At 42.7% G+C, this 121,896-nt stretch overlaps 2 protein-coding genes across 9 annotated transcripts; both read left to right on the top strand.

Annotated features, from left to right (window-relative positions):
- The first annotated feature begins 866 nt into the window (after positions 1–866).
- ARFIP1 (ADP ribosylation factor interacting protein 1) lies at positions 867–43,089 on the top strand. 8 transcript variants are annotated; one of them, XM_032186781.1, is made up of 10 exons: positions 867–885; positions 5,339–5,400; positions 9,336–9,437; positions 19,113–19,227; positions 21,960–22,055; positions 23,531–23,640; positions 29,676–29,897; positions 33,336–33,493; positions 36,450–36,624; positions 41,468–43,089. In XM_032186781.1, the coding sequence occupies exons 2-10, from the start codon at positions 5,341–5,343 to the stop codon at positions 41,621–41,623; spliced, it is 1,194 nt and encodes a 397-aa protein (XP_032042672.1). In that variant the 5' UTR covers positions 867–885; positions 5,339–5,340; the 3' UTR covers positions 41,624–43,089. The 8 variants fall into 8 exon arrangements, with proteins under 8 accessions (XP_032042672.1, XP_032042671.1, XP_032042673.1 ...); XM_032186780.1 differs by having other exon boundaries at positions 5,339–5,418; positions 19,113–19,221; XM_032186782.1 differs by having other exon boundaries at positions 5,339–5,418; positions 21,960–22,031.
- Positions 43,090–50,546: 7,457 nt separating this feature from the next.
- Positions 50,547–82,635, top strand: FHDC1 (FH2 domain containing 1). Its single transcript, XM_032187103.1, has 11 exons — positions 50,547–51,072; positions 57,667–57,728; positions 58,307–58,409; positions 67,122–67,207; positions 67,289–67,389; positions 69,973–70,043; positions 70,144–70,251; positions 71,149–71,219; positions 73,554–73,671; positions 75,899–76,063; positions 78,831–82,635. The coding sequence occupies exons 1-11, from the start codon at positions 50,587–50,589 to the stop codon at positions 80,874–80,876; spliced, it is 3,417 nt and encodes a 1,138-aa protein (XP_032042994.1). The 5' UTR covers positions 50,547–50,586; the 3' UTR covers positions 80,877–82,635.
- The last annotated feature ends 39,261 nt before the right edge of the window (positions 82,636–121,896 follow it).

The raw sequence follows: 121,896 nt of genomic DNA, 5'->3' as shown, positions 1-121,896 counted from the left end.
CTAAAAATATTTATTTACATATTATATTCTGAATATAATTCTCCAGGTCAGCTAGGGAATAGGGAAAAGAATCATTTGTGTCTTGGCTTCTGGGAAATCTCTGAAGGGTATCTAAAGCACTGAGTCGCTTTTTTGATAGTAAAGGCTGTTCAGCTCCCTGAAGTTGATCACCTTCATCCTCATCTTCATCATCAACAAATGCCCCAGCTTCATCTGATGTTCTTCCTTCGGCACACACTTTTTTATTATTTGGGGGCATTTCACAAGTTCCCAAGCCATCACACAGAACTGTATATTCCCCCAAGGGCAAACCCTATGGAAACCCTACTCGTGCTGCCTGTGCAAAATCACTTCGGGCCTCTGTGCCCTCACCATTTCCTTTGTTTTCTCGTTTGCATACTGCTTCGTTGTAACTTTTCGCAGCAGTCTCTGGTGTCACTTCCCCCTGACACCGCTGCAGCACCTCGACTGCAGCCAGCAGTCGGTGTCACCCCTTTATTATTTGTGCAACCTATGGGACAGACAGCGCCAGTGTTTAACTTTCAGACTTCTGATGACCCTTTACACGCGAGGCAGAGGCTGGAGGAGCGAGCACCAGCTGGAAGGAGCTCAGATTTTTTACTTTTTGAGGGTGCTGAGAGGAAAACCCCAGCGGCGGCCCTCGGGCCCCAAGCCTGGGCCGCGCCGTTGCCATGGCGACGCCCGGGCGGCGGAGCGACCATAGAGAGGCGCGCCCTCCGCCGCCTAGAGCGGCGCCTGTCCCCCGCCGGGTCGCCGCCCGCCGCCCTTCCGGCCAGGCGCTTCCGGCTGCCGGTGGCGGCGGCGGAGGAGAAGCGAGGAGGGGCCCGCGCCCCCTGCCCCCCCCCGGCCCCTCCCCGCCGCCAGGTGAGGCACCGGGACGGGCCCCGGGACCGGCAGGGGCGGGGGGGGACGGGGGGAACAGGGGAGAGGCCGCGGGGTGGCGGCGGGGGGCGCTGAGGCGCTGAGGCCCTGCCACGGGGTGCCCCCAGGCTGGGGGCGGCCTGGGCTGGGCTGGGCTGGGCTGGGCTGGGGGGGGGGCTCAGGGCCGGGCTGGGGGCGGCCGGGGGGGGCCGGGGGCAAGGGGTTGGTGTTTGCAGTCGGCTCTGCCTGCTGGTGCCCTAAGAGGGTACCCGAGGGCTCTTCAGGTGCCTTACAGGAGGCTGTAGCCAGGTGGGGGTTGGTCTGTGCTCTCACGTGCCTGGGGGCAGGACGAGGGGGACGGGCTAAAGGGGCACCAGGGGATTTTTAGGCTGGATGTTAGGAAGAACTTCTTTACTGAAAGGGTTGTGAGGCATTGGAACAGGCTGCCCAGGGAAGTGGTGGAGTCACCATCCCTGGAGGGCTTTAAAAGACGTTTAGATGTAGAGCTTAGCGATATGGTTTAGTGGAGGACTGTTAGTGTTAGGTCAGAGGTTGGACCAAGTGATCTTGGAGGTCTCTTCCAACCTAGATAACTATGTGATTCTGCAGGGCTGGAAGAGTGTGTCTGGTGATCAGAGCAACTCCAGCTAAACGGTTGTCTCAGTCATTTATATTTATCTGCTTATGCGTGTGCACCTGCGTGGTTAAAATGTAGGGAAAGGATCATACAGAAGAGCATTAGGGTGGAAAAAATGGAATTTGTGGTACTGTCTCAGTCAGAAGGTTCTTTCTGTTTTGGTAGAAGTTACAATCCCAATAGGAACCTGTGCCTTTGACAGTCCAGAGAGGAGAAGAGCAGCTGGGAGCAGCCTGACCTGGAGGACGTGGGGTGTAAGCTAGTTGCAGCCCTATTCCCCACTCTTCATCTCCTCAGTGTCTTGTGATTTTCACATATAACTTGGTCTTGTAAGAGAACAGCATAAAGGGGAAACGATGGTGTGACTGCAGCAGAAAGTGCTGACTGCTTTCCCAATTCTTTAAAAAAAAAAAAAAAAAATCTTGACAAGAATTAGCGGTGCTGTTACTACTTGTAAGTCAAAAATAACTAACTATGCATCGATTCATTGTTTTCCATCAACACTGAAATTTTCTGCAATGTTACAAGAGCTTCTGCTGGTTCTGCGTGCCGTGGAGTAGCAAGACAGTAAATGCAGCACGCTTTGTTTGGACGGAAGATGTGATGCTTTCATCTTAAAGGCAGCTCGTTAATTAATAGAACAACTTCAGGAGCCAGAGCATCCTGCTTAGAAAAGCAGATGTAATTGTTGAGAATCCCCTGGTGCTCTTTTCTGAGACCGCAGGAGTCATTTGCTTAATAACTGCATTAAGAATAAACCCTTTATTCAAAATGGCTTTACTCTTGATAACGTGTTTAGTGCGTGTTTGCAGGTAGCCTGTAAGTATGCTCTTGTATTGCTAACTGTAACTCCTGAAGTGTCAAGGAAAGGCTCGCCCTGAGGGACGTTTAGGATGCTGTTCCAAAGGTTTTGATTTGTTTACTTTGCCGGTTGAAGACAAGGTGTGTAAATCTCCAGGGCTCTAAAAACGGTCTGGTTTTAGTTATGGTCAGCAAGTTTGGAATTACAGAGGTGGTAATCTGATAAGCCTGTAAGCTGGCCCTGCCGTGGAGGGGAGAATCCCGGTCTGTTTGGTCTCCCCTCTTCTTCTCCGGCACACATTTGTATGGATTGAGCTGTGAAAAGACGGTGAAAGAAAGTGTAAAACTTGTGTAGGAAACAGGGTGAAATACCTTCAGACTCCGTAAAAATCCATCTGCCCACCCATCGGTTTTGCAGTCCTGGATGCTCCGCATGGCTGCTGGAATTCAGAGTACTTGCTTCATGCTCTTTTTGTGCCTGCATCTTGGGCTTGGTGCTGCTGGCTGGTGCCTTCCAAGGCTAAAGATGGCTGGCTTAGGATGCTCTTGGTGGTCACTAGGAAACCTTCCATCGGCGTGAAGAAGAGGAGGTTATTTTCTACGTTTGGTTTGGACAGGCTCATTAATTGAATTCAAAGTAGATTATTTGCTTCTTGCAAAGCAGGGGGGTTGTTTCTCATGATTTTTTGACACAAACATTTAAAATTTCAACCTGTTTCATCTGCGTAGTCCTGGAATGCAGTGGGTATTGGGAATATTGGGGTTTTAAACTTTCTTTTCCCTACTGTTCTGCTTCCCTGTGAGTATTTGCAGAACAGCTCTCAGCATTTGGCTGCTTTTACAGCAGGGATGAGGTGAGGAACTCGATGCCACTTGCAGCATCATTTGGATGTGACTGGAATCTCACAGGGATGAGTATCGTGGTTCTGTGACTTGGTCAGCTCATCAGAGGGGTTCAGAGTGGTTCTGGGCATGCTTAAATGCTTCAGCTGCTTCCCTGACTAGATGGTCGTATTTGGGCAAAACAGAAAGCTGTGAATATGCATTAACTGCAGGGCAGGGAAGGAACCATGCAGGCAGATCGGATGGCTGCTTCAGAGCGTGTTCCTGTCTGCTGAGACCAAGTCTGGCACACCTGATGGTTAAGTGGTCCCAGTTCTTGTTCCTGCCTTAGCAGTGGGATAGAGGTTGCTTTCTGGGCTCCTTTGGCTGTGGTAGTAAGGGACTTTCCCACCAAGCATCCAGTGCAATTAAAGCTTTGGTGAAGACGTGTAAAATAAAGGGCCAAAGTACCCCAGTGAGAATTGGGAATCGGTGCCTGGAAACCAGTGCTTCTGGACAGTGGGGTTGCAGGTGATGGCGAAGGATGTTGTGGTATGCTAAAGAGTCATCTGCAGAGCTGTGGTGCACGTGTTCATCTTGCTTTCAAGAAAACAACATGATATAAGCAGCTCCGTGTGTGTGTGTGGGGGGGTATAACAGCAAATGTCATGGAAATTTTCCTAATTATTTTTGTTTTTACACAGTATCTCTACATGGGTTTGTGAGATCGTACATGTGCCTCTATATTACATTATTAAGAATTCTTGAGTTGATCAGAAAAACATTTTTGTGCTGCTTCTAGCATTTAATAGTTTTAAATAGCATTGTGATGGTATGTGAGGTAAAACTCTGGGATCCCTGAAACTGAGGTACAGATTGTCGCAGCCAAGGCTGTGCTGAAAGATGAACTCAGCTTGCTGTTTAGCCAGCAAGGTGAAGAAATGACACTTATTCTGGTCCTTAATGGAAATTGTATATCTACTCAGAAGGCAGCTGTTAGACATGAAGATGTTTGGTTGTTTTCAGCTGGAAGCAAGGGTCTGGAGAGGGCTGCGTGGGGAAGCAGTGGTTCTGCTATGTGGTCCTTCACATGAATTAAAAGAAAAAGGCATAATTTGCCAATCAGTTTGAAAAGAATTTAGTATAAGTGGGTAGGGGGAAAATCCCCATGTCACTCAGTGATAGCCCTGAAGGAATTGCCATCTTTCCTGAGGAGTTCTCTAATTTTATGCCTTGGCTTCTACGCTGCAAGTAACAGGTTATCCCATGTAACGTGAGCTAGATGGTTCTGTTTCTCAGCCTTTGTGTCCTTGTTTTAGTTCCCCTGTCATGCGAGCTGCTTACCTTATTAATTATTTGCTTTGTTTAGAATGCTTTATACCGTGGGAAATTGAAATGCAATTTAGGTGGTGATTGCTTTTTTTCAAATCTCCGATGTGACTGCGTCTGTATACAGTGGGGCAAGGCTAACGAACTCCAGTCAGGTATGATTATGCTCAGTGCTGACAGTCTGTTTAATTTTTAATGACTGCTGTTTCCTCCTTGCAAACCCCTGGGTGAGTTGCAGTATCACCTGTACTTACCAGCTGTTTGAAGTCAATTCAGGTTGCGTGCCTAATACAGCTTAAGTAAGGAAAGCAGCTGGCTTTCACGATCACTCAAATCACAATTTCTTGCACATGTTCCATGTTAGTGACTGTCTTTGCCTCTATAGGTGAGATGTTTATTATTTTTTTAACCATCTGTTGAAATAATGAAATGGACAGACTTCCGTTCCTGGTTGGGCATAACAGACTGAACAGCTTGCTGGGATCCAGTGAATTAGTATCAATATGAACTCGTATAACGTGGGTAAACCTGATTTCTGAACAGAATCCTGTCCTTTGCAGTGGTAGGGTGTAACTGTTGTGTTGGTGCTGCAGAACCTTGTTTGGCTGCCCAGGTTTGATGTCGCAAGCTGAGCGTTCTGTGCAGGGAAGGTTGTTCTGCCAACAGGAGCTTCTGCTAGGCTGGATTCCTAGTCCTCATTTCAGAGAGCTAAATCCTGGTCCTCATCACAACAGGGAGGTTTCTCTTTGCTTTAACAGATTTTTTTTTAAATAATCTTTTTCTGAACCTCTGCTTGAACTTCTGCAAGGTGCAGCATCCAGCTCCTCTCACGCCAATTAATGCATGCCAACCCTATTTTGTTTTCAGGTATGTCAGAACACAGGAATGAATCCGCAACACTTGATGAATTTCCCCCAGCTGGAGAAGAGGTGCAGTCTGACTCCGAGGTGATTGGGTGGTAGCCGTATTTGTGTGAGATCAGCCAATCCCAGCGAGGTTTCAGACTGACAAAAAGGATGATTCACATAGCACAGGGAAGTTGTTTTGGGGGTAGGAGTTTATGCATATTGTCTGGAGTTGGGTGGGTTTGGTTTTGGGACATTTAAGAACAATCCAGTTCATGAGAAATGAGTACCTGAACCAGTAGTCCGCTGCTGGGTGTTTGCTTTGTGAGCCGAACAGATTTGGGCAGGGCAGAGTCAGGCGTGTACAGCAGGAGGAAAGGATTGGTGCTTGGAAGGTAGCAATTCTTGTGCAGCCTGACTATAACAAGGCATGGTGCATCAGTCTTTTTTGTTGGCTTTTGGGGTGGTTAGTTTGTGTTCTTGGGCGCAGCTACAGCTTGCATCTTCAGAAGTCCGATCGTCCTAAAATTATGAAGGAACTGTGAAGGTTCCCACTAACAGCTAGCCACTCAGAGAAATGTTTCTTCGAGTGCTCTAGAGTGAAAAAGACAAATACTTGTTTTCTGTGCTGTTTATTTCATTCATTCCTTTACTAATCACTTTCATTTCAATTTCAAATTCGGGAACTTGGATTTCCTTTACTCTTCATGCATATGATAGGTTTTCTTCTGAGGATGCAGTTTCATTGTGTGCTCAATTTAAATGAGCTGTGGGCTGTGCTTGCTGAAGGGACGCCCTGCTCAGCAATCATCCTCCTTGCTTTAACAGAAACACCGTTAGATTTAATAGGTTAGTTTTCCCTCAGAGCAGTAAGCGTACAGTGAGTGAAGTTGCAGGAAGCTGCTTTCAGAAGCAAAGAGCTTCTGGTTTTGGCAATAGCCTACACTTGTAATCAGCATTTTGAAATACTGCACTACTGAGACTTACCTGGTGCTGTGGCCAAAAGCAGTTCTTAACTCCCAATACTTTCTTATTCCATCGTCACCCCCTCTAGTTGGTAGGTAGGAATGCTGGAGCAGTGTGATGAACTGTTGTGGAGAACTGATTGCGTAGAAATACTCCCCATCCCCTTTTTGGGCATAGGTCACTTCCTTTTAACCTGCGTTGTTCCTGCAGTTCTGTTTGCTGTGCAAATAAGCGTGTGCTGGCCCAGGGAAGAGGTGGGGGAATAGGCAACATTGATCTTGAGGGAAAGAGGTAGGGGTGAAGGGCAGAAAAAAGGGCAAGGATTTGCTGTTTGTGACAGCAGTGCTAGCTTTGACTGATAAAAATACAGGCTGTAGTTTCTTGTTGAGATGAGCTAACAGTTCATCCTACTTCCTTTTTGATGCTGCTCACTTTGTGTCTCTAGTGTTGTCTGACTTAATTGTAAACTAATTCAACTTACTGAAACTGCAGAAAGGTCTTCCTGCAGGGTTAGTGAGTGGGGTCTGGTCACCGTGCAGTCCGGTGAGCAGCTGGCCTGTGGGGCGGGGAGGTGGGACCCTGTGGCTCATGGCAGGGACCGGGGAGGGGGAGTAGTGAAACTTCCTCCTTTCAGCAACCAAGGACGGTGTTTTCGTTCAGACGTGTCAGGAAGCTGAAGTTAGAAAGTTATTTTTTGCTTTTCTCTGAACGTGACGCCAAGGTTTGCCTCAAGTGGAAATATCTATAAACATCTGAGCTGCTTCTAGGCCTTCCTGGGTTTCATAAATTGCCCAGAGAAGCTGGTGAATGTTGTTTTTTTAATGTAAGCATTGACATAGAGGTGTGTATGCATGAGCCTGTATGTCTGTGAATAATTGCCATGGTTGAAAACTGGTCTCTGCAGAGAACTTGGTCTGCTAGGCTGATGTGACCATGCAACGTGAGTTGTTCCTTCCTAGGGCTGAAAGAAGGCACTCACTGAATGCTAATGGGAGCGGCCGATAGGGCAAGGTAGGGTCTTGTAAAGTCACTTTTCCTTGAGTGCGTAGCACGCTGACTTTTCCTGACATGATTTTGAACTCTGTGTTTTTAGAACTTCTAAAATATTTTGACTTTTTTTTTTTTTTTTTTTTCAGAAGCTGTGCCTGAATGTTTTGCTTCTCATTTTATGTTTAATAAAGCAGTTTTTGAAAGAGTAGGTTTCAATTCAGTGTTTCTAACTTAGTCTTGATTTTCAAAAAGGAAGGTGCATCACCTCAGAGTTAATTTTTGTGGGATATATTCAAAGACTGGTGTTCTTATGTGTGTGGTTCTCATAGGCTGGCTTGCCCTTGGCCTTTTTCTTTTTCTTCTCTGTGTAGAAGGTAACATTTACTCAGAACTAGACGGACTTGGGTCTCCTTGCCATTTTCTTTGTGTTGTTGTTCTATGCTGCAAAATTCAAGAAGCTTATTACAAATTTCAGAAATGTAAATCAGGTTTTAAAGCTACCAAATGATGTATGAATAGTGAGCTGTGCTTCAAAAGATAAAATGAGGTGAAATCTCTGTAAATTGCAGTCTTTGGAAGAAGATACATGTATGTTAACATGGCTTTGAAAGCTATTTAGAATTAGAGGAGGATGTGTGTTGGAGCCTGTAGACAGTGCCTAGTTAGAAGAAAGCTTGGGAGGCCTCAGAGCATAATGAGCAGGTGTTATGTGTTGAACTCCCAAAATCTGCACGTAAATCAAGAGAGGATAGGAGGGAGTAAGGGGAATACTAGCAGTGGGCTGTGACAGAGGGTGTTGCCAATGAAGAACGATGCAGGTGATCCTGAGGAAGTCGTTACATGGAGATGTCCTGTAAAAGCTTCATGTGCTCTTGGAGCAGCTGCTGGTACTTCAGCCTGATGGGCCTGGGTCTGTTCCTGAGCCTCTGACTGGAAAGCAGCTGGCTCAGTTTGATGGCTTCTGAGCTCTAAGTGAAGAAAGAAATCATGCTCACATACGTGTTGATGGTGTGCCTTGTCTTCGGAGTCTGGCAAAGGTGCACGAGCATGTTTGAAGGCTTCAGACAACTTTCACATGAGTAGTTGAACAAACACTGGCTTGGATATGTTCTGATTATTTTTGTCCTGTTTACACTTCAGTTAACTAATGAAGCTGTCCTGAAGAGTTAAGGGTAGCTTTTTGAGAGAGCCAACTTCCGTATTTCTTGGGGAACGGTACATTTAGGCAGCCGTGGCTTGATAAATTTTTAGCATCTCTGCCTTCATTTTGAGAATGATAGGGTGCTGCTGCTTGCTTTTCAGGTGCTTGTATGTGGGGTCCATCTCCTCTGAGAATCTCTTCTAGGTTTTACCATAGATCATTCATTGAAAGCAGTGGTTACACAACTGCTTCTGCTGTCCATGAAACAGCAACATCTCAAAACTAACTCTGAATCTTGAATTGCGTTGATGCTTTTAAATTCTTGTTTCCACATTTCGCTTGAGGTTTTATGCTGTTGTTTGAGTCAGAGCTGAATACCAACAGTTCAGTCAGAAGGTGGCACTATATTATGGTAAAATAAAAAGCAAGTTAAACAGTTTTAAAGCTCGGAATCATCACTTTTTTGGTAATATGTGATTAAACTTGTTGCTCTTTTCTTATATTTCTTGTTTTTCATTAGCGAGTACAATTTGCTTTAGCAAACAACAAACTTGACCTTTGTTGTAGTTTGAGATGCATTAACTACTCCAAGGATCAAGTACATGTATGTATATAGAAAATACTTGAGCTTGGCCCCATGTCTAATTTTTCTGGCACCCCTCTGCCATATGATACATCAGTTAACTTTGGTTGTTTCTTTTCTTCAATCTTGAAGCTTTTAGTTACTTCTGAGATGCGCTAGCTTATTAATGTGTCAGGGTACATGATGAAATGCATCTTTGCAGACCAAGTATATCAGAATATTACCAAAAAGGAGTTTGAAATAAAATCGGCTATTAGAAGACTTAAAACATTAAATATATCAATACAGATCACTTCTTGTAAATTTAAGACAAATACTAACCTGTTTCTTGTACAATAGGGAGGTGCAATGGCTCAAGAGTCTCCCAAAAATTCAGCAGCAGAAATTCCTGTGACTAGCAATGGACAGCTGGAAGATTCCCATGAGCACAGCTTTAATAGGGTAAGAATTGTCTTTGGTGTATAACAATGTACTGTTACCAGAAATGCTGAAGTTACAATGCAACACAGAGGACTTCAGTCAAGATAGCTCTGTAAAGCTTTTGGAAGTTTAGATTGTTAAATATGTTAATCTTGTTTGCAAGAATAGCGAGGAAATTCTGCATAAGGGTACGTACAAATCACACTACACAAGCTTGTTTTCTGATGGATCTCAAATTTTACAGTACACTTTATTAAATGCTCTAGCAGACTACAGTTGGCTCTTGCTAAAATTGTTTAAGTAGTTTGCTATACCTTACTGATTCTAATAATTAAGCTGCAGTTTTAAATACATTTAGTGTGTATGTATGTGACACATGTGATGTACATATACTGTACTGTAAATGGTGACAATAAGCTTGGAGACATAAACATGATAGAGTTTATGTAAGCTGTAGGTCTCTGGTTACAACTGTTGATGTAAGGTTTTTATTTTCTCTTATTTTAAGAGGAAAAAGAATTTCTTGGGGTACTTAGATTACTTGTACTCTTTCTTTCTATTTAACCTAGTTCTAAACAAACTGGAGGATTGATTTACAGGGATTGCCTGACAGCCTGCCAGAACAAAAGGAAAATATTTTGGTAAAATAAGCATATGCCTAATTCTGGCTGTCTTTTGATTTTAGCTTCAGTGGAAAACCTCTTTTGAAACTGATAAATTATTGTTAAAGTTGACTGGGGAAAAAATGAAGCAGAGATTACACATTGCAATAGCTTTTTTTTTTCTTTCTTAATATAGAAAAGGGTATATTAGCAATAGCAGTCTTTTCTTAGTTTGAAATCTGGCTCTGTAATGCACAATTGCATGTATACACTTCAATATTATTAACTCTAACCTTGAGCGACCTGATTTTTAATCGCACAATTTTATTCATTAAACAGGAAAATAAGCACTTTTAAAATATGAGAATTACCAGCTCCTGTGAATTCAGGCAACCAAGTCCTAAACTAATATACATGAAAAAGTATTGAGTAGTCTAAGGCAAGCTACTTCTAATGCGCCTGGAAGTAAAGATGGTCGCATTCTGATTTGAAGCTGTAAACACGGCAGAAGTAACTTTTCTTGTACTGAAGCTAAAAGAGTACTACTGTATGAGCTGTATCAGAATGCAATGTGTTTGTAGCATTTTGAAAAGAAGCTATACTTCCATAAAGATCTGTCTGTGGTTCTTTTTTTATCCTTGCTTTACTTTATTATCATTTCTTCTTGTCTTTGACTGTCCAGCAGAGGGTACTATGGTACAGTTTATGGAATTTGGGATTGGTTTTCTTTATTCTTACTTTGCTTTACGGTTGGAGTTACGAAAATGAGCTAATTATTCACACCTACTTGATATCTGACAAGATTTAGATTTTAAGGAAGCTTTGACAGTTCCATGGTGACTTGCAATGCAGAATTATTTCTAAAAGAAATACTGAGCTGAACATCGATGTTTTGTTCTGTCCTATTAAAATGCTGATTATTGGGGGGTAGGAAACAATTCTGCAAGTTTAAAAACAAATTACACATACACCATGAATATATTTCCTGGTTATTGGTAAAATAAGTGTAGGCATAATTTTGACTTCAGTCTGGCTTTAGCTTTAATGGGGAAGATCTTCTGAAGCTAGTAAATGACAAACCATGAAGCAGATACTGCACATTGCAATAGTTTTTTCTATAAAAGGTCTATTAGTAGAGGATTTTTTTCTAAATATTAATAGTGTAATATATGGTTACATATTATACTAATTTATTATTGTAAATAAAATATACATACAGCAAAGTTTAATAGATAGTTAAAAAAAAAAAAAAAAATCCTTGAAACAACATCCATTTGACTTCAATTGTGGTGTAGTTGTATAATGAGCGTGACTGTAAAAAGGTATAAAACTTCATGAGATGTTATTACATCCATGTTGGAGCTCCATATTAAAAATACTGCACTTGGTACTATTTTTTTTTTCTAATTCTGCTGAAAGAGTTGTTTTTTGGTTTTGGGGTTGTTTTCCAAACCAACCCTGCCCCCTACCCCCCAAATGTATGGCAGTAAGGGATGGCACGTGATTCCTAAGATTTGTTGCTCAACCAAAATCTACCAGTAACATAATGTAAATCCTAGTTTTAACTTCACTTCATTACACATCATCCAAGTTTTGATAAAGATATGTTTATATCTAAATGGGACAACTGAAATCTACCTTTAAGTGACAGTAAATTTGGTTTCAGCTGGAAATTGAGAAGCAAATTTACTATTTTTAAGGCTGATGACCTTGATGCTGCTGTGACTCGACTGCTGCTTCAGAGGTATCTTTCTTTGGCCTAAGAATTGCTTCTTCACTCTAGTGTGTTCAATACTTCTTCGGTAGTTACAGTAAATGGAAATTGCACTTAGTGACTGGGTCAGAGCCCTTGTTTATTCAAAGTATAACTACCATGTTCTGTGGAAAATTGAGATGTTAAATAAGTATTTGTCTGTGGCCAAATATAAAATTTGAGGTAGGTTTTTGCTGGCATGCTACATGCTTTTGTGGCTTGAAGTTTACTCTTTTAAAACTTCCACTAAACCCCAAAATGGGTCAAATGCTTGCATAAATTGCAGAAAATTTATACTTTGCAAACGTAGTTGTATTTACTGCTGTAATTTCTTTCACAGTAATTATTCTGGGATCAGTGAAGATGAATTTTTTTGAACTGCCTTGTACAGGTTAAGACGTGCATGTGTGACCTAAACTCAGAATATGTGATAACCAGGGCTGCTTATAAACAAAACAAAGAAAACAATCTTCTTGGAATTAACATCTAGATCTGTTTACTAATCTGTTAGTCTCAAATTCTAATATTAAGCTTCTATTTATCTTTGTGTTTGTTATTTCTAATGCTTAATGCTCTCCTCTTTCTTTTTTTTCGTGCCAATATTTTCAGTAATTTTTTTGTTCTAACCTAAAGCGATACACATTGCACCGCAGAACTTATGTGCCAAGTTCTCAGGGGTCTTTTTTTCCTATCAACTTATGGAAATGACAAGCTAAGCACTGTTTTTTAGGAGGGCGCTTAAGTAATGGCTTGTTGCTCCTTTCTGAAGTTGCACTGTTACCACAGTGTTCAGTAAGAATTTTTGACCACACTGGAGTTCAGTCCAATCAAACTCCAATCTACATTTCAATTACAGCTTGCCGGATGGCTGGGGAGTAAGGTCACTTTAGTTTCTTTTTTTTTTTTTTTTTTACTTGCTGTAATCAGGGAGCTGTTCATCTAGACATTGTACAATTCAGATGTAAATGGAAAAAAATGTGACTTACCCTGTGTTTTTATTTGCTCTTCTACTGTTATTTTGCCACAAGTACTTTAGCAGCTTTGATTGCATGGTTTTGGTAGACTGAGTAAATATGTAGTTAGGGTCTTCAGGGTTCTTTAGTTACAAAACTAAGCTTTAGTCTAGACTCGCAGCCTTAGCACTCTGATCAGACCTCATCCATAAGTTGCACAGACACGAAATTTTTCACTGAGTGTGGTGTTTGTATGTACTCAAGCGTGGCAAGTATTTCATTTTGCAAGACAATATTGTACAAATGTATTTACCTGGAAGTGGCAAGCAGCGTTGCTCATTGTTTGAAGGAAAATGCATTTAGCTGTGCAGAACATCAGACAGAATGGATTGCCATAACCTAATTGCAGGAGAAGCATATTGGTTCCAGCCTTGTGGACATAGGCTAGAGCACTGCTTGATGGATCTTCAGTAAATTGTTGGTTCCCTATGTCTAAGAAAAAAGATTCAAAAGAATATTTATGAGGTAACTTAAGTGTTTGCTTAGCTGTAAAGTTTCATTCAGAAATATGCTGGGACATACTCAGTCTCTCGTTTGTAATAATAAGAGATGCCTAAGGAATTCTGACAAGTTTTGTCCTGTCTGTATGGTAGATGGAATTTTTTTTTTTTAACTAATAAAGCCTGTGGCTTCAATCATCATTGGATGAAATGTCTAATGTCGCCTTATTACAGGAACCCTTGATGCAGTGCTTTCAGCTCTCCAAGCTCTGTTGAAACTCAGTTATGCTTTAAAGACTTGATGTTTAGAAGAGTTTGCCAATGTTTGGATGTTTGTTACTCTATGCTAATAATAGAGGACTTCAGCAATTACTAAGGAAACATATTTTTCTTACTGCTTTGTACAAGAAGACTGAAACAGAAAACCTTGTTGGTTATTATTTTATACTGGTTTATTTCACTTATCCCTGACTTAGAGAGGATTTTTACAGGGGATTTTGCTCCCACAGTTTTCTTCCCATGCTATTATCATTTTGATTAGAATAGTGGTTGCTTTAATGTCCCTGAAGGGTTGTGGAGCTGAGGACTGTGCAGAGGAGTGTATTATATGGCTCCTTATTGAAAAAAGGCATAATGTGGAAGCTGCACAGGAATAATTAAAATAGTTTTTAAAAATGTTCGTGTCTGTGAAGGCATTCAGGCAGTTGTAAGCTACTTGTTATGTTGAAACTATTGTTCCAAATCTGTGTTGAGTTCTTAACAGTCTGCATCTCCAAAATTCGTGTTCCAATTCTTTCCTTTCATTTTCAGTATAGATTCCTTTCTGCCTCTTTTTGCACTCCTGTGGGGACAAAAACGTTATTAAATATTGTATGTAATACTAGTAATAAGCTCTTGTCTTTGCCTTTCCAAAACTCCCCCAGTCTCATCACTCAAGTTCTCCCTGAAACATCTGAGTTCCTGTTTCTTAAATTTTGCTGTGTTAACTGGCATAGCTAGACCTTAATTTGGGCAATTATATTTTAATTACTGTAGATTGATTTAAAACTTCTTTCTGCACATCAACTGTAGAAAACTGTTTTTATGAGATGAAACAAAGAGCAGTCTGCCTGTTTGCCAAGTGGTCTGCTTCATGCGATCTTGAAGAGTGAAAATTATGGATGTGAACGATGAGAGTAGAAGGGAAACTGATGTAAAAGCAGATTTTTAGTACGACATTAGGTAAATCTGAAGGTGTGGAGTAACAAGAAAGGATCCTCTGTGTAAAGAGCAACATGTTGGGGAATATAAGAGTCAGTCCATTTGCTGCTTCACCATAGAGCAAAGCTTTAAGCATAGAAATAAATGAGAGCTGGAATTTATCCTGAAGTGAGGATCTGGCGGATTATTTCATGGAAGGTGAGAGTTAAGTCATGTAGTAGGGCAAGGAGAAGAGAAAAATGCAGGATGAGGAGCTCCACTAACATATTACATAGAGCAAGAAGTGGAAGTTCAGAGCCTTATATCTTACTGAATAGATGTTAGATCTACTCATTAAAGAGTACTTTAATCTTTAAAATGTTAAACTGAACTTTACAAGAAGGCATGTTACAATTTTCTTCCCAGATGTAAGTTGAATAGTTTGTTAACAATGTTATCCGTCATTTAAAAAATGTGTATGTTGCTTCTAGTTTTAGTTGCTCAACTTTTAACAGACTCACTCCATGAGTTAGCTAGTGACATGTTGTTTTTTAAAGAGATTTCTTGAAAGTAGTAAAGGCAACTAAACCCATATCTTTTAAAAGTGTTTAGTAGTAGCAAATGATGATACTTGGTGATACGTTAATAATGGACTGACACTGTGAAATCAGTACAGCCTTGTTTGCTGTAGGTGCTCCATGACTTCTACCTGTAGGAGAGACAACAGTTTTGATATTTTCCCTCTTCATTTCAGATGAGTATAGGGAGCATGGATAGGAATTATCTTTTTGAAAACAGCCTTGTAACTCAGCCAAAATTCCTTCACATACACCCATTCTGCATGACTTCTTTGCTGTATCTACCATGTCAACAGGATTGGTACATCAAAAATTCATACTGGTTCATCTACATGACCTGTATAATTAACTGATGATTACCCCTGTTGGAGGCACTTAAATAAGGTTAACCTTACTAAAATATCTCTAGCTTAATACAATGATTTAAACTGAAAATGGAATTCAAGCAAAGGTTGGCTAATGTAGTTTGAATGCTCTCTACTATGTAGGTTTGCACTGATTTGACTAGGCCAAATTAAACTGGTGCAGCTGTCTTGTGTACCTGTACTTCATGCTTTTAGTTCTTTGCACCTTTATCATCCTAGATGGCAGAGATTGGAATAGGCAAGTTGACATTTTCACTTCATGGGAATATTCTAAATTGCAGTTCTTACAGCTCTAGTCTTGGGTCTCAGTCAAGTTACAGTGTTAAAGTACTTTGAGATGGTAACTGCATAAACCAATGCTATGCTTTTAAGCATCATACAATTGAAAATAATGAATGAAGCATCTCTTTTTATGGTGATGATGTTACAGAGTTAAACTTTTGAGATGTGTCGGTGATTCTGGAATTCTAATGACATGACTACGAAGAAGATGGGAAATCACAAATTTGAAAGCAGCTCTTGGGATCATCAAAATATTCCCACTAGTTAGAAGACCAATAACTGGTCAAAATATAATTACTGTCGTCTTGTAGGAGAATCTGACTTCACTTCCTGTTAAAACATGGGAAGTGTTGATGGGAACAAAAAAGAAAGCGATTTACATAACTTCCTTACCATTCAAAAATCTCCAATTACTGTCACAGCTTCTTGTAAACATGTAGTTTTGTGCGTGTCATCTTTGCCTTACTCTAAGGCTGTTTCTAAATCGTCCCTTGTAAGTTATCAAAGTGATAAATTGCTTCGTCAGAATGATCACAGATTTTTGGCTAGCCTTTTTTTAATGCATGTAAAGTAGCACTACCATTTGCAAGAATGACGTGTTAAAATCTCAAGTTTGCATACAGAAACATGTCTCCACTGAACAGTAGCTTGCATGTTTATATACAATATAGAGGTGGTGGATTGATGATCACTGACTTTTTGATGACAATTCTCATCATGTATAAATGTCTGTCTTCAGGAAGGTATATTTCAGCTAGTTAGTAAGAGTATTAAAAACAGGCATGAATGCAGCTCTTTACACTGAACTTCACCCTTTTTTTTGCCATTAAAAGGAAAGATACCTTTGAATAAATGTTTGTGCCTGTCTGTGTAGTTACATATGTCTACAAAAATACTATGTATATACCCAATTGTAGATTTGAATATATTTTCTTGACCTGAATATCATATTTTTTTGTTTTGGAGAAGGGTGTGTTATAATAATGTAAGTGATTTATTTACCTGTAGTTTGTTCAGCCTGTGTTTAGCTTCAAATTAGAGTTAAGTTGAATGTATAAAAGCAGTACAGTTGCTTAAGTTTAGATATGAACTTTTCTATTTGCAGAATAGATGTTCTGCATTTTAACGCAAAATACAGATGATTGCTTAGATTCCTGTTTCAAACATGCTTAAGCAAGTTAGCTGTCTACATTTCTTTGGCTTCATATTTAAATATTTCTGAAAACTATACAACGTGCCAGGGTGCCCTTGGGGAAAATGTTTGATGCCGTGTCATTTTTGTTAAATTGGTGCATCTTCTCCTCTGCCATCCAGTTACCCTTTTGCAAGCTTTTCTGCTTTTTCATCTCCTACTGACTTGCTTCAGAGTTAAATGGACTCTGTCTGCCAGCTACACTAAGTTGAGAAGCAAAAGCCTTCCATCCCACCACTAACTACAAGTACTTAAATGGAAGTACCAGAATTAAGTTGTGAAGGCTGGAAGCAGTACGTATCAGATGGTGTGGTATGCTTTATTTGTGAGGTCAGGTTCTGTGTGTGACTACTGTAGTTCATACTACTTATTTTTTCCATTTTTCTTTTTGGTATAATGCTTCAAATACACAAATATAGCATAATGTATTATTAAATAGCTGGTTTGTATGAGTGAAAGTACAGCTACAGGAATTGGTTACTCCGATTGCAGTAGTATCCTGTGTTCTCCACATCAACAGGATTTCTGTGATGTTGGAGTTCATGTTTGTAGCTTTTCCTTTTTCCCTCCTCTCAGGAGTTTGTCTTAAACTGAAGACAACTGACTAAGTCTGTGGGGACGTGATGCAAAGCCACTTGGGGATGTTCTGAACCTCTGGGCAGTGTCATTCTTAGGCACTAGCTCGCTTCTGGGTTGTGGACTGGATGGCTGCAGTATTATGCATGGATTGGATTGTAAAGGTTTTACTTTGTATGTGATGCTTTTAATTACATCAGAAATAGTTTGTGTCCCTGTCCAGACAGAGGCATTTCAAAGCTATGTATAGTTTTTCTGTGCATATTTCACTATTGCTCCTCTGTAGTATTACCTTTTCTTGCCTCTGTATAGAAGCAGAGGGCATGTAAAACAGTACTCGACTCCATAAAATGCCAGTTTTCCAATTTCGTAATGCTTAGTTTTTTGTGAGGGTGACAGAGCGCTGGAACAGGTTGTCCAGAGGGGTTGTAGAGTCTCCTTCCCTGGGTATATTCAAAACCCACCTGGGTGTGATCCAGTGCAGTGTGCTCCAGGCGACCCTGCTCGGCCAGGGTGTGGGACTAGACGACCTCCAGAGGTCCCTTCGGACCTCAACTGTTCTGCGATTCCCTGATTTGTTTTGGGTTCCACAACATAAGAAACATGTTACGGCCCTTGGAAATGTCCAGAGGAGGGCAACCAAGCAGGTGAAGGGGCTGGAAGGCATGTCCTGTGGGGAGAGGCTGAGGATGCCTGGGTTGTCTCACCTGGAGAGCAGGAGGCCGAGAGGTGGACTCCCTGTACTCTGCAGCTCCCTGGGCAGGGGAGGTGGGGACGGAGGTGCTGGTCTCTGCTCCCTGGTCACAAAGGAATGGGACAAAGTTGTGACGGGGAGGTTCAGACTGGACATAAGGAAACATTTCTTTACCTTGAGGGTGGCCAAACACTGGAACAGGCTTCCTAGAGAGGTGGTTGATGCCCCGTGCCTGTCAGTGTTTGAGAGGTGTCTGGATAATGCCCTCAATAGCATACTTCAACATCTGGTTAGCCCTGAAGTGGTCAGGCAGGTAGGCTGGAGGATTTTGCAGGCTTCTTGCTCCCTGAAGGGATCACTTGTGACACTGAGTAGGTGCTCGGGGGAAACTCTTGAAGTGGATGTTTTTACAGTGTCAGATTGTGTAGAGACTTCACGTACTGTTCATAGAGTTAATGGATGCTGCAAATTTTAAAGATATTTCTTGCCTGGAGTGAAATAGTGTTTCATCTTTAACATTGTGATAGTTGCTGCCATGTTTCCTGCTTGTAAAATGTTGTCTGCCCTTAGTGTGAGATCATTGTGCACTCCGATCTGCCTTTAGCTGAAGGCATGAGTACGTGGCTCTGGGTGCTTGGACCAGCTTCGGACCCCTTGACGTGGTGATGGGGGACACGCTTCTGGGAACCGCTGCTGTAAGAGGTGGCATTCTTGTTGTGCCTCCCTTTTAAACCTGAACAGCTCTGTGGTTTTTGTAACTTTTTCTTTCCTCGGAAATGGCAGAAGGGAAACATAGAATTAACACACCAATATATTTAACTAAATACACAAGCTATACTTGGTGCTTCTTGTTCCTTTGTTTTATTTGTGCATCACAATAGAGTGCTGTGACACCAGAGAAGACATTCCAGGCTAGAGGCAAAACTGTCTGTCTGAGAGCTGCTGAGATTACATTATAATACCTTGGAGTCACTTTTATGTTTTTTTAACATCAATTTTCCATTTTATTCAAATATTTTAAGGACTTGAAACGTTCATTACCAGTTGGACTTGGACTCTCTGAAACCAAAATAACATCTCATGGCTTTGACAGCACCAAAGAGGGAGTCGTTGAGGCAGGACCATTTCCAGGTAAAGGTAAATTGCTTTTTTTAACCTCAATTTTTCTATTTAAAGTCTTGAGGCATATTTTTAATATGGTCAGAAATAATAATGTTCTGTAGCTGCTTGGAGCATTTGGGTGTAGATATATTGATTGATGTACGTTTGTGACAACCTGAGGTGTTAAAATAGAGCTACATGCTGCACTGTTATAATCTGTCACAGAGCTCATGCAAGCTGAGGGGAAAATTGGCCTGCAGTTATAGGAAGTATTTCACTTGAAAACTTTGTAACTGTGTCAAACTGAAAGGTATAACACTTACATTGCATTGAAAGTCTGTTAAAATGTGGATAAATACATTGCAAGTGTTGTTCCAATGTGAAATGTAACATATTTATGTCTGGATACACAGTTCACTTAGCGGAAACAGACAAACTAGTGAAATTCTTCTTTGCTCTTGAGACATCTCTCCTTTTTTGTTATAATGCATACTTTATTTTAATGTATTGTCAGGAGCGATAACGCTTTGGATCTTTTTTTCCAAGTATTACATAATGAAAAAGTTTCCTCATATCTTCTAAACACAGAGTCACCGTTGTTTATAGCAGGAGGATTTTAGTTAATAATTTATTCTCAATACTAGTCTTAATATGTTTAAAAGAGTATAAACTGGTATTAAACAGTGAGAAACAGTGGTAAACAAACCAGTAATGTCAGTGTTTCCCATCTGTCTAAAAACAGTCATACAACGATATAGTATGTGAAAGGGATATTTTAATGAATTATGTAGCTTAGACGATGTCTAAATTTGAAAGGTTGGAAGTGATCTCAAATGAGCAGCTGTGAAAATAAGTCTCTTTGTAGTCGTAGATTTAATTTACATTTTGCTTCATTTCCTGTTTTGTGAAATGTGCTTATGAAAACAGTGATTTACATGCTGTACTTTACATATATTACTAAGTGAATGCTGTGGTTTCTTTAAGGCTGGAATTAGCAAAATATCTAGGTAAAAACTGAGCAGATGGCAAACTGCTCATCATCCTTGCCATTTTGTATTCTGTTTGCAGCATAACTGTTGCAGCTGTTACGTGCCGTAGTCTATAAGGAAAACGGTGTCTAAGATGCATTTCAAGCTATGCTAATATGTTTGAAATCTAAATGTTCTGCAGTAAGTTTTGTATACAAATTATGAGCTTTGAACGTGTTTTTAACACTTCAGATACAACAGCTTTCTTCCAAGGATATTTTTTTTCAGGTTTTTCCAGATGTTCATACAGAAATGGTAGAAGTGGTAGTGGTAGAGGCTTAGGCTCTTGATAAAACTGGTGAGAAAAATAGAAATGATAACCGTGTTTTTAAATGTTCTTTATTCCCTTTGTGTCCTTATTCAGGCTTCCTTTTTGAATGCAAAATAAGTGATGCTGGAGGAGCAGAGCTTTTAGGATTTATGGGAGGAGGGGGGATGGCAAAACATGCATAAGGCTGCATTAATACTATTGAGTGCTAGGATTTTCTTCATTATTATTATTTAACCACTTGTCTTAGCTCACTTGCTGAACTGATTTGGTCTTTAGGACTTCAGTAGGATCTTGCAATCAAACTTTTATGCCTAGATAAATCTACTTGCAGCCCATATGTGATGTACCACCACAGAAGATCACAGCAAATGAGATACCTTTCAATCTTTTAATTTCTGTGTGATATTAAAGTGTTTTATTGTTGTATTTGTATACCCCTTGTTGCTAGTAGGATTCCAGAATATATTTAAAAGGCAAAACGTGTTTGTTGATTTGGTTAATTCAACTGATATTTTTGGTGTTACTGATAAGTTTTAGCCCAAACTATGAAGCCTGGGCTTTTTTTTAATTCCTTTACCCCCATCTTGCAATGGGCACACTGTCAGCCCGATGAAGTATCTCAGAATCTCTCAGCAGAAGCAATGAAAGCTCCCCCCCAATATGCTGATGACTCATTACTGCAGAGAAAAAGCTAACTTGCTTTTTTTTTTTTTTTTTTTAAGTCCTGAAAATTCTGTAAGATTGTCACTTTGCATTTGTCATATGGAACAGTTGCAAAGCACTGAAAAACATAATCCTAAAACCGTTTAGGGAGCGCACACAGTACAGATCACTGAAAGGTATGTCTTGTCCAAAAGATACCAAGCTAGTGCTGTAAAACCTTTCTCTTGAGAAAGAAGTTACACACCTTAACAGCTAATGGCTCCTATGATCTTTTTAGGACAGGTTATTGCTGAGGTGTTTTTTTTGTCATAGATTTAGGCACAGATGGTAATCAAGTTTAATTGAAATTGGTCCAGATTTTCAGAGCCTGCTTCATTCCTTAATGCCATGAATATCATTCAGCATCAGTGCGGAGTAAAATCTACCTAACCCCAAACCAGTGGTTTCAACTGCAGCAGCCGCGTGTTCTAACAGTGTCTCCTGGAACCTTCTGTTGGCAGTGTAAACTTCACTGGTGAACCTGTCAGTTCTATTTTGACTATTCTTTAAGAAGAAAGCAAAGTTTGGCATCATGACTTAGGAAAAAAAAGATTAAATCACAAAAACTTGGAGTAGTTCATATGAACATCTGCACCTTTTCAAAAGTGTTTCCACCGGAGATTCCAGTAACTTTCCTGTGAATACTTCTACTTAGTGTGTTGCTGAAACAAATACTTCTTTGCTTTGAAAACATGTCTGTGTAAAAGTGCGTATAGGCTCCGAAGGGAAGATGGTGGATTTTCATGTTAAATGTGTCCACTTTTCAGGTTCCTCAGCATCACCCAAACCATCTGTTATATCTCCTAGCAGTGCAGCAGCTAGCAGACTGGCTGGACAAGGTTGTGATTTAATTATTCCCACAGGTATCATAGCACTGAACGGATAACGCCCTTGTGTCTGCTGACGCTGTACTAACTCCTCCATGTCTCTAATAATTTGACTTACTGTTATTTAGAAATGCAATTTCTGGGGTCTTTTGGTGGTTCTCATTTCTGGATTTTAACGACTGACAAAATATCCTTTACTTTCCTTTCTGTATGCTGCTTTTTGCTCTATAATGCGAAAAACAATTAATTACCGAATCTTCATACTAACGAACAGTAGCAAAATGTGAGTAACCAGGATCTTTTATTTAGGTTAAAGCTGAAACTTTGGGCTTTCTTTTTGCCAAAATGTTCACATGTTCCAGTAGGATTGAGTATGAGGTGGCAATTAGGAATTCATAACACCCAAACTAGGCTTTGCCACTTGACTCATTTTGTGCCTATGGGCAAATTACTTAACATCTTTGTCTGTTTCCTTCTATGTAAAAGGAGAGAACTTATTCAGTTACCTCATAAGGGTGTTGAGAGGATTAATTACTTAATGTTTGCACAGCATTTTGAAGACGTAAGGGACAGTGGTGCTTGATGCTAAAGGAGTATCTTGAGGCATCTGGATAGACTCTTTTTCCAAGCTCTTACTTACGCAAATAACCTAGCAGGGCTAAGGTGATTCTAAGTAGCATTCAGGATTATTCGAATGATATAGAAGCAGCAATAGTCAAAACTGCACATGAATAAATAAATAAAGTTGCTTAAATTGGTAGAGCTTTGCAGTTCTTACTGTTTAGGACACCATAATGAGTTTTTCCAAATTAAAACTTAGAATCTGTGATATCCCGTACTAGTTTGAGAATGCTCAGTATTCAACCATGAATATGTGCCAACTGGCTGTAGATATTTTGATGTGTTGCTTGCAGTTGTATCTTCATTGCTCTTTTACCCTGGCTGTTTGTAGAGTTGTTACTAAACCAAGAGCTAAAAAGCTGAGATACATTTAAAGAGTGATTCTTTTTGTGGCTGAAAACGTCTTTTAGAAAGGCTAACATTCATTGGAGGAGAAGTCTGTTTGGAGATTTCTTTAATGGTTTTACTGGATGTACTCTGTTACAGCAGTTGTTATATGTCAATCGTTTCCATTGAGTGATCTGCAGGGTGTAAACCAACTTTTAGACTGGCTAAATCCAAGATGATGATCAACTACTGGAATTTTAAATCACAGGTTAAGTAATAAATGTGTATCTAAAGCTACTGTAAGGTTGGTTAGCGAAATTCCTTGCATTCGGGTAAGCTTTGTTCAGCCTATTGCTACGTAAAATTACTGATATTATATATATGCTTCCTATCAGTTATAAAATAGCTTCTGAATCGATTTTGAAAATTTGCCTGTTCATTAAAGCTGTTACTCTTACCTTATTCTGCTTTTGCATGTGCAATTGCAGAAATCTTCCTTACTCGCTGTAGATCCCTTAAACAAAACAAAAAGGCCTTAAAGACTTGCTTTGTTTCTGATACAGGGGGCAGAGCTCAGCAGAAGAGTGGACCTGTTGTGTTAGCAGATGAAGTAAAGAATCCAGCAATGGAGAAATTGGAATTGGTGAGAAAGTGGAGCCTAAACACCTACAAGGTACGCAGTCCTACATTTGTGTGTGCATATATATTCTAGAAATGAGTTTGTGACTAGATCAGATTAAAGCTTTCGAAGTATTGCGCTGCGGTATGAGAGGAAGTAATCTGTTGTTTCAGTAAGCATAAGCAAGAATGTGTGTGGAAGGCTTAGTTTTCTTCCAGGTGTAACCTTTGTAAGCCTTTTTAAATCCATGGTGTTAAGTGGGAAATTTTTTAAAGGCATTGATTTAACAAGGAGAAAATGTTATGTCTCAGTCCCCTTCAGAAGAACACACAGGCTTCAACTCTTGAGTCTTTTTGCTGAGCTGATAACAGATACAATAGAATTTTAGCTGATAGGCCCACCTACAAGTTCCAAACTTGTTAACTGCTGTTCTGATGTTTTTGTTACGTCTTGGCTGATTTTTTTCTTAGTGTTGGAATTGTTGCTTTCAACTCATATATGTTATTTTCCAATGGCAATTCTTTGAGATCAACTGGTAATTGATGAAATTAAGGTAATAACAAAAGAAAAAGAAAAGGTTCTTAAAGCGCCAATTTGCCAGCTGTGACTCTCATTAAAAAGCCACAAAGTAAGGAACGAGTGTCATGGAATATATTTTAATCAGGAGCTTTAAACAAAGACTGGTTTTGAAAAACAGCTTTCCATTAAAACTCAAATGGCAGAGGTGTGGACAGGTAGGGGTGTGCATCAGTAGGACCTGCATCAAACCATAAAGCAATGAGGAATTTGTTTTAAATTTTTTTCCCGTGTAAAACAGAGGTCTGAAACCCTCCAGTATTCTCGAATCCAGGTAAGGGCATTCGCCCAAGTAAGGATGGGAACCAAGGGGGTAGAGACATTCTACCCACTAGAAAATGTTTGTGCTGGTCTTTGTGTTAGAATCAGAAGTTTGATCCATTTTTTTTTGTCTAACTAAATTGCTTTTAGAATTTCTACTTTTCATGTAACCTAAATTTTGTGGCAACTGCAGGAGTCTGTCAGCCATTCTTGCAGCCTGCTGTGGTCCAGTCAGAGTACATGCTAATTAGCTGAAGTTGTTCTCTAAAATTCTATGTCCATTTAAGAAACACTGACTCTTGAGACTTAATCTGCTATACCACAAATTTAAATCACAAATAAATAAGAGGACATGATCTTACTCTCTCTTTCTGGTGCTTTGATTTTAAAAGAACAAAATCAAGAAAACCCTATATCACAATTGCAGAAGGATTATAAACCTTTTTATGCACACCAATAACCAGAGGATTAGTGAAAAGTGCTGGAATGGTGTTCTCAGATCCCTCTTTAGAAAATTATTTCTTTGGCAGTCTATTTTGCTATGTCTTGGTTTAAAAAAAAAAATGTATATACATGTATTTCTTGGTTTAAACCTCTCCCTCCCTGAAACCTAGGATTTCATCAGTTGTGGAATAGCAAAGACTAGCACTTCCAGAAAATCAAATGAATCTGTCTTCTTGGAATCTGGAGACTTGAGGTTGTCTCTCAAATATGCCTGAGGAGGTGAATCAATTAAGATGGGACTCCTGAAACATCGTGACTTTTATTTTAGAGCTGTCTTAGATCGTATGACTTTATCTGATTAGGGGTAGCATTATATAAATGTCCCTGGAGATGCCACTTTAAAATACTTTCTATACAGTCTATACAAAAAAAAAAAAAAATCATGTGTCATTTGTTAGGGACAGTATTTCAATTTGTGGACATAGTGGCATTGGTTTCTTTTCAGGAAGGTCATGGGAAGAAACCTCCTCTTTATCTTGTAATAGCTAACTGATTATATGTTAGATGTGGAAATAAAGGGCAGCAATAAATGGTTAGGGAAGTTGGCAGTTGAACCCCTCGGAGCTGAAACGATGTCATTCTACGTACTAGGCATTAATCTGCAAGTGGAGTTAGTGGTGAAGCTGTTACCAAGTTATTTAGGGAACTGGCAGGAATAGTATCCCAGCACTGTGTCAGGGATTATGAGATGGAAATTACTGGATTCTGGGGACCGAATTTAGAAGAAATTTTTTCTGTGTGCTGGCACGCGGTCTTTTTAAGGCCTCTTTTGGCCACTGTGAGGGTCAGGGTGCTGAGTGAGGGGAAATTCAGTGTATCCCAGTAAGGCCTCACATCCTGAAATGTATGCAGGGACTTTGTGTGGGCATTTATATGAAGAAAGTGACTATTGGATCAATACAACTTTTCAAATCACTAGTTGCTTTTTTTAAACTTCAGAAAAGTTATTTTTTAAGCTTTGACTTTACAGACTTCAACAGTTGATGCATGAGTCACACAACTCCTGTGTTACGGCTGCAGTGCCTTGATAGAATGTATATCAACAATGAGATGTAGTAGATCAGTCTTTAGGCCTTCCTTTTTCTGCAGGCTACTTGCTGGGAACCACTTCGAATTAAGAAATGTGTAACTGGAACTAAAATTCTGAAGCTTTGTGAAGTCAGTTGGTTTTCTTCTGTAAATCTTCCTCATTGATCAAATGTGTGAAATCTTCAGGAAGATAGATCGTCAGTGTCTAAATGATGATTTCTTTAAAGTGTGCTCCAGAGACCTTCCACCTTTTTCCTAGCGTCTTCAGCATCTGTCACTTTGTTTTTCGCTTTCCATTCCAGTTGTCCTCTTTGTCAGCCAGCTCTTACTTGCAGATACCACTCCTCAGCAACTTTCTCTGTTACGTCCAGAGATCATACCCATCTGTGAAGTGATGATTAAGTATGCCTGTATGTATTTTGTATACCCTGTTTTTTGTCCCCTATGCGTTTCTGTGAATGGGACACATTTGCTTTTGTTATCTCCTGCTTCTGTGTCTGTTTAAGCAACTGTTTACCATTGATAATTACAGGGGGTTGATGTTGCTCTTCTGCCTAAGCTAATCATGAATTTTCATAGACCACTTAACCTTCTCCCCAAACTCATGATGTAATAAGATTATTCTGTTGCTTTTGCAACTAGTGGCCCTCTTCATTCCCTCCAGCCTTCTGTTCCTTAGTAATCATGAGTTAGCCTCAAAAGTTGTTCTCTTTTCTTCTCCCATGATCTAATGGCCAGAGCATTTTTTGTTCTTTCCCTTCCCCAGACTCCCCCTTTGGATGAGAGAGGTTTTTTCATTCTAGTAGTAAGACAGACCCAAGGAATTTGTGACTCTTCTTTGCTTTCAACGATTCTAATAAAGCAGCTTATCTTCTTGTTTTTCATCACAGAATGAATCATAGAATGGTTTGGGTTGGAAGGGACCTTGCAGATCATTGAGTTCCAAATTCCCCTGGGCAGGGAAACCTCCCACCAGACCAGGTTGCTCAAAGCCCCATCTAACCTGGCCTCGAGCACCTCCAGGGATGGGGCAGCCACAGTCTCTCTGGGGAGCCTGTGCCAGTGCCTCACCACCCTCATAGTAGAGAATTTCTTCCAAATACCTAATCTAAATCTCCCTTCTTTCAGTGTCTATTTCCTCTTGTCCTATCACAAAATGCTCTGGCAAAGAGTCCCCCTCCACCTTTCCTGTAGGCTTCCTGTAGGTACTGGAAGGCCACAATGAGGTCTTCTTGGAGCCTTATCTTCTCAAGACTGAAAAACCCCAATGTCCTCAGCCTGTCTTCACAGGAGAGGTGCTCAAGCACTTTGGTCATCTTTGTGGCCCTCTGGACCTGCTCTAACAGGTCTGTATCTGTCTTAGGTTGGGGGCCTCAGAGCTGAGCAGTGCTCCAGGTGGGCTCTCAAGAGAGCAGACTAGAGGGGGAGAATCACCTCCCTTGACCTGCTGGTCACACTTCTTTTAATGCAGTCTGGGTTACAACAGCTTAAACTTTGAGGAAAAAACACTGTATCTGTTTCACAAGCCTCTACTGGGCTACTAGTAGAACTTGTATTTCTGAGACGTTTCCCTTAAATCTATTTCTGTTGTTTGTTGTTTTTTGCTTTGAGAATTATTTTTCCTAAAATTTGTCTTTTCACTTCTTGAGAAGTGTGGTATTATTATGCAGGAAAATGTTCTTTATAGGTTTCTTTTTAAAACAATGCCAAACCATTTGCGTGTGGAATATTCTCTCTGTTTGCTAGTGAGAAAACAGAGCAACCTGTCTTTATACTAGTTCAGTTAGAACCAGAGTAAATGAAAATAGTAGGTAGGTGCATCCCCTTTGTTACTCTTGTTCAGTGTTCAGCTTCAACTACATCTCACTTTAATGAAGCATACGGAATAAGTATTTCAAGTGACTCATTTCTCATTTTCTCATTTGCCAGTACTGTTTTCTTCATGTATTTTGTCGTAACTTCTGAGGCAAGTACTCCTTGGGTGAAAGTAACTTCTTCCTGTGTGAAAATTTTTTTGCTTCCAAAAATTTTAACTTTCATGACGTTTCCTTTCATTTCAATAGGTATGTGTCTGAGCATTTTCTTGGAAAATAGCCAGCATTTCTCCTTTAATTCCATGCTTGCTTTTATGTCTTGTCAAATGCTTATTTATACTCCTAGCATACTCTTTGCTAAGACTTTTTTTTTTTTTTTTACAGTTTCAGTTGCAGGCCTTAGTATTAAAGGTCAATTCTGTGATGATATGACCTGGTGTGCTCTCCAAAATTTCAGATTCTTGACAGAAAAATTTCTACTAGGTTAGCTATGCTCTTTCTTGTTAACTTGTTGAATCTAATGAGGTAGCCCAAATCCTGGCTTCCAGTCTAAAGCTTATCACTTATGACCATCTTGTTCTACTTGCTTCTTTTTTTGAGTCTTTCTTGTTTTTATCTATTCAATTTAGAAATTATTGAGAAGTTCTAGAAGGTTAAAAGAGTATCTCCTTTGGAAGTAAGTAAAGACCGGACTAATCCAAATTCCTTGAATTTGGAAATCCTGGAAAATCTAGTGTTGTAATGTACCCTTGGAATATGTTTTAAGATAGAGTTGGGCTCTATCTCTCCTAATGAAACTTAAATTTTGCGCTTAGTTTGTTTTTTTTTTTTTTTTTTGTGGGTGTAGTTGCCTTGTAATTCTGTTTCTAACTGTTCTCCTTCATATGTGTAACTTAATTTTGTCTTCACCTCTTGGGACCACGGATTAACTTAAAATTAATCATAACTAGAGCAGCAAATAATTGCTCCTTTACATAGAGAAGTTGCATGACTTTGCCACATCTGCTTGGCAATTGGCTTCTCCGATGCATCACCCAAGGGGAAGCCCCAGTGATGTGTCTTGGGAGGCTCACTGTTGAGTCGGGTTCAAATCTCTGGCAAGGAGATGTCACAGGTAACTGGAATGTGGCAGCTGCCGAAGCTGTCATACCCTTTGGCTGGCCTAGTAAGAGCAGGTTTTGCTGCTCACTATGTTAGTGAACTGCAGAGCTGCCTCAGAAAGACTTTTTTGGTTACAAGTAGTACTCTTAACAATTAGCTCCGTTTTATAGCTGTGTGAATAATGAGAAATGCATTTTAATAATTTTATATGTTTCTTAGTGAAAGTTGTGAGTCAGCTTTAAAAGCATAGTAAAGATTACCCTCCCATCCATCATCTTCTATCTCCAAAAAATGAAAGTAAAAACTTAGAGCTGTTCAGGGTCTCACTGGAAACTTTAAAAAAATAAATAAATAAAAAAGCAGCCATGCGTCGTTTGGAATTGGATGGTTGGTAGACAAAGCCTGAAAGATGACTGAGTAGAAATTTTTATGCAAAACTGGTAGTACTTCCATTAATGGACTTTAATATAGAGAGCTAAATAATTGCTTCTTTTAACTTAATAAGATTCACCAAATGTAAAAGAGATAAGCATTCTTTTACTTGAGAAGCAATTAGTTATGCTCTTGATTTGCTAACTTGAATATTCATATTAGTAAGAGTTGAGACTTGTCCAACTGTTCTTGCTGAGTCCTGATGAACTTCTAAAGAGTGTGTTGTTTTTTCAGTTTGTTGTGCAAACTTATATTGGGAGGGGTGATTGTGAAAGAATTGTGTGTAATTATCTGTCCCTTGAAGCTGAAAATGGGTGTATGCTGTGTTGTCTTGGATATATTTGATTCTTTATAATTTAAATTTTTTTCCAGTGTACACGTCAGATCATCTCTGAAAAACTGGGTCGTGGCTCGAGAACAGTAGATCTGGAACTAGAAGCTCAAATAGATATATTGAGAGATAACAAAAAAAAATACGAAAATATCTTGAAACTGGCACAGACGCTGTCCACACAACTCTTCCAGATGGTGCACACCCAGAGGCAACTTGGAGATGCTTTTGCTGACCTGAGTTTGAAATCATTGGAACTTCATGTAAGACTTTTATAGTGTTTAAAAAAAAAAAAAAAAAGGGCAGAGATGAAGATAAGCCTAATTGACTTGTGCAGGGTGTATAGTATCTAGCAGCTATTTCTATAAGCGTTGTTGGTAACAACATGATGTTCTTTTTGTTAAAAATTTATGTAATTAATTTAAAACTATAGGATATCACTGCAGTTACTGGAGTTCTTAATTGTTTCTAAATGTTTGCCTTTAGCTGATAATTGGACTCAAGAGCTGACAACTTTGCTTTGTTTATAGAAAATGCATTTTACTACGCCTTTTGCTTCTAATGAAATGTCAGTGTTCCAGAGCATTACTTCATGCCAATTACAGGATGTCTTTGGGGAATATGCCTGGGAGTAAGTAGAGTAGGGCACATTACTTCACTTCTTCATGTGAAATGTGAGCAAATGATTTTTCTGTAGTAAACTGAAGCACTGAGACTTCATCTCAGAGTCCATTTTTTAATCAGAATTTTGCTACTAACAGGACTAATCTATATTCTTTGGAGTTTCTGAGTGAGAGAGACAATTTCAGATAACTGCATTTGTATTGTTCTTAGAAGTTTAGAAGCTTATGTAACACTGTCATTTTCTTACTGATCATAAAGCTGTGCGCTGTAAAGAAAGAAGGTAAATGTTGCATATCAAAAAATAGCTGGTTTGCTTCTACATTGATTTTAACTCTGGGATTACAGAATAATCAGTTTGATACTGATACTGATCCTTTGGAAAACCAGGGTTTTAATGATTTCCTAAGACACAGGTGCCAAAACAGCCCCAATTAACGTTGTTATTAAAGGTGGAACTTGTGTTTATTACTCCCTTTTCATGATTCCCTACTCCTGCTGAGTTTCAGGGGAGGAGATGGAGTTAATGTTTATAAATAGGAGTCTTAACTGATAGCTAGTTTTTTTTGTTGTTGTTGTTGTTTTTTTTTTTAAAAAAAAAAAAAAGAAAAAAAAAGAAAAGAATCTACTGCAGTGCAAGTCCTAGTATTATAGCCTGACAGATGAAAATCTGAAAATATAGCACTTCTAGCAGCTAAGAAATTAAATCTGCTAAAAGTAGTAGTTCTGAGTAATCAGTTGACTCTTGACACAAATGTGGGTATGTGGTTTGTGGCAGGACTTAGTGATTGTTATGAAGTATGTGCTGAAGCTGGATGTTTCTTCTGAAACTTGGATTAAATCTGGCATTGTGCTCTTGTTTAATGAATGCTTTTTCCATGAATAGCTTGTATTTCTAATGGGAATACTGTTCCTCCAGGTTCTTTCAGCATCTTGTACTGGTCTTGGAATTTGTTTCAGTCATTCATCTCTTATGTAGATTATTGAATGGGGCTGTTCATAAAAATCAAATAAAGGTTTCTGCTGCTGTAATAAAAGTTATCTAACCTTTGCCTCTTGGAGACTTGCCTGATGTTTGTCTCTTTCCTCTTTGTGTTTTCCCTTTGTTTAATCTGTACTGTATTACTGTCTGTAGCCTGGCCTGTTCTTGAATGTTTGGATAGCATTGTTGTCTCTGAAACTTGTGCGAGACTGCAAGTGGAATTTCTGAGCAGTTAGTCTTTAATGTTTAATTTGATAGCAGCATGTAAGGGGGAAAAAATCACTTCTTAAAGGTAATATTGTTTGGTTTATGCATGTTAACAAAATGAGATTTTAATGTGGTATCTACAGAGGCATTACTTAGTATGAATGTTTTACAGTTTCTCTTTTGGATACAAAGATAACTCCTGGTTCCAGGCTCATGTGCCTCTAATTATACAGACTGATGCCTTCCAATTTTAATTGACCTGTGCATGGAGCACGAACTCTTGATACAGAAAGGATTTCCTGTCTTTCATAAGTGTTATCTGCAAAGGCTGCAGACAAAACTCACTTTTTTTCCTGTGAAATTATGAACCAGTAGCAAGACAGCTTTGGTGGTTTGCATGTCTGTCTCTCAGTACTGCAGACCACGATGGTCCCATCTGTCTTACCCCCCTGCTTTGAATTGGGTAATATTGCTCATTTGGGTCTGCACTGATCGGGGTCAGAGGACCAGCTGGAGAACTAATTGTGGTCTTGTCTGTAGGAGGGAAAGTTCAGACTAAGTCCTGCTAGAGGAGCAGTCTGACTTCTGCTGTTGCCTTTGCCTGGATGCTCCTGCTTCTTCCCTGTGCTAGTGCTTGTGTTGCTGTGTAGTTAGCAATGTCAGAGGAGAACCAGCTGGAAAATGCTTTTACTTGATTTCAGCAGGATCTGTGGTGATCTGAGGGAATACTTCTGCCATACGAACAGCTGTGCAAAATGAAGGAGACGAAGTTACCTTTTAGCAGGATTTTTTAGATCTTAGCTCATGAAAAGGTGCCCTAGGTTGTCTTCCTATTTTCTCCCTTAAATTGTTCATTTCCACTGCACCTCCTTTCCTAGAAACTCCTTCCCTTACCACTGCCCATTAGCCTTACCCACATGAAGTCATTAAGTTAACATGAAATATCATTTGGCTTCGGTTGTTTGTTTTAGATGAAAGGAAACTGGGAGAATACAGTGCTTCTGAGTCAGTTATTGGCAGACCAAGTTCCAAATATGTTCCTAGTGTGTTTTATAGCCATTGCAACCAGAAATTATACTCTTTTATGAGAACTCCCATCTGCAGAGTATGAAGATGCCATATGGATGACATAAATGTAATAATTGGACTTGTTTGGCATCCGTGCATTAGGAAAATCTTTGCAGCCTTGGTCAGTGCTTATGCTGCTGTCAGAAAAGGGAGGAAAAATAAAGGCAGTAAGTCATATATCCAAATGTGACTGGAATGCCTTGGAGATAATTTCTCCCTTATTCATTTAAAACTTATATCTGATCTACGTTATTGCTTTTATTTGCTATCCGTTGTGATGCTCTGCCTTTTTTGGTTATTTACAGCCTAATAAAATATTATAGATCTTTAATATTTTTTTTCAGTCCTCCTTTCCAGAATGTGTAAGAACAAAAGTTAGTAGCTAATTAATGCTGTGTGCCCTTGTGAATTTAGTTATATTACTGTATTTAACGCCAACAGAGACACCGATACATTAAGGCATTACCTAGACAACCACATGAGAGATGCTGGATTAAACCAGTGCTGAATGACAACGTAATGATTGTTAGCGCTTCTAAGTAGCATTCATATTTTTCAAGTTCAGAAAAAAAAAAACATTATGAAATAGAGTTTAACATCACATGGTTTCAAAATTGTAAACAGTGCTTTACTAATGTTAGAGGAATTTCATAAAAGCTGTGAACTGACTATTGTATTGAAATCATACGTGTTTAATCATAACTGTGTCCAAACAGAAGTGACAGAACTTCCATGTCTGTGTTTTTGTATGTTTTTTTTATAGCTGCTGATGAATGTTATGATTTGAGATGATCTACAGTTCTTTTCTCTGCTCTGTTTACAGGAGGAGTTTGGCTACAATGCAGATACGCAGAAACTTCTAGCTAAAAATGGAGAGACTCTTCTTGGGGCTATTAACTTCTTTATTGCCAATGTGAACACATTGGTGAATAAAACAATTGAGGATACGTTATTGACTGTGAAACAATATGAAAGTGCCAGGTATGGTTATTCTATGTCTAGCTATTTTAATTACCAATTAATCTTGAGGAAACAAACCTTATATCAGTTTAGCCCTTGCATTTGAGTTACTAACCTGCTATCTAAAACCTTGTCAGTATAACACAACTCTCATATAATGAGAATTTACAGTTATCCGTCTCATTGTACATATCTTCAAATGTTTTGTAAATGTTCTGTTGTAGACTTCATTTTATTTTATCTTTGTTTCTGAAAAAGAGTAGCTTTTTTTTTTTTTCCTGCTAGCAAGCTTAAGGTGGCTTTCTAAGCAGAGGAACAGTGCAAGATTAACCCGTTGATCTAGCGATGTTGTAGTTAATGAAATAATCTTTGCCTGAAAGGCAGTTCATCCTGTGCTTCTGTTGATGCACAATACTTGTAGTTCACACTTCAATTTTTATATAGAAGTTGCAGGTTTGGTCTAGAAAGGGAAAAAACAAAAATGCTTCATAATGGGTGAATAATATCTAGCAGAAGATAATGGATTTCCTGACCTGGAGATTACTTTACTCCAGATACAGCACAGCACTGAGGACAAATTTTCTTCTGGTAGTGGCTAGAGTTGTGGCTCTTCATGCTTCATTCTTTTCCTCTTTCAGTTTCATTAAAGAGGATAGCATTTTTCTTCTAATTTGCTGAAAGATGCAGTTAATGCACTTCTTTTTTATTTTTAGGTCAAAAACTGCAAATGGCTTGAGTTCTATAGCTTTCTCCTTTTTTTTTTTTTAATGGTTCTCTTCTAATGCTTTAAGTGTACTTATAAGCAAAGTACTAAGTTGTTGTTTTGATATTCAGGTAAACTTTCAAAAGGCACGAAAAGCATAACTAACCTAACAGTTACGTTGTGTTTTATTTTTTTAATCCTTTACCTTAAAAAAATAAAGCCAGTTCATACACTTTTCAGGCATCCTCTTGAAGCTTTATACGTCTGCTAAGATTGTTCTTGCCAATCCTTCTGAATGTCTGGTTCTTTCCTCCTGAAGTACTTCGGAGTTTCCCTTTCTTTTCCTCAAAGAAATACTTTCCTTTTTTCCATTTTAATAAAGCAAATAAATTATGAAGGTTCTTCACTTACGTAGCCAGTCTGTCACTTTGCAATCGAAAATGGCTCACTTTTATTTTTGATCTTTCTCTTCCCTTTCCATGGTTGTACTTTAGCATTCATCTGTTTCTCCCTCTTCTATCAGCTCTTTATTATTTTCCTTTTGGAACTAAGTCATAAATTCATTAAATAAAGCCTGAATCATAGTGGCAATGAAAGTCAGGATGAGACCAGTGAATACTGTAATCACTTTTCCTCAGAATACATCATATTATCCTTTGGAGTGCTTATGCCACTAGCTGACAAGTTGGTTTTTAACTAGCTTTTAGTTTTGATGCTTCCAGTTTTATAAATGTCTATACTTGACAAAGTAAGACAGAAATAGGTTGGTTTGTTCCATTGAAATCGGTATCCATCACATGATACACTGATACACTAGGTTCCACTACTTTAAGACCAAAACCAAATGAGTAGTGAGTGAGGCTTGGGCAGGGGTGCTTGTGACCCTAGGCTGATCTCTGGGTATTGTTGGTTGCTGTACCTGGCCAAGTGCTAGATGGTACTGAACAAAGGAGCCCATATTGCATAGGAGGAGGGGAAAAAATTTAAAGGCTGTCACTGTTTGTCTCATCCATTTGCAGTAATGTTTTAAAATATAAAAATAGTTTATCTGGCAAGGATCCAGTGTTCAGTAGGCTTTTATGTAACGCTGGAAAGCAGAAGATGAATTTCATGATATCTTTAATAATAATCTGTAGGTGCTTTTCCACACACAAATGTTACATGTTGATGAACAGAAAGCTGAACTTCATGTAATTTTGTTAACAAAAATTTGCTTGATGTTTTTGATGACAATGTTGAATAGAAGTTTATTGTTCTTGAATACAGAAGTATTTTGATTTTTTTTTCTCATTAAAATGAGAGAAGGTATGACTGCATCTTGATTTGTGTAATAAAAAGTACATTCTAACATGGAAGAGTATCAGGAGGCTTTCTTTTTTAAATAGTGATATGTGAAAACTAGATGAGTTAATTTAAGTATTATCAGGCAAGAGCCAAAATACCATAACTCCAGTTCAATTTTTGCTAGCAGCATCTATAACAGAATTTCGTATTTTTTTGCAGTGTTGGCTTCTCTTTACTTGCTAATTACTGCTGACTTTGCTAGGAAAAAAAGTAGATTAGAAAACCTTTTTCATCTGGTTTTATTTAGAAGTGGAATATATGCCTTCACTGCAGGATTAGCTGAAGTACTTATTCTCTTGTTAGACTTAACTTTCTCTCTTAGCTTGCTCAGTGGTGGTGATCCAGGGTATCTGACTTCCCTAGGTACATAGGATGAGCCCTTGGCAGGGTATAAATACCATCAGCCTCTGTAGCCACAGGGCGGATTGTTCCCATCCAGTTTTGGGATAGCAACTAAATTAGAACATGTTGTAAAAGCCTTGGGACATTTTGGTAATTTTGGTAAAGTAAGCCATTACTCACTTCTGCTTAAGGGGATGCCCTGCCTGTAGTGCTTCTCATGCTCTTGATGCAAACTGTTCACTATGATAATTCAGCAATAGGAAAATGACACATGGGAATGCACTCTGTGGCTAGATAAACTGTCTTAATAAGCTCAGATGTCTCAGGAAAGGACCTGACCACTGAAGCCTGCACAAAGCAGAGGGTTGGAAGCATGTTTGAGACAGCAACAGAACGCTGCGGAAGCAGCTTTTATACTATGTACATAGAGGTGTTTTTTTCTCCCTCCTATTAATCAAGATAACTTGCCTGTTTTTTCTTTTTTTCCCCCTACTAGACTGTTTGCTTTACTTTCTATTGTAATTGGCACTTATGTGAAATCTGTTTTAAGACACATTGCCTTTACATTTTTTTCCTCCTCTTTCTCAGGATTGAATACGATGCCTATCGAACAGACCTAGAAGAGCTGAATCTTGGCCCTCGTGATGCAAACACTCTACCAAAGATTGAGCAATCACAGCAGTTGTTTCAAGTGCATAAAGAGAAGTATGACAAGATGCGTAATGATGTATCTATCAAATTGAAATTTTTGGAAGAAAATAAGGTAAGTAACAGCTTCTGCTTTTGTGCTTAGATATTTTGTCCTGTATGTTCCTGCTTTGTTAGAAATACTTTTAGTTATTTGATCTTAAAATATATCCTAATTTAAAAGTAGAGCAAGCAAAAAGAAGAGAAAACAACCCTTTTCAATTCCAAAAGAATATATAATGGAAACATAGCTTCTGCGCACTGTTGCTTTATACCAGCGTTTGCATTAGGACTAGGGGTTTGGAACCACGTAGCCCAGATAGTGTGTTAAGAGTTAGTGAACCAGGTCATCAGGTGATTTTAAAGCCAGTATTGTCCTGAGTTTCATTCATTGTTATGCTGAACTTGTAGCCCATTAACTTGCAAATGGAAAAATTCCTATTAAAACTCACTGTCCTAAACAAGGTGAAGTCTAATCCAAATGCTGATAATTATGTTCTTATGAGGATTTACTAATTTAAGTTTTAAAACTAAACTAGGTTGAAAATGGGTATCCTGAAGGTGTTGGGTATTTTTGTTTACATCATTTTCTTCTTTTAGTATGTTGTTTAATATTAATATAATATATTACAGGCTTGTGGTGAAACTGTTTGTTTCTTCTAGCTCATATCTGTATGGGAATTTTGATGCTTGAATTCAATTTAGTCAAAATAACACTTACCATACTTCTTGGTTTGCATTAACTGTATAGTGCAATGATCACTTTATACAGGTACGAAAGCTTCAGAGTGAAAACATTTTACTTCCATCTTGCTTCACAAAAAAGCCTTTATTTCAAAAAAAAAAAAAAAATATATATATATATATATATATGGAACACTAGTGAAGTTGTTTTCCTACTGACAGACAGTCCTGGATTAGGTCAAACATCCTGTTAGCAGTCACAGCCTACAAATTTAGTTTCTGGAAGATAGTTTTTTCCTTCCGTTTTTTTAGGAAGAGGGGACTTTAACATGCTTAAAACATTTTATCACTGGTTGATACTTCCAAGTTCTGACAGTAGAGATGTCAAAATATTTTCTAAAGGGAGACTGGAACTTTGTTCCCAATTAAACCACAGAAAGGATTTCCTGTACAGTCAAATAATGGGCTTAAATATAATTCTGTACTGAGAGGCCTGCTCACATAAATTCCCTGTTGGTGTTTTTGATTTTTTTTATGTACAATTCTCCAAAATATACTTGACATTATCTTAATCCTAAATTTGTGAAGAGCTTTTTTCTCCAGGTTGCAGCTGTCTATTTGGGTTTTTGTTCTTCTGTTGCCCAGAGCGTTTCCTGATACGTAGTCAGAGGCAGTGGTTATCTGAGAGATTCCTCTTACCGACCTGACATCTTTATTCCTTTCTCTGGTGTCAACCATCTTTTGTCAACATCAACATAGGAGAGCTCATGTGAGACCTCATACTTGTCCTGCAGCTATTATTAAAAAATCGGAATGCACAACTGATCAGCCAGACGACTATATAACCATTACAAGCATTAATTTTATTTTTTAGGTTCATATAAAGTATATGCAACTGCTCTTAAGTCAATTGTATTTTATACTTTAAAGGATTATTAACTGTATGATCAATAAGTGTTAAATTTAATTGAAATTAAAATCTAATTTCTACAATCCCAGATGCTGTACTTCTTCCAAAGGTACCTGAGAACAATTGCTTACTCAATCAGTAAATGTTTGTGTGTGTCTGTAATATTGCTGCTTCAGCTGATGGAGTGGTGCACTCTTCAGGAGATGGTTTAAACTGAAGACCATATATGATGTTGAACTGGCAAAGGGAAAAGCGTTTTTGACATTGCTAAGGTGTTACAGTAGTTCTAGGGAGGGCATAATAGTGGCTATACTGCTACTATATCCTTAGGAGGAGCAGGAACTTGCTGTTTATTTTAGTGTGCCCATTCATGGGACCAAATTGTCTTGGTGCCCATTTAATAGAATGGGAGGTCAAAATAAAGGAAGATCAGTCAGACAAAATACATGTAGTGTTTTACTTGGGTTCTCACAAAGGGCTGCATTTGTAGGCTATTCTGGAAAGCCTTTTTTTTTTTTTTTTAGGCTTATTGTGTGCAAGGCAAATGAAGGTTAGTATTTGAGTAGCTTTATTGAACAAGGAATGGCCTTGCCAGACGTGTGTTACAACATGCTAGAACATGCAAATCTCTGATCATCGGTGTTACTAATACACATCGTCATGATTCTGAGTCCAGAGGTGCATCGATCCAGAGGTGATAGTTCAGAGATTAATTAGGGAAGTCTTTAGGTAAGAATGGCACAGTAGCCAGACAGCTTTCCTGCTGTTGATTGTGAACCCTTGGGGCTTGGGGTCTTCTATATTCTGATACAGGATATAGTACAGTGTAGTCTCAAGCTTAGTTATTGTTTGCTTGTGTCTTGAATGCAGAATTGTGTAATGAAACTTGGCTATAGCAAAGCAATTAAGTATTTTAGGATTTAATTTTCAGTTAGATATATCAGTTCATGGTTACCTCCTAATAAATACGTATTTTTTTTAGTCTGGGCAATACAAAAAAAAATAAAAAATCATATACACACAAAGGAAGCATGAGGAAATGTGGGGAAAAAAAACAGGAAACGTGGGGACTGAGTTCCAACCTACAGTATCTTGTGTGTGAAATAGGAAACTCGCATCTTCTCTCTAGGCCATGTCCATTTTTTGTTTATGTAGAAAGTTCAGTTTTGTTTTGAGACTAAAGTTTGCCAAGTCTATTATGGAATGCTTACTCATCTCGTAATGAGGAACAGATATGCATATAGTTAATTAACAAGGGGCAATAATTTAAAATGATGTTCAACTTGAAAAAACACGATGGCTTTTTGACAGGCATGCTAGTTGCACTTTGGAACCCGTATTTTAGCAACTTAGAATTATGTTATTTTATTGATAGGCAAATCTTCAAATGGTTATTTGCTGGAGTGGGTGCTGCAGTTCAGTGCTTAAGATTTGGCCTTTAGCTCTGTAATCTGACAGTCACATCACATCAAGGCTTTGGTGTAGAAGGAGGTGGTCCCGTTCTCTTGTATCCCCCTTCCCCCACATTGCCTTCTCTGTTGTGCTTACAGAAGTGTTTTTGCAGCTGTGCAGAGAATCAGACTGGGGAACGGATCCAGGCTAAGGCAAATATGTTGTTGTCTGGTTAGTTTTAATCTAGATCTGTTCCCTGATCCAACTGACTGCATAACTGCGTGTTTTGCCAACACAGGCCTAAGGTGAAACACTATGGCAGTGGGGATCAATGGTTGGATACGGGAGTGGGCAAGGCTGAGCTTTCTTCAGGGGAAAACTGGTTCACTTTGAACTTGGTTTTAAATGAATGCTTGTAGTCAAGATTTCAGCTGTTTTGGGGGGTTTTGTTGCAGTGGACATCAGGTGATTTGAGATATTGGATTACTCTCTTGTCTCACCTGGCTGCTGCTTCATCGTTGAGCTTACAGGAGGAGTTGAGTATATGCTTTTATTGAATGTTTAATAGAGCTGAGGACAATGAGTTCCCCCAGTCATTTTGGGGATTGGCTTAGGAACTGTCTCCGGAAGGAGGAGAGCAGAAGTAGTAACATCCGGCACCTCAGCTACCAGTTTGGTAACTATCCCCAAACTTACATCACAATGATCTGGCTCTGGGATAGAACTTCATAAAATGAGTTAGCTTTGGTAGTTCAAAAACAAACAAGCAAAGCGTTTTTCAATTTGAATCATTTGACTTTGTTGTCAATTCTTGGTTGTGTGTGCATACATGTGTGTATATACTGAAGCCTAGGCCTGACTGAATACATACAACTATCAGATGATTTCAGAGAAGTTCACAGAAGTTTTGTGATAAAAGCTACCCAAGCAAAGTACCTATAGAGAAATCTAAACCTGCTGCCTGCCACATCATCCCTTTGGGCTCAGTCAGCCACTCTGTTTCTCTGTTCTCTTCCATGTTGGCTAAGTGGGCTTGAGGTCCTGTAGGCTGGAAACAGGCACAGGGCCACCTCTTCGGTAGTCAGGCTTTGTGGCACAAGAGTAGGGTTGTGCTGGGCTGAGAGTACACTCAGGAACAAAAAGGACAAGTTTCTGGTTATGGGTAACACTGGACGGATGCCTTTTCATCACACTACTACGCATTCATGACTTCAGGTTTCCTGGTGTGCTACAGTGAAAATGTAAATGTTTACTTGACTTTGCTTAGACTTCATCAGCACTATAGTCTGTCATCAGGGACTAGACCAGAAGGGAACAGTGATGCCCTCCGGCTGCTTTCGTGCCCTTCTCCCCAAGTTTTGATTGCTGTGATGAGTTGTGTTTCACAACTACTCTGCACGTTTTATAATCAAGATATTGACTAAGCGCTGTAAATAATCCTGCATTACAGGAGGCGGGCAAGAAATATTGCTGGGAAAAGAGCATCAGTTTTTCTTGACTTGAGTATGCAAGAGCTAGAGAACAGCACCTCTTTGCAGGAGGGGACAAATAAATGAACTGTATACTTAAAGCATTTGTCATGTAGTGTCTTAGGGAAATGCATTTGGCTTGCAGGTAGGTATACTGCACAGAGGTATGGCATCTAATTTCAAGTAATCAAGTATTTGTAGTTTGCTAACATTATGCTGTTCAGTGAATTGCTTGCGGTCCGAGCATATTGAGTTGGTGTTGCTAGTTAAGCTTACTTTATGAAAATACTAAATCACTTTAATAATAGGGAATTTAATATTTGCATTTTGTATTTGTAAACTTTCATTAAATAACCTCGTGTGACGTCTGAGCATCTCAGATATGCCTGTTTTTGTTATAATGGATGTGTGACGTTATTTGCATCTGCCTGTTCATCTGAACCAATCTCTGTCCTTGCCTGCAGGTTAAGGTGTTGCACAATCAGCTCGTTCTGTTCCACAATGCCATTGCAGCGTACTTTGCTGGGAATCAAAAGCAGCTTGAACAGACACTTAAACAGTTCCACATCAAGTTGAAAACTCCTGGAGCAGATGCTCCATCCTGGCTTGAAGAACAGTAATCAGAGAAGAGGAGCTGATGCTAACCTAAAATCAATAAATCTAATAAGAATTAAGGGTTGGGGTTGAAGGACTGTTGTAGTGATTCTTGCACAGACAGCTTTAATTTTGTTTCCCTTTTATAATACTGTAAAACTGAATTTGGTGGGAAAGTGGGTAACTTTAAGGTAACCAAACATAATTTCTATCATTTCAAATATAGAGCACTCCTTTTGTATGTGAAGGTTGGTGGTTATTTCTGTAGCTGGGATGGGGGAGGGAGGGAGGGGAAAGAAAACTATATAGATTTGCACTGACAAATTATGTTTGTGATCTCTGGTCATTTTGGTGGCTGGTCAAAATATTTCCAAATGGAGGTTTACATGATTTGTACCAACATCTGGTATTTTATAGATGAATATAGAAAACATCTTTAATGATTTTCGTATGACTTTTAAAAAGGAGAGAGTTAAAAGAATATTTTGCAGATTAATAATATAAGGTCTGTATGCAGTACCTGCGTATAAGACAGCAGTATCAGAACACTCATTGACTAGTGGAATTAGAGCAAATGCCTTTTAAAAAGATGTACATTTCCATCATAGAATTAAAGGAAAAAAACACTAAAGCAAGAATCACTGTCAGTCTGAGGCTTCTAAGCACACATTTTTGCTTTGCACCAAATGGTTTGCTGAGTGAGGCTGACCATACAATGTACTAATTTCATTTAAAATTTTACTTTCTCTATGGAAAAAAACAAAAACAAAAACAAAAAAAAAAAACAACCGTACTAGCCTTAAATCACAGGTATGTGCCTTTTTACAAGATAATGTTTTCAACCAGTGTACATAATCCAAGAACCCTTTCACATAATGGTTTGTCAGTTCCCATCGTGGGAAAGTAGACTGTGTAAATGCTGTTTCTTTGTACACTTAGAGTGAGTTGAAGCTTTAGTTAATCTTCATGGACAGAAGCGATTTTGAGAAAGGAAATTGGGCCAGTATGATTTTTCTATTTAATTGAAAAGCATACGTCAGTAAGGGGAGTAATGAGGAAGATATTTCTTTTTTTTAATTTCTCCATCAATAGCATAGTCCTTCTTTAAATGTAAAATTCTGTCAATTTTATCATATACATTTTAAATTGAGTGTATTGAAGTCCTCATTTGCACATGTTACATTGCTTTGTGTTCTATTAAGTAAAATGAAATACTTCAAATATGTTATTTACAACTGTGTGGATTGTATGATTTATGTACTGTATGTTCAAATGCCTTTCAGCTGACATTCTTAAAGTTTTCAGTGCTTAACACAACTGTATTGTAACTGTAAATCAAACTTTTTAATCATTCCTCATTAAATTCTTGGCCTGACAGAGCCTTCCTTATGTTTTTGTTCTGTCAGAATCTCTTGTTATCGTTCATTTACATTCCCCAGAATGTATATCCTCTGTGAATTTTGTATTCATATTAAAGGTGTTTGCAGTCTAACTTCCTTGACTTGTGATGGTTAAGAGTACAACCCAGCTTCTGCAGTGGAAGTTTCATTTTGTATTTGAGTTGTTCCCCTACCTATGAATTTCTGGGAAATCCGTAGGTTATAACACTGCTGTTACTTTTTCAGGGTGATTTAATAATGTGCAAGTTCAAGTTGAATGTAGGCTTAAAGTGAAACAAATCCTTTAGTATGTGTATTTTCTTAATTTTAAACTTCTATAGCTAACTTCATATTTAAGAACTTCTATGAAGCTGTTGTCTTCCACTGTCTGCAAATCTTGATGTGTGTATGATATGATGGTGCAGGTAGCAAGTTAGCTGTAGACTGTGTGGTTGAGGTAGGATGTACAGGCAGCATCATAGCAGGGGTAGAGAATGCAAACCTATTGATTGCAATTGCAATACCTACTCTCAGAATACTATACAGGAAATATGTAATTTTGGTTTCAGTGCAAGATTCATGCTCTTCCTGCTGAATATAGTCCATGCGCAGAAGGAAGTGATCTGTCAGAAATGGTAAGAGTGAACTCAGGTCTGAAACTGTTTTGTGCAGGGAGGAGACTTATGGCATTGTGCAAACCTCAAACTTTTGTGGTGGCTTCAAACTGATGGAGTGTCTTCAACTGGAAGGAAAGGTTGGACAAAACAGATTACTTGCTGAAGTCTCAGTGTAGAACTTAAGACCAGAGAGAAGGAAGAATGATTTCCATTTTGCTCACCAAAGCAATTGTTCTAACTGATAGCCTCAGAGAGGAGGATTCTGCGTTTAGCTGATTGATGGGATATTGAAGTGATTTCCTTTTGTGGCACGTGGATGGTGGCAAAAGAATGTGAAATATATGCTCATGAAAGAATTCAAATTCATGCCTGATATTCAAAGCTAACTTCAAATCTAGCCAACTTTAGAAGCTTTTTCTTCTGGAGATCGTGTGCGGAAGTTTCCAGTTGGAAATAATTATGGTTGTTTTTCTAATACAGAAAAAAGAGAAAATATCTGTATATTGAGCTTCTAATGCTGACACTCATCTAGATGGACAATTGTTTCACAGTGGTGGTGGTTTTTTATTTCGGCAAGGGAGGGGGCATCATACCCCCATCTACTGGAGTCTTGTCTGTGTAAGATTTTCTCTGTTACAAGTTACTGCATTAGTGCTCTTAGTGTTGCCTGAGGTTCATCAAGAAGAAGGATTTCAAGTAGTTAACAGCACTTCAGACATGTTGCCGTAGCTGACTTACCAAGAAGGGACCTACAGAGCTGTTTCTCTCAGTGACCATACTGTAAGTTTCCTACGCTCCTGGCTTGTTTGCAACTTGTGGCTTCTGTTATTTTGTATGAATTCTACAGCAGCTCTTCTACTCTAACACGTAAGGAAAATGCTCTTTGGCATACTTCATGCTTTACCAAGCCCTTACAAAGCCTTCTCTGGTTATGAAGTGTATCTGTAGCTACATTTGAAGAGAGGTCTGTGCAAGTAGAGTACAGTAATAATGCACTGGTATCATTAAAGTAGCAGCTTGATTTCAATCTTTTTAACACATTCTCCCAACCTTATCTCTATCCCTCTCTGCTTAAAAAAATGATCAAAGTAATTAAAAGAAAAGCTAATCATTCCTCTCAACTTTGCTGTTTTGAACTGAAGTGAAGGCATGTTCAGTTTGTCTTCTCTGCTTATCTGTTTTTGTTCCTTATTGTGGTGTTACAACAAGAATATCATAATTATTCAGCATTCCTCCTCTGCAATTATCTTTTTTTGGTCTGGTTATCTTTTCCATGCTTCACTCTTGATGTAGAGCTTGTGCTAGTCACTGGCTTTCTCATGTTTATATTGTGATCACCCCTAACCCAAATTTATCCAGCTACTGGGAGCTCAGCTTTGTCAAATTTAATTATTTTTTTTTTTTTGAGATGCACAGAGGTGACTTGCTGTGTTTACATTTCTGTATATTGTTTTTGTTACTTCACATTGTTTGTGGATCTCTGACCCATTTCTGTTATGGCAGGAGTTGGAAGTGAAGTAAGGAAGTACCTTACCCTGTAGCTTAAAAATGGCAAGTAGGATAGCTTGTGCCTGTCTGGGAGAAGAATGGCTTAAATTGGTAGAGAAGCAGTGGAAATAAAAATACTGTGTGTTGCTACTTCATCAGTATCACAGTATGGAAATCCAGGGAAGCATATGAACCTTGCAAAGCAATGGCCTTGGACATAAAAGCGCAGTCAATGGCTTGCTAATACTTGATTTCCTATGACTGAGGAACCAAAAGTATTACTACTTACACCTGAGTTGCCTTTCAAAAAAAAAAAAAAAAAAAAGGTAGGAGCAGCAACTACTCTGTGTTGCTGACTGTTGTACTACGTTGAAATAGTGTATTTCTATTAAGTACTTACACTGTACATTGTACAGCCACTCAGCAAAATGTGGCTTCTTTAGTTACTGAAAAACACTTCCTGAGCAAATGTATTCTGCCTCTTTTCTTTGTGAGAACCCGTTTTCGAGATAACTCTTGGAGGAATGGAAATACTTGATCTTCCAGGAGGAGCAAAAAAAGAGATCAAGAGCATCATGGGGTGGTAGGATTCAGATGGGTACTACTATGGATGTGCGATAACATTTCTTAATGAAGTGCTGAGATAAGATACAGAACAGAATCGGCCTGAAACAAATGTTTAGTTTGGGTTTGTCCTGTTATTACTGTTTATGCCAGCATAAATGCATTGGCTTATTTGGGAACAGTTCGGCTATCAGCAGTGTGTTCCTAGTTAATGGTACTTAACAAATGGTGTGTCCAACTGTGCTAATTAGAATAATAATTATACACCTTGCTACCTTTTCAAGAGTATTGAAGGCTGTAAATTCAAGCACTTCAGAGTTAAATAAGGCTAAAAATTAGTGCTGCTTGTTCAGTCTTGATCTGCCTTTCTTACATATGCGTATGCATCATGGTAGTTTTATATGATAGTGGTTAATAATTGCAGGGTTTTGCTTCAAGAGAAGGTCAACTATCATAGTCCTTCATTTTGAAACCAAATAGCCCTTGGTTTTAATGTGTCTAAAGTGTTGCAATAAACTTTCTCCCTTGCCTCTCCAAACACTGTAGAGTTGAGGGCCTGCGACAGGGGTAACTATGCCATTTGTTCAAGTGGTATAAATTCTGTTCTTACAATTAGATTGGTTTAATCATTACTTTCATATTCAACCTAGGCATTAGAAGCTCCTTCTGCTTCCAAAGAAGTGCAGATCTTCCAAAATAATTTTCCCCCTCTTAAAAAAAAAAAAAAAAAGTAATGTGTTAAAATTAGTCATCTTGGAGACTGTCTTGAGAATTCCTTTTAACTAGAAATCTTAAAATACAGTGGGATTTATTTTCAGAGTATGCCAACCCATCTAAATGCTATCTGTTCTAGGGAGGTGCATTTGGTGCTTATTATAGGTGGGGCTGCTTGGTCTACCTGTTATTAAAGTTGCTTAATACTTCCTACTGTGAAGACCTGTTTTCAGTTGCTTGTGCCTCTGAATTTTAGCCATGCGGGCAAAATCGTTGTATGCCGAGTGTTTACACTGTTAGGGGGGTAAAAACAGCTGAAAATTTAAATGTAATTTGCTGACATGATGCTTTAGAAATGCTCTGGTATAAATCTCACAGGATGAGGACAAGTTAAGAATTTATCTTCACATCTGGACAGGCTCCCAGGTCCTTTGCTACCCTGTTCATTTTTTATTTTTTTTTAATATGACATTGTGTAAGCCTCGTTTGGCTTGTACTTTTAGTCTTGCAGGGTGAGCATTTGCGCTCATGGCTGGCAGCAGCGACAACGAGTCCCTTTGCTTCCAACACAAGCAGCCACAGTCCAGGCAGCGCTGCCCTTCCTTGCCCGTGCCCTGCGTGGTGACCTCGCACTCTCGAGGAATGTCCGTGCTGGCTGCGATCTGAGCCTGTCCTCTCCAGCTGCTGCTGGCCCTGCCAAGCCGAGATGCGTGGTAGGGCATGGATTGCCCTTGCTGCAGCTCAACGGGTTCTGCTCAGTGGATTTAAGGCTTCAGTGACCGAGTCCTAATATCACATTTCTTAAATTTTGCTTTTGTTCTGAGAGTTTCAGAAAGGGAGTGAATTGAACGAGCTGCCTGGCTGGGTCAGCGAGAGGGATGGGGTTTGGTGCCTGGGCATGGTGAGGGGACGGTTGTGGGTGCCCTGCTGTGAGGGGCTGGGTGCTCTTTGCTTCCACACTGTGCCATGAGACCGGGCACGGGCCCTTCTGCATCGCTCCAGGCCTTCGTGCCCTCGAGCTGCGCGCACACCGCTTTATCTCCGAGGCCTTGGGGTCTCTCAGCCCCGTGTCCCCGAGGATCCCCCCTCAGCGCCGGGGCCGCCCCCGCTGCCACCTGCCGGGCCCCGCCCGCCCCGCGCCTGCGCGCAGCCCCGCCCCCGGCCGCGGGCGGCCCGGCCCGGCCCGGCTCAGCCGCGCCGCGATGCGAGGAGGAGGCGGCGGCGGCACCGCCACGGGACCCGCGCCGGGACCCGCGCCCGGGGCTGCTGCGAGACCGGGCCCAGGTGAGCGCGGCGGGGGCACGGCGACGGGGACGGGGCCGGGAGCCGGGAGCCGGGAGCCTCACCTGCTGCCGGGCTGGGGGCACAGCTGCCTGCACGGGCGAGGCGATGGCGAGGGGAGGCAGCGCTGGGTGGCTGGAGGGGAGCCGCGGGGCTGTGCCCGCCGCCCGGCCGGGCTGCGCTGTCCCCCTCGCCGCCTCCTCCTCCTCCTCCTGCTGCTGCTGCTGCTGCTGCTGCACTCCCCGCGCCTCTCACTAGGAGTGTCCCTGCCTCGCACAGCAGCGCCCAGCTCCCCGACCCGTCCCTCTGTCCGTCTGTCCCCTCTGTCCGTCCGTGTGAGCGCTGGGACCCGGGTGCCTCCCCGCCGCCCTCTCCCCAGCGTTTCACCCCGCTTTGCCCACATTTTGCGGGGAGTTTCAAAACCAGGCGCTTACGCCTTGCCCAGGGGCACGGTAGGTCGGTCAGTCTGTCTGTCTGTCTGTCTCTTTTTTTTCTTTTTCTCCCTTTTTTTTTTTTTTTTTTTTTTTTTTTTTTTTTTAAATCTGTGGGAACCCGAGTCGGAAAATAATAGCTGCCGAGAGCTGCTTTGTGTTGGTGGCAGGCGGGCTAATGCATATTTCCCTCTGAAGTACATGCTAGGGAGGCAAGATTTTATTTTATTTTTATTTTTTTTCCAAGTTGAGTGTTTCTTTAAATTAATGCAGCGGTTAATTGCTCTGAGTGGTTAATTTCTTTCCACCGCCTTGCACCTGCTTTTTCATGCCTCTGTGCATCTCTGATCATGAACTTGGGAGGAGAGGAATGAGCGTAGCGCTCTGTAATAGCAACTGGGTATTAATGCTAATTTGAATTTGAAACCCTTTATCCTGATCTACTTTCTTTGTAGCTCTTCCCCTCTTTACCCTGCCATTAAAATACTTTCCGTCATTCCTATGGTTTAAACCTCACACAAGCTTTTATAAGCATGGTCTGTTCTCATGAGCACCTCAGTAACACCTTCTGGTGTGAGACCAGAAAATCTGAAGTGAGAAAGGGGAGGTCATTGCTACCTGTGCAAGTTTTTGGGAAGACCAGGTGAAGCGGATGGTTCTGTGTCAATTTCCATTGACTTCAGAGAAGCTGTGAGTAGCCGAGTCCTTACGGGAGCAAGAGAGAATTTGCCCTAAGGCTTCTTTCTGTACTTGGATCTGTTTGTTCATGAATGCTCTAATGATGGATCTCTGGCAAAAATAGCAAAGGTTTTTCATCACCATTATACAATGTCAAATCGATCTGGATTGCTATTAGCTCTATGTGAACCCTGCAGAACAGACGTACGGCTAAATCTGTGCCAAACTTTTGATTTGATGCTGTTCTCATGCCAGCGCATTGCTTCAGCTTGAGTTTTCCTGCGACTGATTTGTGCTCGGTGGCTGTCTTTATTCTACATAATTTTTTCTTGTGCGGTATCCTTTTTTTTAGTTTGTTTTTGGTTGGTTGGAGGTTTTTTTGTTTGGTTGGTTTTGGTTTTCGTGAATTCCCCAAATGGTTTTGAGATAACGAGCGTGTTTTCATGAAGCCACGGAATTCTTCATTAGTCTATACCTGAAATATTTTAACTTATCTTATCTGAGAAATACAAGGAAAGTAAAGCCAACAGGTGTGGCTTGTCAAAATCGTGCTTTCTACAGAAGTCGTTCTTGAAGGTTTGCCGTCAATGTCAGTATCTGCTTTTCGTAGGTGGCAGTATAAGAGAGCTTGCTCAAAACTGTTGTGATTCCTGTTAAGCTACCTCGTGAGGTAATCTGGGCAGACAGAAGAGCTTTCCGAAATACGTAAAGCTCTGTGTGCTGAGTGCTTAGGATGTGTCGGTTCCTGTTCCTGGGGGTTCCTCTGCCCTTTCTCTGCTTATTGAACTTGCCGTGGTAACCTAGATACTGAAGTAAATTATAAGGGACAGCTTCATCAAACTGCAGTCTGTCTTCTTGTAGCGCATTTTGGCAGGCAGCGTAGCCTGACAAGTAATGGTAAAATGCAAATACTGCAGGTGGGTGCTCCGCGGACACAGGGAGCCGAGGGGCGGTGCGATGTCCTTCCCTTATGGGCGGTCACATCATAGGAAGGCCAAAAAGTAGGATGTTAGGGCAGGCTGCTAGATTTTCACACACATCACTTGTTATTTTAACACAGCTTGGGTTCACACCAAAGGATTCAGATGGGGTCTATTTGATGCCGTTAATCCGCTACTGCAGGAGTAGTAGTTAGCAGTCAGATTTTCTAACTGTGTTGTATAATCACCCAAAAAAATGTGAAATCAGGAGTCACAGAATCGTTTGGGTTGGAGGAGGCCTCTGAGATCACCTGGTCCGACCTTCTGCCTAGTGCTGGCAAGTCCACCGCTAAACCATGCTGCTGAGTCCTACATCTGCGCCTTTCTTCGGCACCTCCAGGGGTGGTGACTCAACCACCTCCCTGGGCAAAAGAGTCGACGACTGTTTGGCTTAATAATCTGGGATACGTACCTTCTCTTACAAAACTGCACCGAGCTGAGATTAAAGCACGGGTTTGTTATTTGCTGTGTGTGATTTAGGAGAGATTCTTGTTTTTATATGTATTCTCCAAGTCTGAGTCCCCACAAATACTTGAGATATTGCATGGACAGATTTTACACGGTTGCCTCAGGAAGGATGCTTGATACCCTAAATTTTCCTTCTTGATTGCCGTTACGTGTTAATCCTGGTGTCTTTTCAGCATGACACCAGCCTCCCTGACCCGAGTCTCCCCGCTGCCCTTCGTTGCAGGTTGCGAAGATGGCGCAGTCCCCTGGTGAGCCGCTGCTGCTGGCAGACTAGAGCTTGACCGGGCACCCCGCGACGCACCGCACTGCACCGCACGCCGCTGCTGCGCTGCTCCATGCGCCAGGCAGACCCGAGGCACTGACGCTCTCCTCTTCGGAGGGGCCGTAAGATGCATGTTATGAATTGTCTCTCCTTGGTCAATGACAAAGAAAATGGGGCCATCTCGGTCGCGACGGGATTGATGGGCGAGGACCCCACGGCGGCATCGCACCTCCCCTCACCCTCCGCGGCGCCGCCGCCCCCTGCGCCATGTCCCCTGGCCGGGGCACCCCCTGCCCCGCCGCCGCCCCCGGGGCTGCCGCCGCCACCACCGCCGCCCCCGCCGCTGCCGGGACCGACCCCCCCCCTGCCTCCACCACTGACCAACGGGCACGACAGCCACAGCAGGAAGAAGCGGATGCGGAGCTTCTTCTGGAAAACCATCCCCGAGGAGCAGGTCCGTGGCAAAACCAACATCTGGACGATCGCGGCGAGACCGCAGTATCAGATCGACACCAAGACGATCGAGGAGCTGTTTGGGCAGCAGGAAGAAACCAAGCCCCAGGACACCAGAAGTCGGTCTTTAAAGTCTTCGTTTAAGGAGACTAAAGAGGAGGTAAGAACCGAAGTTCAATCTTTCTTTTCCACCATGCTGTGGGAATTGGTATGAATCCCGTCTGGCCTTTGTTTACCTCTGTCTCTGTTGTGGTCCATTCTGACTATAAATTTGCCTTGATTTGAATGGGAGGGGAACGACAGGGAGGATAAACGACAGGGAGGATTTGTCCTTGGTGGCACAAATCTGTTTTTTAAAGAGCTAACAGTGTTTTATTATTTTTACCTGGGTAAGTGCTGTGATCTGACCACCTCTTAAAATAAATAAAAGCGAAGGGAACTGAAGGCACCTGTATTTACTTTTATTGGATAGCCATTGAGTTTTTAGTGTGAAACTTCAGTGCGTTGTAGCTTTTATCTTCAGCTCTTCCACTGTGTCCATTGCACAATCAAAATGCAAATATATACTAGGCAGGAGGGAGGAGAGTCATATCTCAAGGGTTAACATGTTCTGTATGTACTTCCGATGTCTTAGATACGTCAAGAAGGGAAGTACCGGAATGACAATGAGGCAATAAAATACAATGCATTGGTTAAGGGAATTTGTTATTCAATTGAGATAACTTTAAAGTTTCAACTTCCATAAATGTTGCTGGTGAACGCTTTTTTTTTTTTTTTTTTTTTTTTTTTTTTTTTTTGCATCTACCGTGGTTGTTCTGGACACAGAAATAACCTGCTTGATTTTTCAGCTCGAACAGAAGGTTGTTACAGATTTCTGTTCTGGTGCTGAGAGGTATACTCGAAGCACTTCCAGGTGCACTCTCCAGTAAACTGAGAAGTAACTTTTCTAGTTCTTCAGTCCTGACTTAGAGGTAGCCTCTTTTTGAAGCCTGAGCTGAATTGTCTCAAGTGATCTTTCTGTGAAGTAATTGGGGGGTAGAAGTGCAGATTTAATCACAGCTGTGTGTGTTTACATGTTAGCTTGTAAACAAAACACAGAGGGCACAGGGTTAACAGATGTGATTATGTATCAGTTTTTAGTGAAAAAATAGGGACTCAAAGCTGATGGTGTTTCTCAGAAGTTGGAAGAGATCAAAATAAAATATCAGCAAGAACAAAGTGATGCACCGATAGTGTTCATGTTGTACATAGCATAAAGAGGAATAAACCCCAGAATAAACAGGGGTTTAAAACAGGTATGAGTACTGCAGGCTCTGAAGCCCTGACATCGGGAAGAAATAATTGAGGCTGTCATCAGAGGTAGTGATTAACCTCTGCGCTGTTTTCGGGCTATGTGCATCTTTGAATCAGGATTGCAGTGAGTAGACTTCCTGTGCTGCATGTGGATGAGCACAGCTCCTTCCTCACGTGTTTCCTACGAAGCACCTGCTCCCTTCCAGGAGTGCCATGTGGTGAAGAATTAGATGTAGCAAATGTGATGATAAATGTCATAAACTGAATGTGGCCCCTAGTGTACAGCAGTTGGGGCAGGGGAAGCCCCAGTGTGCTCCAAATGTACAGCTTGAGACTTGGGGCATCTTGGGGAGCAATGCTGGAGATTAAAAATATGGGTCTGCAAAATGAGGGAAACAAACTCCCACACTATTACAATTAATGTTCTTCTGCACACATCCAGAGCTGATACCGTGGTCCTTGGCAGCTCGATGCCTGTCCACTGCCTCTGCAGGTGGCGGGCAGCGAGGGACCAGGACCTGCCTCTCTGTGCTTATCACGCTGCTTAGGTGCCAAAACGATCAACTTCCTTGTCAAGCACGCTGCAAGAACATGTCAGACAGTGGTGAGCAATTCTTGTGTGCTAATGGGTTTTGCGGTACTGGCTGCTTAGTAAGGAGGGAAGGGGATAATGCTGCCGAGCTGAGTGTCACTGGAGGCGCGGAAGCACGGGACGCAACAGCTCACATGCTCGGCGTTACTGTAGGCATTGTGCAGCAAGGGATGGAGGTCGGAGGCACAGGCAGTGTTTGTGCTCTCTATCATCAGTGCTGGCAGCTGCTGCTCACCCTAGTGTTGCGACAAATATCCTCGGTTCGCTGCAGCAGACAGGCACATGGCATCCCCGTGGCCTTGTGAAGACAGTGTTGGAGTAGGGCTGAGGGAGCTGCGGTTCTGTTCTGGCCGTGTTGTGGCTTCTGCGTCTTCCGAATTCGCGTGGTGGAATCAGTCTAGTTGTCGCCGTGTGTCAGCAGCAAATTTTCATGGTAGTTTCAAGTGCCTAAATTCAAGAATTGCTTAGTCCAAATCTGAGGAAAACAGCATCTGTCCAAAGTGACGCCCCTGTGCATGGACACAGACTGTTCTTTGGGCTCAGGTGCTCCCCTCTGCACGGTGCAGGGGCATCAGCAGGAGCTCTGAAGGTTGCCTGCAGCCGGTGTTGAGGGCACTCCCCAGAGACTGGTGGAGATGGGTGTTCATGCCTGCTGCACAGCGCGATTATGAAATCACGAGGCAGTTGGCAAAAGTTCTGTCTTGTAGGAGCTGACAGAACTGCGTTCTCTTTTAATTCCTCGCTCTGCAGTGCTATATGCATGCAATTTAGGAGCTCAGCTCAGGTTATTGAATCCCTGTTCTGGAGGCTCAGTACTAAACATCATTATTATAACTGAAGTCTCTTGAGGTTTGAGACTCACTCCTACAGCAAATGCCTTCCTTTTCATAAACAAGCCCTCACCAAACCCTTAAGGGAGATTAATTAGCATGTTTCCTTAACTAAGAGCTTAATTTGCCACTATGGTTGCGCGTAATTTGAGTCTCTTAAAAACAGGGGGTGCAGAGCAAAGTTTACACACTGACTGCAAATTACTTTCCCTGTCCTTTGGAGGTGGTGTGGCCGGCCGAGGGATCTGGCCTGGCTTCCTCCTCAGTTCCCGTCCCCCCTTCCCCTCACGTGTGCACTGGCATCATTGGGAGTGGTTTTCTGTCATTTTAGGGAGTTGGATGGCTTGTGAAAGGGTGCAGTGAATCGCAGAGCCCGTGCGAGGGCTTCGTGACAGGAGAAGGAAGGTGGAAAGGGCAAACAGCATATGTCTCTTCCCCCTCTCCTGGCTGTGCCCTCTCTCTCTTTTGCCTATACTAGCTCTAGCACTCATTCCACCTTCCTGAGAGCTGATTCAGCCTGTTAATCCAGCAGGGAACAGACCCAGCAAAAAAGCAATGAGCTGAGTGCCAGCCTTGGGGAGGGAGCAGGCGAGGAGTGTGGCAGGCGGGCAAGATGGAGGGGGCGGCCCTGCTGCCTGGCCTGCCCGGCCTGCTGAAGTGCCCCTTTCCTCAGGCACTGCGTGTGACCCAGGGAGCAGAGCCCCAAATGATGAATTCAACCCTGGTGTTCAGCAGGTTGTAAAGTGAACTGGAAGCTGAAGCAGGATGTGGTCTGCGTCCTTCCTAATCTCCGGCTCCGAGCCTGTGCTGCCAGGCTGACCGTGCTTGCCGAAATTCATGAGCTATGTCCCACTGTGTGAAAACCTGTTATTCTCATCCAGGGAATCCATGCAATGTTTTGGTTTCGCTTGTCTGTCATAAACTCACCTTGTCATGTTCCTGCTCCTCACTGACCATCTCATGGCAAGAAACTCCCGCTGCCTTCCCACAGTGACTGCAAATCTGGGGTTGAGATGAGGTCTTTTGTGTCTCCCAAAATGCTCCTCTGTATCTTTCCTGTTGGTTGAAAATTTGTCTCAGAGTTCAGGAGCAGATTTCCTCTTACCATCATCACAACTTCACAAGCTAATTTCCCCCTTCTCTTAACACAGCGGCATCTAAAACAGTGAATTAATCCAACAGTGGTGGATTAATGTTGGTTAGCTGACACTGTTCTTACCCTCCAGGGTCTGCTCCTGCTGTAGATCTCAAAAGCACACCAGCTTGCAAATGATGGTGGTGACCAGTGGGTTTGGGAGTGGACCAGCTGTCCTTCGTAAAGGATTGAACTGATTAAGAAAGGGAGATGGCAGGTGTGTGAGGCAGGGATGTTTGCATTTGCTGGCAAGCATGTCTGGCAAAGTGCAGGTGCTGAGGTGGTGCAAGGCATTTGAGCAGGTTGTAATATTTCCACGGTAAGGTAAACAGGCGTTTAATAGTGTTCTCTGTCAGGAGAGTCGAAGATGAGAGTAGAGAAAACTCTCCTGAATGGACCTGAAGTAAATCATAAGGAACCATAAGAGGTTTTCTTTGGTGTGAAAGATCCCAGTGAGCGGGGAGAGCCTGTTCTCAGTTCTTTGCTTCCCAAGTCCAGCAGTCAACCAATGTCAGTGGTACACAGCACTTCGGTGTCTTTGTAGGTGGCGAGCAGAGATCCAGGATGCGCTGCGCTGGCAGCGGTACTGAAGGTGTGCGTGAAGAGATGAGAGGAGCAGGCTTTATGAAAAGCTGGGGTAGTGCTTAAAGGGTAAAAAGCAAGCGCCTGGGAGGAAATCATGCAGATAGCTTTCTGCAAGGACCAAATTGAATGAAAGCTCAGTGGGGAAGAGGAGTAGACACTGGGAATAGATGTTAAGGCTGTTAAATCTGATATGCAGCCAGGTACTACTGAATGGGAGGTGGAAGGTACCGTACTTCTGTGCAGAGCTGGGAGGTGTGTTTATGGAGTGTCTGCCAGGTGCCCCTTTTCTCCTCCTCACACTCGCGTCTGGAAACTCCTTGAAGGTAGTTAAGTAATGACAGCTTTTTCAAACGCTTTTGATAATCTTAAAAAGGACACCAGACAAGGAATGACCAAAAACTGAGTCACGCTTTTTGATGGTGTGCTTGAACAAGAAAGTGTACAGTCAGAGCGAAAAGCATGTAAGGTCCCCGTACGTAAAAGAAGAACAACTATGATATTTGTATTATGTCATGCTGATAAGGCAAATGCAGCTTTATATGTTATCATCCCTTGTTTTTCTTCAAGTGCAGACATTAAAAAAATCTCTAGTTTTATCTGAGGTTGTAATGTACATCTGAATTGTGCCACGGAAACCAAAAGTTTACCCACGAGATGGTCAGTCTTATTGTAATAGTTACCAACTGTGACTGAAAATGAGGTGTACTGGAGATTGTCTTTGAAAATGCTTAAAAAAAAAAAAACAACCCAAAAGCTAATGTCACGATGGCAGAACTTACTTGACTTAAACCAGTAGAGAGAGATCAGAGAATTCGCAGTGACCGGAGCAATTAGGGACTGGAGCTGCAGTGCGAGAGGTCAGTGAGAGGTCCCTGCATTTGAAAACAGATTAGATAGTGCAGGAGAAGAGATAGCTGAACCTGTCCTATGTTAAGGGGCTTTCCCTTAATGATCTGTTGGGGCCTCTCAACTCCTAAGATAAGGAGAGAATAAACCATGGCCTGGCCTCTTATCTTTGCATATGCTAAAAATGAAGGGTTTCAGGCTAGTAGTCATCTAATTAAACCTGATACTCTGATATTTCCTGTGTTTCCTGGTCTTTACTGGTTTCAGGAGAGAGGAGATTCCCAGATTTTGCAAAACTTTAGAATCTGATTCACTTTTTTTTCACCATATGAAGAGGCTGTCTTCTATGTGCATGCAGTAGTACGCTGCGGATAGCACGTTAGCCATACCTGTATTTTCCCTATCACCAGCTGACTGCAGGCTATCTCTTGACGGTGCCAACTTTTTATTTATATATACATACACTTCTAATTCGTACGCTGTCACAGAGGTCAAGACACCTTTCCACTTGCCAAAACCTCAAACATCATGTGAGTCCAACAGCAGTCCTGAACATCTGTGTGTACTGAGCTGATTTATTGTGGCACTATTAGCATGAAGCAATTCTCTTGTCCTTGTATACCTCCTGATTTTCTAGCTGTTGCCACCAAAGTAGCTGTGGTAAAACTTTAACCTTCAGGACAAGATTCTCTAGAACTGTGGCTAACATCTCAGGTTTGCAGTTGTACATCATTGCAGTCAGAAAAAGCAGCATGAAAAGAACTAATGTTTCTATTTAAAATTAAGCAAAAAAAGCTAGGGGAAAAAGAAAAATACACCTTTTCGCTTAATCTCCAGAATTGTACATGTAAGATGACTTAGCAAATCATCTTTAAAGTACAGTGAGGGGAGGAGACCCATTTATTATGGGTTTCTGTTTTCATTCTAGACCAAGGAAACAGGTTTAAATGTCACCTGTCTCAGGTTTTGATTCAAGATGGGCTGGTTTATCTTTCCATTTGATCAGCGTGGCTGTTAGTCCACTTGAATGAAATCAGTATTGCATGTTGACCTCTGCTTATAGAAAGCCCCTCCTCATAGTTGCTGCGTAACCTCTGAAATACACTGATTTTGAAGTGTGTTGCTAACTAACTGTGGGGCCTCCAGACTCAGCACAAAGTATTACTTGAGCAACATTTTACAGATACAGTGTTGTCAAATAAGCAAGAAGAATGTTTTCATTTTGTAATGAAATAGAACTTTATTCCTTCCTTCTGTTAATGTCGCTGTGTTTTTACACTTTGAGAAAAGGGGTTGTGGGTGGTCTGTGCATTTCCCTGGTAAAAACTAGTTCTTTGATTAGAAATTATTTATTTTGCTTGTGGTTTGGTGGCAAGTGCATACAACTGTTTATAGCAGTTTAAGAATGATATCTGTAGTATGTACTATTCTCTTATGTATTAGTAGATTAATCCCTCTTGTTCTCTCTCTCAGGTTTCCATTTTGGATGCAAAGCGGAGTATGAACATTGGGATATTTCTCAAGCAATTCAAAAAGTAAGATTTGATTTTTCCACGCTGCTAGTGCAAGCTGCAGATATGTGCAATTCACAGTGAATTTCAGTTGTCATCAAATGTATGGTATATTGTGCTCTGTTCTGATGGAGTTTGCAGTCCTATACAAGCTAGTCATAAGTAACTACACTTCATAATTTGTTTAATAATGCTTAGTTTTGACAGCCAATATGACTTATCCCCAAACATTCAGATTTTGCTGCTGTTAGTTGAAGTGAGTTTTCAGGTGCGGTTCAAGGAAGCCCTTATATCTCATGTAATACTGCATGAGATCTGCTTTTCATTGGGCCCCCTTCGTTATAAAGAATTAATAGAAAGCTGAGGTGGGGGTTTGTTTGTTTTTGAGTAAGCTGTTTCAATGCTATCTGTATTCACTCCTGATGTTACCTTTTAGTAAAGGCATCACTCAAACTAATGTTAGAATAACATTGCTGCAGACACAGATACGGATAACCTCATTATAATTCCTTTCAGTAACACAGGCGTGATGTTTTTTTCAATTTCTGTAACTATTCAACCTACAAGTGTTAGAAATGTGTATGCTCAATTGTTTTTTCAAGGTCTGCTGAATCCATCATTGAAGATATTTATCATGGAAGAAGTGAGCCCTATGGTTCTGAATTGCTGAATGAATTTCTTAAATTGTTGCCAGAAGCAGAGGAGGTAAATAATGGTTTTACATGGAGCTTATTTTTCTGTGGAGTTCTACTGTCTGGGATCCCAACATGAAGGGCTGTCAAAAAATAAAAATAAAAAAGGGGTGTTGGTGGGGATCCAGAACCATCCTTAGGTCAGGGGATAGGAAATCCCTGAGTGCAAAGGTTTAATCTTCATTTTACATGTGGCATTGAGATTGCAGCGATTCCCTTCTCATCAGGTAACTTCACCTACCTTTAATGTGCTTTTTAAAGAAAGTACTGCTAAGGTATTTTTGATCTCTGATGTCCCTTATGAGCTTTTGTCGCATAAACACGCTACCAAGGAAAGGAACCGTCCCATGTGCATTGCAGAGAACTCTGCACTGCGGGTCAGGAAACTCCAAATCAAAGTATATCCTAATGCAAACAAATTATTTCACTTCTTTGGCACCTGCCTCGTACTTCCCTGTTGCAGTGCCTGGGAGCTGAGTGTCGTCAATCCTCTGGTGCTCTCTTATCCCTCACGGTTTGCTGCCTTCTTGGTGCATCTGGGATCTGCTTGCGCCTTGGCCCAGGTCATTAGGTTCCAAAAAGGGCAGAAAGGCTGCTCCTCTGTGCAGCACCCGTACAACTTGCTAAGGTTGTTCAGTTCTCCGAAGGATAATATAATCGCCAGCAGCACCTTCTGCTCCATTTCTGTGCCCATGATATGACCTATGTGCAAGTGCTGCTTTCTCCCTTCATGGTCCCACCCTTCAAACCCAATCAGGTGATTTAGGAGGTGAAGCTTCATCAACTGACCTGGAGCCCTGCTTAATGATGCACAGTTCCCTGTCTGCTCTTGTATTTGTACTGACCCATTAGTACATACTTGAGAGAAATGTGTAACACAAACTTGACAGAATTACCATTGGAATTGCTTGAGTGTTTCACATCAAGGTGATGGCTGAAACTCAGGAAATTGCTAGTTAACATCCACATAGAGATCAGCCTCACCTCACGTGCTTTACCACTTCAAGGTCATGCTGTCCAAGCACTTTGTTTCCTCTGTGCAGCAGCAGATCTCAGATCCAGTCACTAGCAAAACACATTATTTTTCTGTTGACTATTCAACCCTAAATTGAGCTTCTTTTGCAGGGAATCTTGTTTAAAAAAAGTGGTGTTAATTTATTATTATTTTTTTTAGAGTTAGATGATATCAGCAAGTTTAAATGTGTAATATGAGAAAAAGCGGTGAAAATAGTTCTGAAATAGTTCTGGCGGCTCAAACTGTTTCCCCTTCCCCCTTTTTTGAATTCCAGTGCACATTTCTATATTTAAACAAAATTTAACTTTCTGGGATTTATCTCTCTGGGCAGGCAGAGAAAACGGTGGAGTTTAAGTGACTCCTAGGTAACTGTGCATATTGAGTGCAGTAAGCTGAGAGAAAGGTATTTTTTCTTCTTTTGCTCTTTCTGGTTTAGATCTTGGTTTTTATTTTAACACAAGTTGAAAATGTTTCAAAGGGTGTACTGCTGTGTGATTTAAGTGTTGTAATTCCACTAGAAGTCTAATGTGCATTGCTGAATTTTGTCTTTTGGAGCATGACAGTAGTAAAAATGCATCCTCCTGCTAACTATTGGTAGGCAGCGCGTGGTTTCCGAATCCCCAGGAGATGGTCCTCAGTACTCAGCTAGCCACGTTGTAGATAGATCCAGTTGGTGCTGCTCAGGGTTGAGAGGTTTGTTTATTTCCAACTCGGTGATTTGACAACAGGCCTACCCATCAAGATAGCGGGACCATAACACTTAAGAAGTGCTTTTAAGGAGCCGCTTCAGAAATTAATGGAAGAGATTCTGTGATGTAGAGCACTATTAGAAATTATGGGGCATCAGATGTTAGATTTGTTGTTGTTCCCAAGGGAAGGCAGAGAAGAAGCTTGTTCTCGGTGTGAAAATACTTGTATTTTATTTAATGAATTCCATGCTTCAGAGATCTCTTTACTCATGGTCAGGAAAAGGAAAGACCCCCTCTCCCCATTGTTGTTCTCCCTGTAATTGTTTCATTTCTTGGAGCTTTCACTGCTTCCTGGGAATGGGAAGCTCTGTACAGTACCACAGCTATAGCTGGGGTGGGACAGGGAGAATATGTTAAGTGTGTGTGTTGGTGCTGCCGTAATGGAAGAGTGTTTCAGTGCCTTCACGTCCTCATTCTTCAAGTGCTCAAAGAGTGAGTGAGTCCAATAACTCGTTTGCTACTTGTGGCTCCTAGAATATTAGTGCAGTAAAGAAAATCCATCTCTTTAGAAACCTTAGAGATTTTGTTGTTTGTCTTTCTCAGCGCTTTTTTTTTTTTTTTCTAAATGTATATTAATTTTTCTCTTTGTATGCCCTATTCTTTTTTGTTAGTTTATCATCTGCCTCCTAGTCTTGAATAGTTGCCTCCTGAAATACGGATTCATGGTTTACTAAGGGGAAGGCATCAGAACCATACAAACATACAAATCATCTGAAGTCACTGGAGATATCAGATGAAGGGGTGCTATTTCTTCTGGTGTTCCCTGTTTAGTTTAATAGTCCCTAATTGTTTTTTGATCTAGTGGTCATAGCACGTGACATAGCTTTGGCAAGGTGTCATCATCATGTCATCCTACTGCTGTCATGTCCCTGGAGAATGTTGCACGTGTTCTCAGCAAGCTATCTCTGGGATTACCCTTGGATACTTCCCATCCTTTTAAAGACCAGTTTTGTTGTTGTAGGGGTTGAGAATTGCCCTGAGCGGAGACCTAGGCAGTCAGCTCCTACAAAGTTAGTTGTTGTTTAGTTACGTGTTCTGTCTTGGCTGTCCTTTTGCAGTTCCCCCTTTGTATGTCCTTCATTTCAGCAGCTCAGCTATTTGCAGTTACATTTCCCAGTAGCACAGTTGTCTTGCAAGTTAGAATGAGGTCCAAGCACCCTGTGCCGGGCATATACTCCGCCCTGATAGCTGCGTGTTTGGAGATGTCTTCTTCTTTCTTTTATATGGTACCATAAACCTTTAGTCTGTCAAAATGAAAGCAGGGTGGGAGGAACACCATTACTGGTCACAGCTGTAGGAAGGGCAACTCTGGACCGCCTCACTCCTTCATTATGACCAACAACCTTTACAGTTTATCTGGTGTGGATAAACACTGGCTTTATACTCTAATCTTATCTAGAAGTGTTATGGTATATAGTCACATTACCTCAGCATTCTCCTAGTCACTGCTTTGACGTGTGCAACACATTTTACACCGTTTCAGTCCGTATTATCTCAGACATCTGAGAGGCATTCCAGCATCTTTGAGATGGAACAGCTTTTTGGGAACGGAAGCTGAAGACTCAGGCTAACAAATAATTTACCATCTGCTGTCTTTAGGATTATTCTTTTTGCGTTGCTGTATTGTGTCAACTCTACATGCAGAAATAGGTGTCAGTACTAGTAATTTTCTAGCTTTTCTTCCAGCTATGAAAGCTGTTGGGATTGTTGCGTGTAAATGGCAAGTACTGTCTCTTTGCTGGATGTTTTTTTTCCGATGTGAATAAGACCATTGTTGAAATATTGGCACTGCTGTGAAGGCTTCTTGTCACACTGAAAATGTTTAGGTATTCTCAAATGTTTAATTTGAAAAACTTGACAAGTTCTTGAAACTGGCAAACCCACAGCTTGCTGCAGTGTTTCACTCAACAGTTCAGGGCTGTGAGTGGCACCAGAGTAGCCACAGTAGCGTGGATTTAAAAAAAGAAAAAAAAGGAACAGGAGAAGGTCTAAACATTTCTAAATCCGTTAACAGGTAGGATAGGTTCTCTGACTGAATAAGCCTTATTGGAAGGTGCCTTATGGTGATTAGCAGCTCTGTAAGAGGAAGAAATGCCTATTTGGATTCTCCTTTGCTTAACCCCTCTTGCAGCTCATGTTGATTTCCAAGGAGCCTTTGTTGTGACTGAAGCAATGGCCTTCTCTGATTCATCACTTCTGAACCGATTCCTAGCTAAGTTTCTTAACTGCGTCCTGTTAAAACAGCTGACAACTGTTACTTGTTGTTCCTGTCCAAAACAGAGAAGCTTTTAGCTGCTTGTATGTGCACATCGTCGCGCTGTTCAGCAGGCCCCGACTGGTAGAAGTGGTGAGAGTCCAGTTTTTAATGAGCTAGAATAGCTAGAATTTGTTTTTTAAATATATACAGAAGAGAGCGTATCATACTACTAATCAGTGCACCCACACACATGCACGCCCAGGTTATCAACACAATGTCTTCCTTCACAATCTCTCAAGCCCGTCCTTTGCTCTTCTGCTGTTTTAAAACCCTAGTCATCTGTCACCTGCTTTACTGGAATTGTTTCTGTCTATCAGCTCTACCCTTCGCAAACCATGTTTGTATAGCAACTGTCCCCTCCTTCCTTCAGTCAGCACTCTGTACGGCTGACCATCCTTCAGGGCTTTCGTCTTCTGCTTCCTTTTTTTCACCCCTTACATTAGCTACGGGTTTTTCTCCTTTTCTGTTTACCATTAGCTGATAGAGGTTTGCCACTACCCAAGCATGTGCCCCATGGTATCTCACCACCTAATACATTAGCTGCTTTCCCATACGCCCTCGTGATTTGGTGTTTTTCAGTTGTGTTGTTCTCTAGTGCCCTGAGTGTTTCCAATGTTATGGAAATATTTAAAAACAAACAAACAAAAAACCCACCACATACACAAACAACAGAGAGATGTTTACTCCTCAGGACTGTTGCACTTGTCTTTACTTATTTATTTGTAATATGGGGAATATTTGACTTAGCTGATTGGCACGTGGGAAAGCACTTAGTTAGAGACATATATTTGAGGATGAGTGGTGTACTGATGTATACCCTTCTTCAGAGATCTTGGATTTCTATTTAGGAGTGCAGCATATCTGTTCTACGCCCCAGTAAAATCCCAGAAGTTGTAAGTAAGTACTTCTGGTAACCAAGAAATGTCTGAGAAGTTGAGTGGCAGGAATGCAGTAGCTCTCCTATCTGTAAGGAATGATATTTGCAGTAGTCATAATTAGTCCAAGTGTTCACAAATCAAATAAAAGATCAGGCTTTCCGTGTTTCATAACTGAAGCAAATTATTTATGTGAGAACCTCCAGTATCTAAAATCTGATGTAGTGTGCATGGGCATGCATGGACAGTGCAAATGCATATCCCATATACAAATATGATGAAAAAATGAAATTAGTAACTCTGTGCCCAATTTGAGTAATACAGAACTGAGCATACAATACAATTCTGCTGTCTTGCGTGTATGCATTACACTGCTGTGTCTTGTTACATGCGGTTGTGGAAAAGATTTTGTTATGCTTGGAGAGAGGAGGTCAAGGCTGGAAATGTTTGAGTTATTCATTGTGATTTTAAAATAAACCACATTTTTTTAAGCTCTTTTGTGTTCTCAGACTAATTATAAACCTATCTATTGTATCTTCTCACATGATTAATAGCAACCATTGTTGACAGTGCCCGTAGTTTCTTTGCAATTCCTGGCTGCGTTGGGTGTTTTGGTTGGACTCCCACTTGTAGGAGTGCTGGAGGTTGTTGGTTCTCGTTAGCAAGACTGAGGCAACGTGGCTGTAGAGAGAAGAGGCCTCTCCCATGGGCTTCTGAGTAGCCCTGGAACACGTAGGGGCAGCCATCCAAAACTTCTGAGCTTTGGTGTATAGAAGCTGTTAGTTCAGTTTATAGGGAGTGTCAAAAAAGTAACTTTTATTTCTGCTTCATGATGGGAGAAAGGGACTTTTTCAGTTGTGAATTGAGTATTAAAAAGGGAATGCACATGCAAGTGGTGTTGTAACTTCATTGAGGTGTTGTCCTTAGCCATTCCCCAGAGTATTTCCAGTTTTAAGACAGGGTTAACACGGGATTCAGCCTCCTGTCTGGAAAACTGAAATTCACAAAGGGAACCAGGCTATGAGGTGCTGAATTGTAGGACAAAAGGGACCTCGTAACTCTTCCCTGTTTGTGTTTTTGTGGAGTGGGTCACTGTCCTCTACCTTGCTTGGGTTTGGGACTTGTTAGTGAAGATTCTTTGTTATTCCTTATAAAGGTAGTTTTGGACATCTAGGGCAAAGACAGCGGGGTTTAAGATGGCTGATGTGGGATGGAAAAAGCGTAGCCATGCTGTGAGAACATCTTTATTTTAAGGATCATTACACAGACTCTCTTTTGGGCTGGCAACTGCCCCAAATTTTTGCATTGTGACATTCACACCCCATCCTACCCATCAGAAAGCAGCCAGGTGAATATCTTCTGTTTTGCTTGTACAGGAAAACTCCTCTGGGTGAATTCTGGGGTTTTGACGCCCTTGTACCACTCCAGGCATTTTTCCTGGTACAGGGTGGGAGAAAGTGGATTTCATCCAGCGTCCACAAAAAGTTTTGAAACATTCGACTCCCAGGGAAGCAAAATTCACATTGCAGCATTAACACTCCACATAAGTAACATTGATTCTGCTTACAGCACTACATTTAAATGTAGTTCAGGCAGCATAAGTTAATATTTGTGTGAGTATCTCAGGCTTTGTTCTTCACTTTTTGTGCATTTAAGTATTAAAATCGCATCTTTCTTTAAATGCCTGTGGCATCTTGGTGATTTGCGGGTGGCAGTGGTGTGCTCCTTTTGTTTTTTTGTTGTTGGTGGTTGGTTTTTTCCGCCCATGAAAATCTGAATGCCTGTGTCCTTTATAGGCAAATTGATGTTTGCAATATACTAAAACAAAGTTGGAGAATTTGCAGGTTTTGTTGCTTAGAAAGTAGACCGCTATGTTTTGGGAAGGTTAAAGAACCACCTGCAAAGACTGCCTGAGATATTTACTATCTCCCGCCCCCCACTTCATAATGTAGGGGGGAAAAAGTGTTTATTTGGGTTTTGTTTCTTGCTTGTTTTAACACCTTAGAAATATCAGGAATGTTGAGTCTGGTCTTTCCTGTTTTTTGTTGGCAGACTTCTTGAATGACTCTGTAAATTAGGAGTTTTCTCAGGCCTCAAATAAATGGTATGCAGTTTGTCTTTAGAAGGAGCTTTTGTCCGAATATCTTGAGTTAAATGGCAGGTTAGGAAATTGAGTTAGATAGCCTGAATAAAAATTGCTTTTTTGCTTGGAATTCTCTTTCTGGCAGAAGTTTTTATATTGGTCTGTTTTGTTGTTGGTTTGAAATTTGAAAAGGAAGCTTTGTTATTCTGGGTTTAATTTCCAATTTTTGTTTTCTCTTTACTAATGTGCTTTTAACACCTCTGTATTGTATGGTATGGAAAAGAAAGAATGGGAATAAAGCGGAAAAAGTGATTTAAGAATCCTTTTATTCTGCAAGTGCCGATTTTTTTTTAAAATCCCTGATTTAGCATAACCTGTGTTGTCTTTCACTATAGATCAGTATTGCTCTTTTTTTTTTTTTTTTTTTTTTTTTTTACAATGTGAAATCAAAATAATAAAAAAAAAAAGCCACAAACAACAGCAACAATATATATAAAAAAAAAAAAATCTAGAACTCATGGATATCTTGTTAATTCCTGGCAGCCTGAAAACTGTTGATGCCCTGATGGAGTGTGTCTCTTTCCATGATATCTTAACAAGCTTCCTAAAACTGAAAAGCAGCTGTGTAAATGTGGTTATGAATGGGCCTTAAGTGTAATGTCATAAAAGGGAAGGCTGATGGGTAGTGTTTAAATCAGTGGAAGTGTACAACTGATACTGGATGTGAACTTGTTGGTTGAATGAAGCAATAGCATAATTGTGAGTGAGCTCTGCTTTTGGACACAATTGCTGTATTGGGAAATGTGGAAGAAATTCCAGTTATACTTAAGTGTATGTGCATGTATTTTCCCTTTCTTCTGTATAAACATATACTAAGTATGTGGGCAGATCAGTGGCTTGCAGATCATGCAAATATATGGATTTTGGTGGAGCTGGGAAGGAAGATTGACAAAATGAATGCAGTGATAGTTCCTTTACACGTAAACGCTGTCTCAAAATACTGACCACAAATAACTTCAAAATGCAACCTTGCATTTATCTTTAAACTATGTCATATGAATGAAAAAAAAAATAAACTCGAGCATTAGGTTTTACCCCTTAAGAGAGTTTTAGAGGCAACAGTTGAAGCAAGTATCTGGAAAAAAAGAGACTTAGGCAGTGCCAAAGAGACTTAGGCAGTCTTATGCTGAAAATGCTGAACACAGTTAACTTTAAACTACACCCAGTACTTTAGGTTATGCCCAAGTGTGTATCGTAGTTGCTGAAAAGTTGAGGATCATTTTTCAGATCATCACTTAAGCAGCTGTTTCCTGGCAGAACAAACATTTAGTTGGAGAATGGCAAATGGACCAGTGAGAAAGAGAAGAACCGATTCTCACAGGGAAACTGGAACAGTGTTATCCTAGACATAATGATGAGGCCAATTTTTTTTTTTTTAAACACCGACTGAACATGTGTGAGGGAGCAGTTGGGGACGGGGAGCGGAGGAGATACAGAGTGATGGTACCATGTTTTTTCCATTGGATTTTGTAGCTAGGCTTTGGGGAGAAGAGTGGTGTTAATGGTTTTATTTTCTGGTTGGGATGTGCCCAAATCCCAAGATCTTGGGCTCTAAAGCTGTTTAGCCACTGAGTGAACTCTTTAACTCCTGTTAAATTTACTGTTTTTCAGGGTGTTTCCTTCCAGAATCAAGTTAATCTTGATCTTCAATAAAATTCTTTGCTAGTGTTTTTTTCTCTTTTCTAGGTAAAGAAATTAAAAGCCTTTGATGGAGATGTATCAAAACTGTCTCAAGCTGATTCCTTCATGTATTTACTAATCCAGGTGCCAAAGTAAGGAGATAGTAGGTTTATTCTGTTCATGATGGTTCTCTTTGGCTGTCAGTTCTAAACCTGTTTGTTTGTCTGCTCCAGTTACGCTCTTAGGATTGAAGCCATGGTGTTAGAGAGGGAGTTCTCACCCTCCTGTGCTTCTCTGCAGGATGACATGAAAATTATAAGACGGGCAACAAAAGGTAATTAAGCATGTTGGGACATGTATAATACTCTTGTTTTTGTTAGCATGTTAATTAGTTTGCATTATGAAGACCAGAGCTTGAATTTCAGGTACCTTCACTATTAAAAGGAAGCTAACTCCCCTCTGACAAATGCCATCAGGGTGTGTCTGGTGAATCTTTGCTTCCAAAATCAAAAATCTGGAGACTTGGCCACACTACCAATGAGTTCATGACCAAAGCCTACAAACAGCGTATCCTAAGCTGACGCAAGCAAAGGTGTCCATGATCAAATTAGGACACATCCTTGTCATTTGAATACAGTTCACTCTTTCATGTATCATGTGTTGCTGTGATTGAATCCCATTGTTAAACTTTTTTGCTAATTTTCAGAGAAAATCACTGTAGAGCTTTCAGATTTCCCTATGTGCAGCTGCCTTTTGAGGCGGCAGTACTGATAGGCTAAAATCTTTACTGTGGAAACGTAATTCTGTTTTATGTTCTCTACATTTCACAATCTTTGAAATACTACGACTGGCTATTCTTAAGCAAATCTGGTATCTTCTGCTCTGTGGGAAAATAACTGATGTCCTAGTTTAATTTAACATTAATGCTGACATTTTCAAATGCCTTGAGTACCTATTTGTCCTATTTCTCAGTATGAAAGTCCTGCTTCATGCTGGTAAATTTTCTGACAGACTACTGGAGCACTGTCTAGACTGCTTCTAGTGGGATAAAAAGGCACAGTAGTCAAAATATTCAAATATGAACACCAGCGCTTAGGATAGTCATTTTTAGTGAAAGGAAAGGGAGAGAAGTCTGGTGTGTTCTTCCCAAATGTGGGGATTGAACTGGTCCTTCCTGACTCAGGAAAATGCCCCTTACTTTAAGCTGAGGTTTGAGTTTGGCCTTTTATTGGGAGCTCTTTGAAATCATTGCTCTTTGTTTTGAGCAACAGACATAGGTGAGGGGAATATGTTATGTATAAAAGCAGCCGCGCCCTATTGTCCTTCATGTCCTTCACCCAGGACCTTTCTGATGAATTCTTTCCCTCCAGAGGAGACACTTTAGTCTCCAGATCCTGCACCAGGCCAGTCATGCAAATCAGGCTGAGCTTCCCTGTCTTCAGTCCAGTTGTGTCATGCGCTCCTCTCCATTTGGTCTTTTCACTTGAGGGCTTGTTGATAGCCTGAAGTTGTTTAGGAATTCTGTCTACTTTTCTATACCCATCTACTCTGTTTCTTTCCTTGTAATTAAGCTGCGAGAATATTTACTTAAATCCTAACGCTGATAACCACTAAGGCTTAGGATGGTCTAAATAGCTTGGTGGATTCTCATCTCGCCTACAAATGGATGTATCTCGTAGTGACGCTAAGCAGGCTCTTAGTATGCAAAAACTTCAGATGTTGCTTTCTCTCCTTGGCCTTATGAAATCCAGTATTCTCTTTTGTATTCCCTCCTCTTTCTTCCCCCTTACTTCCTCACCTATAGCTTGTTAGATCTCAGACTGCTTAATTAGTTCTATGATTTTATCCTGCAAACACTGAAATCCAAAGATACAAGGGCTGTCTGCTTCCAACATGATAGATTAGTGCATTGTGTTAAGCAGTTAAATGTGGGGTAAATTTCAGAATGTGAACTTTGAAACGAAATAATTTCTAAAAGCATTTATACTGCAATCGAAAGGATTCCACCTTTTATTAGTACCTTACATTAAAAACAGCTCACATCGATTTTCTTGCCTTATAGTTGACTTGCAAATTTGCAGTTACTTGGTTTACTGTGCCGTTTGTGTAATGTTGATTTATTAACTCTTAGCAATTTTGAATTCCCGTGCCTTTATTTCTAAGGTGCTATGCTCAGTTACTTTTAAACACATGTTGTTTTCTGTTCATGTGTGGGGTGGGTGAAGAGGTGTATGAACTCAGAACACTACTGTGCATTTTGCAAAAAGGGCATGTGTACAAAGCAAGCTTCCGTGATGGAAAAGCTTTAAGTGGCAGTTCTATTCCATTTGACTCTTTGCTTCACACTGAATATAACTTTGCTAATCATCTTTGATGTCACTGAGGTAAAACAAATGCCACTCTGAGTTGGTGATTATATAGAAATAAAATAGTGATTCATAATGGGAGTGAGATAAGAATGGAAAATTAAAACATTGTCTGATGTCTTCTCAGGCCTGATGGCTAAGTCTCCCTAAAAAGAATAATTGTTCAAAAATCCAATCCTGACAGATGGCAATGGATCCTGCGAGGTGCAGAACATTTGCCTCACACTGAATTTAGTAGGTTGTGAGGACACTTGCATAAGATACTTTGCACATTGCAGGATCAGGCCCCAAATGTTTTGTGAGCTACTGGGGGTTGCCTTGGAAATACTACACTTGCAAAGCTGAAGTCTGAACATATACTTGAGGTTTGCCAACTGTGCTTTTGACTTTGAATTATATAGGACCTTTTTTTTCCCATGACCTTTCAATTCACTGTAGTTTCTTGTTAAAATAAAAATCAATATCTTTAAAAGCTTGATGTGAAGAGCAGTTTGTTAAGTGTGTGTGTATTTGTAAACAATTATTAGACAGCAATTTTCTGCTCCTTACAGAGTTAATGACTTGTGAGGAGCTGCATTCCATATTGCACTTGGTCCTCCAGGCTGGGAATATTATGAATGCGGTAAGTGACATCTAAAATGGGGACGGCTGATCGACCAAACTTCATTGTTAGTATTGCAGTCCATTTATGCCACACACCTCAGCTGTTTCCTTCTTTTTAGGGAGGTTATGCTGGCAATGCTGTTGGATTTAAACTGTCGTCGCTGCTCAAGCTGGCGGACACAAAAGCAAACAAACCTGGGATGAGCCTGCTGCATTTTGTTGCTCTGGTATATAAAAGCTATTTTGTAACTGATGCAAACCTAAAGCCATAGATGATTGACAATATAAGGAGCTATGTGTCTCAGAAAAAGTGGTTTGTTTAAGGCTTTGATCCTCTTCTTTTCTCCTCCTTACACAAAGTTCACTATTTTTTCTATCTCTGGTCACCCTATCCAGAAATCCATGGAAAGCTTGATTTTTTAATCTCATGTAGGAGCTTACCTTCATCTAACTTTCTCACTGTAGCTTATCTCTTACTGTCCTGAATTCTTACAATGTAGAAGTGACTTTTTTTTTTTTTTTGATAAGTACTCTTTTAATCATCCTACTGAATCTTTTCATCAACGGTTGTTTTTTTTCTTTTTTTCTACCTCTGGTGACTGACAAGTATTTTTAAAGCTGCAGCAGACTTTTTTTTTTTAGTTATTTTTCTTTCCTTTCAAACTTTTTGATTTTAGAAGGGAGGGAATTTAAATGCTTCCATATGTGCCTTTGGTTATCTGTGTACAAACTGGCTTAACAGATTTCTAGTCAGCAAACAATGGGGTATTAATTGATGTTTGTGCAGGAAACATTGTATCTGCTCAAACAATAGGCATCAGTAAATTGTTCTTTCCCTAGCATTCCCTATTAATGTGACTTGAGTTCACTGGTATAAGCAGCTATAGCTGTGGACTGTGAAATGGAAGCTCTTGTTTAATGTTTCTAGTTCTCATCCCTGCTTTTCTTTTAAGTGGTGTCCTCTGCTCAACTGTGTTAGGATTGCACGGGAAGGAAAACAGTGCAGGAGACAAAACTTTAAATGCCCTCCCAGAGGCTTTAGAGCTGTTGGACTTAGGCACTTTGGCCTGGTAATGGAATGTTAATGGGTTGTGTGTGTTTTGGTTTTGTTCTGTTTGCTTCAGGAAGCCCAAAAGAAAGATGCTGCTCTTCTCAACTTTTCAGAAAAAATCAGGGATGTTCATGATGCTGCCAGGTAAGCCAAAAGAAAACTGAAAACTTAGGGTTAGACTGTGACTTGGAACTTTTTTATTTGTGCAGCAATGAGGCTCATTCAGAGAAGTCTTGGCACAAAACCTGAGATCTTTACAAATGTTTACTATAGCTTTGAGGGCTGCATTTCCATTTGCTAGCAGAAATATGCCTGCAATGTGCCTTCAGGTGTAAGGTTTTTTATGACACAATCTCCAGAAGTGTTTTGTAGTTTCATCTCTGTCAAATACCATGCTCATGGATGCTACTTTTAAGAGATCATGCTAAAGCACATTCATGTTTTTCTTTAAACCAATTTTCATCTGTCTCTGAGCGGGGTTCAGTGCTCTTCCAAGTGTGGTTCCAGATACAAGTGCTGGCCATGGCTTCTCTTAGATGTGTTTTGATACTTGGTTTGCTTCTCCATTTCTGTCAGGTGGAAAATCTGAAGGATTTGGGGCTCTGTGTTTTCATCTCAACATCTCTAGCTGCATAATTTTAAACCGAACCTGATTCATACCTTGATAACTGTACCTGCCTTTGTGAGATGTTGCGATCTAAAGCACAAACCTGGAAGCTAGTGATCTTGGAGTTCTACTCCCAGTTTTGCTACTTCCTTGCTCCTTGAGCTTTGGGCAATCTATTTACATTATTTTCCCAGCTGTAAAATGGATCCAAGCTCTGCTCTTATATCTGATGCAGAATTAAGTCATGTCTGCAAAGGACTCTGAAATCTTCTGAAGAAAGGAGTGGCCATGGAGTTAATCAGAAAATTTTTGATGGACCACCTGTGTGGCTCTCTGCCATCCAACCCACACACCTTCTTGGCAGTCTGCCTCGTGGCCTGCTGGGGAATGTAGCTTCCCTCGTCATCCAAGCCCCCTGGCAAACTATGGGGGAACAGGCAGAATCTGAAAACTGGTGATATTTTTCAAGCCGTTTGGTACTTTGATCACATTTGTTAATGCTGAAAATCTTCTGTTATAACTCTTGCTGAAATCTATTTGTGGAATGCACTCTACAGGAAAATGAAACAAAATGAAATACATGTCCTACCACTGGGCGTGAGGAAGATCATTATTAGAGACAACTGTCATGTACAAGTTGCTCATAAATCCTTCCAATTAGAGCATGTTAAAACAACTGCCATTATGTACTCTATTTTTTATTATCTCACCTTCTTTCCTTGTAGTCCTTCATCCTCCTCTTTCACAGGCAGAAAAACATAGCCTGTATCATGTACACCTCTTCTCATTTGCAAAAACACCCATCATCTTCCCAGAGCAGGGAGCTAACCTTTGGAGATTAAGTAAGCAGAGAAAACACAACACATATTATATTCATTTATACGTGCTGTCACCATGTTCTGCCATGTGTACTGAGTCAGTCTGCCACACGTCTTCAGCCTTACTGTGTTGAAGTCTCTCTGCTGGTGAATTAAGGGTAGTTTAGGAGCATATGTGCAAAAATTGTTAAGTTTTACCGTTTTGGAAATAGTGGTGCTTCAACTCCAGACAGAGCTCAGTTTCCTTGTGAAGGAAATGTCGTGGCTTTAGGAGTGTTTACCCTCAAAGTGACTGAGGGATTTGAGTGGAAGCTCCCATCGTATGGAAAGTGCCTCTCCCAGGATGAGACTTAGATTACATCAGATGAGAGCTCCTTCCTGTGATCGTACATTTGTTGAGTTCCTTTTGCCTAAAAACAGGAGCAGCTCTGCTGCTGGTATGTGGTAGAAGGATGAAATGTTACAACTGCTGTGTCGAGACTGTGTGGGCTACATTGCTGTGACAATTTAGAAGAACATAACATGCAATTTCATGATGCCTCATGTTATTGCCAAAATGGGCAGTCCTGGCTGACAGTCCCTTCTGACCCCTTTTTGTGCCAGCTTTGGCACTTAAACAGTAATGTAAAAAGATGGACCAAGGAAATGATCCATCTGGAAGCAAATTGTTTTACCTTTCTTTGGGTTAATTTTCAGTTCGCAGATATGGCTGTATTTAGAAGATGAGTGCTAGCACAGGCCACAGGGAGAAAAAAGGAGTGCTTGGGCAGGGTGGCATTGCGCTTTCAGGTGGTAAGGCTGGGTAGGACTGGCTTGAGTTAATTGTGAAACCACACCCCATGGGAATCTTTTCAGTTTGCAAATAAGAAGAAATGTGCTTATCTCTCTCCTAACTTTCGATTTATACTCTGGAAATAGTTCCTGAACAGGCAGGTCTTGTTTAAAAGCCAGCTTGCACCTCGTGTTAAACATCCATTTTTGATGCATATTGTGGCTAACCTAGGGGCAACTCTTTCTCACTGATAAGTATTCTCTGTATATGCGTTTTTTTAGGTTATCCATTGATAATTTAGAAGCAGAGCTTCAATCGCTGTCTTTCAAAGCAAGATCTGTTAAAGACAGCATTCGACGAGACCCGAAACTCTTTTACCAGATGGAAAGCTTTCTGCAGGTTTGTAGGATATCTGTGTTAATGTGTTGTTATCACCTGAATGCAGTAGCATTCCTCAGCTCAGTGTAATTTGTGTGGACAAGTTAATAAAGTGAAGCATTGTTTCAATATGCCTACTCTGTCAGTTGTACGAAGATGTTCCAAATATATGCTGTTTGTCAAGAGTGTTGGAAAGACTGTATTTTTACCAGGAGGGATGTTGAGTGTACATTGGCTGAGGCTTGTTAGGCAAGCGTGTTTGAAGCCTGTGAAATGACTGTTGGAGATCTGTAGTTAAAATATAAAACAATTGGGACCAATCTCTGGTTTTGTACTTAACACACAGATACTACACTTCGGGCAGCTGTGACATTATATTGGATCATGTCAGTTTTTGCTGAGGCTGTGCTATGCATATTAATCCTGATTGTTAGGTGACTGGGGAGATATTGTTAGCAGCTTGCATGCTAAGGGGCTGTTTTCTGTACTAATTTGCCCTTCACACAGAGTGTATTATTCTTAAGCCATACCATTTCTTCTTGGTAGGCTCTCCTTTTCTTTTTTCCTATCGCAGTGACTTCATAAGCATGAATGTGTATAGCACTTCACTTTGAAGCAGAGCGCTTAGCTTTGATGCAAAGTTCTTGGTATTTTCCGGGTGATGCCTGGAGAAATATGTATTATACTTCAATTAAATGTTTTTTTCTGTTTCATACTATAGATAGTTATTAAAAGTGAAAAAGCAGGCGTTGGAACTGGAACTTAACCCACGCTGATTTTCAACTTGCAAGTGTAGTTAATAGTCCTGTAGTTTTACAGGAGATGTGAAGCTGATGAAGAAAGAGGCGGGTCAAGATTGAAATAGCTGTCCTCATTCACTCTGAAATATTGGCTTTTATCCATTGCACCCAGACTCTTTAATGTTCTGTTCTGACATGTTTGGGAATTTTTTTTTAATTTAATAGATGGTTTTACGTAACACTACAACCTTGTTTAGGCCACGTTCCAAAAAAATGTTGGGAAAAAAATAATTTTACAAATACATACCTTACAGAAACGCTTCCGGTTTTTGTTTTTAAATTGCAGATGATAACCAAGCTGATTGAAAGTCAGCTTTCATTATCTCATCCTCATGAATAAATTACTGAAATATGTGGGAGGAACTAATTTTCTATGTATGCTCTTGTCAATTGTCCAGTTTATCTTCTATCCAGTTTTGTTTTTTTTTCTGAACGCTAACAAGTCAGATTTGTTCCTACCCTACTGGCATCATTTGGCAAGTAGCTTTCTGGCAGGTGGGGTTGTCTTAAATGGTCACCAGTACCTCCAGCTGCCTATTCACACTCCAGTGCTGCAGTACAAGAAGTATTTAGGTGATCATGAGGTGGACAGTGTCAGAACAGATTTGTCTGGAAATTAATTTTCTCCCCACATTACTTTGAGTCAGATGTGCTCTCAGATGTGGGACCATGCAAGGATGGGAGTGAATGGCTGGTGATGTAGATCAGAGAGACAGAGGAGCAACTTCTGAAATTCTTTTAAGTAGTTCTGCTGCTCAAAGTCTAACTACAGTCTTGCTGTCTTCCTCCTGACTTTTTTCCAACAATCTACTCCAACCAAGTCTGTATAGCTCTACACTTCTGACTCAGAGCACTACTTTACAGAGATAATTTCTGGATGTCTTAAAATACATTTATAGTATATGTGTTCCCTTACCTGTCTGGCATGAAAGGCTTTTTGGTGGTGGTCTAAGGTCAGCTCAGGAAGCAGTGGATCGTATGATGTATATCCATGAATTTATTCATGATTTTTTTGAGAAAATCAGAGAGAAAGAACTAAACCATTTCAACTGAGTTTAAAGTTGCCAGGAAAATAGGAAAATAAGGCATGAGAGCTTTGTGGGGGCTCCATAGTGGTCCACCAATACAGTCTTTGGTTTTACTCAACTGAGAATTACAGATCTATGTCAGTTCAAGGGCTTTTGAACTTTTGCCTGGTTTGTATCCTTGTCACTAGAATTTACATTTTGATTTATGCATTTTCCTTGACCTTCCTTAATCAATTTATTGAAATGACAAGACGCTTCTTTTAGTTACTAGAAGTTTTCCCTCAAAGTCTTAATTTCCGGGGCTCTGTAACAGCTAGCTTCTAGGATGGAAAGTGATTTTCTTAAATTCTTAATATTTACATCACCTGTTGGGACTTTAATTTTTCTATCTAGTTCACCCTACTGTGTTTTTTGCTACAGTTTGCTGTAAGACATCTAAAAGAGCTTGAACACCAGAAACGGGAATTGCAAAAGGAAGGAAACGCTCTCATTGACTTCTTCTGTGAGGACAAAGAAACTATGAAGTTGGATGAATGTTTCCAGATATTTAGGGACTTCTGCATTAGATTCAACAAGGCTGTTAAGGTAAGCACCATTAAACTTGCAGTAAGGCTGGTAAGCACTGAATGCAATTCTCACTCGTTTGAAATAAATGCTGGCCCACAAGGATTAAGTTATTTGTTTTCTGCCTATGGGACACTTCCTATCTGGTGGTATTTGGTATATTTGCCAGAATGGCTACAGCAAACTGCCGTGGAAATGGTCATCCTGCCCAGCCCGGTATGCAGTCCCACTGCCAACTCATCAGCTCTTGTTCTCTTCTGCACCTTCTGCTCAGGCTGGCCAGACCATTGAGGTGTTCTGTCAGGGTAGCCTGTAGGCCTGCTTGTAGGTGGGCTTCTTCCTCCTCCTTTGGTGAGAAGGTTGATAATTGCTATATGGTATATAACTAACTGCACACCTTGAATTGGTCCCAAATAATTCAAGTATGCGAAGATAAGCATAGGCAAGGAGCAATATTAGCCCTGGTTAGAATTTTGGTTGAGAAAAGTCTGCCTGTCATTACAAATAATTTTTAGGACTTCATAAATAGCATCAATTAGATGGATCCAGAAATATATTTATTTTTTCTGCCTTATGAGATCTGCATTTGACAGCACTTTGCATAAAAGCTTTAGTTTAGAAATGAGAGAACGTTCTTGATTACAGCAAGCTAAGAGGACGTTCAGTTAACATGCTCATTACCCCATTAGCTTACCTACCGTTTACCACCCAAGGCAGCACGTAGTTATGCATGTGAATATTATACAGATATAAACGGTGGTAACTATTGCAGACATTTCAGTGAGAGATGACTTTGTGCATTCATGAAGGACGTGTTCGATTATTCAGGGCTGGGGATTTAATTCATAGTCACACATTACAAGTGGTTGATGAATAGCTATTACTTCAGGGTCCCATGGGGATCTCCCTTCCTCTCTCTGTAGTAAGTAATCACACTAAAATAATGACAAATTAGTCTTTTATTTGTGACTATTGAAAAGATTTACTTATGAGGTATTTTATGTGGATTACCTATGTCCCTACAAATTTAACGGAACAATTTAGAATAGAGACTGCAGGTCTGCTCAATGTAACATGTGGACAGCACAGCCAGCAGTGTGAAAAGATGGCTTACACACGGTAGCCAAGTGCACATATTTCAAACTGTGTGTTAACTCTTTTTTTTTTTTTTTTCAATTTTAGAATATGGCTCTATGTGCTTAAAATAGATTTTTCTTGTGAATAAAATCTCCAGAAGCATGTTTTGGGTGAGGTTAAAATGTTCTGTGTCTAGTATGGAAGACGAAAGTAATATCTACTTACTACTATTTTTAACTATTTCTCTTTACAATGGGATATTTAAAGTTAAGCTTTAGCATTAGGCAAGAATTAATTCTGTAATTCCACGCCTGTGAAAGAAAGCTCCCTGTCACAGACATTCTTCCTGAAAAGCAAGTTTTTTCTTTTTCCTTTCTTAGCTGTTTGGGTTTCTGAGGTCTCTAATGCATCTTATCTTTCACAGCCCAGTGTCACCTCAAATCCACTTTAAGAGGTGTAGATCAACCCATTCATCAAAAGGAGTTTCAGCATTAGGCTTTTGTTTACTGAAAGCTTTCAGGCAACTGTTTATAGTTGTGCAGCTCTTCTGTTGTCACAACACTGGGAAAATCAAACTAGACAGTGCTTCAGACAAATAGAGGTGTGTTTTTTTAAACAGTGTGTCATACAGGCTTGCTGAGGGCAGACTTAACAACATGCTGGAAAATGATGTAATTTTGAATCCTCTGTCAAGACTAGCCCTTTCTCTTCTTTCTTTTGCTACAGCTGTACTGGCTCTAGAAAACCAGGTTCTCCATTTCAGAAAATAACCTGGAAAGGTCAACTGAAGTTGCACCTAGATTAAATCTGAAGTGTAGAGGTGACACTTAAAATGTTGACGGTCATAATAATCCACTGACGATGATTTTATAGCAGAAAGGTGTTCCTGTGTTGTCTTTCAAGCACAAACTGCTGCCTTCTAAACCAGAACCCAGTAGCTTCGTTAGCAAAATCCCCAGCCTGCCCCGGGCAACTTCTGAGCAGTAGTTACCAATTTTTGAAGTGAACAAGAGGTCCAAATCTGGGATGAAGCATTTATTAATGGTCCTTGAGAGGTGTCCGTTGTTGTCTAAGTAATGATAATGAGGCAGTGTATAAACTTTTTAATTTGCTTTCATGTGGAAGTAGGTAATGTCTTTTCATAAAATTCCCCTTCTGTTATGCTCAAGTTGGAGGTAAGTAGCACCCCGTAGCAACCCCACTTGCTGCTCCAATTGCAGTTGTTGTAATATGGGACAGTGGAAGGAACACACTGACTGTGTGCTCATCAGACGAGTTTGTTGTAAAATATGTAATGCTCAGGTGGAAGTTTACTCACCAGATAAGGCTGCCAACTCTAAACATACCGCGAGCAGATTTCAAGCTCTCCATATATAGCAGGGACTCTTTGAGTGCACCTGACATCTGCTTGGGTTTGACAGGTCACATTCTGTGCTGTGCAGGAGCTTGGTCAGCATAAGAAGAAAACGCACAGACTGATGTGCCTTCAGCATGAGTTATGCAGGGAACTGCTGCCTATATGGTTAATGCTTGCAGACTGTGATTGCCACAGTGAAGTCATGTGGGTTGTATGTATTGGGGGTGGAGGGAGGGTGATGGCAGAAGGAAATAATGTTGACGGGAAGAAATAAAGGGAAAGATAAAGCAGGGCAACTTGTTCTCATGTCGGGCACTGTCCTCTGTAACATGGATTTATGTCTTTCTTTATCAGGAAAACAGGGAACGAGAGATTCAGGAACTTCATCATCTGCAAAGGCGGAAGGAGCTGGAGGAGAAGCGTCGATCCTGGGCAGCTGGGGAGCTTGGGAGCTTTGGACGGAGCAGCAGTGAAAATGATGTGGAAATGCTGGCCAAAAAAGGACTTGAAGAATTTCTTCCCTTCTTGCAGCAGAGACCCCAAAGCCCTTCGTACAGAAACCCCAATTCTAGACGCTCTCGACTTTCTCTGGGGATTACTGCAGACAGGGAGCTGCAGAGTTTCCTGGAGATCTCAAAAGATGAGGATCCAAACAAGTTTAACAGCCTTCCCCGTGCAAACACCCGACAAGCAAGACCCAATGTGGCCTGGACTGAATCCAAAGAAACGAGAGATCTCAACTTAAATACCTTGCACTTGCACCAGCAGTCTGAAACCAAAGGGAAAAGCGGTGACCACTTGCAGTTGCCCCCAGCACAGTCCAGTCACTTCGGTGGGTCAGCCGGTCCTGGTGCCCGCTTCCCACCGAGAAGCACCAACTACAACACGCACACTTCTAATGCCTCCTGCGAGGAGTCCGCTGACATAAACGCTCTGGCCCTTGCAATTGAGGAGCACGAACTTGTTAAAGGATTGCGTAAGTTCGACATTCAAGGAGCAAAGCCCGCAGAAGATACACCTCTAATATACTTAGAGGATGTCGGTGGGACAGACTTGGAGACTCTAGATGACCTCAGCTTGCATTCCCTTAGCACTGCTGATGATGACTTGCCTCCAGCTTGCAGGAGCTCCAGAGAGGCCCATGACCATAAAGCCAAGGCAGTGGGTGGCAAGAGCGAAGCTTCAGAGCCCAGCAGCAGCAGCCCCATGTCTCTGGATACAAGTGTTTCTGGAAGCAGGGATGACGGGCCCATGTTCTATGTGTCGGATACGACGACTGACTGCTCTTTGACGCTGGACTCTGAAGAGGGAAATGATTTCAAATCGGTGGGCAACGAAGTAAGAAGTGAGGCTGGCAAAGCACGCTCTTCGGTGAGTGGTGCTCAGTACAGGTCTAGAACGCTCTTCTCGAACCTGAATACTGCGTCTGCCAAGGATCTGTCTCCTCATGCTTCCACAAATGATAAGGATGATGCCAACAGCAAGCACATGCTTTCTAAAGAGAAGTCCGTAAAAAATAAAGACGCGATAGGACCAAAGAGAAACTCTCTTAAGGACAGATCTCCAAGTTCCTCCAAATCCAGTGGCACTCGCCCAAGCCACACAGCTTCTTCCAGACCTGTAAGAACTTTGAATGCCTCTGAGAATGAAAGTATGAGGAAAGTGGTGCCTATTTCTCGGTCTAACAAACCACCAAGCAGTGTGAAAAAGCCCGAAGCCAAGCCGGCGCTTCGTGAAACTAGTACGGTGGAGAGTCGTCTGTCTCGTCGCAGCTCTGTCCGAGGCACAACCGACACGCTGCCGAGGAGTCCTTACAGGCACAGCGTGTCAGTGGAAGAGCCAAGGTTACAGAGGGGGACTGTGACCTCAAGCAGCGCTCATTTTGAGAGGGACAGAGTCGCTCTCAAGAAGCCCGTCTCTAAACCCATTAGGAGTACTGTAAAATCGAAGACAGATGAAATAAAGATCTGTCGCTCCAGCGTGAAACCACAGACCCCTGCAGATGACACCAAAGTTGCCCCAGTCAGTGTCCCCAAGACACCATCCACTGTCCCCAGCTTCGCAAGGAATACAGTGGCTTCTTCTTCAAAGCGTGCAAAAGTGGATCTCTCCAGCTCATCCAGACCTCCAACCATCACGAGGTCTGTGTCCCAGCGGCTGCCTAAAGCAAAGCCAGCAGCAACCTCTGATGAGATGAGTCCAAAGGAGAATGGGGGCAGTACTTTAAAGAGAGCAAACAGTGCCAGAGCGGTTGGGAGAAGCCTCCTCCAGGGAGACACTGTCAGCACCAAAGTGGAGCCCTCAGCAAAGGAGCAGGGAACGGAGGAGAAGTCCTCTCTTAAACTGAAAGATGCGAACCGGACCACAATAGGTAAAATACTGAAGCCGTTGCTGAAGTAAGGGAGAGGTTTGGGGAACCTTGGAATGTGAACACTTGTTCAAGCACTGGATGTCTGCGTCGTGGGATTCCTTAAAACGGTAACATTGCTGAGAAGCAACACCATGTGCTCTTTGAAGTACCGCACACCACTGGAAAAGGGCAACTACTCGGGTTCTGGTCTAAATCCTTTTTTTTATGAATTTGAATGTATTTGAAGCTACTGTGATGGAATAAGAGCGTAACAGCAAGCCTTTGAGTATTTATCCTATAGAAGGTCACCAAAAGCCAAAAATTGTAAAGCAGTTAAACTACAAGATGAAACGCGTTGTGACAGAAAGCATGGATAAAGGCCAGTTTGTATGTACATAAGATTATTCCTAAGACTCAAGCGTTTGTGCTGGTCGGTTCCTTATTTGATGTTAAAGTGAATCCTGTGGAACAGTACTGAAAATGAACGTGGGTGATCGTGCTTTTCGTTGCTTCTACTGCCTCGGATTCAGGAACTCTTTTTTGCCTGTTGCAAAGTCCATTGCTGGCAATTGGACAGACTGGGAACTGCTGGCCAAAAAATAGTAAAATGGGATATTTTCTGTTTGTGGCTGTCTTTAACCTCACTGAAGAATTTCTAGCATGTTTTATGAATGTGTACGTGTGTCTGGAGAAAACTTTCTGCTGGCCAGGAGGCTTTTTCTCCAAGAATGTGGCAGCGTTGTCTTGCATGCACGAGTAGATACGGCTGGTGCTGCGCCGAGCAGCACAGCCGGAGGCTGTGCCTGTTGGAAGGGCCATCAGTAACCATTGGGATGATGCCTACTCCTCATCTGACTTGTTTTAGTCACAAGCAAACTTGCCAGCTTTGGGTCATACAGAAGTGCCATATATTTATGATACATATCAAGGATGTTTGCAGTTCAAGTCTTGAAGGCTGCGTTGTAGTGCCGAGCACTTTCGTACTATTCCATGTTTCCACTGGTTTATCTACTACCAAATTACTTGAATGTTGCAATGGCTCTGATTGAGCCATCAGTTTCCCTGCCTCCTCCTCCTCTTCTCCTTGTCAACATGAATATTTAGCATGAAACACAGAGCTTACGCATGACAATGTTTTTGTAGACTTCCTTGGTTGCTTCGAATGTGGTTTTTAATGTTTAAAGACTCCAAAGGATGACTTAAACTAGTATTTGATGAGCTTTTTACGAAATAGAAACAGCTCTTTTTTCCTGCAGATACAAATTTTAACATCTTCCCAAACTAAGGTACAGAGAATGAGGGAAAACTTGTTCAGCATGCTATGCGTCTTCCTAAGGGAAGTATACGTAGGTGAGGAAACTGATCGCTGTTCTCCTAAGTATCTTATTTAAAGAGTTGCCTTTTTACTTGCTTACAAATGAAGCCTCATTTAAGAATAAAATAAAAAATAAAAGGAAAATCTCTTCAGACAAGTGGCATTGACTTACTAATGGTAGATCTGCTTGTCTGCTCTATCCCTTGGTGCTGGAATGAGAACGAGCCGCCGGATTGCTCACATGCTTCTCATGGAATAGTATCAGGGACAGCTACCTTTGTACTCTGAATTTGGCAAGGGGCCCTTAGTGCTTCCTTTATACCAGCAAATCTTACTGCAGACACCATACCCAAACACCACGAAGTATTACATAGGGCTTCTTGTTTGAGTCTGTCCCACAGGGAGAATTTATATAGCCCACTTTTTGGTCAGGGTGAATTTTTGCTCGAAACCCTATAAGCTTTTTGGATGCTGCCTCCCTTGTGGGTTAGATTTAAAAGAAAAAAAAAATCTCTCTTTTCCTTATTTGTATCTGTGTGTATGTATGCACATCTGCAAAAGCAGATGATTAACTCTTCTCCTTTATTAAAAAAAAAAAAAAAACTTTTATTGGTAGTAAGCTTGAAAAAAATAATTTAAATGTGTTTGGAATATGTAAATAAGTTTCTATAAATCTGTGTAAAAGAAAACTGAATGTATTTAATGGAACATTTATACATTTCGGAGTAACTTGGTAGTTTAATAAAGTTCCCATTTACTGGGCATGAGCTTTATGCTTCTTTTTCCTGTTACGCTTTTGGCTTTGGTCCTGGAGGTCTCTGGCAACTGGAATCTGAGTGTAGGTGACTGTGGGAAAATCCCAAAAGGACGGACTTCACAGCAGAAATTCTGGCTTTTACAGTGCCGGGTTTGTTTTTGTACTAAGACATGCAATTCGTCTTTAGTTTCTGAATGTTCCTGAGGCAGGGCTTTCTGCACATGTTTGGGTATAAGGTGGAAGGTATTAGATGGTAGATGCAGCACTTTGTGTATGCACTGCATGATGTGGCCAAGACAAATGTTCATGGCACTAACAAGTCTGGATCTGTCACTATCTTCATGCCTTTTAGCTTAGCACACTTTATTGAGAAATCCTGGTTTACAGCTCCCAGGGCTTTGGAAATAAAGAGTAGCCTGTTTTGCAGGAGCAGGTGGTGATTTCTACACTGCAATTCTGAATTTTCACATTCCACCCCATTCTCCCATAATTTTTCCTGCCTTGCTGCTTAAAAAAAAAAAGAACATCTATGGGTTGGAAAAAATGAAAGCCAGCCAGCCTCCTTGTCCTCAGGGAGCACTTCCTCCCCTCTGCTATGGAAATGATTTTTTGGACTGGAATTGCTGCTATTTGCAAACTCGCCTAGCCCCTGACTTTTCTCGTTTGGTGAGTGCGTCTCTCCCCGTGCGGAGCGGCGAGCACCTGCTGTCTGCCAGCGCTGAGTGATGGCTGCTGATGGAATCTACGTGGGAAAGCCCTGCGCCATCAAAAGGTGTGTCTCAAAAGTTTATGTTTTTTTAAACTTCATTTTTATTTCAAAAGGGTTTATAATTACCAATTCATTATTTAAACTACCAGCTGTCAGAGACAGCATTGCCCCGTAGGTTTAATTTCCCATGTCATGAAATTTTCCCAAAGAAAGAGGCCGCGGGGGTAGCCGGGCTGCAGTCGGTTTTGAAGAAAGACACGAGACCTTCTCTCCAGCTTTGTTCTGCCGAGCGGCTGGTGCTTGTGATCGCGATCAGAGGCGCATCTGTCTCCTTTGATGGCTGCTGAGGTGACAGTGAAGTGGGGGAGCCCGGGGGACCGCAGGGGAATCTGGGGCTGTGGAGCTGGAAGAGATGGCGAGATAGGGGAAGGAGCTGTGGGAGTAGGAGAGAGGTGCTGATTCATACTTAAAGGAATTTAATATTCACATCTCATGTGGGAACTGCATACAAATGAGGGGCTCAGTGCATCCCTCATTACAACAGCTCATTAAATTATCAGGGAAGACAGAAAGAGTTCCCATCACGCCTCCCACAGCGTGCAAGTCCGGGCTATGTCATTCAAAATAACCCCACCGCTATCTTTCTCATCTTAGGCTACGTCTGTGTGGACGGATGCAGCCGCTCACGCGTTGGCTCTGACTGAGCCAGAGAGGAGCCAGCAGCAGGCTGGGAGCGAGCACACAGCGTGTTAGCTCAGCGCTGACCCCGAGCTCGGATACGGTGACGGTGACCCCATCCTCTGCACGGCTCGCTGCCTCCAGTTCCACGCGCACCCACGGAGAGCCGAGGCCCAGGAGGACCTGCCCTTGGAAAGCTGCTGCTGCTGCTCCACGTGAGGAGGCAATCCCCGCGAGAGAGGCCCGGCTGAACACAGTTCCTTTCCGAGCTGGCTGCTCGACGTTTTCCATTAACTTGATACATGCTGTTTACATCCTCCTGCTGCCAGTGCCAGAGATAACTGCCTTGGGAACAGCTCCCTACAGGTATTGTTAGCAGCTGCTGAAAACAAAGGAGTTTGCTTTAGCCACGTCACTATCTAAATAGCCAGAAATACATTACTTCTTTATTGCTCGTAAGCCAATAAAAATCTGTCTTGTTCTCCTGGCTGAAAGATGCATTCTGGAAATCTTGCGTGCTGTTAAAGCTGGCGTCCAAGCAAATAGCCTTGCGACTGTAAAGAAGTGACACCGAGGCAAAGAATGTGAGAAGGGTTCTTGTGGCAACAAAGCGTGTTTCTCTTCCCAGTGTGCGACCACCAGCAGCAGCACCGACTACTTGCACTCGGACAAAGTTGCTCCAGCCAACGCTGCGCGGGTCCTTGCCGTGCGGCTGGCTTCTGTGTTGTTTCAGGCAGAAGGCTGAGAGTGCAGAGCGTGCGCTGTCCCAGCCAGCAACTTGCTCTGATTTTAAAACCAGACCAAAAAAAATCACTAGCCCCCAGTTGCTGATGTCTTTTCTTTATGCGCTGAACCAGTGCGGAGCATGGAGGCCACTCTAAGACATTGAATTCAGCGGCGGTGTTCAGGTTTGGAGGGGCCGAGCACATGCTCCACAAGGGTGGCCTTGTCTGGAAGGAGGGGGGAGAGTTTCAAGCGTTTCTGAGAACATTCACCCCATCTGAAGCAGGGATGCGGGACAGACTCCCTTTGAACAGTGATGTGTCTCCTGCTTTTGATCATGTCTGAACAATAGCTCCTTTTTTACCCTGTTCCATCCTTATTTGTTTGGGGGGAGAAGGGGAACAACAGACTTTGATGCCTCCTCTTAGGCCAAATGGAGGAGAGAGATGAACTCTACCTACTTTTCTTTTCTTTTTTTTTTTTTTTTCATTTTTCACAATAGGACTTTGACCATCACATAGAGCGTGTAGCTTCAAGTAACTCTCTGCTGCACAGGGGCACCAGCTATTTTCAACATTTGCAGTGATGGAGCAGCAAAATAGGCATAAAAGCAAATCTCTGTCTAGCCTCAGATCACCAAAGTTCGCATTTCCTCTTTATCATGAAATAACAATACAAACAGTGTTTATTTGGGCAACCAAAAGGAGCTGGCTACGAAATCTTTGATTCCACTTCTGCATAATAATTTACAATCAACTTTATTTACCATTACCCTTGCATTTCTTTGTTGTTACAAGTGAAAAAGCTTCCTTCAGCAGTAAAGGAGGGTCAATGGGTGAAAAATGAATCCGCATCTGTGGTGTTGTTGCTGGTGGTTACTCCTGATCCTTTTCCATGAGTTCAGGGAAAAAAAAACGAATGGACTGTCCAGTGCACTTTCAATAGTTTCTTCGAAAAAAAAAAAAAAAAAAAAAAAAGAAGCTTTTGCATCTTTTTGGTGGTCCAGAACAAGCTTTGGGAAGGAACTGAGTTTGTTTCTAAGATGGACACGTGCATGATTGGCAGCTTGGAATTACTGAGGTCCAGTACTCAGCGTGCTGCCTGTGGAAATAGGGAGATGTGTATGAGGGAAAATGTGATGCTTACAAATGGACAGGCACAGCTGGAGACAAGTTTTCAGAAAGCATGTGGATCCTTTTCTCTGTATCATTAGCATCCTCACACTTCCCCGCGTGCCTGCTGTTTCTGGCTAACCCAGCTACGAAGCAGTCTCCAGGAGAAACGAGGAATCCCCTGTGACTGACTCCAATCACTGCAGAAATTACTTGAGCGAGTGCTGCTGGAGTCACTTCAGCTCTGGTGCTGAACATAGGACACGTTGCAAGCTTCACGTTTTTGTTTCTGCTCTTTCTCATGCAGCATTTAAACTGATTCAAGCGTATTCCCTATGCAAATCTCTAATCTCCCATTTTAGGATGAAAAATGGGTGTAAATGTGTTTTTGATTTTCCCCCACCCTTTTACAGCTGTATTTGCCCCTTTACATCCCATGACTGTTTCCTCCCACTCCTATTTCCTCTATTGCAGTTTTCCATCCTCCTCTATTAATTTTTCCAGCTTCCACTAATAACTCATCTCCCTTCTTTATCTCCCTTCCACGCCCCAGCATTTCTGTGCTCTTCTGCTCACTCCATCCTGCTTTCTCTTTTTGTTTCTTGACTCTTCAGTGGCTGTTCTGCTCTTTTGCTTCCTTTCCTTTTTGCCCAGGCTAGTCAGACGTCTGTCTGCAAAACCTGCAAGCTGAGACTTTTCCCTGCCAGCTTCCAGTGAGATGTGGGAATAGAGCAACAAAAATGGGATCCGTTTTTAGGGTTTACATTTATTTTTTTGTAGCTCTCACCTTGTCTGTGCGAGCGGGTAGCTGCTGGAGGTGGCTGTCACCAAGCAGAGGAAGAGTCAGAATTCATCTTCCCATCTCTTCTGCACTAACATCGCTCCCACCACGTCGAGCAGCCTACGGGGGGCAGGAAGGGGCACAGAGGAGAGGAGCACACGGGCTCATTTTGCAGAGGGGGAATTCTGTTCAAATAAAGGTGTGGGTGATTTAGCATTGTGGTTCAAATCTGGAAAGCTATAATGAGAGAATGTCAACAGCTCAGCTTAAAAAGTTAAGGCTAAGTGATTCCTCACCCCACCCATAATCCTGGTACCAGAAGCAAAATAGGTTTGTGCAGCCAGTTTGGTGCCGTTTCCCTGCGCATCCGAGCAAAATAATTGCATTATTGTTCTCACACTGGCACGCAGCTTTTCATGGTATGGGTTAAGACTGCAGCAGATTTTTTCTCTCACACAGTAAGGACCAAGACCTTTTGACAACAGTAGATTGCTCTCAGAAGCCCAGAGGTGCCTCTGAGAGAATATGTACTCAGCCTTCCTTCTGGTGGAAGTGACTAATGCTGCATGAAATGGAGAGCACTTTGAGTGTATGCATAGTGTATTTATGTAGTGTATGCACTGCTCATTGCTGTGAGTACTTAAACATGGTTTTGCTAAAAAAAAATAATAAAAAAATAAAATTGCGCAGCCACCTGCTCAAAAAAAGGACAAATTTCACACTCGTGTCACTTTGCTGAGGACCTCAGGGTGTTGCGGTTAGCACAGGGTGGTTAAAAGAGGGGGGCATGTGGTTCTCATGATAATAGTGTTGCTGAAACAAGGGTGTTCAAGGTGGGAAACCACTAAGCTGGTTTTCTATAGGCTAAGGCTTGAAAAGTGTTTGCCACCTTGTCCAAGGAATATATTGCAACCGTTGATGCTGCTTTGCCTTCGGTGGCTGATGGTGGTGTGAAGTTGCTAAAGCAAGTAAAGGCAGGAGTCAGGAAAGGAATTGGAGGAAAAATCCTCACCTTCCCATCTACTCTTGTTAACACCCCTGCATAACAACCCTGGCTGTACGTGCAGACTGGGTGACGAGATGCTGGAGAGCAGCCCCGCAGAGAGGGATCTGGGGGTTGTGGCTGACAGCAAGTTGAATATGAGCCAGCAGTGTGCCCTGGCAGCCAGGAGGGCCAGCCGTATCCTGGGGTGCATCAAGCACAGCACTGCTAGTCGGTTGAGGGAGGTGATTGTCCTATCTGAATTTAAGAAGCGATTGGACTGTCAGCACGGCCTAAACTTTTGGGCAGACCTGTGCAGTGCCAGGAGTTTGAGTCCTTATGGGTCCCTTCCAACTTGGGATATTCTATGACTCTATGAAAACCCTGGAAGCAGGAGGGAACCTATTGAGCCTATTGAGTGCAAGAAATAAACAAGTTTGCAACTAAAGACAAATCAATGGAAAAAAAACAAAAACAAAAACAAAAACAAAACAACAACAACAACAAAACACTGGAAATTGCAGAGGCTTGTGGGAAAGGGTGGATGTTTGCAGTTTGGTGCAGTTTGGATGGAGAGAGAGGAGGAGATGTGAGAGATATTTGGTAACCACACCGCACATTGGTCCGGTGCTGCTCACCTGAGGGCAGGCTCACGTGGGCAGCTGACGACAGTGCCATCACGGGTCTAAGGGAAATGGAAGGAAGCAAAGTCTGTCCCCCTGCCCCACGGCAATATTAGCTATAGCTAAACCATTCCTGGCAGGTGTTTGCTTAGCCTGCTCTTAAAGGGCTTACCCGCCGAACAGCTTAGTAAGATACAATAAATATTCCCAATGACTACTTTGTCTCCTCCAGGATAGGATGTCTGTTTATAACGACACAGCTAAGCAGCAAGTCTCATGATAAATGTGACACTTCAGATGCATATCTTTGCTTGCAACGTGGCTTTTCTAATGAAATCAGCACACCCACACTTAGGATAGAACCACTGTGTTCATCCCAAGTAATACAAACGCTTATATTAAGTGTGAAGCTAACTGGTAAGCCTAGAAATTCAGCTAATATTTCTCTTTGCAGGAAAATATCTTTGCTCCTCTGGAGGGTTTGATGCAATCTGTTGCCAGAGACGTCTAACTCAACTGGATGGAGCGTGGGCTGGATTGTGTGGCAGCTCCTGCTGGTGCTTTAGCAACTGCTCCAAGATGCAACTGCTCCATGAGACCCGTTCATGCAGCAGTGGAGAGGGTGCAAGATCAGAGCTTGTGCCCCAAATGGACCTCAGACGGAATAAGACAGCAAGGAGATGGCTACAGTGAAGAGACAAATGCTCAAGCCAAATCTTAACTCCTGTCTTCTGCCCGTGCAGGAGCTTAAACAATGCTTCCTGATCACTTGGTCCCACTAAACAAAATATCCAGCCAAAACCAGACAATTTTACAGGTGAACTTCCAGCCTGTCCCAGCCTCCCAGGGGGCTGTTGTGTCCCCAGCCTGCACAAAGGTGTCTGAAAGAACGTGAAACACGGCATAAACAACCCGTGGGAGAAGGGCATGTGGAAATACAGCAGGAGACATTTTGTAATTGCAAAATCACCCAACAGTATTATAAAGACTATGAAAGAGAAATTTGTGAGAATGCATAGCTTCAAAATTCAGCATGAATTGGCAAAGCAGGTGTGTGACTAATCACAGAGGGCCATTGTACGATTGAGGCTAACCTCCTGTTTCATTAAAATACTTCTCTTAATAAATCTCATTTAAACTACAGTAACTATCTCTGAATAAAACGTCCAGCCTTAATACACAACATTTTAAATAACAGAGAATTCACCCCAACCTTCGGTAAATAGTTCGAACAGATAATCAAGCTTTCTGTTTAAAACCGTCATAGTACTTCTAGCACAAATTAATCGGGGTGGAGTGTCTAATTGCTGGTAACTGGATCTGTTACAACGCTGTGTGCCAAACTGGCAGGCTCTTATTATCAGATCTCTGCTTCTCAGAGGCAGCCTTTGCAGGGAAGGAGCTGTGATTCCTCCTGGAGAAGACCCACACGGGCCGGGCGGTGAAGTGGCTGGCAGAGGAGGCCCCAGGAGGCCCCGGCCTGCTGCCAGGATGGCGCAGGGGCCGGGGAGACCAGCACCGGCCTTGTCCCTAGGGGCACAGTGGCCTTTGGCATGGGAGGAGGCCTTGCTGCTCGTGCTGGTGTCCTTGTGGCCCAGGGAGAGACCCAAAGCCGCTGCTTAAAGGCCTGTCCGGCAGCAGCACGCTGTGGTGTGCAGGGAGCTCCTGGAGGTTGGCCTGTCTTTATTGCCACGGCTTCCCAGGCTGCTCTCGGTGGCCAATGTTTCCTCTGTCAGAGTGTAAATGTGCCTGACAACAGAGTTTGTTTTTAACTAGGCATCTACTACATGGTCAGTTGCAGGGCCTGAAAGTTTCTGGTATCACCAGGGCTGTCCTCCGCCAGAGTTGTGTGCTTGCCCTTTCCATCTCTCTGGTGGGGATGATGTCTGTACTGACAAACCCTATCTGCTCACCCCTTTGTTGCCTCCTGCAACAAACTCCTCTCTTCCCCTTTCCTGCTGTCCCCTGAGCTAGGAATAGGCATTTTTCAGTAAGCCTCTTCCCCTCCCATGTGGGAGCATTCTGTAATTAGGGAGGCAGTGATAACATCTAATGATTATTTACTAGTGTCCTTTAAAAAGGGAGCTCTGAGACTCTTCTCCCGGGTTTCCTTTCCTCCTTGCCTTAAGCTAAAGCTAGTGAGGAGCCTGGAGCTACTCTGATGTGTGTGCAGATTAAATGCTGCTTCTCTGTTGACCTTTGTGTGTCCATGTTGACTGTTTTCTCTGTTCTGTTCTCTCCCTGAAAGGCAGCTAAGGCTGCCCTTTAGACAGAGGGGACTTCTCTGTCCCCCCTAAGTCTTCTTCCCTAATTGAGCACGTGTCCCTGCTTGCTGCGTTGGGTGCCCCAGGAGTGAGACACAACTCAACCGAGCGCAACACCTTCACTGCGGTGCCTCGGAGGGACTATAAAACAGATGGCCTCATCCCGGGTCATTTTCCTTATTGATGTTATTGCCGAGCCCCGTGCTATGGCAACCGGAGCAGTTGCACTCCTCGGAGCAGGAGCGGGGCGGAGGGAGGAGGGCCCCGAAATGGCTGCTTTGGGCCTGGGACGCGGGTGTTGATCCAGCGCGGGGTGAGTCACGGGTGCCGTGCTCCACCAAAGCCACCTCTGGCAGCTTCGCCATGAGTCACCGCAGCCTGAGGAGACTTGCAGCGCTTCCTGGGCCACCAGGAGGGGGATATCAGGCCGATGCCACCACCTGCTGAGGGGGGCCAGGTCACTGGAGCCCCAGTTTAGGAGCTACGTTCCAGGAAAGAGCTTGCAGATGACTCAACTGGGAACATTATTCAGCATTATGGGACCAGCAGGGCAAAATGCTTCCTTCAGGACGTGAGGAGGAGATGGCAAGGGGCATACACGTCATTTGAGGTGGCTTTCGGAGCAAAACCTGTGAGGTCAGGAGGAAAGATGCGGTGCATGGTCCATGGAGGAGTCAGTTTTAAGAACTTCTTTGGGCAACTCTTCCTTTTGTTTACTGTCGTGGTTCTCCAAGCACTGAGTGGCTGCAATTATTGCACACCATGCCCAGCCACCCATGGACCCAAGTAACCATAATACTGATTCAAAGCAACTGGCTGAACCCAGCTGAAGGATTCACTCGAGTTTAACTCCAGCTGCAATCAAGTGCTTTTGCCTCTTCTAAAAATCAAGGCATGAGTTACACCTTCCCATGCGGTATGTCATTAATTTCAAAGAGCTTGCGCATTTCTGAGCAGGCATCAAGTGTGTTGTTCCAGTTTCAAGTGTAAGCAATAAAAACCCTGTTCTCCTCTTCCAAAGACAAATCTCAAATTGCAGAGCCCAGGAGAAGTGCTAGTTATTTATTTAAAATGTGTTGTCTTTTAAAATCAAGACAAGTGTAGAAAATTGGTAAAGTATGTTTTTTTTTTTTTTTTTTAATATTGTCTTGAAATTGTGTAAGCCTTGCAGAAATTAAAAATCAGCCTACGTTTTGGCAAGAAAGGCTGGTGGGGTGGATTTTGCTGAAGCTGGAACTGTCTGTGACAGTGAAGCATCTCAAAGCAGCTCCTTGTCCCTGTCGTGTGGGGGTGGGCAGCCAGAGCTCAGGCTTCAGAAGAAAGAGGAGAAAGCCCCATCCCAAGGACCTGCTTTGGAGGTGCCATATCTTCAAACCAAGGAGACCCTTGGTTGACCCTTGAAACCCTTTGCTGCAGGAGGTCAGTGGGTTTGCTGCTTTCCCCTCCTTGATTCTGCTATGTGTGTAGTGGTGGCATATCACATTTAAAACATGAATTAGATAATGATGCTGTTGGGCTGAGTGTTGACGGGGCTGAAGAAACCAGCCCTGAATGGGACAGCCTCCCCAAAGGCCATCAGGCCCTTCACCACCTCCACCACCACTAAGGGCCGTTAATGTTTCCTTCTCAGGCCCAAGCTGCTGAGCCTCAGAAAAGCCTCAGGGAAATCTAAGCTGAGTGTGGTGGCTCTCAGTGGCACTGACTGTTGGCCCAGAGGTACCAAGCCCTAGATTTGCATTACTTGCGAAAGCTGGCCTGGTGAATTTTCCTCCTTCCTTTCAGCTTCCTGCTCTGGCCCTAATGTTTGCCCATCCCAGGGGCAGCCCCATCATTCAACCAGTAAAAGGGACGAGCTGATAAACGGGGGCAAAGTACCACTGAGCCCGTGCAGGATGCTCTGCCTGAGCTGGGAAGCTCAGGAACCCCAGAGGAGCAGTTCCTCGCCTTTTCCGGAGCAGCTGCTGTGCCAGTGCGCGCGTGCACTGGAGCGTGTCACCAGCTGGGTACGGCACACTGCGGGCACGCTTTTGCACAGCCCCTGCGAGCGCCTGCTGTGTCCTGGCTTGCAGGATTTGAAGGAAGTGAGCTGTAATCGCGGTGACATCAGGCAGCTAGCGCTGAATTCAGGCGGGGTGAACTCTGGGCGCGCTTGCTCCCCATAGGTGAATCCGGAGCCGCTTGAAAGGACTTTCCTCAGCCTCTGCGCACGCTGCCTTGAGTCATGACCGCACCGCTGCCCAAACGCAGGAGGTGACGCAAGGCTTGCTCTGAGAGAGGTGCCTCAACAGCTTCCCGGGCTGTTGGGCATTGGGCAATCCTGGGGATGCAAATGTTTTCCTACTGATCTGCTGGAGCGAGGATGTGGGAGAGCTGGGCATGAGGGCTGTGGGCAACGGAGCTCCAGTCTTTGAATCCTGGCTATAAATGGAAGAGGATTTTTGAGAGGTTCTCCAGTGAAGTGGCTGAAAAGCAGAGGCATTTGGAAATGCTCTGAGAGCAGTGCAAACTAGTTGTTTATTACCCTGTAGTACTCTTGTGCCCAGCTTATGTACAAATATGGCCAAAAATGACTCAGGAGAGCTATATTGTGAAGGAGAAAGAAGCAAGGAGATCTGTTGGTCAGCATGTTAGGCAATAGATTTTGCCCAGTGGGGGTTACTGGGCAGTGTTACAGCACAAAGGCATCTTCAAACACTGCTCAGCCCTGAGGGCTGATGAATGCCAGCTCATTTGCAAAGGTGAAGGTGCCTGTCGGGTGCCCTGCTCTCCGGAGGGGTGATGGAAAGGGAAAAGGGAGGGGATGCTCCTGGAGGGACTGTAGGCAGCCAGCAGCACAGTATGGCTTGTCTGTCCATAAAATTCACCATAGTAGAGCCTGAAGAGCTTGGACCTTTCTTCACTGACACCTGGATTTTGCCTGTGGCCCTGAACCTGGACAGCTGCTTGTGCAGCCAGGTGCTGGTGCGTTGGTGCTCAGCCTCCAGAAGAGGCGGCGCAGCTCAGGGCCTCCTTTTCCAGAAGCCATGAGCACACTGAGGGTCTCAGTCACTCCAAGGGTACTCGGCTCCTGTGCCCCCAGATCAACGCTCAACCTTGTGCACTGAGCAGCACGGGCACCTTGTTTTCATGAATGAAAAAGCTCGGCGTGCCCGTTTTTTCCACCTGTCTTTTATCAGTTTACTTTTCACAATAGGATTATGCTAATGCACACCTTGGCCCCATCCCAGTGGCGCCTCGTATCAGCTAGCAGCAACCAGCAGCGAGGGCTGCTTCCTTTTTCAGAACAGATATTTGGGTCTGTGTAAGTTGCACACCCTAAATTAACTATTTGGCTACAGGAATCCGTCCACATTGTTGATTTGATGTCTTAATGACCACCACTTCTTTACCACTTCACCACTCGGTGAAGCTGAGCACCCAAACTGAGGACTTCATTTTGGTATGCTCCCAATTATAACTATTGAAATATATCACGAGGCGTCCACAAATACAAATTAGAGGGCCATATAAAGTGTTTTACAAGGCTATCTGGACGAATGCAATGCAATGTATGTTTATGGCACATAGTCATCTACTGCACGCAAATCTCTGCTGCTTCTGTGGTAAACACAAAATGGCTGAGGCGGGCAGGGCCCTCTGGGTCCGTCTGGTCCAACCCCTGCTCCAGCAGGGCCACCCAGAGCATAGTGTCCAGGACCACGTCCAGGCGGCTTCTGAAGATCTCCAAAGAGGGAGCACCCACAGCCTCTGTGGGCAGCCTGTGTCTGTTCTATAGACTTTGGGCTGTTCAGAAGTTGGACACCGATGCTCTCTAGCCAGGAATCTGGCTCTCATGCCAAGCAGTGGGAATGAACATTTCTAACTTTTTTAATTTGTCAAAGAAGGAAAGGAAAAGAGACCCAAGGAGAACGTAACGTGGTGTGGGATCGGTGAGATGAGCAGAGCCAAGGGCCTTGCAGAGCAGTGCCCGCAAGGCGTGAAGTGCCAGCAGGCAGGAGCAGGTGCCCGGCTGATGCCTTGCAGCAGAAGCTGCTCCAGGAGCAGTCGGGCTGAGACATGCACCGTGTAAGCGGTGAGCTGTTTGTCATTACTCAGGGAAGCGAGACAAATGAGAAATCAATTGAACATCAAACCATTGCTGCTGATTGTCTATGTCGAAAATAAATGATTCATCGAGTGCTTTAATTGATTCACATACGTGGCAAGGAGTTCCAGTCTTGATTTATGGACCTTTCTGCCAGTCACGCAGGAAAGTCTTGCTCCCACTCACTTTATTTGTGCAACAAACATCCTTTTCTCTTGGCATAGATTACGCCAATCCACTTGCATGCTTTTTTTTCTCCCTGATTGTTTACTTTGCCTTGAAATGATCGGTCACTCGGCTCACTCATGCGGCCCCTATGCAGCACACTGCCGCTGCCAGGGTTGGGTTACTGCTTGGATTTTACATTGGAGGAGCCCGGAAGGCACGGGGATGGCCCTGACCACAGCTTGGGCTCTGTGCTCGGCAGGGCAAGCTGCTGGCCCCTTGCACAGCGCTCCGTGGATTTAGGTCCATGCTGAATTGGTGGGAAAAGGGACGTTTGGTGAACTGAAAGCCTCTTGTAACTCGTTGTGTGATATACCATGGCCTATTCTGTGTGTTGAAGCCTGGAGGCCCACAATATATCTGAGTGGCTGCTTGCAGGGGTCGAACGAGGCCATGCTTGCTCCCACCCAAGCAGGAGGTGCTGGAGATCAGTCTCTGCCTTCCCCTTGCAGTCGGCACTGGGGTCAGAGCAAACCCAAAACAAGGGGGCCGGGGCGAGGAGGTGGGCCTGGCCTGCCTGCCCGGTGAGGGGCAGCAGGTCTTCAGCCACAATGGCGGAGGAGGAGTGGCCCAAGGAGGGCAGAAGGCCCTTGGAAGTTGTCTCAGTTTGTCAGGCAGCTGAAGGCAGTCTCTCAGAGCCATGTGTGCCAGTAGCTGGCCAGCCCCTTCACCGTCTCAGCTGTGTGGTGGTGGGGTTTGCCGTCAGGCTGTGTGATTCCCCCTGGTTTCTCTGCCTGTCCCACAGGCAGGGTGCAGAGAAGCAGCACAAGGTGTCTGAGGAGAGACGTCTCCAGGCAAATGCCACCAAGCTCCTCGGTCTGACAGAAACCACAAGAGATGCTGCAACTACTGAACAGGCTGAAACAGCAAGAGAAACAACAACAGGGAAAAAAAAAAATAATTAAAAAAATGACTGCAATCTCTTGCAATGACTTGCCTTCAGCAGAGGAGTCACAACGCAGTTGCCCAGGGGCAGGCTTGGCACAGCCCACAGATGCTGGGCTGCTGGAGGATGAAATAGACTGCACAGTTTGTCTGGCTAAGAAATAATGCTTTTCACTAGCTTATTTTTCAGCTGGATTTTTTTTTTTTTAACCTGGTTCTTTACAGTATAGCTTGGGCTGGCGCAGTGGGAGTGGAAGGGGCTGCTTTTTTTTCTGCATCAGTTCTACTTAACTCCACATCCTGGCTACTGAGGCTTGTACTTGCAGCAGCTCCTCCAGCCTGGTGGAAAGCATGCATAGCCTCTGTAAATGCAGGATGTCTTTGTGATTTGATCAACTTGCATTTTTACCTCAGTCTCTTTGGCGGCGAAACAGCAAACTGTGCTGCCACGTATGTTTGTCTGTTTGGGTGATGTCTTTCTGCATTGTATTGGAAACAGTTCATACCCTATATCGGTCTGCTCAATTTTTATTTAGGAGGGAGCCCTCACAAATGAGATAATTATATTAAGCTGGGAAACATCCCCAGGTCTGCTCTGGAGCTGTCTCCGGCCCCCACAAGCCTGAGCCTCCTACAGCCCAGTGGTGTAGCACAAGCAAGTTGTCCAGGTTGCTTTCTTCCTGCTGAAATCCTGGGTTCTGCAACAGAGGATTTCCAAAGCCTGTCAGGGATGGGTCTCAGGCCTTCATCCCCTGGTCAGAGAAACAGTGCAGGAACGCCTTGGAAGGAATGATCCACGCATGTCCCCTCAGCATGTGCTCGCTCTCTGATGGCAGGAGCTGAGGCGAGCACTGGCTGCATTGGAGCTGGGTCTGGTTGTTCCTTTCCTTGGCGTGCAGCTTGCCTTGCGCTGCAGGATTTCGCTGGAGATGGTGTGGGTTGGGTATGGCGAGGGGGAGTGGGGCCAAGGTTTGGGAGCTCTGGGGACTAAAGTTCAAAATAAGCAGTCTGAAAGAATGGAGAAATGGTGAAAAACAGGAAGAAGAAGACGAGGAGAAAGATGCCGAGGATGGTGCTGGGGAGATGAACCTTGTGATCTGGAAGTCGTGGACAGGCACCAAACCTTGGTGGGGAGGGCATGGCAGTACTGGTTGCTATTTCTCCTCTCTTTGCTGGTTAAAAGTCAGCAAGGAAAACCCATGGAGGATTCCTTGTACCCTGTGTGAAGGACATAGGTGAGCAGAGAAGTGCCTCTGTAAGCATTGCTTCAGTGCTGGTTCTGCAAAGAGGCTGCAGGAACTCATTATTCATGATTTTATCTTGCTACCTGAAATACATAAATAGCCTAAAGGTTCCTCTGATGGACTTTTTCCAGCTCTTTGATGTGCCAAAGATAATTTCTGTACATACTCCCTCAACCTGTCCCCACTCCCTACCTAAAGTTTAATGTTTCTACTTGTTATGTTTACCTGTCTGTACTAGACTGCAAGCTCCATAAGACTGGGGCCTTACCATCTTTCATGTCGAAGGAGTTGTAACATCAACAGCTATAAAACGGGATATAAATTATCAAAGCAACATAAACTGTCACAGCTCGACTCTTGGGCATCTTCTGCACTGAGAAGCTGGCCCTGAGCCTTGTGGTGCTCTGGATTTTAAGACTGTGGGATTGCAACAGTGGGAGCAGATGGAGGCATCCCCAGACCCATGCTGGGCTCCTGTGGCTAAGGCAAGAATGGCACAGAGCTGAGTGGTGCCTGCTGCCCTGCCTCTCACAGCTGGGGCACGTCCCTGTGTGTCCCTATGGTCCAGCAGCATTTCTGTGAACCTTCAGCACGCTGGCAGCCAGGTCCTGGGAGCTGCTTCCTCCTTGCAGCCTGGGATGTGTCAGGGAGAGACCTTGTTTTTATAACCTTCTGTTATGGCTGGAGGTGATGCCTCTGCGGTGGCGGTGGCGGCTGGGGAGCAGGCTTTGATCCGGATGCATCCTTTGGAAAGCCAGGCCTCTGAGCCTTCCTTGCCTTGGGCAAGAGCCAAGAGGATTTCCCCTAAGTACAGAGCCATCAGAGCTTATCAGAGCTGTCTTGCTGTCACCACCCTGCAGGCAGCATCTGGCCTGGAGGTCGGGCAGAGGCACCTGGGGCAGGGGGAGCCCAGCAGCAGCTGGGAGCAGGATGGGATGACGAGGGGGTGCTGTGAATGAGCAAATGGCCCCATCACCTGGGGGGTGCTGTGAATGAGCCAACAGCCCCATCACCCAGCTCACCTGGGGCATTCAGCCCAGGTATCCTCTGCACACCCGGCCAGCCAGACTGCCTCGCTCGGGGCTGGCCCTTCGCTAGATCTCAGAAGTGCTCGTGTTTCTGGCTCCTTCTTTTGCCCATCTGCTCCTGCGGACTGCTCGAGGCACTTCCACACTTCATTCAAACAAAGCTATTCTTTCGCTGACCCGGGGTTGCTATTCACTGATGAATTGGATGCTGTTCATCGCAGCTTGAAATACTGTTTGCTGCTCTTAATGCTTTCCATTCATTTTCTGTGGCGATCGGATTCATAGCAGCAGATACGCAGCTTTCATTGATACTTGATGCAGCAGCCATACCCTCAGCAAAGGCTTTTTTGTGCATAGGGCTCCAAACCTTTCAAGCAGGCTGTGGTGGAAAGCCATAATGTCCCTTTTCTGCCATGCCCCGAGCCACCTGCAGCCTGTGAAAGAGCACATTGTTTCCGCAATTAAAGAAACAACACGGGCAGTGTCTGTGCTGCCTTCGAGGGAGGGCTCTGGGTAATCCCTTTTCGCTCTGCCCCCATCCTTCACCCCCCACCATCCTGTCTGAGGCCCAGTTTTAGCCCCAGTGCTGCTTAATTCCCAATGGGGAGGTATTTGCAGGGTGGGATTTTATTTCCAGCAGCTAAATGAGCCTCTCGATACTATGCTACCTGGTGGGGCTGACTCTCCTGGGTGCTACGAGCAGTTCCTGGGTGCTGGGGTTTTATGTGAACAGCCACGATTTCCTTCTTCTTGCCACCTCTGGAAAACTGTGTGCCTCTAACTGACCAGCGTGAGGAGGGAGGGGTTGGTGTTTTTTTTTTTTTTTTTTTCCTTTTCTTCTCTTTTCATCTTCTTTTTCCTCTTCCCCCAAAAAAGCACTTGTGTAGGGGGAAGATGCTGCACTGCTTTTTGCTCAGAGAATAGGAGCCTGACAGCTTAGCGCTGCTCAGAGACAGGAAAATTACTTTGTCTGGTGAATATTCTAAAGAGATGAAATAACAGGGCACGATCAAAATCCTCTGCTTACCAGAAGAGCTGCCTGACTCCTGCAAAGCCAACAACTGCATTGTTTTACTCAGCTTTTGCAGAGTAATGTTAGAGAAGGAGCAGTGGTGATTCCTGCGAATGCTTTCAGCCAAAAAACGGGAGGCTCGGGCTGTGATTCATGCTGGCAGCCACAGGAAAAGTCCCTGCCCCAGCAGATAAATCGGGGTTTGCTATGGGCACATCCCTGCTGGTGCTTGCCCGGTTCACCTGCCCGGGACAGGGGCCGTCACCGCCAGCTCGGCGCTGTCAGGAGCCACCCAGCCGCAAGGCTTCGGCGCAGTGCAGTGCCAGCAGCGTGTTTTCGGCACACAGAGCTGTGTCGCGAAGGCAACGGCTGTGGAAAAACAACAGCGCTTCAAGAAGGGCGGGCTACAGGCCGAGCCAGAAAAAGGCCAGCCGTAAAGGCCGGGCTGCCCGGCACGCTGGGCCTGGCAGGGCCGCAGCTCGCCTGTTTGCCTTCTGGGAGAAGTCCCCGCCGTGGCTGGCTTTGCCTATTTGATCCGGGCTGAGGTCATGTCTTTTCCTATCTGCTGCACTCCCACTGCGAGTGCCTGTAAGAGGCTAATTGCTGTAACGCTTCTAATTGCCCAGCCAACACGTTGCCTCTGTTCTTGCCGTGATCCCAGCCACAGGAGCTGGGGCAGCCACTCACTGTTTGCCGGCTCAGAGGCAGCGGTGCCGGCAAACAAAGGCTCGCTGTGGGTGTCACTGGGAGCAGCCTTGGTGCCCGGCCCGTGGCACTGAAGGGGGATTTTCAAAGGGTGCCCAAGGCCTTTGGCTCCCACTGAATGGGTTGGTGGGTGCATAGCACTGTGCTTGGCAGGGGGACAGGCAGGGAGCCTATGACAGGAACAGCATGCAACGCTGCCTCTGCGTGAGGAGACCCCGGCTGCCAGCTTCAGCCTGGAAAGGTTCAGGCTCGGGGCTACGGTAGCAGTCCCCGGCCTGCTGAGTAACAGGAGGAACAGGAGCCGTTTGCTCATAAGACTTAATGGATGTTAAATGAAATCATTGAGCAGATATTTTTTTAAGGCATGGAGGAAGTCGTCTTTTTTTTTTTTTTTTTTTTTTTTTTTTTCAGGCGGACGTAATTAATTGGTGGAACTCATTGCCACGGGATGCTCCAGGTGCCCAAACTGTACATTGGTTCAAAAGCAATTAGGCAAATTAATGTGACAGCAGCCTGTGGAGGCCTGGTAAAGCTGATGTTGCAGTTGCTGCCTGTGGCTCAGGAAGCCACTCTCCCCCGCGACCAGAGCTGCAGGATGGCCACAGCGTGTCTTCTCCTCCCAGGGCTCCCCATGCAGATTTGCAACGTTCCCTGTGTAGAGAACAAATGTAAAAAGAAATCAAGGGACATCTCGTTCTCACAGTGTGTTACTGGGAGGGAGAAGAGGGGGATTTGGCAACTCTTGCTTCTCTGAGGTGTGTTTCTGCAGGAGTATAAGTTGGCCTTGGATGGGGGAGCCATGTTTTTGCCTTCCTCCTCCTCTCCGACCTCTTGCTGACAATGTTTTTGCCTGACCAAGAGCAGGCTGAGCCAACAAGGAAGCCACTGGTGTGGGTGCCACGGCTTGTGCCAGGCCATGGGGACAGCAGGACAGAGAAGGGGGGATGGGACCACGTCTGCTACCCTAGCTGCACCCTCGGCCTCGCGTCCTCACGCTTGGACACCTTGTCCTTCACCCTCCAGGTGACACCTGGGGGTGACCTGACTTCTGTATGGCTTTGGGGAAGTGCTGACCACACGTGCAGTGAGCTGCCCACGTCCCCAAGGCCCACAGCACTGCCACACACCCTGTGAGGAGCTTGCCTCCACCTAGGCCTCTCTTCTGCTGGATAGGTGATCCCCAAGGCACTTTACCAGCAGTTTACACAGCAGCAGTGCTCTGGTCAACTGTGGGATGTGCATGTGCCAGCAGGTGCAGGTGCAATGCCCAGAAGTGGCCAGGAAATAGCCCCCACGTATATGCAGGAGAGAGAGAGGGAGGTAGTCTGCAGGCTGTGATTAAAGCTCAGTGCATTTACATTTTAAATGCTTCAGTGCTCAGTCAGTTTAGATAGCTTAATCTTTGAGAATTAGATAGCTTAATCAGACAGAAATAGAAACTGCACAAAGAAGGCTCTGTAAACCCCAGGGCTCTGGGTAGGGGAGCTCCAAGCTTGACTTCATTTTTATTTAATGCAGTGGTCTACTAGGCACTTTCTAGACAAAGTGCCGGAAAGAGATTTCATGTGAGGTGATATGTAAAGCAAGACCTATGATTTGTTTATTACATGAAAGAACACAGGCAGAGCTGCAGGATAAAAGGGCATAAAATAAATGGCATGAGAACCCAAATGGTGGTGTTTTTTTTTTTTTTTTTTTTTTTTTTTTTTTTTTTTTTCCTGGCAGAGAGCTGTGGGATGTGGATTGTGCCAGGTCACCTTTTCTGCACTGTGCTGGAGTTGAAGTGATGCTCGCATTGGGTTAGGCTTGTGAGGATGCTGCCTGGCTGCCTGTCCCAATAAGGGAACAGTCAATGGATGTGATCTACAGAAAATAAATAGATACAAACTACTACAAACTACTGCGGCTCTGCTCATTAAGGTTCACCAAATAGGCACAGTTTCTTACCAAGAAATTATTTTTTTTTTTTTTTTTTTTTTTTTTTTTCTGGAAAAGTAGCTCCTCCAAGGAGCTACTCCAAGGCTGTTTATTGCAACTGAAAAAATTACCTTTGGAAATCGGTCCTGGAAAATAGCAGAGGTGACAGCACAGGTGACACCCGTGACACAGCATTCCTGGCCTCCATGGAAATCCATGAGCTCTGCTATATAATCAAGTCTCCCACTCCCAGTTAGCCTATCTTGATCACTTGGAAAATCTGTATTCACCCATGAAAAATGTACTCACCCCAAGGTGTGCAGGCGTGGGGTTATTTACCCATGCTCAGGAAGGGCAGGAGAGCGCCCAGTCTGTGCAGGGGTGGGCAGAGCAGTGTGAGCTTTGCAGACAAGCCCTGTGCAGGCTGGAGGGAGGCTGTGTGCTGTCCGTCCACCATGGGACAGCAACAGTTTATTTGGTAGAACTGGGACCACTTCTTGTAAGCAAATACTGCAAGGTGCAGGGGCATCTTGTGCCTCTTGTTCATCTTTTGATTTATTTTGTTGAAACTCTCCATCCGGTTGCTATCATAATCCTTCCTTCATCGTGTTTTTCCTCCACTTATTCACTTATTCTCTCTCTCTCTTTTTTTTTTTTTTTCCTGTAATAATGCTTGAGAAGCACTGGAGAAACACTCATTTTGGGCAGCCTGTTCCCCCTTGCTGTTCCCCAGTTTGTCTCTGCAAACAAGCCACCCCCAGCAGGGTGATGGGAGCTCTTTGGATGCAGCAGTGCATCGCCAGCCCCCTGCCCTGTGCATGAAGCTGATGCTGTGTGAAGCGAAGCGAAAATCTGCAGTTACAATCCCCAGTCAGATAGCTCAAGGCAGCAAGGAGGGAGAGGATAATCTATTCAGGTCATTAAGATGTGGGCAGAACTCAGCCTGTCCTAATTAATCCTCTTTGAAATTCTGCATGTATATAATTCATCTTGCACGCCAGTGGGTCCTGACTGAAACTGGTATTGCAGTTCTGCTTCTAAGCGTCTGTTTTTGCATTTGGTTCTTGGAGGTAGTTTACATAAATGGGTGGCTTTAATTTGTGTTCCCATCCCGACTGCCTCGCAGCTGTGTGGGGCTGTGCCCCCCCCCCCACATATTGGCAGGGGCAGGCTCAATGGGGGCACCAGCGGTACCATCAAGCAGGGCACTGCTCCCTGCCTGCTACCCCCCAGGCCTGGGGGGTCCCTGTGCTGTGGGGCACCAGAAGCTGCCTTGAGGAGCTCTCAGGGAGAACCGGCTCTGTTTGTACAGGGTTTGTTTGGTTTCCTGTATGAGCGATGCTGAACAATCGCATTGTTCCCAGAACGCACTATCTAGGCTGATCTTATTCCCATTAGCCACAACCATACCTGCAGCTCCCCTGTCTTCTTACGAGTGATGGTGGGAATAGTTCGTGTCAGGGTGTGTGACCTCTGGCAGCGGCGTATCACACTGCAGCATCTACCACTGCACGCCTCTCATCTCAGTTTGGGGTCTTTGGATGTGGCCATGCAGACACCGTGGGAGATTTCCAGCCAGGAGACTTCCCACCTGCTGGGCACGTCACCGTCAAGAGGTGCCGGCTTCGTTTTGGCAAAGCAAACACAGCTTTTGCTTCTGAAGACAGGTCAGCAAGAGGCAGCAGCAAGCCCCCCTATCGGTTGTTATGTTTGGGCTTTCACTGCTGCCCTGTAAAAGGTCCTAGGAGAAAGACATCCTCCTGCTGCCTGCAGGGCGTTTCACACCGCTGCAACCAGCTTTAATTTTAGCTTCTCGGCTTAACTGGGTGTGTGGTTGCGCCTTTCATGTCTGCCTTTGCTGTCCGGCTCTGGAGGCTTTGCTGGAGCTTGTGGCCTGCAGCCTGAGTGCACGGCAGAGCAATACAAACAAATGACAGGAAGGTTGGTGATAATTGAGCACATTCTCCAACACTTCAAGCAACTGCATTGATCTCAGCTCAAAGCTGCAGCTTTCGCTGTAAACAATAAATGACAGATGCCGGACTTTAGAACAGCCTCTCTTATGTCCTGGGAGGACACAAAGCTGCTTTGTAAGTGCAGGAGCCAACCCTGGTAGTAACAAGGCAGAGGGGAAGGGAGGAAACATGGCACCACTGTGTTTAATGCTGGAACGGTGGCGAACAGTGTCAACAGGCATGCACACACAGAGATATGTAAATATCGCCTTACATTTTTCCTGGCTGGATGCTAAAGTATCTGTTTGAGCTGGCTGAAAATGTGACTTTAGGGTTTGACAGCCAAAGAAAAAGCCCAATGCACAGCACTTTGTTTCCAGCAGACCCAGAAGCAAGGGGTCCTGCTGTGCCCAGGCTAACACTTCTCATAGCAACTCCCAGGCTGGGAGGCAGAGTCGAGGCAGAGTCACTTCGGCGTTTCACCCGGGTGACTTTTCCAGCTCACTGGCAGAGGGGTGCCTCTCATCCAGCTTGCTGCCACCAGGGTACGTGCCCTGTGTCCTGCTGTGCCCTGTGGCTGGAGGCAGCGGTCTCACTGAGCATGAGGCCTTGGTGTGCTGCATGTGGGGCTTCTCACAGGCACAGCTCACAGCCCCTCAGGCCATGGCTGCTCATCCTTGTGACTCTCTCAGAGTGGCTCTGTGGGGTGCCTGGATGGGGCGTGTGGGCCTTGGTGCTGCCCATGTCTGACAGAGGTGTCAGGCTGGGCTTGCAGGAGGGTACCCGAGCTCTTCCCCTCGCGGGGTGCCCTGCGGCAGCTGGGCCTCGGCCCAGAGCAGAGGCTGGCGTTCAAGCGCCATGGGTGGCAGGCGAGTCTCAGCAGGCCTGCAGGCAAGCTGCCTCGGCGGTACAGGCAGCGGTGCGAGGCAGGATCCGGGACACGGAGCACCTCAGCGCACTTCAAAGGACAGTCCAGGAGGCCTTACTGTGGTGGTGACACCAAGGGGCTTCAATCTGCCTCAGCAGGGTAGCACAGCTGAAGCCAAAGGCTGAATTACCTTTGGCTAAGCGTGTTAAATTTGTCTAAAGCTCAGGAACACAGAAAAAAAAAAAAAAAAGTTTATTTACTTATTTTTATCCCAGCTTCCCAACAGCAAATTTAAACTATAGTAAATAATAATTTGCTTTTTGAGGATAAAGTTAATCATAAGTTACATTTTAAAAACCTATTTCTGTTCGTTACAGTGGGGTATTATATGGGCGGACTGTTGACATTTACCAAAATCTCCTCAAAATTGTTCACCAGAGAACAGCAGAGGCCCCAACTCTTCTCAGGTGATAACTGTATCCCAGGTGATAACAGCCCTGTAAATCTGCTCTTTGATGTGCCTGCAAGGCCCAGGATGGTCATGTCATGCTCCAGTAGCAAGGTTTACCAATACTTGTGTTTAGCAATGTGGCTACCAAATGTCACCTGTCCCAGGAGGCTATGCAATGTGACACTAATGACTCACCGGGGACACACCTTGACCATCGACACACTTTTGTGAGCCTACCACACCCCTTCCTGCAGGCTTTAACTCGCCTTGACTGCAAAGCATCTTAGTATTTTTGCCTGAAGAGAAGAGGTCCTCCAGCAGTTGGGCCACTTGGCTGCTCTTGTACAAACCCATGATTGTACGACCCACTTTGCATAATGCACCGTTAACACCTGTTAAGGGTGATTGCCTCTAGGTATTTGCCACTGAAAGAGCTGGCATATAGAAAACATTAATTTCATAATGATCAAAACCTGAGATCACCACACTATGAGACATGCATGGAATAAAGAGTGAGAGATGATAAATGGTATCTCTGTAGATACATCCACTTGACAAGGTAAATATGAATACAGGCTTATTTTGGATAATACTTTTAGACTTGGGCAGAAAAATGGTATTTGCAGATTTATATAATGATGTACTAAAGATTTCTTTTTCTGATGAACACAGAGTTTTTGTAAGTGCACTATAAAGTTTAAGATCTGATTCTGTTTTCACATTAGCTTCTCTGAAGTTTATATTGGACCCACATATACAGCTCTCATTGTAGTGCAGATTTAGCTAATCCCCATTCCCATTTCAACAAAGAATCTATATAGCGTTATACATTTCAAGCTGTGGTTGTATTTACATTCTGCTCCCTGCTTGCCACAGTCCATGATATTTGCTGATAAATGCAATTCAAATTTAGCCTGACAATCTGCATCCTAATGATTTTCTAGATGTTGCAATTAGTTGATTTGCTAATGACTTTTTTTTTAACCTTTCCCCCTTTCATTTCCACACTTATTTGTTTCCTCTGCTTACAGTGTCTTTATAAACAGATATTCCCACACCATGTTTAGATATGGACATGGTTGAATGTAAACTGATTTACAAAATAAACTGGATGGTTTTCACCACCTTTATGGTGGGATAATCCCTTCTGTTGTGGGCAGCTGAGCACACTTAGCTCTGCTGGCCTCCAAAGAAATGGAGACAAATCAGTGCAAAAGGTCTGAGTGAACAAGACCTGGCACTGTTTCCTTTTCCAGGCAGGGAGTTCCAGGACTGTGTGTTTGCACAGCACTAGTTTTCAGCCTCTTGTCATCACCACCCATGTAACAGCACAGTGACAGCCATTTTGCTACCTGTATTTTGATCATTTTCCTGAACTTTCTGCTCTGTGTGGACCACGAGGCTGGGGTTTTATTTTACTCCCTGTATTTTTTTCATTTTCCCTGTATTTCTCCCCATTGCCGTACCCCTCACCAAAGAAAGCAGGCAGCTTCTTGTACAATTTGCAATCACTGGACCATCTGAAAGCCAGGTGTGTCCTCCTTTGACTGCCACAAAGGCTGGAGGGGCAACTGCGGGAGCATGGAGAAGCTTCTCACATGTCTGCCAGCTCCTGGGAGGCTGTCGGTGAGCAGAAGCGTTTCACTCAAGGACCAAGAGCTGCCAGACTCTCTCGTTCCCTAGATAACCAGAAGCAGCTATTACAGAGGAGGCTCTTCCACCCTATAAGCAGAAGCCCCTCCTTTCATTTCCCAAACTCATTTCTGGCTGCCAAATCTACCCGGACTGACATCACCCTCCGCTAAGGGTGAATCAGCGCGGTTGGGGAGTAGGGTTTTGCAATCTCGTAATGACAATTCGCCACAGCCTGTCCCTGTATCAACTGGCCAGGGAAACAACATTACTGCCCGGTAAGCAAGAAACGTGTTTAAACCTGTGGTTTAGGCAATGCAGCTGATGCTGCAGCTGTGCACATGGCCAGCGAGTAACTGAGATGCTTGGCTCCACCTAGTGGCATCGCCTTTGGAGAGACGTCTGCGGCCGGGGGTGGGTGCTAGTGGGGACTGTGGGCGTCCGTCAGCCTTATTTAATTATAGCTTTGCTCCTTTTGGATGGATGCATGTGTAAGCGGGCGGATTGGTGCAGGTTACTGTGCGTTATGTGTACACAAAAGTGTGCAGAACTGATAATTCAGAAAGGCCAAAATTAGGCACAAAGCTGCTCTGTGCAGCCCCCTTGTTCTCCTGTAACCTTTGTGCTTTCCTTCAGGGGACGTTTTGCTCAGTTACTGCAGCTTGTCTCAGTCAGAACATGAGCTCCAAGACACTGTGGGGTGTCCTTTGTGAGGTAGGTCCTAAACCTGAGCTAGGCTTCTCATTGTTCCTGAAATACATTAAATGGTAGTGTGAAGCAGTGAAGTACGAGAACAGCTCAAGCAAGCATGAGCCTAAGTAGCATTTTGGGTCTGCAATCAATCCAGGGAGTGCTTGGGCTGAGTTTCACCTCAGGCCCGTGAAAGAACCCAGCCAAGAAACCTGGATGTACTCACAAAATGCTCTTTATTCCTGGTTGGGGATCTGTTTGTCTTCAGTGAGCCTTGGAATGTCAGCTTAACTGCAGGATCCAGAATGGATAAGATTCATGTCAACCTGTTGGCAGGTTGTAACTCTTTTTCTTTGAATTTTTGGATTTCCCATGGCAAATTACATAGGAGAACCAGAAAGCAAGAGTGACTCAAAGCAATGGAGAAGAGATAATGCCAAAATCAGCAGGATTGTGAAAAGCCTATTTGAATTTTTTTCCCCAGGGATGCTTGTTTTTAATATAGAGAGGTGCAAAAAGTAAGGATATTTGCTTATAGTGACATGGGCTTTATTAATGACATCCTTGAATAGGAATTTCTTGGACATAGTACTCAATCTGGAGATCAGAACATATAACAGGGCTTCGCATTCTGCATCTCGCTGAGTAGAGGCATGTTTTGAGTGGTTTCTCGAGTCTTCAAGATCAACAAATCCATAGGAAAGTACTGCTCAGCTTTCACATGCTGCAGTACCTTTCAACTTCAAAGTGCTTTGCACACATTAACTCATCTGAGATGCGTTCTGTCATGAAACTGTTATGCCTTTGTTTTTTTGTACCACGCTATTATTATACATATTAACCTGGTGCCTAGAGGCCCAACTGAGATCAGGGCTCTGTTGTGCACAGAGAGAATAAAAAAAGCCAGCTCCTATCCAGATGAGTTCATGATCTACAAAAGTAGCAATGGGTGGGAAAGGAAAGAGAGGCATGTGGAAGTAAGTATGCCTTATGTCACTTAGCCGGCAGCTTGCAGAACGCAGGTTTTCTGCATTCGAGGCCAGCACGCAATCCTTTGGCTTCAGTGCCTCCTGTTAATGTCGAAGTTGGCAAGAAAGAATGCCAGCCATTTTGTCTCCAGCTCAGAAGAGGCCAGACAGACAAAATTGTATGTGTTGCCCTCTCACCAGTGTTTTGCTTGGGTTGTTTCCTTCTGGTCCTTTAATCCAAACTAAGGGTTATTCTCACTGAAATTATCATTGTATGTGGGAAAACAAACAAACAAACAAACATCCAAACCAAAAAAACCAACCACAGTTATAGTGACCACTATCCATGACTTCATCTGGACAACTCATGAATCTAACTTACGGGCTTGTGTATGCATACACATGTGCTGAAGTGCAGATTAGGTCAGGCCTGACATCTCTCTGCTAGAGTTTACCATTGCACCTTCACTGCAATACCTTAAGAGCGTGGGCACAAAGCAAATGGATAGTTTTGTTAAATGTGAAATGCAGCTAGAAAAACATTCTGAGTAGCTTAGCTAGTTATTTTGTTCAGTGCTTCGAAGATAGAGAAAAATAGCAAAAGTTATTATTACTAGCACTACTTAGTGTAAAGAGTTTGCTTCTGCCAGTGAGGAGCAATGCCATGTATCCACAGTAGATTAGGAAATGTATAAGTGCTAGAGAGGTGTGCAACCTGGGATATCTTTGGAAAACAAAACCCAAACAACCAAATAATAAATAAATAAAAAGGAAAAGAAAACCCAAGGATGCTGCAAATATGAATGAGTTGGTTGCAACCCACGTGCTGCGAATAATATCTCAGCAGATGATATGTGCAAGAACGTATGTCTAGATATCTGGTATTAAACTGCTTGCCAGGTTTGGAGACTTGCTACCATGACCCTTGGAGCAGTGAAGTTACCATTAGCTTCCTGGCTTCCTGTGAGTTATTCTGTGGAAAACCAGCCACTGCTGTCAGGTAGGCCTGAGTAGTTTACTACAGACTGGTGGCCTTCCTGTGCAGCGTGACACCAACATCTGTTTCTGTAAATGATCTCTGGAGCATTGCTCTGAGGCAGTGCAGAAAGGCTGGCATTTCAAACTACCTAAGTGGACAGTTTCCTCTTAGAATAATTCCTAGCGTGTTTTACAGAGTAATATCTTCACTTCCACAGCTAGTTCACTCAGCTTCTCCTTTATCCTCTTCTCTCTGACCTTGTATGGGGAGAGTGTAAGCCGTTTTGGGGCAGAGACTTGTTCTGTTTTTACGTGCCTAGCATAATAAGGCCCCACCTTGAGGGGCCCTAGGCACTGTCCTACCAAATAAGCTGAATTAATTGCATGATCATCTCCTTTAACCATGTGGGAGGAATAATGCTAGTGGACCTTTTTCTCCTTTCATCAGTTTTCAAAAGTTTGCTTTGGATGTTCATGACAGTTCAGGCGTGTGCCACAGAACTTGCCCGTGCAATCTGTCCCAGTGAAGAGCTCCACTCCTATGGCTTGCATCTTTTCTGGGGCTTGATACCATTTTTCAAAAGTAATCTTCTGGTCTGGTGACTCTGTTCCCTCCAAGGGCTACATGTCCCTCTGACCAGTTTGACACTGGCTTCTCACGACAAATGGTGAATCCATGAAGAAGCGAATAAATACTTGTAAAGGTTTTGCTTCATTTGCACTTTGCCTTTGTGTAATTTATCATCTTTCAACGTCTTGCCTGCACTTTTTAATTACTGCTACCCTTCCATCATTTTTGTAATTTAAAAAAAGCCAATTATATGACAATCTTGATTGCCTAATAGTTGTAGTAAAATGTGCACATGTGTAAGTAAGGGTGATTGTTCCTTCTTGTTTGTTTTTGTTCTATGCACCTTTCAGATTTCTAAGTTATATAATTGTTCCCTTTGGCTTGCGATCAAGGTTTGAGATTAACTATGGCTCTGCTGTGGTGTGCACTGTGGAGCTGACATATGGCTAATCCACCTGACAGGCTCTGGCTCCTCATTCCTTAAAAGAGTGCGGATGGAGGATTTTGCTGTTAAAATGGCAGTGTCAGTGATGTATTAAGCAAAATCAATGTCCTGATCTCTGGCTCTAAAACCGCATCTGGAAGGACAAGTTCAGTGCTGGAATAGAGTGCTACTGCCCCTCTTGTGGATAGACTTGCAGACCTACTGGGGGGGGGGGGGGGGGATTATACAGGCTTAGCAGTTCCGAAAATCAGACATTTATATGACTCAGACCCACCTGTGTTTTCCCGAAAGTAATCATAACAAAAAATAAAATAAAATAAAAAAAGAACACTTTCAAACTCTTTTCTTATGTATGTAGGACATAATCTATTTTGTCTCCAACCTCAAGAGAAAACCTTACAGTGATGTTTCCATATGTCAATTTAATACTTTTTAGCACTTGTTTGTACTGCCAAAGTATCTGGCAGACCTACTGGTAGCCTGAGACACCAAAGTGGCAAGCACTGAACAAGCAGAAAAGACAAGATGGTCCATTCACTTTGAGGGGTGTAAAACTGAGACAACATTCATCTTAAATGTATGTTTATCTGATGTGTTATCTTAAGACAATACTTAAATGTAAGGCTGTGACTAGTTTGTACCCACAAGTATTTGCAGGAATGCAGGCCCAGGTCCACCCACACAGCCCACCAAGAAAGGTTTTGTGTGGGTACAAGGCATCTGTGCCCATTGATGGCGATTTCCAAGGCAGAGACCTGATAAACAGCTCCTTTGCTAGCAGTCTGTGGCAATGCATCATTGGTGCAACAAAGTGATAGAAAAATAGCTTATTAAAAATGCTTGTTAGATACCACAGGTGTTGGTGCCCTTCAGATGGAGAAGGGCACACTGTTCTAGAACATGCGTATGTGTTCCTCTTTACAGCAGCTTGCAAAATTTGAAAGACAAGTACTAAATGGCAATGGTAAGAAAAATGCCACTTGCAGGATTTGGAAAGAAGACTATAAAAAAACAATGTCTTTGAGAAGGTCTGAGGAAATCGAGAATACAATTAGATTATCAGATCACTTTGCAAACAACCAAAAAATAACCCTGTTATCATAAAAATTACAGGCTGTATGAAACAAAACAACTGGGAAACACTGTGTTGCTGTCTTCCCTGTGGATAATGATCTGTTCATTGCTATCAAAACAAGACATAAACAAAGCTACACCAAAGAGAGCCTGTAGCAAAGAAGATAGAAGTATACAGTGGTGGAAAAAAACACGGAGAGGAAGGAAGGGTTTGGACTGCTGGTGCTACAGGTGGGGAAGCAGCATGGGGACTGAGAATGCTCCAGGAAGAGATGGGGGAAGGTGTGTGCTTCTTGGATGGAAAAGAGAGAAAACCGGAGTTCGTTCAGACTAAGTTTGAAGTCTGCATATTAGCTACAATTAAGTTTTATAGCTTAGTTCCTGCAGATGTTGAGAGTCAAGATAAGTGTTTGAGACATTACATTAGAAATTGTATTAGTTCACCTACTATAGACAGCAGCTCTGTGATACAAAGCCCATATGCCTTCATTTAGCTCATTATATCAGTTAAGTGGTTGGAGGAGGTAATGCATCCAAGGACATCTGAAGAGATTATTATATCTCTTTGTTGCACCCACTTCAGTGTGGTCCTACCACTAAGCTTTGGCAGCAATTCTTGGAATAAAATTGCATTTTTTTCAATTATGTAGCAAATTTGCAGGCCTAGATCTCGCAGCTGGGGGCAGAGGAGGGGCTGCCTTTGTCTTTGTCTTTTTTTTTGGTCAAAGTTGGGTTGGGCGCTAGATCTAAAAACATTTGCCCTAAATGAATTTTCACTCTGCAGATGGATTTGACAGAAGAGGAGCATCTGTGGAAATTCTGTTTATGCTTTGCAACAGGCAAACTTTGGAACTTGCATCCTGCACAAACAGCATGAATATAAGTAGCTTTTCATATGTCAAAACAAAACAAACAAGCACAAAAACACCAGTAAACCCCAGAACTCTGTAAAAACGTGCACCGTGCATATACGATTATTTGTTCCTGGTCAGTATAGGCCCATGGAAGGTAGGAACGACCTCCAGCCCGCGCAGTGCGGGGCAGTCGAGCAGGGCTCCGCTTGGATGGAGCACGGTGTTACTTGCAGCTGGGGCTGGTGTTAATGAGAAGCCTCGTTAATGAGACAGGTCGCAGGAAGCCAAGCAAAGAGGCCGTTTCACAACACTTGGTGGTGGCAGATGGCATTGACTGAGCTTGTTGGAGAGCACCTGAGCGCTGCTTCTCTGCCTGTTAATGGGAGGGCAGAGCCTGGCCTGGGTTTAATTAACGAAGGGCGTGGGTGGCTGCTTGTGGGGCCTTGCTCTTGGGCTACAAATCCCTCTCCAAAATCAAACCTCATTCTTTTTTTTGGGAACTCCTGCAGTTTAAAACTGCACACTGCTGCCCTACAAAGGGCGCCCTGTTTCACTGGGGGCCGGCTCTGACAGGAGACTGCCATCCTCCCTTCTTCACGGGCTCTGGGAGGAGATGTGGGGCTCTCCCCCGTTCCTCCAGGGCCACCACCCTTCTCCTCGGGCACGGTGTCCCCCGGAGGTCCCCCGGGGCCGGCGGCGGTGCGAGGTGTCCGCTGGGTGGCACCAGAGGCCTCCGGCGGCCGCAGTGCTGCGGGCGTGAGGGGAGGCGGGCGCCATTTCCCGGCCGCTTGGCAGCCGCGGTGCTGTCATGTGGGGTTTACCTGGCGGCCCTGCTGCGTGACACCAGAAATAACTGATAATAGTGCTAGAAATAACAAATTTTTGAGGTTGCATCTGCAAATGGCAACTTAATACTGCGATTATTTCATGCAGGGAGAAAATCGTGGGGAAGGAGGGTGTATTTCTGCAAAGAACTGAGAGAGCGATGTTTTGGTGTGTGTCTCTAAGGGTGCTCCAGTTGCTTTGCAGAAAGCAAGCAGTCTGTGGGTTAGGGACTTGTACAGTGTTTTCCTGAAGGCTTTCTCCCCCACCGAGACAATGTCAAAGTTACAGGGGAGGATGTGATCTAATAAAAATAAATGGCTTATATTAGTGTGATCCTGAGGTTTCTGTTCAAATCAAGAAAAAAAAAAATCATCTGTTTCAGTAACTTTTAGAAGCAGGGGTGTGGAGCATATGTATTGGCCTGGAGCAAACTGCATCTTCTAGTAGTAGAAGAAGAGATGAGGTCAGGATTGAGAGCAGCTAAGTCTTTGTTTGGAATGCATTAAAGCCATTCAGCACCTGGCATGTGGAAGTGGGCAATGTGTATTTCAACAGATTTTTAGGTAACAGTTTGAAAATGTTGCTTTTTTGTTCATTACACACATTAAAAATGGTCATGCCTATTCATTAGTCCTCTTAAAGGTATGTGGAGCATGTGTAGAGAAACCTGAGAATTGGTTGGAAGAAGATGAACCTTAGCTGAGTGCAGGTGACTCATAAAAGACCTGGCTATCATCATAGTGAGAAGGATCATAAGGCCTCTGAAGTAAAGTGTGGTCGAGCACCACAGGATGAAAGCTGGTACTTTCAGCAGAATTTCAGATTTGTTTTTCCTCTTGATCTGAAGAGTCAGACTAAAGCTTCTGTTCTCCTTGAAGACTTCCAGTCTTCATTTGGAAATTGCAAGCAAAGATGAAAAATCTTCCCCCAGGTACTTTGCTCTTCTGGTTAATCACCTTGCAGAGTAGAACTTTGTCCAATGTCACAGATGAATTTGCTTGGCTTGAACCACTGGTGTTTTGCATTTGTTTTTCTGTCGTATTAAACAAATCTGGGGGGAAAAAAAAGTTTTCTCCTTACAAAGGATTTATGTAATGTAATCACATAATCTATTTGTTTTCTTCTGGTAGCCCATACAGCAAAACATTTTGCTGAGCTCTCAGCTCTTCTTTGTGCCTCTTTTTGCTTCTTCCCTAGTTCTTAACCGAAGCCTGGAGAAGCAAGCTCATTTCCAATGCAGCTCCCCTCCCCTGTGCTGCAACATGGTATAAACTCAGGGATTGTACCCATTCATTCTACTTTCAGCAGAAATGTCTGTACTCTCTTAATTTTGCCTAAATCCAAAATCTTCTCAAGTTCTTTGCTTCCTAGAATATGCACTCAGCTTGTATGTGAGGCTTGTACTTGCTATTTTTACGCGTACTGTGTTTTCTTGAGAAGTGTGCATTGCTAAACTGAATTTATTGATGACCAAATTTGTTTTACCCTTCATTAATCTCAGTATGATAAACATGTAAGTGTATGTATAAGGAACAAACATTTGTTTCTTCCCTGGAGAGGAAGAAACACCTTTATGGGCTATGTACCCAGAATGAAACCCTGTAGAACTCCACTAGAAACTTCCACACCTGGTCGCGTATTTTTGTAAGCTCTGCCAGTTAATGAATTTTCAGTCCATTTATTGTGCTTTCATTGATATAGGGTAAGAGCTGCCATTTTAAGTAGAGTGTCATACAGCACTATGTCAAGTACTCTGCTGAAGCCATTATATTTTCACGATTACTATTAGTAATCAATTCTGCGGTCTCAGAGAATGCAATCAGGTTTATGAGCCAGTGTCTGTCTTCCATGTAATTGAGTAGACCATCCCTGCTTATGTTCCCATCCTTTCATTCTTTATTGATTGCATTGCATGGATTTGTCGTTATCTTGCCATGCACTGAGGGTAATAATTACTGAAGTCAATGCATTCTCCTTTTTAGTGAGTATCAGCACGATGCTCCAGTCTTCTGGCATGTTCCCAGTTTTTCTGAAGGGGAATCTCTTCTCAGCATGATCAGAAGAGGTATGAAATTGGATACTGCTGCAGCCCCTATGTCTCATGCATAGCTTGATGCCAAAAGCCTTGATAAGCAAAAAGTAATCATGACATTGATACTATTCTGTCAAATATCCTAGGGTTTGTTGATCCTAGTGCATGCCTTCTCTCCGTAAGTGTTCATTTGACTCTCATGTGTGCCTTATGCCTCTAAACTTCCGTTTGACCTTCATGTTCCTGTAAATTTTACACCCTTTAAAACTGTATTTTAGAAGGACAAATACTGTATGCTCTAGCAGTGTGTTTTGCACAACCCCTATCTAACATGTATTGAATTTCTTTGTTGTTGTTGTTAGGAATGCATCCTAATCTCTTTACTTGGACTGTGAAGAGTGACTGAAGCACTGTCTGTATCATTTTACCTGTCTGTAATCTTTAACTGGGATTTAATCAGTTAATCTGACTAGGAGCAGACACAGTTATCAGTGCAAACAGCCATCTGTTCATATCCTTCCTTCTAGCCACTGTACAGAGTAGCCTGAAAGATACAGAGCAGGAGAGAGAGTAAGTGAATAAACTGGCCTCCAGAATCATCCTCTGAAGTACCTTATCTGCCTTTCCAGAGAGAAAGGACTGAATCCACAAGTCGCATTTGTGGAAAGGAGATTTGTAATTAATTTCTTTCTGCTTTGCCTTATTCCATGCAGTTGAAGCTGATGTATAGTGCCTTTTGCTAACTGGGGAATTTGTATTCTGATGATATGCTTTGTTTGCCATTCCCAAACCTCACAGGCAGGTGCAGGAAGCCATCCTAGGTTCCAAGATATGGTTAAGCCTTGTCCATGACTATCTCAGTTTTGGAAGACAAAGGATTCTCACTTGCAAAAATTTATTTTAAAAAAGGGACATCTTGTGCCTTTGTTTATTGGATCAATTGCATTGCTAAGCTTAGATCGACACTGAGTCTCTGGAGTTGTGCACCTGTGTGTTGTGTTTGAGGGAGTGCTTTACCCCTCATGGTTTTTAATGACAAATGACCTTGTGGGTATACCTCAGAGTCCAGAACAGCAGTTACATTTGTGGGCAGGAATTTCATTATTGACTGGAATGGGAAGTCAATTAACCATCAGTCTTCAGAATGTGCTCTGTGAACGAGAGGAGGGGGGTCTGATTTCAATCACACTGGTCATTTTTTGCCTTTTCTATTTAATTCTGTGATACAGCGTGGGGCTTTCTCTGCTGCTCATGAAAGGAAGAAGTGTTTGTGTGACAGGTGCCATGTGAATTTAAAAGAACAAACTTGTTCTTCACTCTGTTCTGATTTTCCTGTTATTCCAGTCCTAGCTTTAAGACCTTCCACTAAGCACAGACTCAGCAGCGTTGTGCATGTAGAGTTGTGTGGTGATGTCAGGTAATTAAAAGCACATCAGAGCCATGAAATGCCATGTGAGCATGCTAAGGGAGGCTCTTGGCCAAATTTCTGGCTGCCCTTAACCTGTAGAACTGCAGCTGCTTCCTGCGGTGCTGATCTCCCTTTGGTCTTGAATCTGTACAGGCCCACTGCTGTTATCACTCGGATGTGCAGCCTGTGGTGGTGGTGGCTCTTCTCTGGCACCACGGTACAGAGCCGGGATGCTCAGACACAGAAGGCACACAATGAAGGGATGCGTGGCAGCAGTGACATGGTGCAACAAGGGAACTTCCAGTAGGACATGGAAAGGAAAAAAAAAATCTTACCCGTGGGAGTGGCAGAGCACTGGAACCAGTGCCAAAGGTATGATATGTCAATCTGTATTGAAGATCAGATAGACAAGGCCCAGGATCTCAATATCTAATGTGAAGTTAGCACTGTGTGGAAAAGTGTTTGGTCTAGGTGACCTTTGCACATTACTTTCAGACAAATCTTTTTTTTGAAATGATTCCTCTACAGTTACTAGGACCTATTCCTTGCAACACAATTTGTTCCATGTATGATGGGATTCATTTTTTTTTACCACAAGATAGTTCAGAACCAGAAATATCCTTACGTTTGAGTCCTCAAATTTATCTTTTTTTTTTTTTTTTTTTTTTTTTTTTGTCCAGTCTTTTCATTTTTGTGGCTCCATGTTACTCAGATTCTTGAAGTACCTGGATTCTTGTCCACTTTCATGGGTCTTGGGTAAGGCCGTGCTCTGGAATAGAAGATCTGGAGCACAAGAAATTAACAGCAATTATTAAGAGAGGTGATTTCAACTCATAGGGCAGTTCTTCACTAATGTAAATCTCTAATTTATTTCAATTTGCAGTACTTTGGGTTACAAACAGTAAATGTTTCTTTAAGGTAGTGAAGCAACAGCTGTATTTCTGGCTTCCTTACTGGGAGTTAGTGGCTTAGGTAATTGGGTTCGTTGCTATTTGGAGCATAATCAGCAAGTATTCATCCTCTGTACAGCCAGCATATAAAATTTGCAAGAGCTGCACACAGTGCATACTCAATCAATGTAAATCATTTAGCAGCCAGCATAATGGACGTCTGGCTATTGGACTAAAAAATCCACTTGGTAATACAGGCAGATGAGTCATGAACAAATTTTCCATTTATATATAAATGATGATATCCACAAGAGACTGAAACCTGAACAGACTAGCTTCCCGGCCAGTAGAAGGGAAAATGAAGTACTGAACACTTGAAGGTGCTTTTTTTTTTTTTTTTTTTTTTTTTTTTTTTTTTTTTTTTTTTTTTTTTTTTTTTTTTTTTTTAATATTTTCAATACCTTCCTTCAGTGCCACGATGGCATTTTGCTGCAGTTAGTAATTATGGACATGACCCAGTTCTAACTACTTGAGGGACAGGGTAATTCTTTTCCTTCCACCAAGGGCTCATGCTGGTGGTCAATGTGTGAACAAATCTCTCTTTAAGGTAAGCTTGGACTTTGGACCAGGTTTTAATGGCTGCAGAATCCTCCCTGCCGGAATCGGAAGCTGGGGAATCTTCTCTGTGCGTGAGGAGCACAGTGCAGTTGTTGTGGAAGTCAGCCTCAGCTAATAATTCAGCAGAGATTTCCTGGGATTAAGCTATCAGAGTACGGCCCTCATTTAGACCACTGACATCAGAGTAGGAGTGTGTTGGCTGAGTATCAGCAGCTGCAAGGAATGCGGATGATGAGCTTTCTCCTCACTGATGGATGTCAAATCCCTAAACTTTTTCGCTCAGTCGATATGTATTTGAAAGTCAGCAAATGCGATGTGCAGAAGTATAGATTTGAGCACAATATCTTTCCTTTCTTGAATAGCGTTTGTGAAACAGGATAGGAAATATTGCACCTCTCCATTGCATGCATCTTCATTTGTTTTTTGATCTGAAAACATCATAAATCAGCAGGAAATCTTACAGTTTCTTATTTGAAATGAGAACTAGCCCTTCTTAAGAAAAGAACTCCTTTCACTGTTAATCATCCTACATGGATTTTGATTAGATTCTCAAAAAAACTTTATTCTCTTTTTTCTTTCATCCACTTTCTTGTGCTTGTCTTGTTTGTACACTTTTGCCACAAATCAAACGGCCAGATCTTTATGAGCATGACCTCTAGGTGGCTTGTTGCAGATGGAAAAGTGCTGTGGGTCAAACTCACTGATTTTTATTGTTTGCCTGGGTTGACTCATGAAGCCGCATTTGGCCCCTCAGGTCTAAAAGAAATGGTTAATTTAGTTAATTTTGGTATGACACCTTGTTTGCATTTTTTTTTTTTTTTTTTTTTTTTTTTGTGTGTGTGTGTGTATTTACTTTCTGGCACACTGTGGTAACTTTAAAACAAAAAACATTGTGATCAGAGGTTTTGAGTTATCTTTTAAGAGCCTGGAAAAAAGTAGCTTCTGAAAGTAGATCGGTTTCATTAAGGTGAGAGAAGAGGTTCTCTTGCATTTTAAGCTGAATGGAATGGTACGTCACACTTGTTTTCAGCCCAGGATCTCCAACTGCTCTCTCATGATAGTGTTAGTGGGCAATGCTGCTTGGGGAGAGGAATCCTGCTCCCACAGAAAAATGCAGTCATGAAAAGCTGTCTGTATAATACTGCCACACATGGGTAAAGCACTTTACAGACAAAGACCTGGTTTTGCACGCACACTCACGACTCTCCCTCCAAGTAAAACGAAGGATAGCAATTCCTCATGGGTATAAGAGGAAGAGGAGGAATAAAAGGATGTGGATTATACATCAAGGCTGTAACGTTTGGTAAGTAAGAATGTGAGAACCACCTCTAGGCCACAGGTTCTTTTCATACAATTTCTTTCCTTCCTGACTTGCAGATGGATCTCTCTACACATAAATCTATTTCTTTCTTTGTCTTTCTCTTGTGCCTTGAAGCCCTTGTCACAGGTCAGGATGATGTGAAGCTACCTGCTGTAGAGAAACAGGGGAAAAGGTTTTGCCTGAAAGGGCTGACAAGTGATTTGTGTGAATGATTCTCAGTAAATTCAGTTGTTCTTCAGTGCTAGTGGAAATAATTTGCCGTTTACATGGACAGAGTTGAGGCAACAGTGAGACTAAAATCTGCACTTTGAAAATATTTAAGGCTTGTCCCTGTGACATGATGTACATCTAGATGCTAAGAAAAGTGATCCTGGTGTATTTCTGGGTACTGGCCTAGGCTGGTTGCGGAAGCAATTCATACTAAGGTGACTGATGTCTTTGCCCTGCCTTGCTTTGTGCAACAGCTTCAAAGCACTGAATGACAACAAACCTGAAAGTTGTCGTAGGGAGCTAATGAAATTAAAAAAAAAAAATTCCACTGAAAATGGATAAAAATGTCTCTGATTAGGTAATTGCTAGGTTAACAACCTGGCAATGTTTCCTCATTCCCTTTCTAGGTGTGTGCCAAGAAAAAAGGCAAACTTTTTTTTCCCAGAAGAGTAATTTTGCAGTAAAACAAACAAATGGATCTGCTCAGGAATTTCTCCCCAAACTTCAATAGTGACAGATAGCATGGAAGTGTAATTGATGAACCATTGTGCAGATGTTTACAGAGCTGTTAAGATTTACGTCTGAAGATTGCTCAACCCTGAAGCTGCAGTGCTCTTGTGAGGAAGAAGCTGACAGGTCAGTGGGAGATAACCTTCTCAATTTCTTTTCCTGTCAGTGTAAGCTGGTTTCAGACCTAAGAATAAACTACAAATTACCCAGCTGCGGTTCTTGGGTGGTACAGTATTTGATTAAAATAAACTGGGCCCTTTTTTTTTTTTTTTCTACATCTCATTTGTGAGAAGTAACATAGACAAGTCTGAGTGGACTGACAGAGGAACAAAAAAACATTGTGCAATAAATGACACAAATCCTGAGATATACTACTTAAATGTTCATTCAAAAGTTCTGGTGTTGAGTAATTACCATGTTCATGTTGATTAATTCAGTGTTTTGAGCCTGTGTTTGAGAATCCTGGCAGCACTGTGAGGGACTCGGGTCTCTAAAGATCAGAATGGTCAGCATGTGCTTTCAAGTATTGCATGCTACAGCTGAGGGATGTTTATAGCTTTTCTCCTCTGAAGGCAATGAAGGTTTCCAAGGAATAACTGATATGGACCATTTAAATAACATGTAATAGAGTAAAATACTGTTTTACTTCCTGTCAATGTGGGAAAAAGTAGCAGGGAAGAAATGAGAATACTGTATTTCTGTAATACTAGTGAAAGACACAGCTGAAAAGGTCTCAGTATTTTAAAGCAGTCAGCTGCTAAATATGTACTAGCTAAGTAAAGAAAAAGTCTGAGATACGATCTGTGCTGGAGAAGAAAATTAAGCAACTATTAAATTTAACTATAGTACATTTCCGCAAGGTAGGTGTCTTACCTACTAAATCACTGTAATTCTTGACATATAACGTTGTACTGAAGAAAATGATCTGTGATTATAAAGGGGTTTGGAGGCTATAAACATTGTGGGAAGCCAAACTGTTAGGATATTTTTTTTTTTTTTTCACATGGCGTAACCTGCTACCCTGTGGGCCTCCTGTCATTAGAGACTGAGGTAGGCCAGACTCTCACACTGAGCGGATGTCTTGTTCCACCTGAAATGTGTCCTGCTCTTATACGTTCCTCCACTAAGCTATCCTATAGCTCTTTATTTCCAGGCCTTTCCCTTCCTTGGTGAGAGCAAGTTTGTGAAGTTGCTTAAAGGTGGATGGAAAACTTCTCAATGTTATGCTGTTGCCCCAGAAGATTGTCATGACATGGCCATCTTGTAGCGTTTTGTCCCGTCTCTGCTGTTTTTAAAGGTCCTTCAGCCAATATATTAATCAAGTAAACGTTTTGACACCCGGATCAGGTTACAGGATTCATAAATTATCAGATGACAGGTCTAAAACTGTCTGAAAAGGTCACTGAGATCAGTTGTGAAAATGAAGCCAAATACATTACACAGTACAAGCCAAAACAAGATACGATGCAGAGAGACTGAGGCTCTTAATCAGTAAAGAAACTGCATGGCGCGTGTGAGAGGACTTGCTGGAAAAGCAGCAGTGTGCAAATGCTATTTTCCTTGCCTGCAGTTGGTAACTTTTGACTCAAATCTTCGGGGGCTTGGATGTCCTAGAGAAGAGAAGGTTGAAGGATCTTAATCTTTAGCTTTTTTATGATTGCTTGTAAGTGATGCGTCTCTGCAGTTCCCTCATAATAGCATGGTAGTCTTTCTTACATTGCACAGC

Source organism: Aythya fuligula, chromosome 4, assembly GCF_009819795.1.
Source record: "Aythya fuligula isolate bAytFul2 chromosome 4, bAytFul2.pri, whole genome shotgun sequence".
Classification (NCBI taxonomy): Eukaryota; Metazoa; Chordata; class Aves; order Anseriformes; family Anatidae; genus Aythya; species Aythya fuligula.
The sequence above is the reverse complement of the archived record's forward strand: the minus strand, read 5'-3'. Positions and strand labels throughout refer to the sequence as shown.

Bases quoted from the DNA above. Each gene is read 5' to 3' on its own strand.
- ARFIP1 (XM_032186779.1), top strand. From the start codon at position 5,341: ATGTCAGAACACAGGAATGAATCCGCAACACTTGATGAATTTCCCCCA. The intron at 23,641-29,675 runs GTACGCAGTCCT...ATTTTTTTCCAG, and splicing joins GGAGCCTAAACACCTACAAG to TGTACACGTCAGATCATCTC. The intron at 29,898-33,335 runs GTAAGACTTTTA...CTCTGTTTACAG, and splicing joins TGAAATCATTGGAACTTCAT to GAGGAGTTTGGCTACAATGC.
- FHDC1 (XM_032187103.1), top strand. From the start codon at position 50,587: ATGCATGTTATGAATTGTCTCTCCTTGGTCAATGACAAAGAAAATGGG. The intron at 67,390-69,972 runs GTAATTAAGCAT...TGCTCCTTACAG, and splicing joins TATAAGACGGGCAACAAAAG to AGTTAATGACTTGTGAGGAG. The intron at 70,044-70,143 runs GTAAGTGACATC...CCTTCTTTTTAG, and splicing joins CTGGGAATATTATGAATGCG to GGAGGTTATGCTGGCAATGC.